We start from the raw sequence: 106,914 nt of genomic DNA on the forward strand, positions 1-106,914 counted from the left end.
CCAGCCTCGGGAGGAATGAGCTAAAATTGTCGCCGTCTGTAATTGTCAAGATTGATGTATAATGGGATGAGACTAATAATAGGATGAAGACAATGGCCACCATAGAGCCTTTATGCCTTCCTTTCCGCACTGTAGAACCCAAGTAAAGTTGCTGCCAAGTCTGCTGAGTGCCAAAGAGAGACTTTAATCTCCCGCTTTTATTGTCCAAACACAAAAGGTGATGCTGAAGATGAGGATAAACACTTGTATGCTCACGCACTTCCTTTCCTGTTATATAACTTAAGAATTACAATTTTAATATCCGCTTTTTTCTGCACATTTAAACACTAAAAAAAAGCGAAGAAATCAAAAGCCCACTTTGCACAACATGTCCATCCAAGTGTACCCGAACGCATCGATCACCGTGACCAAGAATTAGCCCGCACCCCCGAGGAGCGGTGACTTTTCTAATTAGTGAGTTCACAGCAAATCCGTTCAGATCAGCTGCCTCGAGGACGGGCGATTAACACCGAGACCGCCACAAATCCCCCCCAAAAATAAGAGAGAGATGGGAAGGCCAGTCCTCATGTGAACCCAGAGGTGGGTCAAATTTTGGGAGGGAAAATGTCTTCTTACTCAGAGTGGCTTAGCATGAGGATGAGACATGATAATTTCGCACAGGGGCATCCAAAATGCAGCCTGGGGGCCATTTGTGGCCTGTGGCTGATTTTTTTTTATTATATTGGACCGCAGTAGATTCATCACAGTCATCATTTTATGAGAATAACATGAATATTAATGAAGGTAATTTTAGTAGTGGCTGCACGGTGGATAAGTGGTTAGCACGCAGGCCTCACAGCTAGGAGACCCAAGTTCAATTTCACCCTGTGCCATCTTTTGCAGGAGTTTGCATGTTTTCTCTAACTCCAAATTGTCCATAGGTATGAATGTGAGTGTGAATGGTTGTTTGTCTATATGTGCCCTGTGATTGGCTGGCGACCAGTCCAGGGTGTACCCCGCCTTTTGCCCGAAGACAGCTGGGATAGGCTCCAGCACCCCGGCGACCCTCGTGAGGATAAGTGGTAGAAAATGAATGAATTAATGAATGAATGAATGTTCTGTTGTAAGTTGTGCAGCACAGTGAATGGTGGTTTGTGTGCGGGCCACACAGCTAGAAGACCCATGTTCGATTTCCCCCTGAGGGCATCTCTGTGTGCAGTTTGCATGTTCTCCCCGTGCGCTACTTCAATTACTCCGGTTTCCTCCCACATTCCTAAAACATGAATCTTAGGTTAATTAATTAACATAGTTAGTTAATTAACCTTAGTTAACTAATTAATTTGCGACACCAAATTGTCCATAGGTATGAATGTGAATGTGAATGGTTGTTTGTCTATATGTGCATTGTGATTGGCTGCCAACCAGTCCAGGGTGTACCCCGCCTCTCGCCTGAAGACAGCTGGGATAGGCTCCAGCATACCCGAAGATGATGGATGGATGTTCTAGTCGTAGCCACAGATGCTTGCTGGTGAGGATAAGCGGTAGAAAATGAATGAATGAATGAATGAACGTCTTTATTTGTATATTTCATCTGTATTTCAATGAATGAACGTCTTTATTTGTATATTTCATCTGTATTTCATGTACTATCATATCTTCCATAGCATTTTGACACATGATTTTTACATTGCAAAATTAAAGTCCATGTATGATGCATTACTTAATCCTCCGGAGAACACACTGAGGAGATAATATTATCCCGTGAGTTTATTCAACAGCTTGCACATCTGCACAGTCAATTATGCAAGCCTCTAGCCAGTCACATAGGGAGTGTGTGTGTGTGTGTGGGGGGGGGGGGGTCAAAATTGGTCAGGGAAGTCCACATGGCTACATCAGAGTAACCAAGATGCCGCTGAGACGTCCTTGGGGAGTCTTTGATTTATCTTCACCTATACGCAACATATGCCCCCCCCCCCCCCCCCATCCTTCACAGCTTGCCAGCTAATAAACCCTCAAGAATCACACATGCACATATCCAGCACACACCCCTCCAGGGAGAAGAAGGATCCAACATCAAGATCCACTTACCCAAGAAGCACCTTAAGGACAAATGTAATCTTGGATAACCCCCCCCCCCCCCCCCCCCACTCCTTCACAACTACAGTACATCAGCGCTGTTTTCTCCACCATACACATATACACTCTTTGCATCCTTCATCCCATCACCTCCCATCTGTCCCCCCATCCGTGGCCCACGCTGTAAATATCCATATTCCCACTCTCTCTCCCTTGTCGGAGTGCTTTGATAGCGTTGCTATTAAACGCCGCCGCAACCTCCTCGGCATGCTTAAATAGGCAGGGATCCATGTAACGCTGCTGGAGGAGTAGTGCTTAATATTTTGCGCACGCAGCTGACTTAAGCCCCTTAAGTGCTTTGGCAACACTTATTCCAACTGCAGCATCGACGGAGCCCATTAAAAGTTGGATTTGAATGAGAAGCGGACGGAAGAAAGAACGACAAAAGAGGGGGACACAATTTGCTATTAAACACCCTTTGCTATAAAACAAACACACCCAGCAGGGAGCGGAGAGGGGGGGAGGGGTGGTAGCCCACATTGACAGCTCACACAAATACTCGTCGTATCGTGCCGTGACTTTTAATGCAATCCTCCCTCTTGTCGGTAATTACGAGCTTTGCGAGGTGCGTTTAGATGCTTTATTAAAAGCGTCTGATAAGTATGTTTGACTTTATTGGACTTGATTACGGGCGGGTGAATGCCCCTTGTAAGCCAAGAACAAATCAAGAGGTGACACGGTAACAGCAGAACTGTGTCGCCGTTGCCGTTTTACAGGACAATGAAAGGCATTGAGCGCCACAGCGTGGCTTGAGTCCGCCGTCGGGCGGCTCGGTTTCATATACGGCCAATCGCTGTGGTGATTGCACATACGGTGACAACAAAGGAAATGAATTATGGATGATGTGATGCAAAATACCAACAGAGGATCGATATACGGGATGCACCACTGTAATTGAAACAGGAGTTCAGAACATTCATGGAGGGATTCATCTACGTAGTATGTCATTAACAAGAATGTCAACACCCCAGACTTTCACTGTCTGGGGTGTTTTCCACCCGATAATGTCTGGTCTGGCTGCACGGGGCCCGAGTGGTTAGCACACAGGCCACACAGCTAGGAGACCTGAGTTCAATTCCACCCTCTCTGTGGCATCTCTGTGTGGAGTTTGCATGTTCTCCCTATAGGTTTTGTCCGAAAAATTCCAAAAAATTGGTTAATTGGGCGAGTGGTTAGCGCACAGGCCTCACAGCTAGGAGACCCGAGTTCAATTCCACCCTTGGCCATCTCTGTGTGGAGTTTGCATGTTCTCCCCGTGCATGCATGGGTTTTCTCCGGGTACTCCGGTTTCCTCCCACGTTCCAAAAACATGCTAGGTTAATTGGTAACTCCAAATTGTCCATAGGTATGAATGTGAGTGTGAATGGTTGTTTGTCTATATGTGCCCTGTGATTGGCTGGCGACCAGTCCAGGGTATACCCTGCCTCTCGCAGCTGGCAGCAACCACCCGTGACCCTCGTGAGGATAAGCCGTAGAAAATTAATAAATGAATAATGTCTGTTCTCTGCTGCTACTTCCTGTCTTACTTGTTACTTCTGTCCCCTGTGTGGGGGGGCATGACAGGAAATTGTCAATTGTCCAAATTGCAGTATTCTACACTGGTCACTAGGTGTCAGTAATGTTACATTGATGAGACAATAATCACAACAGGAAAACTGTCCAGAAGTACAAAACTATAGGATGTCTTATTTATGCCGTAGATGTCTTATAATGTCTGCTATACAGGCTCATACAAGTGTAAACGTGACTATAGGGTTGTTATTTAATGTTTAGAAGGCTCTAATAATGTTAAAAACACGGATTTAGATGGTCATGAACATGTTTTCTATGCTCTAAGGAGAAAAACATTCATTTCATTCATTCATTTTCGAACGCTTTTCCTCACAAGGGTCGCGGGGAGTGCTGGAGCCTATCCCAGCTGTCTTCAGGCGAGAGGTGGGGTACACCCTGGACTGGTCGCCAGCCAATCACAGGGCACATGTAGACAAACAACCATTCAAACTCATATTCTAGCTGTGAGTGCTAACCACTCGACCGCCGTGCAGCTGAGAAAATATTTGATTCATAAATAAGGAATGACTCATTGAGTCTGTACCCAATTAACGGTTAGCGAGGGATTACTGTAAGTGAAGGGAATACTGTTTGATGTAGTTTTTGGTATGATGTCCTCCTACGGGAGCACAGCTCCAGCCAGATGTCTGCCACATATACATAAACCCCTGCTGCCATCAAACTAAGCATTTTAACATAAAGAGGCAGTGTGACGCCTCTGCGGGCGCCTGCATGGATACATTAACGAGGAGGAGAGACAGTGAAAAGGGCCAAACACTACCCCAATTTGCCACCCCGCTTTGGTCAACAGTGGACAGTCGAGCACACATTCAGACACACGCTGCCACTGTTTGCGGACCTGAAAGACAAGCATTGTCACATCACTACACACACACACACACATACACATACACCAACCATTTAACCTTCACAAAATAGTATGCAAAATATGCAGATGCTGATCCCACACTGGAGTCAAGCATCAGGGGGAGGGTACTCGGCGTTATATAAACAAGTAGCAAGACAAGATAATGGACAGATGGATGTGATTAGTCCCAAGACCACGTCGGAATTTTTTCTTTGTGTTTATAGATTAACAGGAAAAGAAGTCAATCTACGGCCGACACGTTTTCTGGAGATATCCAGGATCCACTCAAGGATCGGATAGTATTTTTGTTGAAGTCAGAACTGAAAGGGGGGGGGGGTGAAGATCAGTGGTGAGCCACCTGGGTGTTTACCATTTTGAGGGCTGCTGGCTGGCTAAGCTATAGTGTTTGCAGTGGCATGTAGAGCAGTGGAGTCGTGTTTGGTATGCTAACTTTATCCCTTAAAATACATGGATTTCTCGGAATTGTAGGCTTAAAAAAAAGCATATATTTAAGTGAGTGTGTAGAGCCTAGGCTGGGTCTAAGTCATGTCGAGTAGTTTGTGATTATCCCATCCAAAAAGACTAAAATTGTCCGTTTTCTTTGACCTGCTCCTTTGACTCAGCTCTCAATCGAATTTTATTTAACCTCCGCTCTCCGCAGATGACTTGTGGAGAGATAGAGTCCCCCGTGTCTCCCGTGAGACCCGACCGTTCGGGTTCCCGCTGATATGTCGAGCAAGTGGCTAAAAGACTTGTTGCCCTAGATTTCATGAGTCCTCCGGGGGGGGGTGGGTGTTGCGATGCATTTTGCTGTGGTTCAAAAGTTTGCACGCAACAACGGAGATAAATTTGCCTTCCTCAGCCTCTTATGACTGGAAAAGTGATGTTTCCGGTGCGTAGAACCAGCTTAGCGTATTGTGGTTTACTGTTAATTGTGTTGATGGCGTACAATGCTGTGTTGCAGGTCTCCTCTTGTGGTCGAAAATAGGTGGCCCGGCACTATTGTTGTTTTGCGACTAAGCGTTTGCATTGTTCGAAAGTTCTAAGTAGCACAAACTCAAGCTCATTTGCATGCGCATTGTCGTTATTCTACCTCCTGGCAAGCGACTTTCCCAACAACAACAATTCGTATCTGCTTGAGACAAACCCCAGCAAAAGCGAACAAATTAGTGTGTAGACTTGTTTGTCAGGCTTGGGTGTTACAGAGGGATCCATTGATTGGAAAGTTCACATCAATATACAATGAGGCCTGTTCCGAGCTCTGTCTTCAGTCGCCATGACCGCTGCTGCCGCCGCCCTCGTCCTGCATCCATCTGGCTGATCCTGCATAGCCTGATTCTGGTGTTGCTCCTTCTGCGATTCACCCGTAAGTTGCAACAAATGTATCCCTATTAAAGGAGACAAAGCGTATCGATTCCACAAGAGAGTCATTATGTAGCAAACAGGTCAGCGGAAACAGAGACATAATGTGTATACGTGTATGCATTCAATTTATATTATAGCTCAGCTTATCCTGTGTATGATGGAGAATGTGGATGGTTATGTTTGTAATTTGTGTTTTTGTTTATGTGACTTTTATACTGAAACGCAGTCGGTAAAAATGATTCATTATTATCATTATTATTATTATTAAATGATTCTTCACAGCTGGGAAACCAGGGTTCAATTCCACCCTCGGCCATCTCTGTGTGGAGTTTGCATGTTCTCCCCGTGCATGCGTGGGTTTACTCCGGTTTCCTCCCACATTCCAAAAACATGCTAGGTTAATTAGCAACTCCAGTGACTCTAGGTATGAATGTGAGTGTGAATGGTTGTTTGTCTATTGGGAATTTACATTAAGATGTTCTGTCAAGTTGTTCTGCACAGTGGAGGGCTGGTTTGACGGGGGCCACACAGCTAGGAGACCCATGTTCGATTCCCCTGAGGGTATCTATGTGTGGAGTTTGCATGTTCTCCCCGTTCGTACTTCGATTACTGCGGTTTCCTCCCACATTCCAAAAACACAAGTTAATTAATTAACATTAGTTAATTCACCTTATTTAACTAATTAATTGGCGACACCAAATTGTCCATAGGTATGAATGTGAGTGTGAATGGTTGTTTGTCTATATGTGCCCTGTGATTGGCTGGCGAACCAGTCCAGGGTGTACCCCGCCTCTCCCCCGAAGACAGCTGGGATAGGCTCCAGCCCCCCCGCACCCTGACCCCCGTTACCCTCGTGACGAAAAGCGGTCAAAAATAATGTGGGACCGACTATGTTTCTCAATGAAAACTGCAATGCAATGAAATGTCCGCCATCTTTGTGTAGTGTGTCAAGAACATACCGCTTGTGATGGATAGTCGGCTTTATTTTTATTTTTTTAAGATGTGTAGCAAAGCCTGCTTTATTAACAAAGCCACTCGTGAAACGGTGGGCTCACGATTTGCCCTCATAAATGGTTTATGGGCACGCATATTGGCTACTTTTAAGTGTATACATCATGTGTTTTACTATAAAAGAGGAATGGGGGTTCAATTCCAGTGCGTTTGGCAGTGTTAAATCTCTCATGTGGTGTAATCGCCTCCCTAAATTTCCTTTAAGCTGCTGTCGGGATGTGTGTGGTGGCCATTGTTGCTGGCTTGTCGGGAGTGTGACAGAGCCAGGCTTTTAACTGGATGCGGAGGAGTGGGTGATGGTAGGGATGCTTTATGAAGGGTGAACGGGGAGGTAATGGGATGGGTGCACGATGGTGAAGGAAAGGCAGGATGGGAAAAGAGAGGATGCGGTGATTGAAATAAAATGCTGGAATGCTGGGACCGGAGAGATGCTAAAAAAAAAAAAGACGACGCAAAGGTCAACATGGGAATGTATTTGGAGTGGAAAAAGATAAGATGGAGACTCAGTAGGGGAGGAAAACTATTGGCTCAAATTAAAGAAAATGTTTTTAATGAGAGGTCACGAATGAACAGAAACAATTTGATGCTGATTCGCCTGATTAGCTTTACCGTCCTGGTGGAGTTTAAATGATAGAGAGTCTTCTGGTCGGAGATTAAGACTAAGGGGGGGAAAAAAACAAGCCGAGAGAAAGCTGAGCTACTGCCAATTAAAATAGGCCAAAGCAGACCAGAAGATGAAAGCGAGGCTAAAAGCAAGATATCCACTCCACTCATTTGTTCTGTCCTCTTGTCCCGCTCTCTGCTCTCCTCGGTCCTTGCTTTTTGCTCTCCCGGCTCGCTGTGGAAGCGGTGCCCATTATGCTGCAGACTTGAGCTGCAGAACAAATCACATTTAGCCTTATAGCGACAGGGAGAGTGTGGAGATGGCGCTCGGAATTATTCCCACTTGGTCCACCCTTCCAAAAAAAAAAAAAAGAGTGAGATTTGCAAACGGGGGGGAAGTAAAGTGCAGCATCTGTGGGAAGGGAGGAGGCTTTTGTCAGAAATATAACATGGAAAGGTGCAATCCCAGGATAAGGTAGATAGGAATGATACTCCTTAGAAGAGTGGTGATATGGAAGATGTAACATGAGAGCAGGAACGGAGAAGGTAGGACATGTAGGATGGGATTAAGGTGTGGGCAGCAGGGATGAAGATACAATATCTTCCAAAAAAAAAGTACAGCCGTCATGTTTCAGTGAGCATTGTTATGGTAGTGTATCTCCTCGAGGGACAATACTATACACATGAAACATGAATATACTTCACAATAGTCACTATACAGCTTGTGGATTTACTATCCACTCAAAATCAGTCAACACAACCACGACTAAAAAGCTGGTTCTTTGCAGTTAAGCATGGTGGTGGTAGCATTGTGACATAGGGCTGCACGAGTGCCACCGTTACTGGGAGAGCGGTGGTTCATTGAGGGGCATCATGAATGTGATATTGTCCCTTGCCAGCCTGTTTGTTGGCAACACAATAATACACTTAATTATCAAGTTTAAGTGTCAGAGGTCCCACAATAGTGTACATTTGTCCCTTGACCACTTTAAAGTTGACATTTTTTCAGTTTTTCTAATAAATCATGCCGTTTTGTGGTCGAATACAGCCTATTATTATATGTTTATTTTATATAAAAATATTTATATATATATATATATATATATATATAATAAATAATAATAATAATACATTTTATTTGTATAGCGCTTTTCAAGATACTCAAAGACACTTTACAAAAGAATGAAGTTGAATAAAACAAGTAAACAGAATAAAAGACACACCAAAATAAAACATTCATTGGTTAATACATGAGTAAAAACATGAGTACAGTTAAAACATGAGTAAAAGCGGGGCGGGGCACAGCAGTCAGGTGTAAAAAGTTAAACATTAAAAACAGATTTAAAGAGGTGGGTTTTATATAAGAAATGTATTTTAAAAATATATAAAAATAACATTTTATTTATGGTATTATTATATAAAAAAATACTACAGAAATCATATTTATTTTCTACCTACATGAATTTTCAAGCAAAAACAATGGGTAAATTAACTAAAGTACTTCTTATAAATGTGTTTCTTCATAGCAGTCCAGACAGAAATATGTCCGCTTACAATGGACCTCCCTCCTGTTGGCTTAGTTCACTGTAGTCTTACATGAGTACTATTTTGAACCACAATACAACAAACAAAGTTAACGAGCTAACTAGTCTACTAGTTTTGTTTACTCTGCTTGAGATGACGTCCCCAGGCCGAGTTTCTGCCAAGTTCAGACATGTTTTTTTTACTAATTTAACATTCAATTTCAAACAAATGAACAACATAGAGCATAATTATAAACGATATACGGTCAAACATATTTAAGAAAAATAATGTTCATGACGCTTTAAATCTTTAATATTTAATATATAAGTTTGTTTTGTTTTGTTTTTTTCATCGGCATGGCGGTCGAGTGGTTAGCGCACAGACATGAAAATAAATGAATTTTCTTTTTAATTTTAATTTTAATTCAACCTTATTTTATGTGTTATTATTGTACAATCACTGTTCTTTTTTTGTATTTTAGTTGTTTCATTGTTTCTTTAAGATATGCAGAAAGCCAATAAAAAAACACCCCCTTTCATAGTGGCTTAAAAGTACATTTTGCATAATGAGGCACCTAACTATGTTTCTCAATGAAAACTGCAATGCAATGCAATGTCCACCATCTTTGTGGAAGGATAGTAAACAAGTAATTTTGACAAACTCCTCACTCTTGAAGCAGAGGCAACCAACTTTGTATTCCCACTTCCTATGTGGCCAAGCGTCCCAGTACTTTTGCTTCTCTGCTGTCCTGAGTGTTTAAATGGCGGACGAGTGAGTGAGTGAGTCCCGTGGCAGGGAGGTGAAATGAGGCGAGGACATCAATAGCATGCAAGTAATGAGAAAAAGCAAGATTTGTTAAGGATTATGTTTTATTTATAGAAGATATTTCTTTCTCCTTTGCTCTGCATTTGATTGGCAGAGTGTTGCCAAGAGATAGAAAAGAGAGATGGAGTGATAATTTTAGACCGTAGATGTGGGCGGGGGAGGTGGAGAGAGGGGACGGGGGGGGGTATTAGAAGCTCAAAGTCAGCTGGATGATCCTCGCTACACCTAAACTGTCATTAACCTGGAGCAAGTGTTCATTTTTGCAGAAAATACATTTTCATGCACGGTGCGGAGGCTGGCGCGCATCACTGACTCAAGGGATGATGGGAAAATTGGACATCCAGATGGGAGAAGATGGAGTAGTTGCCAGTAGGTGACTGCCCCCCCCCCCTCCCCCTTATCCCGGAAAAGGGGGAGAAAGTAGAAAAAAAATGAGGCGATGTTATTGTTTAAATTAAAAGCAGTAATAACGCAAAAGGTTGTGAATTGTCGCCCCCTCCTACATCGATTCTCTTGTAAATCCTCATCCCGCCCATGGAGGAAAACACGAGCTCCTGGCGGGCTTCCAACGGAAAGATAATGAGACATAATGAATAGGGAGGCGGCGGCGGCGATGGCCCTCTCACTCTTTCAAGGATGCACACGGGGGCTCGTTTGGGGGCACACTGACACAGCACATCTCTTTACGTTGACACACTCAAGGATGGAGCCGGGGCGGTCACTCGGCAAGCTAACCCACTAGGAGCTAGGAGAATTTGCCGTGATTGAGCGGTTCAAGTGGCTGCTTCCCAAATCCAGCCCAACACCTCCCTCGTACCTCAATCATCCCACCCTGTCCTCCATACCGGACCCCAACAATACGAATGGAGTTTAATGTTGTTGCCACAGTAGCCATGTTTACATGAGGAGTTTTTCCGAATGGAATCTTTCCTTAAAGCAGCAGCCGTCGCTCGTTTGATGACTATAGGGGTGTTATTTCATACCTACAGGGCTCTAATAATGGTAAAAAGCAGCAGCCGTTGCTCGTTTGGTGACTATAGGGGTGTTATTTCATACCTACAGGGCTCTAATAATGGTAAAAATGCTCCAACTATGCTATGCTCCAACTATTGAATCCTAATTTGCAGAAATTCACTTATCACTGTCAGGTTTGGAGCCAATTAACTGCAATAAAAATGAACGACTATATCTCCAAATTATATGACAAAATGCTTTATGCTTTATCTTTCCTTAAAGCAGCAGCAGTCGCTCATATGGTGACTATAGGGGTGTTATTTCATACCTACAGGGCTCTAATAATGGTAAAAATGCTCCAAGTATGCTATGCTTTAACTATTGGATCCTACTTCGCAGAAATTCACTTATCACTGTCGGGTTTGGAGCCAATTAACTGCAATAAAAAATGGACTACTATATCTCCAAATTATATGACAAAATGCTTTATTGTTGTTTTTTTTGGATTAAAAGATTAAACTTTTTTTTTTAATTTGCAGAAATTCACTTATCACTGTCGGCTTTGGAGCCAATTAACTGCAATAAAAAATGGGCAGAAATTCACTTATCACTGTTGGATTTGGAGCCAATTAACTGCAATAAAAAATGGGCAGAAATTCACTTATCACTGTGGGGTTTGGAGCCAATTAACTGCAATAAAAAATGGGCAGAAATTCACTTATCACTGTCGGGTTTGGAGCCAATTAACTGCAATAAAAATGGATGACTATATCTCCAAATTATATGACAAAATGCTTTATTGTTGTTTTTTTTGGATTAAATGATTAAACTTTTTTTTTAATTTGCAGAAATTCACTTATCACTGTCAGGTTTGGAGCCAATTAACTGCCATAAAAAATGGGCAGAAATTCACTTATCACTGTCGGGTTTGGAGCCAATTAACTGCAATAAAAAATGAACGACTATATCTCCAAATTATATGACAAAATGCTTTATTGTTGTTTTTTTTGGATTAAAAGATTCAACTTTTTTTTTTAATTTGCAGAAATTCACTTATCACTGCCGGTTTGGAGCCAATTAACTGCAATAAAAAAATGCACGACTGTATCTCCAAATTATATGACAAAATGCTTTCTTGTTGTTTTTTTTGATTAAATGATTAAACCATTAAAATACCTTCATCCCCCTCAAAAATTGCAGATACATGCTTTTCAGTGTGTAGCAACAATATATCATATTTTTGTATTGAATTGTATGATAATAAAAATGGTTAAGTACAGATTATTTGCTGAATTGATGCACCGTATTTGATATTTTTAGCTATCAGGGTTCTGATAATAGAGCAGAACTTGTAATGTTTTTATTTTTTTTTAACATTTGTATTAATTTTGCAATGAGTATTGTAAGCAGGAATACAGAATTCAATATGGCGGTGATTCAAACTTAGCATTGTTCAGCCTTGGAGCAGCTCTAGTCTAGCAAAGCTATTGTTGCGTACATGTTGACAAATGATAGCCTCGGCTATGTATTGCTGTAGTAAATAAAGCCTTCTTGTTTTATTCAAGGCAACAAGGCAAGTCAAGCAAATGAGAAAAGGCTTAATGAAATACTGCCCCCGCTTGGCTGGATCGAGAATTATTGCTTTTTTTTTACCCCGAACACACTGATGGCGCCCGCCCGGGCCTGATATTGATAGTGTTCCACGTTCCATTGTTTTTCCTGCTTGCGAAGTGTTTTATAGGGTTGTACATTTCATTGGAGGTCAGATTAATAGCAGGCGTCACAGAGGTTCCTTCCCTCCATCCTTTCTTCATCGTCTTCCTCTGAGTGAGCGAACGATCATTGAGCTTGTGACATTTGATTTTCAATGGCCGCCTGTAAAGTGCTGTGCCAGCTGCTTTTCGCAGACGCCAAAGTGCGTCATCGCACTTATATTTCATAGCGCCCTCCTCCCGGCGACCGCCGCCAGCTGCGTTATTGTACCATCAACTCTCACTTCCTAGCTCGCTGTTAGCGCCTGTCGTCCGATCTTCCACCTGTGCTAGCTCGGCTGGGTTGTGTCACTTCCAACTTTTTGTTTGGTACTGATGCTAATTTTCTTCAAAAGGGTGTTTTTATATTTTTTTAATATAAGTGGATTATAGGATGGCACTGTTTTTCAGTCATTGTATTATTTTATATTCAATACAGAAGAGACATTCACTTTTATGACTGTACTCAAACTTATGGTGCTGCTCAATGTCATTTGAGCACAGTGAATTTTGCCTAGCAACAAGCAACCATGAACAAATTACTAGTGTGTCCGCAGCTACATAGTTACATATAAAATTTTTACCTGAAAATTATGTTTTTACACTACAGTCAAATATTGTAAGTATGTGTATTTAAATGATTTCATATTTGTTGTGTAATATAGAGTCATTTCAGAATGGTTAGCAACAATTCGGGCTAGCAACAATTGTAAAAAAAAATTAGCATCTTTGTTGATCTACTTTGCTGCGTCTGCTGGATTGTAAAATGTATTTTTTAACACTGTTGGCTGACACGGGTTCGATTCCCTGCTCGGGCATCTCTGTGTGGAGTTTACATGTTCTCCCCATGCATGTGTGGGTTTTCTGTCAGTCTCTTGAGAGCTGTGGAAGAATTTTGGCCCACTCATTTTAGCCAAATTTTTCTTTAGGTTTCTGAAAAAAATACAAAAAACAAAAATAATAATCCCACCTTTTTAAAAGTATTTCTAGTTTTATATTTTGTAGGGAAATAGAAAAAAAACATAGTTTTAAAAATTGTATGTTGACACAGGGACGAGTGGTTAGCATGTAGGCCACACAGCTACGAGACCTGGTTCGATTCCCTACTCGGGCATCTCTGTGTGGAGTTTGCATGTTCTCCCCGTGCATGCGTGGGTTTTCTCCGGGTACTCAATTTTTTTCCCACATTCCAAAAACATGCTAGGCTAATTGGCGACTCCAAATTGTCCATAGGTATGAATGTGAGTGTGAATGGTTGTTTGTCTATATGTGCCCTGTGATTGGCTGGCGACCAGTTCAGGGTGTACTCGGCCTCTCGTCCAAAGACAGCTGGGATGTTCTGTTGTAAGTTGTGCAGCACAGTGAATGGTGGTTTGTGTGCGGGCCACACAGCTAGGAGACCCATGTTCGATTCCCCCCTGAGGGCATCTCTGTATGCAGTTTGTATGTTCTCCCCATGCATACCTCAATTACTCTGGTTTCCTCCCACATTTCAAAAACATGAATCTTAGGTTAATTAATTAACATTAGTTAATTAACCTTAGTTAATTAATTAATTGGCTACACCAAATTGTCCATAGGTATGAATGTGAGTGTGAATGGTTGTTTGTCTATATGTGCCCTGTGATTGGCTGGCGACCAGTTCAGGGTGTACTCGGCCTCTCGTCCAAAGACAGCTGGGATAGGCTCCAGCATGCCCTCGACCCTCGTGAGGATAAGCGGTACAGAAACTGAATGGATGGATGGATGCTGACACAGCATATATAGACAGATAACAGGAAGTAAAAGTATATAATAGGAAGTGCTTTTGCTATTAAACTCCGGATCCCTTCGTCCAACTTTATCTGCAGCTTGATTTTCATCTTTTTAATGATTTTTTAAAAAATGAAACTAAGCAAAATGTTCTTCATAACAGGCAAAACAAGAAAGACACAGCAGATATTGAACTCCAAGAAAGATAAAGACATGTGGGGAACAAAGACCCCAAGCTTGACAATTGCCACTAATTGTAGTCATTACTGAGCCTATTCTCTGCATCAATATTGTGATTCATATCGGGAGCCGTCACGACCTGCCATCGCCGTCGCAATTATTTTCTTAATGGCTGTTATTACTCATCGCCCCAGCAACCAAAGTTGGGGCAGCCATTGTTTTTAAATGGCATCCTTCTTCAGCCAGACAGCGTCTCTTGATCAGTCGACTTGTCATGACCGAGATGGACGGACTTGAAGTGGGACAGTATTGAAAGAGAAACAAGAATGTGGTCTAATTGAATTAGTTGGTATGGTATACTAGATGGTACATGGTAATTCACCCTTATGGACCGCCATTTTTCAACACACTGTCTATGTGCCATCCCCAATGACGTTATGTCCGATTCCCCATGCTGCACATAATTCAAGTGAGGGACGGTTTGCCCAAAAAGGTGAGGCATTCGGCCATAGACTGAGTATATATCAAAAGTCGAACTGCAGTAGAGTAGAGTATTTCTAGTTGTAGTTGAGGCGCCTTCAAAGGGTGAGTATTTTTACTTTATTCAAGTTTAGTCGTGTGGTTAGCATGCAGACCAGGGTTCAATTCCACCTTCCACCGGCCATCTCTGAGTGGAGTTTGCATGTTCTCCCCGTGCATGCGTGGGTTTTCTCCGGGTACTCCGGTTTCCTCCCACATTCCAAAAACATGCTAGGTTAATTGGCGACTCCAAATTGTCCATAGGTATGAATGTGAGTGTGAATGGTTGTTTGTCTCACCCGAAGACAGTTGGGATAGGTTCCAGCACCCCCGCCACCCTTGTGAGGATAAGGGGATGGAAATGGATGGATGGAACCGATAGATTCTACATGGTATGGTCTGGAACATGACAAGTGGTTAGCGCTTAGGCCTCACAGCTAGGAGACCCGAGTTCGATTCCCCTCTCGGCCATCGCTATGTGGAGTTTGCATGTTCAATGGTTGTTTGTCTATATGTGCCCTGTGATTGTCTGGCGGCCATTCCAGGGTGTACCCCGCCTCTCGCCCAAAGACAGCTGGGATAGGCTCCAGCACCCCCGCGAACCTTGTGAGGAAAAGCGGTAGAAAATGAAAGCATTAATGAATTATACATATGGTAGTGATGCAATAATTTCTGTTTTTTTTTAAATATGCATTTTGGAATGAAAAAAAAACACACAATATGGAGACATAATATAGACTGTACATATATATATATCCATAAATTCCCAATACACACAGATACAAATATATTGGCTGTTCTGTATAGTGTCACCCTTATGGAACCTTTTCATTGCCATGCACAAGTAATTACTGTTTGTGTCATTTGAAGTCAAACTGCAGTGCTCGGCGTCCGTTATGGGGGCTGGCGTACAACATAGTGGGCACTCTGATCAAACCTTAATTAATTGGTGTCCTCGTTGCTCGACTGGTGACATCAAAGAGACACCCTGCTGTGTCTCATTCTAACTATATTTGGATTTTTGGGTCAGACAGGTTTATTTGGAAGATGACAGATCTGGGTGTGGGGTGTGGGGTGTGGGGGTGTGGGGTGTGTGCACGCTTGTCTTTCTATCTTTGTGGGGCTTAACCCATCAGTAGCTTTTACTATTGGGACGTTTATCTTTGTGTGGATATTTTGGCTTAAGGCCGCAGGCTACAATCAAGTCGGTAGTACTGTCGTCCCTTGCCACACTGTGGTTGGAATCAAACATTTTCAAAAATATGCTAATTTAAAAATAAGAATATTAAATGAAATATAAATTTGAAAAATCATGCTGTTTTCTGGTTAAATCTTCTTCTTTTTCTTTGAGCTTTTCCCTTCAGAGGTCGCCAAAGCAAATGAACCGCCTCTGTCTCTCTGACACCAACTACCCTCATGTCCTCCATCACTACGTCCATAAACCTCCTCTTTGGTCTTCTTCTCTAAACGCAGCATCCTTCTATCAATCTTCATTCTACCATCTCAGTCTGGCCTCTCTGACTTTATCTCCAAAGTCTCTAACATGTACTGATGTACTCGTTCCTGATCTTATCCATCCTGGTCACTCCCAATAAGAACCTCAGCATCCTCATTTCTGCTACCTCCAGTTCTGCTTCCTGTATTTTCCTCAGTGACACTGTCTCTAGACCAAACAACATGGCGGGCCTCAGTTTTGTGTACCTTTCCTTTCATTTTGGCATTTTAGTTTTGTGATTAATTATGACCTCGTTCCTGATCCTATCCATCCTGGTCACTGTCAATAAGAACCTCAGCATCCTAATTTCTGCTACCTCCAGTTCTGCTTCCTGTATTTTCCTCAGTGACACTGTCTCTAGACCAAACAACATGGCGGGCCTCAGTTTTGTGTACCTTTCCTTTCATTTTGGCATTTTAGTTTTGTGATTAACTATGACTTCGTTCCTGATCCTATCCATCCTGGTCACTCCCAATAAGAACCTCAGCATCCTCATCTCTGCTACTTCTAGTTCTGCTTTCTGTATTTTCCTCAGTGGCACTGTCTCTAGACCAAACAGCATGGCGGGCCTCAGTTTTGTGTACTTTTCCTTTCATTTTGGCATTTTAGTTTTGTAGTTAATTATGAAAATCTAGGCATCTTATTTTTTGCTTATATTAAGCATTTTCAAGCATAAAAATGGCTACATTAACTAAAATTCAATTATAAGGCATTCAGAAGAGGCATTCAAAGTTGCTGTGAATATGTAGTATTATATATATGTCTATGTTGGATGAGACACACAAGCACCAGAGTTGATCATCAAAAATGCAGGCTTCTATTGTAGGTTTGCCGTCTATATTAAGCATTTTCAAGCATAAAAATGGCTACATTAACTAAAATTTAATTATAAGGCATTCAGAAGAGGCATTCAAAATTGCTGTGAATATGTAGTATTCTATACATGTCTATGTTGGATGAGAGATGATTGTCAGAAATGCAGGCTTCTATTACTTTTTTTCTAGTACTTTTTGGATTTAATCTTGCATGACATGACACCGAAACAAGAGTACATGAATTCTTTACGTGTCTTTAACATATCCATGCATGACATCCTCCTAGCTGAGTACAGAGAATGCTGTGTTCCAAACATAAAGACTACCTATTTAGTGTAAAAGGTCGCATTAAGAATAATTTTCACTTACACAGGTCTTCTCTTTGCTTATGCTACATTCACTTCAATTATGATAACAGAGAGTAATTAAATCGGCTGCCTAGCAACAGCTCAGGTTGTCCTTTTGTTTAAGTAATTAATTGTGTGTGCGCTTTTAGATGCATTTGTGTTTTGTATATGTGAAAAGATGAACGGCAGTAATTCTAATGCTTATTAGAATTGCTGCTTTGTCTTTCATACTGTATGAAGAATAGCAGAATAGAAATGTTTCTTAACTTTTTCTCTTCACTCTCTCACAGCTTATTGTCAGGCGGTCCAGGCAGAAAACGTCACAGTCTTGGAAGGTGGTACGGCCCAGATCTCCTGCCGCCTGCAGAACTATGACGGATCGATTGTGGTCATCCAGAATCCTCGCCGGCAGACTCTTTTCTTCAATGGGACGCGGGGTACGTATTGGCTATGCCACACTCATCGACTCGGACATGAAAACACACATATGCAAATGCTCTTTTTTGAATAAAAAAACGGTATCATCCTGTCGTTTTACGTCATCCTGAACCAGGAAGTAGCCTTTTCAGGAAGAAAAAAGGTAAACAACCACAAATAGCATCGCTGTATTTATTTTCTCTTTGTGTCACGATCAAATTGTCCCCCCCAACCCCTGTCCCGTCATCCTCCATAAACAGAGAAGTGACCTGCTAGCAGATAAACGACCACAAACAACCCTTTCCCCTGTCCTAGAATGCTTTACGTCATCCTCTAGAACCAGGAAGTAGCCTTGTTCATAGTGGTTAATTGGCTCCAGATCCGGCTACCATAATTGAATTTAGAATAGGACTCAATGTTAATAAATGCAGTATTTTTTGTAGTTTTATGACATTCTAAATATGTTTTTAATGTTTTTTCCACTTTTCTGACCTATAAATGTAGTCAGAATGTAATATCCTGTTGTTTTACGTCATCCTGAACCAGGAAGTAGCCTTGTCAGGAAGAAAAAGGTAAATAACCACAAATAGCATTGCTGTATTTATTTTCTCTTTTCGATATTTGTGTCTTGATCAAATTGTACCCCCCTCAAACCCTGTCCCGTCCATGAACGAAGACGTGGCCTGCTAACAGATAAACAACCACAAACAACCCTTTCCCCTGCCCTATAATTTAAACTTTACGTCGTCCTCTTGAACCAGGAAGTAGCCTTGTTCATAGCGGTTAATTAGCTCCAGATCCGGCTACCATAAATTAATTTAGAATAGGATTCAATGTTAAGAAATGCAATATTTTGTAGTTATAGCATAGAAAACATTTTTATGACATTCGCCATTTTTATGACATTATGACATTCATGTTTTTATGCTTTTTCCACTTTTTTGACCTATAAATGTAGTCAGAATGTTGTATTAAACAATGTCAAAGTTTCAGATGATGAGGTTTTCGCATTTGGAAGAAAGACATACGATGAAAGAAAGACATAGGGATGGCCCTGAACGCTCAGTTGCTGATAGTTTTTTCCAACAGCGGCTCTTAATGACATCACAGTGTGTCGAGAGTGAACACAAGCTGTAGACATCGTCCCCCAATTAGTTTGCTAACTTACAAACGGATAAGCAACAACTTATCAAACTAATCAACAACTCTTTTTCCCATTTGAGTCACTCTAGAACCCTAAAATAAAAAGTGGTGCAGCCCTGCTGGTAGCCTGCTAATGCTAGGAGTCCACTGGGCCGGCGCCAGTTGGTGCCAGTTTGCGCCAAAGATTATGTGATTGTTGTGGCAAATTAATCAAATTAATCGCTCTGCATGTTGCCGCGTTGCGGTTAATTCGGCGCCACAGCGAGCCACTATGCACGAACTGGCACGAACTGGCGCCGGCCCAGTGGAATCCTAGCATCATTGGCGCAACTTGGCTCGCGCCATTACATTCCAGTGGATTCCAATAAGCGGATTTTTTGCGACATTTGGTTCCACTTAGTGCACACTTTGCGCTGATTGCTTGATGCAAGTGGCGCAACTAAAATTTTTAACATTTTTAAATTTTCTTGCCGCCAAACTCAAATTTTGCCGCCGTTACGGGCCACCACGAGCCAGTTTGAGCCACTGCATGCCACTAGGCATCTTATCGGTGACACCAGGCGCCACAGCAAATTGCAATGGCGTGAACTGGCGCGGGCGCAGTAGACTCCTAGCATAACAAACAAACGGATAAACAATCAACCACAAATAACATTGCTGTATTTATTCCTCTTTGCTACTCTATTTGAAAAAAATGTCCTCACTGTGGCATTCATGCATTTCCTCATTAAAAACATAACCAAAGAGTGAATTGATTTGGTTAAATTTACCTCCCAAGCTATACCAGATGGCTGCTGTGTGCACAAAGCACCGTTACCCCTCCATCATGATGATGATGACAAGCTTAGGACACAGCAGCAGCTCTTCATTAGAGCGTAGCCTTTGCTGTTGTAACAAAGTGACATGAGACCAGTATTGGATTCAGTGGAGAGTATTGGGCGAGGTAAACATCACCTTTCCACCTTAATCACCTCTTCTCAGCACCACAATTGTTAAACTCCCCGGAGTAGTATGCCCAGTAGTCTGGAGAAAATGACTGACACCACAAGAGGCAAATACAACACCGGGGAAAATCTGACAAAGTGTCGCAATAATGATGATATTAAATGTCATTATGAATATTGCAATCATTACATTGACTACAATGTAATAACAATTTTTGTGTTTATGTGTTGGCTTGAGGCTAAGTGTCGGAGAACAGTGTTTTTATTTGCACTAACTTACCAGTTTGTGGCAATTGTTTTGAAATTAGATGTGATTTATTATGGGAATGATGCATAACCAGTAAACTGCATGAATAATTCCATAATCAAACACATTCCTGGGGCTTTCTCGTTTGGGTGTATCCATCTTTTTTTCCAATGAATTGCACGGTAGTCGGCGACACATAACACAGCTGAATTATTGCATCTTAAATACAAAGCCTACAGAGAACATACTAACTCCTTATTTCTAAAATCACAAATACTTAATTTTCAAACAGCTAAAATAATGCATAATTCTAAAAACAACCAATTAGCTAAAAATGTCATCCTATACTTCTCTACAAGAGAGGAGAAATATGATCTCAGGGAAGAACTACATTTGAAACACTTATATGCTAGGACTACGTTAAAAAGCCATAGCATTTCAGTATGTGGAATCAAACTATGGAATGGATTGAGTAAGACCCTCAAACAATGCACAACGATGAGCCAATTCAAGAAACAATACAAGCAGTTGATGTTTGCTAAATACAAGGATGAAGAGTCTTGAACCAGTCATGATGTGCTATACATATCACTATATTGACAGTTACTATGGTACCCATTATGTCATTGGATGCTCATATCACCTCGTACTTCGGTACGTGACAAAAATGTAAAAAAACTATATTATGTTGTATTATGCTATATTATGGAAAGCAGGAAGTGAACAAATGTAACAGTTACTGATTGCAAAAGTACCAGATGGAGGGGTAGGATTTAATAAGCTTTGCTTCTTCCTACTCCTTTTGGACATGTGGAACTGTGAACTGATTATGTGATGCATTCAATTGTAATCTGATGTATGTTCAAATGAAATAAAACCATTACCATTACCAAAGTTGCACAAAAAAATGACAAATGAGCAAATAAACCGAATGCAATTGGAATATTTGGGTCCATGTATATGTGGCTAATGTTTAAACCCAGTATGGCTTTCACTAAGAACTCTTGTGATTTTTGGACAATATTGTTAGTCGGTATCAAGATCACCGATCATGGGCCACAGAAGACCACAGTGACAAACATGGCATCTACATTCGATACCGTATTTACGATGTCTACTAGCCCACACCAAGACCGGAGAGCAACTGATTCGGGAGTTAGTGTTTGATGACGATGCCACCTTGTAACCTTCCAACCTGCAACATCTTGCTTTGCAGAGTCCTTATCCTGCATGACGCTGCGTTACATTATTTTACAATATATAAACGTGACGTTATATTGACTACTATGATTGACATTTCACCCGATGCCTTTAACAACCATTTAAAGCTACCTACTTATCGGGTAATCTGTCTCTTTCCCATTTAGTCAGCTTCAATGAGACTTTGGAACGGTTACATATCCATCCTCTCTCTCTCGCTGTCTCTCTCCTTGAAGTGTTTGTCGGGTGTTCCAATAAGTAGTTTGATGTTCTCATCAGTAATGCGGCGGTTAAGTGAATTAACGCTGAAGACTCTTTTACACAACAACATGAATGCCAGACGTTAAACCCCTCCTGATGAAGAGCGCTTAAATGGACATTCCTGCACTCCACCCTGTGTAATCTCAAATGATTACACTTGCTGCATTTGAGGTTTCGACTATTCAGAAGAGGGGGGTGATTGGGATGTTTCGGTAGGAACGGAGGTGAGTTGAGGGAATGGATAACGTGTTAGTGGTAGAAAAAGTTCCCAAGGTTAGAGTTTAAACACAAGCGCATATGAGCCTCTTAGGGGAAAGTCGCTGACATCTGTCTCTTTTTTTGCGTAGTTGAATCCATCACTTGCCATTGGGCTCTTCCATTCGTCCATCTGTCGCATCACCCATAGGGACTCTAAGTGTGTTTTACTGGCCAAATAATAGTAGTAAATTACACTTTGTCTTTTACAAGCAAGCCACCGAACAGTAGTCGTAGTTTTTTTTTTACGAGAAAGGAGGGCAAATAACTGTCATAGAGTGGTGGAAGTCATCAAATGGACTGGGCTCAGTATGCAAATGAGGCTTATAGTATGAAGACTAAACTTACAGTACAACGAATGGTACGGGACTGGTGGCCAGCCAATCACAGGGCACATATAGACAAACAACCATTCACACTCACATTCATACCTATGGACAATTTGGAGTCGCTAATTAACCTAGCATGTTTTTGGAATGTGGGAGGAAACCCGGAGTACCCGGAGAAAACCCACGCATGCACGGGGGAAACATGGAAACATTCCAAAAACATGCTAGGTTAATTGGTGACTCCAAATTGTCCATAGGTATGAATGTGAGTGTGAATGGTTGTTTGTCTATATGTGCCCTGTGATTGGGTGGTGACCAGTCCAGCACCTCCCGCAACCCATAAGTGGTAGAAAATGAATGAATGAATTTGCACCTGGTTATAAATATGATTGGTTTTTGTAACTCTTCATGAATGCAGATCATTTTGGTGAAACAATCATATAGAAACTGTGTTGACTTTATCATTCGGATATCAACCTTGACAGTTTGGGACATCTCGATAGGACAGTCAGATATATATCAGAACGTCTGACAATTAAAATGTAAAAAAAACTGCATACCTGAACTGTGCAGTAAAAACCAATTTCTTCTAGCTTTCCGTCCCTATCTGTATTATTTCCTGCCTTGGTCTGCCACATTACATACTTTTATTAGTTTATCACACACAAAAAACCAATATCTACACTGCGGGTGTTGTGACGAATGAGTCTGCAAGAGATGACCTGGCGGTGGTGGTGCATCAGGAGATGTTTTTCTCACGGGTGGCGAAAGGCGAAATAAAGCAAAGAGAGACGGGCAGGGAAATGCGACGATCCATACACATCGAACCAGTGCTACATTGTTAGTAGACTTTTTTTGTTAGCAGCCTTTCACCGAGGTTTCAACTCTTTCTTAGCTAACAAAAGGAAAAAATTGTTGCATATTTACCACATCTAATCCTCTTTTGTCACTCTTTTGAGCCGTATTGGCTGTTGGCTGCAGTTGTGCTGCGTTCGATGACAATATAACCTGCCTCTAACTTTGAAGAAAAGGTGTTTACTTTCCCAGAAAACTTGCCAAATCCAAAAAGTCATTTACGGGAAAAACAATCCAAAATGCTAATTGTGCTAATGGAAGAGAATGAATGGGAATGTTTCCTGCAAATGTATGTGTTATCAACGCACGACCAGAGGTACTTTTACAAACTCCTCGTTCCGCCGGAGTGACATCTCAAATTAGAGACGGGAAAATCGACGGCAGGGTATAGAAATGTTTGCTAATATTGACAAAACTGTAAGTAATATGCTATTACCGCACTGACCCATTGTTTGTCCGGAAGACTGACATGTATGATTGGCAAAATATTGTGAGTTTTCCTCTTGGCGTACAACATACAACAGTTTGTTATTGCATGCTAACCAAGGAGAAAAAATTGTTGCAAAAATTGTGGATGTTAACCAAAAAAAAACGCACTAAGCAAGGCGTTAAACGAAATACCACTGTACTAATTGAAACATTTTTAATCATGTGACCTTACCCTGCAGTACAACATACAACAGTTTGTTATTGCATGCTAACCAAGGAGGAAAAATAGTTGCAAAAATTATGGATGTTAACCAAAAAAAACCGCACTAAGCAAGGCGGATGTTAAACGAAATACCACTGTACTAATTTAAACATTTTTAATCATGTGACCTTACCCTGCAGTACAACATACAACAGTTTGTTATTGCATGCTAACCAAGGAGGAAAAATTGTTGCAAAAATTGTGGATGTTAACCAAAAAAAACACGCACTAAGCAAGGCGTTGAACGAAATACCACTGTACTAATTTAAACATTTTTAATCATGTGACCTTACCCTGCAGTACAACATACAACAGTTTGTTATTGCATGCTAACCAAGGAGGAAAAATTGTTGCAAAAATTGTGGATGTTAACCAAAAAAAAAACGCACTAAGCAAGGCGGATGTTAAACGAAATACCACTGTACTAATTTAAACATTTTTAATCATGTGACCTTACCCTGCAGTACAACATACAACAGTTTGTTATTGCATGCTAACCAAGGAGGAAAAATAGTTGCAAAAATTGTGGATGTTAACCAAAAAAAACGCACTAAACAAGGCGTTAAACGAAATACCACTGTACTAATTTAAACATTTTTAATCATGTGACCTTACCCTGCAGTACATCATACAACAGTTTGTTATTGCATGCTAACCAAGGACGAAACATTTTTGCAAAAATTATGGATGTTAACCAAAACAAAACGCACTAAACAAGGCGTTAAACCAAATACCACTGTACTAATTTAAACATTTTTAATCATGTGACCTTACCCTGCAGTACAACATACAACAGTTTGTTATTGCATGCTAACCAAGGAGGAAAAATTGTTGCAAAAATTGTGGATGTTAACCAAAAAAAAAAACGCACTAAGCAAGGCGTTAAACAAAATACCACTGTACTAATTTAAACATTTTTAATCATGTGACCTTACCCTGCAGTACAACATACAACAGTTTGTTATTGCATGCTAACCAAGGAGGAAAAATTGTTGCAAAAATTGTGGATGTTAACCAAAAAAAAACGCACTAAGCAAGGCGGATGTTAAACGAAATACCACTGTACTAATTCAAACATTTTTAATCATGTGACCCTTACCCTGCAGCCCTCAAAGACGACCGCTTCCAGATGGTTCTTTTCACGCAGCGACTGGTGCGCATCACGTTGACCAACGTGAGCGTATCCGATGAGGGCGGTTACTTCTGCCAGCTCTACACCGATGACACGCACCACCAGGTGGCAACCTTGGCCGTCTTGGTGCCACCCGAGACACCCACCGTGGAGGTGAAGCAGGACGCCATGGAGGGAGGAGAGGTGGAGCTCAGCTGCGTGTCGCCGCGGAGTAAGCCAGCAGCGACGCTTCGATGGATGAGAAACGGACGTGAGATTCCTGGTAGGCGTTAAACTTTGTACCATAGCAAGATTCCTATTGATTTTTCATCTGTTTTACTAAGACTCACAATTGTGAGCGCCATCTTTGAATTTTAAATGTTTGTTACTGATTTTTAATGATGTAGCTGATGAGAAATTTGTCATTAACTAGCTTCATTCTTTATCTTGGGCAAGATTCCTGTTGATTTTGAATAATATATTTTCATTGTCAAGCCAAAGTTAAAGGGCAAACTCTAACATTTTGACCACACTACTCATTACTAACATCATTACTAACATCTTTCATTGACAATGAAGAGCAACTGCTTGGTTTTACAGCAAGGTTCCTAACGATACAAGCATAAGTCAAAGGTCAAACGACGGCATTCTTCTTGCACCACGCCACAGATCCCCAAATTCAACCTTTACAATAAAATATTCCCCTGCAGTACAGTACAGGAGCTCTATTGATTTTGAGATTTTTCTATTGATTTTCAATGTTGGCTCAAGAACCCAATTGATTGCGATCCGTGTATCGTAATTAGTGACATCAAAAGTCAAATTTGTCAATCGATTTCTGGTTACCGAACTATAACGTCTACCTGTTTTCAAACTTGAAAAGACTGTTAGATTCATTTTTTTTGCAAATGTGAAATTTGTCCATTTCTGTTTGATCAAAGGCTGCACGGTGTTCGAGTGGTTAGCACGCAGTTTCAATTCCACAAGTTCAATTCCACCCTCGGCCAGTTTGCATGTCCTCCCCGTGCATGCGTGGGTTTTCTCCGGGTACTCTGGTTTCCTCCCACATTCCAAAAACATGCTAGGTTAATTGGCGACTCCAAATTGTCCATAGGTATGAATGTGAGTGTGAATGGTTGTTTGTCTATATGTGCCCTGTGATTGGCTGGCGACCAGTCCAGGGTGTACCCCGCCTCTCGCTTGAAGACAGCTGGGATAGGCTCCAGCATACCCATGCGACCCTCGTGAGGATAAGCGGTAGAAAATGAATGAATGTTTGATCAAGAAATCTGATGATTTTTATCGATATGTCATATTTATTATGAGTTGATCTAACTAAAATATAGGAATTTTAATCTGAATTAAGTCAGTGATGAGTAGGTTTTTATTCAGTGTTACATCAAGAACCCTATTTATTTTGATCAGTGTATAATATCAAAGGAATTACAGAATTGGTCAATGAATTCCTTGTTACTTAATTATTCATTCATTCATTTTCTACCGCTTTTCCTCTCGAGGGTCGCGGGGGGTGCTGGAGCCTATCCCAGCTGTCTTCGGACGAGAGGCAGGGTACACCCTGGACTGGTGGCCAGCCAATCACAGGGCACATATAGACAAACAACCATTCACACTCACATTCATACCTATGGACAATTTGGAGTCGCCAATTAACCTAGCATGTTTTTGGAATGTGGGAGGAAACCGTAGAAAACCCAAGCATGCACGGGGAGAACATGCAAACTCCACACAGAGATGGCCGAGGGTGGAATTGAACCCTGGTCTCCTAGCTGTGAGGTCTGCGTGCTAACCACGTGTCCGCCGTGCAGCCGTTACTTAATTATTCATCATTAATTTAAGCCAGTTTTGAACAATGGCAGTTAATGTTAGATCAAGAACCCTATTGATTTTAATCACTATATTGTCGGTGGTGGATATAAAAAGGCAATTCATTTAATAAAACCAAGCTTTTTTTCAAGTGTTCAATATTTACTTTCAGATAATTCCACTATTTTGAAGCAAGGTTCCTTTTGATTTTTAATGAGTTTATTTGAGTTTATTATTTATAAATTTAACGGTCAAATTGATACAAAGTAGGAAGCCTGTCTTTGAATTTTCTCTGGACACTTTCAAATTAAAAAAAAAAAAAATCAAAGTTGTCCTAAAATGGACTCACAAGGTTTTGTCCTTTCTTTCTTTATGCATCTTTTATTTTACTCTCCTTCCTTGACGTCTCCCTCTCTGTGTGTTGATTTGTCATCTCCCTAACAAGCAGCTCTACCATTTATAATTGCCATGGAATAGAAATGCACATCCTGTCCTCGTTTTTCTCCGTCTCATCTGACCATAAACCTCGCCACTGCAGCCACCTGCTGCTGCCTTGAAAAAAAAACTCACCCGTCACTCACTTCCACTTCTGGAGCCTTGTTCCTGCTTCTTCCTCAAAATTTTCCAAGTCTCAGCAGGGGGGGCGTTCAGGCTGCTAACTGGTCTCTCGGTGTCCTTTGGCTGTCTTCTGTACTTCCCATCATCTCATCTTCTCTTTTCTCCCCCAGGTGTGGTATCCCAGCAGGATAACGGGAAGACCTTCAGCGTCACCAGCACCATCCAGCTCCCTGTTGAAAGAAAAGACAACGGGGCGGCGTTGAGCTGCGAGGCACTCCACCCGACGCTGGGAAACCAGAAGAGGATCCGACACTATCGTCTGGATGTGTTCTGTGAGTCTCTCCGTAAACTTAGGACGCACTCACGCTACTCAATTTGTACCATATTTGGTGTAGTCAAAATAGTTCCTGTCGATGGTTGTTCATGATAACCGCCACCTTACACCACCATGTTCTTGCTCATGCGCATCAACAAGTGAAATGTGTTGTACAACTATGGCAATTACTCATGAATGGCCAACTTCATGAGATGTTCTTGAAATAATCCACAAAGTCCTAGCTGTTATTCTCGCTGGTTATATATGATAACTGTAAACTTTCACAATAGAAATCAACAGAAGGACTCAAAATAAGCCAAGTAAAATCCCACCCACTGTGATTTTCTTCATGCATGAATGCAAAGATAATTAAAAAATGTGTCTTCCCACCAGTAATTTATAATAACCACCATCTTGCACAATGCAAACTCGAAATAATCTCCAAAGTCCAAATCCAAAGGCTCTTACTCAAGCATCAGCACAGTAGATGTGTCTCAAAATTAACGTGAATGCCTTCCCACCAGTTATTATTGATAGCCAAACTAAACAGGATGACTCGAAATATTCCACAAAGTCCGCGACTGTGCTTTTGTTTGTGCATAAGCACAAAGGTAGATGTGTCATATAATTAAGGCATGTGTCTTCCCAATGGTTATTTATGATAAGCACCACCGTCTTTAATAGAAACTAAGAAAATGATTAAAAGTGAAATTCCACCAGCTGTGCTTTTTTGCTCAGGCATCAGCAGGAAGTTGATGTGTCTCACAATTAATGTCTTCCCACCAGTTATTAATGATCACTGCCTCCAGAACAATGAATGACTTGAAATATTCCAAAGCCCAATGCTTTTTTAGCATTGACTCAAAATACAAGCATAAGCATTTGCATAAGCACAAGCATAGATGTGTCATATAATTAGGTGTCTGCCTGCTAGTTATTCATGATGACCACCACCTTCTGTAATACAAACAAAGAAAATGATTCAAAGTGAAATTCCACCAGCTGTGCTTTTTTGCTCAGGCATCAGCAGGAAGTTGATGTGTCTCACAATTAATTTCTTCCCACCAGTTATTAATGATCACTGCCTCCTGAATAACAGAATGACTTGAAATATTCCAAAACCCAATGCTTTTTCAGCATTGACTTGAAATACAAGCATAGGCATTTCCATAAGCACAAGCATGCATGTGTCATATAATTAAAGACAAAGTCCACCGCTTAAGCAGAAAGTAGATGTGTCTCATAATTAATATAAGTGTCTTCCCAACAGTTATTAATGATAGCTGCCTCGAAATATTTTACTTAGTCAAAGCCCATTATGGCTTTGTGAATGCATGAGCACAAATTAAATATGTTGTTATTTAATGCAAATACCTTCTCTTAAGTTATTCATGATAACTGCCACATTGCATGGTAGGCATAAACAAAAGAACTGTAAATAAGCCACAAATCAGGGAAGTTGCAGTAATAGAAGTGATAGCGAAAGTAAGTGCAGGCCAGCAAGGAGATAGGGTGTCCCAAAACTGCTTTAGCAAGGGTTTTGCTTAAACATACCCTGGCTTATACACAAACACTCTCTGTCCATCCTCAATCCGGTCATTTGCATAATGTTTTTCTGCCTGAATGATTTAAAAACATAGATTATTCAATTTGTATTGCTTCGCTTTCTACAGCATTATAGTGTTTTAGCACCGGCAGTAATTTGTGTCAAAGCCAGAGACTCGTTTTTCATTTTAACATCAGAGCTCATTTGTACACCATGCAGCATTTTAGTGTAGTGATATTCAGCACCACCCTGCGTGTGAGACGATGTTATTAAAAGGAAATATGTACAAATCTTGTCATGCAGCCTAGTCAAGGTTGCCTGGTCCTGCGGTTCTGCAGAAAGCTGCATAAAATGCCTTGATTCTTTTTTTTCTTTTTTTTTTACCTCAATTGATAATTGACCAAAACGAATCACTGACACGCATTATATACCAAGGTGAATGCTGTATATATTTATATTTCAAAGTAGTTTCATGCTCTTTCTAAATGTCAGACTGTAAAACATAACATCTCTCTACAGAAAGGAAGAAATGCATCCATTAAAATCCATGAGATGCTACACAAGGCCTTTTAATGCATTTGGGCTATTTGATCTGTGCTATTTGACATTTATTTTGGATGGCAATTGAAATGCCATTTATTTCATTGTGACTTTTAATATGTTTATCTTTAAAAGAAAAGTTCAAGAGAAACCTTTTTTTTTTACCTGAAAGAAAGTAAAGTACGGTAAAAGGGAATTGATATGTCGTATACTCATTAGGGTCGCGGAGGTATGCTGGAGCCTATCCCGGTGTATGTGTGGGTTTTATCCAGGTACTCAAGTTTCGTCCCATTTTCCAAAAACATGCTAGGTTAATTAGCGACTCCAAATTATCCATAGGCATGAATGTGAGTGTGAATGGTTGTTTGTCTATATGTGCCCTGTGATTGGCTGGCGACCAGTCCAGGATGTACCCTGCCTCTCGCCCAAAGACAGCTGGGATAGGTTCCAGCACCCCCTGCGACCCTCGTGAGGAAAAAGCGGTAGAAAATGAATGAATGAACCAGTCAAATGAATGCCTCCCATTGCCTTTAAATGCAAAGGGACCACTGGACTGCACATCAGAGGGACAACGTCATGCACGTCATACACCACGTGCATACATCACCTTGTGGGATACGAGTAATCTGTTCCTGATAGTTACATTAAACACAGCAGCAGGCTAATCCAGACATCACAATACAACCATGGCAATGGGCAATGAATGTAGCTGTCTTGTGTTTTTTTCTGCCAGAGTTTTCACATCTAAAATGTTGATGTTTTTTTAGGGGGCGTTCAATTTTACTTGACTTCAGTTTTAAAAACCAGAAACAAACTTTTTTGATTAAGTTGATTAAGATGTATTTTAAACGCTTTTATAAATACAGTGTGGTCAGTGCAGACATGTATGTAGATGATATGTCTAATATTATGGCTTTATGAGTTTTGTTTTTGTTTTGCTTTTCTTGTCGTTTTCTTAATAATATGCTGTGAAATGCACTTGGCACACCTTTTGATTACATTTTCTTTGTTGTACTTCTATCGTGGTCACATAAAAAATGTATAGACTGTGGATTTTTAATGTGTGGCGCCGTGAGTCTCCCCTCAGAGAACACAGTCCTCCCCGGACTCGAAAATAATTTTCTGCTCACCACAGACTCTCACTCACTGTAGGAACTAAATTATTGTCTTCTTTTGCTCGTCTTTTGTCTTCTTTTTTTTTTCTCTACAGCTGTTGCACCTACCCTGAAGTCAAACATTAAAAAAAATACCTCACCCTTTGCAAACCTCGGGTATAGATTATTTTCTATGTTTTTTAAAAATATAGTTAGGAGTTAGGACTTGTGGAAAAAGACACCACAAGAAGCTGTTTCCTTTCTGTTCCATGTCACTTATTTTGTTTCTTTTATTCTCATTTCTAATCCATTTTCTTCTTTTTCTTCTGAAACAGTTGCACCAACCGTGAGGATTGTCCCTCCCACTGGCATTTTGCGAGAAGGCGACTCGCTGAGCCTGACCTGCTCCGTCTCTGCCAATCCTCTGTAAGTCTCAGTGTTTGTATACTCGGGTCTCCTTACTGTGAGGCGTGCATGCTAACCACTCGGCCACGGTGCAGCCATATATGTATAATGAGCTTTCAAATGTAGGACAGAAAAGGTCCTTTCTAATTTTGGTGAAACACCCTTAGCTTTAATTAGAGCAGTTATGATAATGCTGAGTAGTGATGTTTGCATTGATTGCTAACAAACGAGTTGTCCTGGCTGGTCCACTGCTCAGATGTAGCTGGTTGTAATGAATTATAAATATAAAGGAGTTTCTAAATTGTGTTTTCATTCAAAAGTGTTTTTTTTTTTGTAAATGGTATTCAATTATTATCATATGGGCTGCACGGTGTTTGAGTGGTTAGCGCACAAGACTCACAGCTTGGAGATCCGAGTTCGATTCCACCCTCGGCCATCTCTGTGTCATCTCCAAAAACATGCTAGGTTAATTGGTGACTGCAAATTGTCCATAGGTATGAATGTGAGTGTGAATGGTTGTTTGTCTATATGTGCCCTGTGATTGGCTGGCGACCAGTCCAGGATGTACCCCGCCTCTCGCCTGAAGACGGCTGGGATAGGCTCCAGCATACCCACAACCCTCGTGACGATAGAAAATGAATGAATATTATCATATGTGTCCACTTATTTTTTATCTTTAATTTTATTAATTTTATTATTTTAACATAACTTCCAAGTAGCATAGTGGACATCAATTGAAGGAATATATTCATTTCAAATAAAAACCACAATTATTATAAGATTGGTGGGGCTGAACTTTAAACTCTGTCATTATCCTCACATATAATTTCCACATTGTATCGCCGAAAGATTAATTAACAGCTGAATAATGTTAAATCTCTTTTAGTTTTTTTGTAGAGTAATATCCCACTAATTGCATTCCTTGTGTGAACCTTACGTCCGAGAAAATACAGTATAATAGACATAATTAAATCATTACATGCAGCTACAAATGTGCAATATATCTCAATTATCACACGTTAATGTATTAAAATATTTATTCATTATGTGCTTTGGAATTGTGATATATTGTTAGAAACTCAGAAAGAGTCATGAATAAAAATGATCTGATCTTGATTTTATTACCTTGAAGAAAGACCTCAAGGAGCCGCACATGGATAATAACAGTCTACATTAGGATATATTATGGAAATGCATATATATTGAGAAACAATAGAGTGATATTTGAAACAAAGCTGATTTCCTGACACCTAAATCCCCCCAAAAAAACTCCCCTGCATGATTCCGCTGTCTCTGGATTGGAGGACCACTTTGGTGTCCTTGCAAAGATCCATGAATGTGTTTGATAACTTTGTTCAAATCCACAATGAGGACTGGCTGAGAGGCATATTGACTAAAGATTGACTAAATGTGGTCAGGGACACTCACTGAAAGTGTGTCTGATGGTCCAGCTGACCTCCTTCGGACATCTGTCACACACACACACCCTTGCCGTTGATCACTGTTATGCGCTAATGATCAATTAGTCGGAGAAGAAGAAGAAGAGGAGGACCATGATGTCATTTTGCTTCACTGACTTTTTTGTGAAAAAAATTGAGAAACTCCAACCCACATATATAAAGTAATCCCTCGTTTTTTGTTTTTTTTTTTGTGGCTAATTGGTTCCAGACCCAACCATGGTGGAACTCAATCATGGGATTCCTTATTTATAAATTGAATACTCTCATAGTTAGAGAATAGAAAACATCATGGCCCCCTAAATAGGTTTTTAGCAACATTATTAGAACCCTCTCAACATGAAATAGCACCCCTATAGTCACCCTTAGACTCCTATTACCCAATATAGTAGACATAATAAGGGAAAATAATCAATTTAAGACTCAAAATAGCACCCCTATAGTCACCATTAGACTCCTATTACCCAATATAGTAGACATAATAAGGCAAAATAATCCATTTAAGACTCAAATAAGACTCGTGCTGGGTGGTGTTTCGGTAAAAGTGAGTTTTAGCTCGGCGTGGGTTACAGCTACAACGGTAGTTTTTTGTCAGGGAAAATTGTTCCTGTGATAATTCAAACCTGTAATAAAACGGGCGATTAAGTAGATAGATGGATAGATACATATATACATACATAGATGGAGTATCTATCCATGTAATAAAAGCAGTATATAATGGTTGTTGAAGGAGCAGTGGCATGATGATGGCTTGGTTTGCTTGAGATGAGGAAAAATATCAGAAGTGATCATACATTTTGATGAATTGGTAGAGTGAGGACAGGGACAGGGAATTCCACGAATTCTGCGCCTGGTAATGTCATAATATGCAAATTAGATGAGTAGAATTTGGATGATTTTTCTAATTTGAAGTATGATTTTTATCACTAACCTTTTCAGAGAGCAATGTAAAAACTACAGAAATTTTAGTGCCTAAAGGATTAAGAATTGGTTTGAAACTGAGTGGGGAAGAAAGACGAAGTAAGAAGCAAAAAATATACCACTTCCGCACAGAATGGGAGGAGACCTTTTTTTTCCACTCTGCATTCATGGCTTCGGGTTGAGGTAATGTCATGCAAGGCAATGCCTCATGAATATAACATTACTTATGACCAGGGACCAGACTACTTAATACTCTTGAACTACTGCACAAAAAGGTTTGTGTGTTCAGGGGGACCTATATTGCTTTTTCCATTTTTCTGACCTATAAATGTAGTTTAAATGTTGTATTCTCATGTTAAATGATGCCAAAGTTTCAGATAATGAGGCTTGTGCGTTTGTACATGAGGCCTGAAAGAAGTTTCGGATGACTCAAAACGCTCAGTTTTCAAAAGGCGTGGTAAAACTGCCCCTTTGTGATGTCACACAGAGGCGGATTTCCTTATATGGGCATGTCTAGAAGTAGATAAGATCTCTGCCTTCCCACAAGCTCTGCTTTCTTTGCCCTATCCTAAATGCTGCTCCTCTGTTTACTTGCTCGTGAAGCCACATTACTAATGACGCCACCATCAGGCACGAGCAGTTGGAGTTCCGAACAATTTATCAGTGTCCTAATTGTGTTTATTTTGTGTAAGTCATGGAGCAAAAGCATTTGCATACAGGGAACGGGGTTGTTTAAAGCTGTTTCCCACCACAATTCGGCCGTATTCGGTTACTGATGCTAAAATGCTAAAGATGCTAAAGATGCTAAAGAGGTAACTTCTTTTCTTGAGACTGTCTCTACTACCGGATCAGATTCGGGATCCAACACATATGGCTGTATGTTAAACACTCGCAGCGGAGTGGGCGTGGCCGTGGTTGGAATACATTAAAACGAAATCCAACCACTAGGCAACTAATTGTCCATAAGATTATAAAACGTTTGAGGATATTTGTATTATATGTATGCTAGCATGTATTCCAAAGCTTTATGAATACAACCCAAAGCGTCCGCCAAGGATGAACTCCTTCCAGGATATTAGCCTCCCCGTACGCATGCATGCGTGTTTGTCAGTTTGTGCCCAAAGTTTAATTAAACTTTGGTAAGGATTGAAACTTCGATGAGTCGGGGACTGGGAATCTGTGCACACAAACGCAAGCCATGACACACAGCCAGACACAGCTTTGTTCGGCAGGGTGTCGCTGTAATCCTCACGCCTCCTGTGTGTGTTTGTCAGTGTCCTCCTGTGTGAGTCAATGTGTGAATGTTGTCTCTGTCCATGTCTGCCAGTGTGTGTTTACCTGTTTGTGTGTGTGTCAGTGTCTGTGGATATTCCAGGCAAGAATCTGACAGGCTTTGTCGGGGGGGGGGGGGGGGGGGGGGGGGGGGGGGGGGGGGGGGGGTAGGTGTATTTTGTGTTCTCCCCATTCAGTTCTTGTTGTTATACAGAAGTGACAATTCTGACGAACAACAACAGTTTGTCTTAGGGTCTCTTCCACTCTTACATGATGGCACCACTGGTGGGATTGTTGGATGTTAGACACCGTGCACTTGTCTGATTTCCTTCCTTCCTCTTGAGGATACCCCAGGCTCTCAATTGGGGTCAGGTCTGGAATCATATTGGTGTGTTGCGGCCCAGTTACCCCAGTGGACTTTGCATTAGTGTCAGGTTCAAACTCCTGTGACACTTGTATTCCTTCATGCATTTTCTACCGCTTTTCAGCTGTCTACGGGCGTGAGGCGGGGTACACCCTGGACTGGTCGCCAGCCAATCACAGGGCACATATAGACAAACAACCATTCACACTCACATTCATACCTATGGACAATTTGGAGTCACCAATTAACCTAGCATGTGTTTGGAATGTGGGAGGAAACCGGAGTACCCGGAGAAAACCCACGCATGCACGGGGAGAACATGCAAACTCCACACAGAGATGGCCGAGGGTGGAATTGAACCCTGGTCTCCTAGCTGTGAGGTCTGCGTGCTAACCTCTAGACCGCCGTGTGTGTGTGTGTGTGTATATGTGAGAGTAATTAATTTTATTGTTTTATGAGTTCTTATCTTGGCACATTCTTGCAAGATTAACATGAACATCTGCAGGGTTGCTGTTGGAGCATCCAGGCACCTCCACGACCTGGGGGTCGCTGGGGGTCTCTGATCAGGGTCACGGGAACATTCCTTCTTCAGCACATTCAAACACTTTCTATTGTCTAAGCAAATAGATATAAGGGTGATAACTAACGCTATAATAATTGCATCTACATTTTATTCTAACAATTAGTCCCCAATTAACCGCATCTCCCCAATGTCGGCAGCACTCATGCATACTCCTCATGGGCCATACTTTATCCACCTGTAACGGATGCCACGTCATGCAAAAGTATGATGGTAAACCTCACTCCCTGACACCTTAAGAGATGCACTGGATTTTGAGTCGACTGAGATCGTACCTCATTGGTTCGAGCCCAGGGCATGTTCTCCTTGGTCAATTTGGGGTTTAACCACCCTGACTCCTCCTCCCCTCAGGCCCAGGAACATCCAGTGGTCCAAAATCAACGACACCTTACCCGAGCGGGCTGAGATCTCCGGACCCACCTTCCAGATTTCCCGCCTGAGCCAATCGCACAACGGCACATACCTGTGTCAGGCGCAGAACGACTACGGACGAGCTGCCGATCACTACACCCTGCTGGTCTATGGTGAGTTGCCGCCCCCCCCTTCCTGCCATCTTGTTGTTTACATGCAGCTTGGGTGAGAAGCTTGTTGCATTTTTTTCAATCTCTGTGCTGTAATTGCTACCTGGTCCCGGCTAATTTTCCATTGAATTCTATTCTTTATTTTTCTTGTTGATGAAATTGTATTGATCCCGTCTTCCCACTGTTGCATTGTGGCGATTCCTTGAACAGGACTACAATCTTATTAAATCCCGACGCTCATCTTGTCTGTCTTTCAGTTGTATCGGCTTTTCTTGATTTGTTCCACAGTGGGATCTTTCTGCTTAACAATACATACCCCCCAAAAACCGACTACTATGCACAGCTATGGGCATCATTAATGTTTAATTTGTAACTTCTGTATAACCTACATATCACATATCATCCATTGCCGTATTAATCACCTTTGCGTTCCTTCTTTGTTACATGTCTTTGAATGCTGACTAGTTATACCGGCAACTCATGCAATGAGAGCCATTGAGGGGATTTAATTCTTAAACACTAAAGCATGAAGTTACCTACAGCCACAGCTGTTAATGACATTTTTTTTCATCTGCAGTGGTTTGCTTTTGATGACCGCACCCCCAACAACTGGGTGGTTATTTGAATAGAGCCATTATTTGTAGCACTTGTAGTAGTTTTACTGTATTTTGGTTGTACAGTGGAACCTTGGTTTACATCAGAAAGTCAGACTCTAACCGAAACAAACTTTAACTGAATTAATTTTTCCCATGAGACAACAGGTAAATGATGACTGAAAGGGACAAATGGCCATTTGACGTTACCTTTACTTATACTGAAGACGTCATTCTTGACGTGACAGTTCTGAAAGAACCACCATTTACATGCTTTTCCATTAGTTATTTTGTCAATTCAATAACGTTAGAAACCCAAAACAGACCCAAAGAAAGTTGCAAGTGCCAGTTTTTGACGATGAAGGCGTTCTCACTGCCACATTGTATCTTTGGGAACAGTCATTCATTCATTTTCTACTGTTTATCCTCACGAAAGGGGTGCTGGAGCCTATCCCAGCTGTCTTTGGGCAAGAGGCAGGGTACACCCTGGACTGGTTGCCAGCCAATCACAGGGCACATATAGACAAACAACCATTCACACTCACATTCATACCTATGGACAATTTGGAGTCGCCAATTAACCTAGCATGTTTTTGGAATGTGGGAGGAAACCGGAGTACCCGGAGAAAACCCATGCATGCACGGGGAGAACATGCAAACTCCACACAGAGATGTCCGAGGGTGGGATTGAACTCGGGTCTCCCAACTGTGAGGTCTGCGCGCTAACCACTCGAACACCGTGCAGCCCGGGATTTTCTTTCTCCTTTTCAAAATGTCAGGGTTGCCTGCTGTTTCATTTCTATATGGAGTGAAGAAGTCTCACTCTGTACCACCACATAACTATAAAAAGTAATGAGTATAAGTAATAATATATATCTAAGTCCTTATCGGGACATAACGTCCCATTCCGATCAGAACACAGTTTGAATCACGCAGCATATAAACAACACAACAAGGTTACAACTCTGAATTTTACATGATGACAACAATAAAACATCTGTTGAATTTAAAATGCAAGCAATCCAACTCACAGGAGAATGGTGGGGGGGAGGGGGGTGCTAGCGTTTTTATTTTCCGCCGCAGCTCAGGTTTCACAAGTTTCCAAAGATTCACCGGTGACTGTGAATTCTTCATGAGGGTTGACCTGAATAGACAGCATGCAGCGCCTCAAAGGGGATGATGATGATGTTGATGCGTGCAACATTGCCTGCCAACCTGCGTTAGCGCTGACTTGAGAAGTGAGAGGAGGCGGTGGTCTTCGTCTGAGATTGAGGCGCTTTTTTGCCATCAAAGTCGATGTGTTTTTTTTTTTTTTTTTGTGGGAGGGAAGCAAAAAAAGCGGAAACAAGTGGCTAAGCTGTTTTGGGCTTCTTGAGGAAGAATGTTGTTATTTTATATTTAATGCAGAGTCATTATTCAACAAAATTTGTTCCGGGACGCAAGCTCGGATTTCCTGTAAACATTTTCCCTGTTAGTAAACATTGGAAATTTAATTATTCAGTTCCAGGGTCAAAATATAGCAACTTAAATGGGACCTATTTTGCTTTTTCTGCTTTTCTAACCTACTGTATTAATGTAGTTAGAATGTTGTATTCTCGTGTTAAATGATGCTAAAGTTTCACATAATGAGGTTTGCTAATTGGTTGGAATGGTTCAGAAGTGTGAATGCTTGGTTGCGGGGATTTTTTTTTCTGGCTCACTGTGACATCAGTGATCCTTATATGGGTGTGCCCAGGTACAAGCTGTAGGCTTTGCATGGGTGAATCTGAACTATCCACCAAATTGTTGCTGAAGTCCGATGGCTTGCTAACCTTACTTGGTCATGTTGAAGAGTCATTAACGTAAGCTGTAAGTAACAATTTACAATATTTATATTTATATATAATATTCATTCATTCATTCATTTTCTACAGCTTCTTCCTCACGAGGGTCGCGGGGGTGCTGGAGCCTATCCCAGCTGTTTTGGGGCGAGAGGCGGGGTACACCCTGGACTGGTCACCAGCCAATCACAGGGCACATATAGACAAACAACCATTCACACTCACATTCATACCTATGGACAATTTGGAGTCGCTAATTAACCTAGCATGTTTTTGGAATGTGGGAGGAAACCGGAGTACCCGGGGAAAACCCACTCATATACGGGGAGAACATGCAAACTCCACACAGAGATGTCCTGAGGGTGGAATTGAACCCTGGTCTCCTAGCTGTGAGGTCTGCACGCTATCCACTCGACCGCCGTGCTGCCCTACATAATATTTATAACATAATCATTTATATAACTGTCTTTATTTTGTTTAAATAAGCGGTTGTCTGTGGGGTTCGGCAGTCGTCTGGAAGTCCTAGTGAGCGAATGGGAGTGTGACCAATCACAGCAAAGTAGGCGGGCCCTGGTAGGGAATAAATTGAAACAGACCGTTTTGGAAATCCAAAGAAATAGCTGGAATAGGTGCAGATTCTGGAAGATCTGGAAAGCTTTCTTTGCAGGTTATTGTGTGTAGCTGCTCTATAGAAGTCCAGAACTCAAAAAAAAAGGACCTTTATTAGCTCTAAAACAAGGGTTAAGACTTCCGGGGCGTTCCACTTTTATAATCACTACTTTCGTTGGAGTATTTTCCTGCATTTCTACCTGACTTCCTGCTAGTATGACATTTTGTTTGACAGCTATGGTTGGTCTCTATGAATTGTGCCTGGCAACATGACGGATCAGACAGGAAGTGTTGTACTTCATCCTGATATCCAGCATAGATAAGTGCATTTTTTGCTGTCATATGAAAAAAAAAAGCTACTCTCCCCTTTTTCGGTGGCTCTACCCCCTGCTGGCTGCCTGTGTCACTGCACCCTACCACAGCACCTGACAGAGATATACCAATTGAAATGTATGGAAGGGCTGTGAAGCATCTTAGCGAGTGGGCGCCCCCACACCTACCCATCATGCTCTTCCACTTACACTCTCGCATGTACACACAGAATCAGCACACTCGCCATCAAACGCCACACATAATGGAGGCCTTCCACAGGCGTCAAGGGTGGCAACAGTGACAAGATGAAAGGTGCCACCTCAACCCACTCCCTCCCTGTTGCTCTGGTTCTTGTGGAGAAGGTTTGACATGTTGAGCTTTGATGTGCACTGCCGCTTTTTTTTTCCCTGGCTTCCTCTTTCACTATTTTTCTATATACTTTATTTCATCATTCTCTGGGCAGATTCCTAAACACAGCAGAGCACTCCTGTAATATAGTGGATCTTTGACTAGCATTGATGCAGTAGGTCCCGAAAAGCAGGAGTGCGCCTCTATTATATAGAGCAAGGGTGGGCAAATATTTTGACTTGTGGGTTGCATTGAGTTCACAAAATTGTGCAGGGGGGCCAGAACATGTATTTAACACACACACACACACACACACACTATTTTATGCTTATGATTTTCCTTGAATTACGTTTTAAGTGTTATACTATCAGCTGTATGTTCTCATGTCCCTTTTTTCAGGAGCACTTTAAACATCAGACCACATCAAAGTCATTTCATTTTCTACCGCTTATCCTCACGAGGGTCGCGAAGGGTGCTGGAGCCTATCCCAGCATCACATCAAACTATGTCATTTAATTTAATTAAATTTTTTTTATACTAAATTAGACATCTGACTTGCAAGTCATGTTGGCAATTTGTATGTTAAAAGTTGAAATACTTAGAAAGCAACTGGCGGGCCGGATTCAAATGCTTGGTGGGCCGCATGTGGCCCCCGGGCCATAGTTTGCCCACCCCTGATTTCTGACTGGCATTTTTGCAGGAGGGTCTTAAAAACAACAGACTGATGAGTATTTTGCAGTCGCTCCTTAAAATCAGCAGTCATAGAGTCCTGTCATACAGAGTCCTGTCATACAGAGTCCTGTCATACAGAGTCCTGTCATACAGAGTCCTGTCATATAGAGTCCTGTCATATAGAGTCCTGTCATATAGAGTCCTGTCATATAGAGTCCTGTCATATAGAGTCCTATTACAGAGTCCTGTCATACAGAGTCCTGTCACACAGAGTCCTGTCACAGAGTCCTGTCACACAGACTCCTGTCACACAGAGTCCTGTCACACAGAGTCCTGTCACATAGAGTCCTGTCACATAGAGTCCTGTCACATAGAGTCCTGTCATATAGAGTCCTGTCATATAGAGTCCTGTCACACAGAGTCTTATCACACAGACTCCTGTCACACAGACTCCTGTCACACAGACTCCTGTCATACAGACTCCTGTTATATAGTGTCCTGTCATATAGTGTCCTGTCATACAGTGTCCTGTCATACAGAGTCCTGTCATACAGAGTCCTGTCACACAGAGTCCTGTCATACAGAGTCCTGTCATACAGAGTCCTATTACAGAGTCCTGTCATACAGAGTCCTATTACAGAGTCCTGTCACACAGAGTCCTGTCATACAGAGTCCTGTCACACGGAGTCTTATCACAGAGTCCTGTCACACAGAGTCCTGTCACACAGAGTCCTGTCACACAGAGTCCTGTCACACAGAGTCCTGTCACACAGACTCCTGTCATACAGACTCCTGTCATACAGACTCCTGTCATATAGTGTCCTGTCATATAGTGTCCTGTCATACAGAGTCCTGTCATACAGAGTCCTGTCACACAGAGTCCTGTCATACAGAGTCCTGTCACACAGAGTCCTGTCACACAGAGTCCTGTCACACAGAGTCCTGTCACACAGAGTCCTGTCAAACAGAGTCCTGTCAAACAGAGTCCTGTCACACAGAGTCCTATCACACAGAGTCTTGTCATACAGTGTCCAGTCTTATATTGTCCTGTCATACAGAGTCCTGTCATACAGAGTCCTGTCATACAGAGTCCTGTCATACAGAGTCCTGTCATATAGAAGAGCACCCACCATGAGCCCTCACTGACAACAAAGTTGCATTCCTGCCCAGTAGAGGATCCTTGACTCGTGTTTTTACAGTACATCCTTAAAAACACCAGAGCAAACCTGTCATATGGAGAATCTTTGACTAGTAATTTTTTGCAGGTACTTAAAAAAAAGCGCTCCTTTCGCAGAGAAGGTTTGCCATGTTGAGCTTTGATGTGCATCGTCGCCTTTCCCCGACTTCCTTCCTCGGGATTTTTACAGATACTCCATTTCATCATTCTCAAGTTCATGCTGTAGAGCCGTGCAGGTCATTAATTTCATGTATATTCCTTTTCCGATAAAAGCTTTGCACGCAAGCTAAAGAACTTGATTCCCTCCGACAAATTCCGGCACCAGATAGTCAAATACGTGACACAAGCTGCTGCAGCTCCTGGCCTCTGAAGCACAGCTTTTCCTGCCTTCAACTTTTAAAAGATGAGGAGAAAAAAAAACCCTCCTGTTGTACACGGTGCCTCACATCAGTGGTGCTTGGCTGTGCTTTGGAGATGATGTTCTCTCCCCCAGTGGGCAAGATTGTTTCCTACCTTATCTCAAAGAGCTCAGAGTGGTTGATTCAGCCGTCATTATCAATCTGTGCAAAGACGGAAAGTCACTCTCAATTTTACTGCATGTCACAACTCGGAATATTTGCAACATGGTACCAAGTGCAAAAAAAAACGTACCACTAAAAATAAACCCGTACAGATAATTGGATGTGAAATCAGTGATGTGTTGCCGCCTCTGGTGATTAAATTCATCAGTCAGCTTTAAAGATAAAAGCTAATCTATGTTTTAAAAAGGTTAAGGCGTATAAACATCCAAAATATTGTTATTAATTGCTAACATGAATTGACTATACAATAAAATAAATATAAAATGAATCTAAATAAATAAACATAAGTCTAAAAATAATATTATTTATGTTATAATCTACTATAAATATTAAATTGATTGGAATTGCAGTGCAAAAACAAAATTATTTATTCTATTTTTTTATTTATAACAAATTATTATTTAAATATTAATTTTCTGCCACTGTGGTTTAAGTTTAAAATGTACATAGGTGAATCAAGTTAAACATTATTGATGTCAGAGAACAGAGCTTTGAGGGACTCCGCATCTAATTTGGGTCAGATATCACCACAGATAGAGTAGCAATTTTATAAAATTGTAATCAGAATTACTGTCCATAACCTATTAAGTACTGTGTATTGACAAGAAATATATATGTATTTATTTTCTTATTGTGGCAATTGGAATATACAAATAATATAATAGTCATTTTTCCCTTAAAATGAATTTAAACTAATGTAGTTTCTGATTGAGGGACCTTGAGGGACTCTGCATGTAATTTATAATGCATTAATTATAATTATATATTTTATTACTATGGTGTTTTTCAAGGTATTTATTTGGGGCAGATATTACCATGAAACATAGAGTTGTATTCTGTATATTTTTAGTTTATTTGTAGTTATTCTGACCGTATTCTGATATTATAATGAATACTCAACAAAGAATAATGCCTCTATTTCAGGCATGGTACTTCAGTCCAAAAACAGTTGAAACCACGACTATACAAGTTTTTCCTGGGCTCAAAAACCAGTTTAAACCTAACCACTCTATTATTCCATGTCAACATTATTAACGTTGAATGTACGGAAGGTGTCGGAGAATAGAGCCCTGTGGGACTTCACATGGAGGATCTTCTTCAGGCAGAAATAGTGCAACAATAAATCATATTCTTAACAATTAATTAATATTTTTCCATCCCCAATGCTCTTCCTTCAGTGTCTCCACTATGAGCTTGAAGCCATTTTTCTCCCAACTGCTCCTCTTTGCCTGATTTCTTGTTTATGCTCCAATAAATGATGAGCTGTGGCTCCTGGATGCGTGTAAATCTCACACTTTAATTTATGGAAGTTAGACTCCGTGGGCTATAGCTATCTTATTTCACACTTTTATGACTTTCTGAACACCGACAAGTCCGCTCGGCCCATCTCGCCCAGTAAGAAGAGGACTTGAGGGATTTGGGCAAAGAGCCGTAACTTTCACATGGCATCAAATAGGAGAACCCTTCATTCTGTGCACCTTGTTAACACTTTCCACTTTTTCCCTTTTTTTTTTTTTTTACACCCTGAGGCCTGCAGGCTTCTTTTTTTATGGCAGTCTTTACAAGTGCGGAATAAAACCGCTCATCTCGAACCTATTTCAATTCCCGCATCAACGCCCTCTGCCAAGGACAAGAAACACAGAAGAAGCCAGACATCATAAAGTGGGTCCCCCCCCCTTCAAAGTCCACCTGAAAGGAGCTTTAGGACGTGAGGGACAGAGCGCCCAAGAATGAGATTTTCCAACCATTTCTCTCTGATCATTCCGAGCGGGAGGTTAATGTCGTCATGGATAAAAACAACCACCAACTGAGCGACAGCTGATATGCTGTAAATCTCACATGTAAGCCAACTAAATCTTCATGAAGTCATGAAGGTACCTGTCTTTATTTTATATATAATGACAACGCAGGGATGTGGGGGCGTGCCTGGAGGCGGGCCGTTGGCGGAAAACATTAAAACAGACCGTTTTCGCGGGAACCAGAAAATGCAAAGAAATACAGCTGAATAGGTGCAGATTCTGGAAGAACTAGAACGCTTTCTGTGCTAGTTATCATATTTAGCTGTTCTCGGAGTCCAAAACTCAATACAAAGGGCCGAAAAATTAGCATAATACCAGAGGTCCCCTTTAAGAATGCATGAATTGACTTTTTCCCTCCCGGAAATCATAGCAAAGTGGGCAAGGAAGAGGAATTTTTCCGACACCAAAATTGAAGTGGAGAAGAATAACTCGACTGCAAATGAAAGGCAATCACCATCAATCAATAAATGGGAAAAAATAAATAAATAAAAATCAGGTGCAGGCTTTGCTTTTGGAATTGGCTCGTCTGCTCTGGGGTTGGGGTGGTGGGTGGGTGGTAGACATGGGGGCATGGTTGGGGGGGTGCCGTGTTTGATGGTCGGTAATACTTACAATAAGGTACACAAAATAATGAGTACTTAATGAGGCATGAGGCTGCACGGCAGTGAGTGGTTCGTGCACATGCCTCACATCTAGGAATCCAGGGTTCAATTCCACCCTGGTCATCTCTGGAGTTTGCATGCATGGGTTTTCTCCAGGTAGTCTGGTTTCCTCCCACATTCCAAAAACATGCTAGGTTAATTGGCGACTTGTCCATAGATATGTATGTGAGTGTGAATGGTTGTTTGTCTATATGTGCCCTGTGATTGGCCGGCGACCAGTCCGGGGTGTACCCCGCCTCTCGCCCGAAGACAGCTGGGATAGGCTCCAGCACCCCCGAAGCATGAACCCTAACCGCTACTCATTAGTTCCTAATGAACTACTCTAATTTTATGTGACTTATAAATGGGTGCTGTTTACATGCAAAAACATGTGCAAAATTTGGGGATTGGTACTTCTTTCTGTACGTGGTGGGTACGGTGAGTACCGACGTAGTACTTTTGGTGCAAGAGGAACTTTTGCTATGTGCAGGCTACGTCAAGGCGACAGTTACATATAACTCTTGTGCCATCTGCACACACACAATAACAGCACACAGAGAGCGCAGACCTCCGCGAAATGCAGAGTGCCCACCCCCTCAATATAGTGAATCACACCTTTCCAAGTGTTCTACCCATTTTTTGTGCACAAATGCCGATAATGGTCCCATCACACCGTACATGAACAGCGTGTATAAGTACAATAATGTGGCAATCGCACAGAGATATTACATTGTAAGGATGTAGAGGACATGACAAAATAGGACCTACTGAAAATACAGTAGCCAAAGATCTTCTACAAGACAGGAGTGCTTTGTTGTTCTTAAGAATCCGCTTTAAAAAATCTGTTTTGGCCCATGGATCCCCAGTTGAATATCCCTGTCCTATGTACAAGGTAGTTGTGATGTTCTGCCTAGCAACCCATGCTGTTCAATTGTATTTTTGTTTATGCATTTCCATTTGTGATTTATAAGTTTCCCTGCTAATTAGCATATTTAAGTGGTTGCTTCCGCGTCATTTTGTTCTATAAAAAAAACCTCCAGTGGTAAAAAAAAAAAAAAAATGTGACAGAAAGATTTCTCCACATTTCCAAAGAGCAATAAAGCCGTGAAAGAGAGATATTCTCAGCTCTCGCTTTTCATTTAATGACATGTCAACCTTTCTTCTTTAACCCATGGCCGCTTTTTCTCCATCCCTCCCGCCCCCTCCTCCTGTTCTCACCTCTTTTTCACCTTGCGTCCATTTCCTTTTTCCTCTCTTGACTCCTCCCACGGCCCTCTCAACTGTTTATCACCTCGCCAACAGTCTGCCCTCCTTGTTCTTGGTTCACCTGCAGTTCAATCCCTTTAGCACCGCTAACAGCTCTCTAGGAACGAGACAGGGCGGGAGGGGGGGGCAGGTGGGTCGAGGAATAAAAAAGAGGGAGCAAAGTGAAGGACGACTGAGGTCAAATATGGGTTAAAATTCAGCATCACACATGTCAGTTAAGTTGACTCCCCCAAAGGGAAGCCATAAGCGGGAGGGAGATAGGCAAAATGGAGCAGGGAGCACTTGGGGGTGGGGGGGATGCTGAGTCAGCAAGAATGGAAGGAAAAGGAGATGTTTCATTGCAGGTGCAGTGAGGCTGCGGGTGTTCTCTCTCATCTCCCTTCATGCTCATTTTTGATATCAAACTATACTCTGAAAGAGAGGGAGCGAGAGAGAGAGAGAGAGAGAGAGAGAGAGGGAGCGAAAGAGTGAAAATGTTGCCGTCAGGGCACAAACTGCAGGCAAAAGTGTTCTGCGATTTATGATGGCTGCTTTCGGCACTGTCACCTCATGAAGGGAAGATGGGGATTAAATCTTACAAAGGAGAACAAAAGGTGAGAGGTGCAAAAAAAAAAAGACGTGTCGCATTGGACGACCACTTGAACTTGCCATGCTATTCAATTACTAGCAGGTACTATTTATTTGCCGCCGCTGCTGCATTATACACCACACTGTCCACTTTGCATTGTATTTTATATGTAGAATTATTATAATTGTGTATAACATTAGACCCGAGGCGTACAGTAATATGTACTCAATAACATAATTGACTGCTACTATTATAAATAGTGGACTGCACGGCAGTCGAGTGGGTAGCGCACAGGCCACACAGCCCGAATTCAATTCCACCCTCTAAACAGCCCTCTCGCCCAAAGACAGCTGGGATAGGCTCCAGCACCCCTTTTATGTTGTCAAGTTCTCATGTTTGGGCAGTTTGGCAGTATTGTACTTACAGCTCTTAATGTGTTATTTTGAAATATCTTTCTTGAAAAGTCCATCCATCCATCCATCCATATGCTGGAGCCTATCCCAGCTGTTTTGGGGCGGGAGGCAGCGTACACCCTAGATTGGTCACCAGCCAATCACAGGGCACATATAGACAAACAACCATTCACACTCACATTCATACCTATGGACAATTTGGAGTCGCTAATTAACCTAGCATGTTTTTGGAATGTGGGAGGAAACCGGAGTACCCGGAGAAAACCCACGCATGCACGGGGAGAACATGCAAACTCCACACAGAGATGACCAAGGGTGGAATCGAACTCGGGTCTCCTAGCTGTGATGCCTGCGTGCTAACCACCCGGAGAAAATGCTTAAACTATAAGTAACTGTAAGTAAAATAAATGAAATACAACTGAACTCTGACCAGCTGCACGGTGAAAGAGTGGTTAGCGCACAGGCCACATAGCTAGGAGACCAGAGTTTGATTCCACCCTCGGCCATCTCTGTTTCCTCCCACATTCCAAAAACATGCTAGGTTAATTGGCGACTCCAAATTGTCCATAGGTATGAATGTGAGTGTGAATGGTTGTTTGTCTATATGTGCCCTGTGATTGGCTAGAGACCAGTCCAGGGTGTACCCCGCCTATCACCCAAAGTCATCTGGGATAGGCTCCAGCATGACCCCGCAACCCAAAGCAGCATTGAAAAATTTAGCTCATGACCAAAATATTAGAAACGGCTCTCTGTCTGATGCAATAGTAAGCATATTCTTAAATTATTCATTCATTCATTCATTTTCTACCGCTTATCCTCACAAGGGTCGCATGGGGGTGCTGGAGCCTATCCCAGCTGTCTTCAGGCGAGAGGCGGGGTACACCCTGGACTGGTCGCCAGCCAATCACAGGGCTATTCTTAAATTAACTTTACCAAAACAAACACAACACAGGAATTTTTGATGGAGCTTCTGTATATGACCTCATTAGCGTTTATTCACTTTGCCAAACTGAACACAAAGGCAAAATTTTTGATGGAGCTCCTGTATTTGACCTCATTAGACTGTACCTAATGAAGCGTCCAGTGAGTAGAAAGCTTGGATACGCTTATGAAGCAGACACACATAACGCTAGCGGATCCATCTGCGGTTAGGACAAGACCTCCATTCGTTGTTTCATTTTCTGTGTAAGTGTTGTTAAGCACCAGAATTGGACTCTTTATGTTTATGTGTTAAAAAAAAACTGCATGTGCGTGTGCTCGCCACTGCTTGGAGAATGTGCTGATTGTCTGACGAAAGCCCGAAGGGCTCCTTTATGTAATTGAACAGAGCTGCTGCACTCAGATGAATCAGCCAGCCAATAAAACGCATTAGAATTGAATTGCAGGGGAAGAGCAAGCGAGGGAACGAAGGGAGGAAAAGATACGAGCCATTATATGGATGTACTGTATGCAATGTGCATTCATCTGCATGCGTATATGTATGGCTGTGTGTATATACAGCATAAAGACATTTCATTTTCTTTTTTATATGCATGTTCTAATTGGAGGAATAAAATCAGTTTTTTTCTTAAGAATACTCCCTCATTTTGTGTGGTAATGACATTTTTTTTTAACCACCAAAATATCCCATATGCTCCAAATTGAACTCATTTCCATTTCTCATCAACACCCTCGCTGACCTCTCATGCGCTATGGATGGAGGCGTTGTCATCCAGGGATCCACCATGCACCATTACTTGTTTATTTTAATTTGACACATCCCCATAGAGACTGCAGAGCTACAGAGGAGGCTATTTGGAAAGTAGAGGAGGCAATGCATAGAAAAGTATAGAAGATGCACGAGGGATACGACATGAGCAGGGATTAGTCTGGGTGTCTTTGGTCATTGTAATGAGCCAGCGGGATAATTGGATTGGATATTTCATGAAAGTTTTGGGAACATTGGTGGCAGGAGGCAAATATAATGGCGTCTGTGGAAAGTAACATAGTAACATATTTTGCATTGAGTGACGTCGGTACAGCCGCGGTGTGGTTGGCATTGCCGATCAATTATGTATTACTCAGAACATGCAAACTCCACATGGAGAATTGAACCCAGATCTTCACAATCTCCTGACTGTGTAGTCAACATGCTAACCACTCGACTACCGTCTGGCGTTCATTCATTCAATTTTACCGCTTATCCTCACAAGGGTCGCGAGGGTGCTGGAGCCTATCCCAGCTGTCTTCGGGCGAGAGGCGGGGTACACCCTGGACTGGTCGCCAGCCAATCACAGGGCACATATAGACAAACAACCATTCACACTCACATTCATACCTATGGACAATTTGGAGTCACCAATTAACCTAGCATGTTTTTGGAATGTGGGAGGAAACCGGAGTACCCGGAGAAAACCCACGCATGCACGGGGAGAACATGCAAACTCCACACGGAGATAGCCGAGGGTGGAATCAAACTCGGGTCTCCTAGCTGTGTGGTCTGTGCGCTAACCACTCGATCACCGTGCAGCTGGCCCGAGTTCAGTTATTTATTTTACTTATACTTTCTTATGGTTTAAACATTTTCTCCGGGTATTCCAGTTTCCTCCCACATTCCAAAAACATGCTAGGTTAATTGGCGACTCCAAATTGTCCATAGGTATGAATGTGAGTGTGAATGGTTGTTTGTCTATATGTGCCCTGTGATTGGCTGGTGACCAATCTAGGGTGTACGCTGCCCAAAACAGCTGGGATAAGCTCCAGCATACCCCCCAATGGATGAATGGATGGATGGACTTTTCAAGAAAGATATTTCAAAATAACACGATAATAAGAGCTGTCAGTACAATTCTGTCAAACTATCCAAACATGAGAACTTACAGGTTCCACTGCTTTATTATAATCATCATATTTATTATCATCAAAATCTGAAACTTCCACAGCAAGCGTTTGAGCACTTTGCTCAAAGCGGTGGATACAAGTGAGGGAAATGATTAATTTTCTCACTTTTGATGATCATCAACTCTGGAGACACATATTTCTGTGTCACTTTTTCATAATAGGGGATCTTTCCATTTCTGTCAAATGAATCCGGACATCTAATATGAGACATGTTCAACTTCATAGAAGCTTTAAACCGCAAATGGATCTCTGCTACAATTTTGGCCACCGGCTGCACAGCGGACGAGTGGTTAGCACGCAGGCATCACAGCTAGGAGACCCGAGTTCGATTCCACCCTTGGTCATCTCTGTGTGGAGTTTGCATGTTCTCCCCGTGCATGCGTGGGTTTTCTCCGGGTACTCCGGTTTCCTCCCACATTCCAAAAACATGCTAGGTTAATTGGCGACTCCAAAGTGTCCATAGGTATGAATGTGAGTGTGAATGGTTGTTTGTCTATATGCGCCCTGTAATTGACCCCACCTCTCGCCCGAAGACAGCTGGGATAGGCTCCAGCACCCCCGCAACCCTCGTGAGGATAAGCGGTAGAAAATGAATGAATGAATTTTGGCCTCCTAGCATCATAATGAATGTGCTGTCCTCACAACACGTGTCTGTATGCTGCTAGACAGCCAGCGAACCAATGAAGAAAACTCAGCATACAAGGCTTGCTTTACTTGCTTTATGAAGCTTTCTTGTAAAAATAAGTGGTAACTGAAACATACAGAAAAAATAAAATTACAATACTGCTCATGTTGCAGGCTAAACACACATCAACTTACAGTTAGCTAACACACTTACACCTACTGCAAATGCAAGCTAGCAGTAGCATTTAAGCTAGCGAACTTGACAAAACTAGTACAACTTCTGAAAAAGCACATCCGTCTATGTAAGTGCTTTATACGCCAATATACTTACAAAGACGATAATTTCTCAAGAAACAAGCATTTAGAGCAACTTTCAGTGTGTTTATGAAGTTTGCCGTTTCGTTTCTGCCGTAAGGCAAGCCTGCTTTTCACCCAGAGGAAAACAACAAAGCTTGTCTATATGTGCGAGAGCACTCTCTAGTGGCCCAAAACGATACTTTCTAGAGACGATGTCTCACTCTGTAAAACTTTTTAACCTTAGCGTTTTTAACAATATTTATTACAAGTTTTAACTATTTATTACTTTCATTTTAACTAACTTATGAAACTTGTTAATTATTAATGTATTTGACCCAAAGAGGACGGTTTTGCTCTTTTATGGTGTCAAATGACAGTGGTTAGATGCTATGGAGTGGGGCCAAAGACAGTCATTTGGGTGGTATCGTCCTTGTCATGGGCACGCCTGGAAACAAGGTAGCTTTTTTTACTAGAAAACAATGAAAAGACAGCAGTTCTGTAGTCATCCCACTCTGATTATACAGTAAACCTCGGATATATCGGACTCGGATATATCGGAAATTCGCTCACAACGAACAGATAAAAAAGAACCGATTTTTCTGTAATGCATTTCCAATAAAAATTCATTGCATATATCGGATTTTTTATAACGGATTTCGCCTATTTTGGACAAAACCAGTGGGAACAATTGAATCCGATATATCCGAGGTTTACTGTAACATTTATATTTTTGTGCTCAAAAGAGTGCAGGTAGATTTCTCATTGATGGTATATGGAACCGGTATGCATGTCACCTGTTAAGCATGTACTAGAAACAGTACTTTTTATTATGTACCTTCTTTCACCAACAGCAAGTATAGCCAACTGTATAGTGAATCACTTTAGTTAGTACTGTGTAATACGGATTTTTGCCAATGAAAAGTCGCCAATAACAACTTCAGCTGATAAATTACCATACAGTGGACTGTGTAGGGCACCACTTCTTCTGACAAGGGCTTTATAAACAGTAACAAGACCCAATAGCAGGCCCGCCGAATCCTTGGAAGCACTCCTGCGAGAAGGAGATACTAAAAAGAAACGTCATTATTGCAAGTGCCACCGCATCCATCCCTGGAAATAACATGGGCCGCGTGCCTGATTGGCAGCCATACAGCGTTAATGAATAACAATATGATGTGGCACGCCGGCGGGCCAAGAGAACGACAGCTGCAGCGCATTCTCCTTAATTAAGTCGGCGAGAGGATGGGAGGGAACGCAAGGAGGAAAAAAAGTGAGGGAAGGACGGAGGGAGGAGAGACCCGCAAGCTGTAAAAATGGTGAGAAAGAAAAATGATTAGGTCATTGGTACTAAGAGGAATTAATCAGCGTCCAGTTAATTAGCGCTACAACCTTGATCATTAATCCTCAAGCCTTCAGACTCAAGCGTTGATCTCTCTCACACACACACACACACACACATATATATAGACTCAACGCCATGACTTGTATCTATTTCCATCTGAGTTTATAGAATAGTAGGCCTTTATCGCCACATAAAACTCTTTACATCCATATGACAAAATGGACATTTCTTTTAAAAGAATGAAATAGTAAAAAGTAAGAAGTGGTTGGAGGGAGCAATGGTGCTGACAAGAAGAAGAAGAGTTGCAAAAAGAGATTGATGAGCTCCGAGCCGGTGGGAGAAAGAGAGAAGAGACAGCAGAGTACTTACCAATAAATTAACTCCTGACTAGAAAGCCCTGTTGTGTGTGTGTGTGTGTGTGTGTGTGTGTGTGTCTTTGAAGATGTGACTATGCAGCATGCCAAAATATTGCGGATGTGCATGCATGTCTGAGAGAACAATACAGTAGGAGATATTAAGATCAAACACAATTTCAGAATGCCAGTCCGATTTGTTTTGGTTTTTGCTGTTTTTCCCATAGGAAATAATGGAAATAGAAGTACTTTTTCTGTTAAATGTGACCTATTACGCTCACTTTTGGCACTTTGTATTGAGTCGTGGACTCCTATAGAGCAGCTACACACAATAACCCGCGATAAAAGCTTTCGAGATCTTCCAGATTATGCATCTCTTTCTGCAGTGTTTCCATGGACTTCCTAAACGGTTTCTTTAATGTACTCCACCCCCGGTCTTCCTTTAGGTACGCCCACTTGGCTGTGATTGGTCACACTCCCAAGTGCTCCCGAGGACTTCTGGACACCTACTAGGTCCTTGTTTACTTACTGCAGTCAATCTGCAGTCTGGGTCACATTGACATCAGTAGAAAGTATGGTTTACGAGCATAATTTTTTTTTAGAATAATCATTACTTCATTCATCATTACTTCATTCATTATTACTTTTATTATTTTGTATAATCTTTTGTACAGAATCTACCAAACAAAATGTTTTTTTGCTGAAATGAATTCTCAGATGAATGCTGACATTCTTTTGCAATCAGTGCTGCTAAGAAAAACATAAAAGCTATAAAAGAAATTGTTGACTTCATGTACAGTATGCAGGATGTAAAAGGCATACAGATGGGATAGGCTCCAGCATATGCATAAGCAGCATAGAAAATCAATGGATGGAAATTTAAAGGCGTATTTTTTCCCCATAAATTGTGTTATATCAAAGACATTCAACATAATACTTGATATGTCCTATTTTTTCTACAGAACCACGATCAAAGTAGATGGGCCAGTTAGGTATTTTGTTACTTTTGGGTAACAAATATAAATGCTTAAGCATATAAACTCCATTAAGTGAAACTGATTTTTGTACAAAATATAACTCAACACGTAGACCAGAGTTCAATTCCACCCTCGGCCATCTCTGTATGGAGTTTACAGCGTGGTTTTCACCGGGTACTCTGGTTTCCTCCCACATTCCAAAAACATGCTAGGTTAATTAGCGACTCCAAATTGTCCATAGGTATGAATGTGAGTGTGAATGGTTGTTTGTCTATATGTGCCTTGTGATTGGCGGGTGACCAGTACAGGGTGTACCCTGCCTCTCGCCTGAAGACATCTGGGATAGGCTCCAGCACCCCCGTGACCCTTGTGGGGAAAAACGGTAGAAAATGAATGAACATAACTCAACATTTGTGATGATCTTGTGTTTTGCTGTAATGGCTTGAGTATACAGCAAAGTACTGACTCATGATTCATATGATATATACAGTATGTTGTGAAATACATACATAATATCGTATTTTTCTTGCCCACTTCCTCAATTGTCGTTTTTTGTCTTTATACTCTACTACTTTTTTCTCTGTGTTTTGTATTTGACGCTAACGTTTACCTCTCACACTACCTTGCATTGTCGTGCATCGATTCTCGTGTTGTGTGTTGAGACGCCAGCTATTGTTCGTCTCAGAAGCAATGAGACCATCCCAGCGTGATGTTGTTTCCATTGGGAATGCGTCTGTCACAGACAGTGCCTCCGTCTCTCCTGCCATCCATTGTGGTTCTGAGTGTGTGTCAGCAAAATAGAAGGTGTTGCAATGTTGTGGTCTAGTTACCTTGTAGATGTACCTTGTATCATTGTCTGCAACCCACTGTTTTGATGCCTGATATGTGTCTAGACTCAATTTCTTATGTTAAATACATAAATACAAATACAAATAAACGGTGTAGACATTGTAAGGGTGAAGGAAAATAAATTTCTAGGGATCACAATAGATGAAAATATGAGCTGGAAACCTCATATTACAAATATACAACATAAAGTGGCCAGAAATATTTCAATATTGAACAAAGCAAATTTTTTTCTCAATCAGAAATCACTCCACACTCTTTATTGCTCTCTGGTTCTACCATATCTTACTTATTGTGTGGAAATATGAAATAATAACTATAAAAGCAATCTTCACTCGCTAAATGTACTGCAAAAAAAGGTCAGTAAGGATAATTCATAATGCCGCCTACTAACTCCATATTTCTAAAATCACAAAAACTTAAACTTGCTGATATAGTTAATCTTCAAACAGCTAAAATAATGCATAAGGCTAAAAATAAAAAAAATAAAATAAAAACCGATATTAGGAAAGCAGGAAGTGAACAAATGTAACAGTTACTGATTGTAAAAGTACCAGATGGAGGGGTAGGATTTAATAAGCTTTGCATCTTCCTACTCCTTTTGGACATGTGGAACTGTGAACTGATTATGTGATGCACTCAATTGTAATCTGATGCATGTTCAAATTAAATAAAACCATTACCAAATATTTGAAAAAATAATAAATAGTGTATATAAATATAATAATAGTACATACAGTAAATAGCAAACTTGCCTGGGCCTCCTTGCTTTCGTCTTCACCACAGAGGACTCATGTAGAGTCCGCATCACTGCAGATGCCGCACCAATTCTCACGTCGATCTCGCGTTCCATCCCTCCCTCACTCATGAACAAGACCCTGAGGTACTTAAACAGGATCTCATCCCCGACCCAGAAATGGCATTCCACACTTTCCCGGTTGAGAACCGTGGACTCAGACTTGGAGGTGCTGATTCTCATCCCGGCTGCTGAACCGATCCAGTGAGAGTTGAAGGTCACAGCACGATTGAGCCAGCAGGACCACATTATCTGCAAAAAGCAGAGACCCGTTCTGACTGCCCGCCAAACCAGAACCCCTCAACTGGTCTGGACTGGTTGATGGTGGAATCGAACTCAAGTCTTCTAGCTGTGAGGCCTGCACGCTAACCACTCTTCCGCTGTGCAGCTAAATAATATAACAATTAAAAATGTATTAAATACACAATATTTAAAAAGTACTCACTGATACACTTAATTCTTAAAAAAAAACATAAGCTTCTCGGATGGAATTTTAGTGGATCTCAGTGTTTTGATGCATGTCTCCTCCATTGCGCTAACCATTTGGTCACCGTGCAACCTCACCCTCATTTAATTTATGAAAAAATAAATAAAATTAAATTATATAAAAATTAACAACATAAAAAACACAATTAGAAATATGTTAAAAAAATATTAAAAAAGTACTCAATGATACACTTAATTCTTTAAAAAAAAACATCAGCTTCTCTGACTCTACTTTGGTGGACCTCAGTGTTTTGATGCATGTCTCCTCCATTGCGCTAACCACTTGGTCCCCGTGCAACCTCACCCTCATTTAATTTATGAAAAAATGAATAAAATTAAATTATATCAAAATTAACAACATAAAAAACACAATTAAAAATATATAATAAAACTTAAGTATAATCTTATTTTATTTTATTTTATTTTATTTTATTTTATTTTATTTTATTTTATTTTATTTTATTTTATTTTATTTTATTTTATTTACTGTAGCCATTTGCATTGATTGCATTGATACAGCTCATAATATTAAATGCATAGCATAATATAACAAGAAAATGCTTCTTTTACTGCAATATATATGATCACATTTGCAATTCATTTGCATTTTAAACACTTTCCTTCTTTCTCAAATACCGAAAAAGCTATGTGGATCTGAGATTATTAGAATCCTAATTACGCTGCAGCTCAGTCGCTGATTTAATACACGACTATTACACTGTGTGTCATGTTTTATGTGGAGCCATAACTTGGCCATTAAAACCTCGCAGACGTCCGTGTTAAAATGTCAATGCATGTTGTAGATGGACTAATAGCATTTGTGTGTCTTTCTCCATTCCTTGTCTGTCTGTCTGTCTATATAGATAATGTGTCAGCCCCTCCCACTCCTACCACCCATCCAATCACCACCCATCCCTCCACCCCAACCCTCCTCCTCCACCTCCCATCGGACCCGAGAGGTAACACACCAGCACTTTTTTGTTGTTAATCCTGCTTCTGTTGACCTTCATCTTCATGCTTTCCTCTGCACGCTTTTTGTTGTGCTGCAACCTTTATTTTACACATGCAAGCATGCATGCACACAATCAACCTTTCTTATCTCTGCCCACATATTTCTGCTTAGTCAGCATTTTTGTAGCTTTTGCATGCATGTGCGTGATCCTGCCAGGATTAGCCAGTGCCTTGTGCATACTGTTAATGAATCCGCAAGAGTAAGGTCTCTAGTTGACTGACACCATTTTTTTTTGGCCAGAAAAAGAGGATCACTACACACGAGAAAATACAACAAAAGTGTGTGTTTATGCATACAGTGTCAGAAAGTAGACCGAGGTAGTATGCTGTGAGAAAGACACATCAGAGATCCAGGTGGATGTCTAATCGTATCATCTCAGAAGCGTGTGACGGCTCTAGAAAGAGCTCAGCGGGAGCGTGTTTGCTACATATACAAAGTCATCTATTTATTTCATTCACAAACACTTGCTTTTCACCTTCAGCTTTCTGAAGAGTAGACTTTTTTTTTTTTTTTTTTAGTTCTTTCGATGCCGACATCTTTTTGAAGGTACGGTAGATGTTGTTGACCTACTCTCGAGGTGCCGTAAATGTCAAAGAGAGTCAAAGGAAAAAGCTACAGTGTGAGCATTAAATGTTTAGTTGATGTTAGCGTTAGTCTCAAGATCGTTTTTAACTTATTGTCGGGTCAAAATACGACGTCATGGGGTCTCGTACTCACAAAATACGACGGAAAAGTTGTATCTGTATCCGATATTCATTCATTCATTCATTTTCTACCGCTTTTTCCTCACGAGGGTCGCGGGGATGCCAGCCAATCACAGGGCACATATAGACAAACAACCATTCACACTCACATTCATACCTATGGACAATTTGGAGTCGCCAATTAACCTAGCATGTTTTTGGAATGTGGGAGGAAACCGGAGTACCCGGAGAAAACCCACGCATGCACGGGGAGAACATGCAAACTCCACACAGAGATGGCTGAGGGTGGAATTGAACCCTGGTCTCTTAGCTGTGAGGTCTGCGCACTAACCACTCGACCACTGTGCAGCTCCCACATACCTGTATTATGCAAATTTTTTATAGAATTTTTAATTGGACTCCTATAGAGCAGCTACACACAATAACCCGCAAAGAAAGCTTTCTAGATCTTCCAGAATCTGCATGTATTCCAGTTGTATTTCCTTTTATTTCTTAAACAGCCCACCTCTGGGCATGCCAACTCCACTGTCATTGGTCCAATTCAGCTTGCACAGCTAACAGCTTGTACTCAGGTACGCCCATATAAGGATGTCATAGAAGGCTCACTATGACATCACAGTGAGCCAGTATGAGAAAAAAAACTCTAAAACCTAGTGTTCAGAGCCATCACATATGTTGTTTGGGTCTGGAACCAATTAACTGTGATAAACGAGGGGAAGAAAAACACTTCTGTCTTACATTTATTTACTTATTTACTTTGTTTTTGTCTTTAAATGGTTCATCAATCATTTGTGGAAAGTTTTAATAGTAGGAAGAATTAATAATAATAGACAGTATTAATAGTATTTTGGGGTATTTTCTTATAGTTTCGAACATCTTGTTCGAGATGTACTTCAGAGATTAATTTTTTTCCATATCTTCTGAGAGTCAGGAGGTTCCACATTGAACTTACAGTGACCAGTTGGAGACCGATAACAACAAATTTAACACACTAGCTCCCCATTCTTGAGACCTTGGAACACAAACCAGTCATATAACCCCCAAGGAGAATAAAATAGCTAATTGAAGCCAATTAATCCAGATTAGCAAAGGGCTGTACTCACTATTGCTGCTTTGATGTAGTTTGGACTGTGATGTAGTGCGTTCATTAGGATGCTGCTACTTGCTTTTTTTTTTTTTTTTTTCCCCTCCTGTCTTTTCCCCGGCCGGCCTCGATCACACTCTGCCTACGCCGACGTGTCTGTGTATTAATGATTCATGCTGTACCTCGTCAATGTTAAGGTGCAAGTGCTGCATCAATAACTTTGTGTCCTTGCTGCGTCCTTATTGGCTTCAACGCTTCTCATCAGCACTCACTTTGCCGCATCATTGTGACGAACCGTCCTCAGTTAGCTTGTAACGTCTGATCAATCAATCCTGTATGTCCATTCACTTCTGGTCGTTCCCATGTATGTGTAATGCAAATGTTTGTCTAATCACATACACACATCATGAATGTATGTGTCAGTTCATTCACATACACACATCATTGAAAACTGTCTTTCCAGTCACATAAACACAGAGTAACTGTCTGTCTGTCCATTCACGCACACTCATAATGTCAACATATTTGGCAAACATGTATGTCAATTCACACACATGTCCATTCCTCCAGTATGTCCATTCCCATACACACAAAAGGCAAGTATTCTGTATTATGTATTTTACATATGTGTAATGTAATAATGTTAACATATCTGTCCATGGGCTACACGGTAATCGAGTGGTTAGCGCACAGCCCACACAGCTAGGAGACCCGAGTTCGAGTTCGATTCCAATTCAAGAAACAATACAAGCAGTTGATGTTTGCTAAATACAAGGATGAAGAGTCTTGAACCAGTCATGATGTGCTATATATATCACTATATTGACACTTACTATGGTACACATAATGTAATTGAATGGTCATATCACCTTGTACTTCGGTACGAGGTGCATTATTAAAAAAAAAAAAAACCTTAAACTGTATTATGGAAAGCAGGAAGTGAAGAAATGTAACAGTTACGGATTGTAAAAGTACCAGATAGAGGGGTAGGATTTAATAAGCTTTGCTTCTTCCTACTCCTTTTGGACATGTGGAACTGTGAACTGATTATGTGATGCATTCAATTGTAATCTGATGCTTGTTCAAATGAAATAAAACCATTACCATTACCATACATTTCCCATTTAGGCACTTTTTGGTCACAAGTGCCCCTTTTGCACTTCATTCGTCTCATGTTTTCTTCTCCTCAGTATGTATATCTTGCAAAATGAGTCTCTTGCCCTTAGTGTCCTATTGGATAAAATGATTCTCATAGTACAGGTACTACCCAAAAAATTTGAATATCAAGTAAAACTTGTTTTATTTTGGTAATTTAACCTAAAAGGGGCAGCACAGCCGTCCGAGTGGTTAGCGCGCAGACCTCACAGCTAGGAGACCAGGGTTCAATTCCACCCTCGGCCATCTCTGTGTGGAGTTTGCATGTTCTCCCCGTGCATGCGTGGGTTTTCTCCGGGTACTCCGGTTTCCTCCCACATTCCAAAAACATGCTAGGTTAATTGGCGACTCCAAATTGTCCATAGGTATGAATGTGAGTGTGAATGGTTGTTTGTCTATATGTGCCCTGTGATTGGCTGGCCACCAGTCCAGGGTGTACCCCGCCTCTCGCCCGAAGACAGCTGGGATAGGCTCCAGCACCCCCCGTGACCCTTGTGAGGAAAAAGTGGTAGAAAATGAATGAATGAATGAACCTAAAAGATGAAACCAACCAATTGTATTGAGCCATGATATATAAAGTATGAAGATTTTCAACTTATTAAACCACAAATCCACAAACTCGGAAAATTTGAATACTGTGAAAAGCTTCAGTTTTATAGGTCCTAAAAATCCAATCTGGCAAGTAATCCAAAACATCTGCAAAACGTTTTACTTGATATTCAAATTTTTGGAGGGGTTAGTACCTGTATATCCTCATTCTCCTCCATTGTTGATGTTGGTGTAGACTGTCATTACTTTGAAATGGAAAAACGTATATTGAAAGTCTATAACCCAAATGTGCTCGTTTTCTCCTTTTCAAGTAGGTGAATAAGAAGCATTAGTTTGTATCACCAGCTGTCCGTGCTTCTGCTTGTTTTTATTCCCGCTCATATTGAAGAAAGTAAGCCTATAACGTTGCTAACAAGGTCGACGTCAATGATATAACAAAATGCCACCAAAATTCCACTTGCTCTTTTTCCTCACTCATCTGCAAGTCAAGTGGTTGATTTCATTTCCTTGCAGGTGGGGGGTGGGGTGGGGATGGTGGGGGGGGTTGGTGTTTAAAGTTTCCTTCATTCAAAATGCATTGTGCTCTTTGCAGGTGCTCGGCTGGAATGGCCGTTGCTATTGCTTTATTCACTGTCCTTATTTCTACACCTATTTCTCACCCATTCTGTCAGTGCAGGTGGTGGCGGGGGGGGGGGGGGGGGGGGGGGGGGGGGGTTGGTGATGAAAGGTGATAATGCAAGTCAGGTGGAAGATATCGACTTTTCTATCCCGTCTTCTTTCATTCACCCCATTTCTGGCACATTCTACCTACCCCCCCCCCCAACCCACACAGCTTATCCCCATCTCTCACTTTTAATACGTCTTTTTCTTTGTCTCTATTCATTGGCGCTCTAAGCCCTCACATATAGACTCAAACTCTTTTCCACTCTTTTTCCCGTAGATCCCGGCGCAGTGGTGGAGACTCACAGTGCAGTACCGTACGCAGTCATCGGGGGCGTGCTTGCACTGCTGGTGTTCACGGTCATCTGCGTCCTCATCGTCACCATTTGGTGCTCCGTCCGCCAGAAAGGTAAAAACGCAGGAGTTATTAGCTTACAGTGGATTCGGAAAATATTCCAAATTACTTTGAAGATGCAACACAGAATACATGAACATGCAGTAATAACTGTGGAAAACCCACTAAAGACACTAAATCTAAAACACTAAATCTACCTATAGACAAACAACCATTCACACTCACATTAATACCTATGGACAATTTGGAGTCACCAATTAACCTAGCAGGCTGCACGGCGGTCGAGTGGTTAGTGCGCAGACCTCACAGCTAGGAGACTGGGGTACACAATTCCACGCTCGGCCATCTCTGTGTGGAGTTTGCATGTTCTCCCCGTGCATGCGTGGGTTTTCTCCGGGTACTCCGGTTTCCTCCCACATTCCAAAAACATGCTAGGTTAATTGGTGACTCTAAATTGTCCATAGGTATGAATGTGAGTGTGAATGGTTGTTTGTCTATATGTGCCCTGTGATTGGCTGGCGACCAGTCCAGGGTGTACCCCGCCTCTCGCCCGAAGACAGCTGGGATAGGCTCCAGCACCCCCTGCGACCCTCGTGAGGAAAAGCGGTAGAAAATGAATGAATGAATGAACATACTGATGTTTGCATTTTGTGACACTATAGTCGTGGGGAGTATGCTGGAGCCTATCCCAGCTGACTTTTGACTATGTGAAATCAAATTCTGGTGTGGAGTTGGTTCACTTCAGATCAAGTCTTGCTGCATGGACCAAAGACAAAAACCAGGGTTAACAAAACAGGGACTCATTGAGCGCTTTAAGTCTTGCTGCCTTGTCTCTAGAACCAGTTCAAAAAAACAACCAGTTGCCTCTTGCCCGAAGACAGCTGGGATAGGCTCCAGCACACCCGCGACCCTCGTGAGGAAAAGCGGTAGAAAATGAATGAATGAATGAACATACTGACGTTTGCATTTTGTGACACTATAGTCGTGGGGAGTATGCTGGAGCCTATCCCAGCTGACTTTTGACTATGTGAAATCAAATTCTGGTGTGGGGTTGGTTCACTTCAGATCAAGTCTTACTGCATGGACCAAGGACAAAAACCAGGGTTAACAAAACAGCGCTTTAAGTCTTGCTGCCGGGTCTCTAGAACCAGTTAAAAAAAAACAACCAGTTGCCTCTTGCCCTGAAGACAGCTGGGATAGGCTCCAGCGACCCTCTTGAGGATAAGCGGTAGAAAATGAATGAATGAATTAACCTAGCATGTTTTTGGAATGTGGGAAGAAACCGGTAGAACATGCAAACTCCACACAGACATGGCCGAGGGTGGGATTGAACTCGGGTCTCCTTGCTGTGAGACCAGCGCGCTAACCACTCGTCCACCGTGCAACCCCAATGCTAAACATTTCTCAATTAATTCACTTACAATTACTGTCAATTCACAAACACACAATACTGTATTTGTCTGTTTTCATATACATAACAGAAGTCTAGAACTAGTGGCGCTAGCAGCTAGCGACATGTTAACATTAGTGCGACATGAAATCATGATGTTTGGGGGGGGGGGGGGGGGCACTTACAGTATGTCCACAATCGGAGAGACAAAAGGTCTTTTAAAATGATGAGATTCTATCCCGTGATGGATGACCTCAAGACAGGGTAGTGGATGAGAGGGAGGTGTTTTATGACTATATGCTAGTGTATTAAAGCTCATCCATTAAAATAAAACCTCCCTATCTTTTTAAAGTGCCCCACCCACACACTCACCCACTCTGATGTTGGCAGCCTTCAACTGCAACCGTCAAGCTGCCAAGAGAGAAATGATCGAAGGCGGCCATGAGGCAGACAAGCTGCCAGTTAGCGTTCAGTGTAGCTACACTGCCAATCAGCATAGAGGCTCGACTATTACGGCCAGTCAATTTGGTGACGACAGCTCGGAGACCAGGGTTCAATTCCACGCTCGGTCATCTCTGTGTGGAGTTTGCATGTTCTCCCTGTGCATGCGTGGGTTTTTTCTCCAGATACTCCGGTTTCCTCCCACATTCCAAAAACATGCTAGGTTAATTGGTGACTCCAAATTGTCCATAGGTATGAATGTGAGTGTGAATGGTTGTTTGTCTATATGTGCCCTGTGATTGGCTGGCGATCAGTCCCGGGTGTACCCCGCCTCTCGCAACCAAGACAACTGGGATAGGCTCCAGCATCCCCCACGACCCTCGTGAGGAAAAGCGGTAGAAAATGAATGAATGAATTTGGTGACGACAGCTCGGTACCAGGGTTCGATTCCACCCTCGGCCATCTTTGTGTGGAGTTTGCATGTTCTCCCCCGTGCATGCGTGGGTTTTTTCTCCGGGTACTCCGGTTTCCTCCCACATTCCAAAAACATGCTAGGTTAATTAGCGACTCCAAATTGTCCATAGGTATGAATGTGAGTGTGAATGGTTGTTTGTCTATATGTGCCCTGTGATTGGCTGGAAAAGCGGTAGAAAATGAATGAATGAATGAATGAATGAATTTGGTGACGAGGGCGACGGCGGCTGCGGTGGGTGGGGTGGGTCGTTAAGGCGAATGTCAGTACATAAGACGATGGTGTGTGTGAGGTATAGTATTTCACACACACACACACACACACACACACACACACACACTGGAGGGTTATTATAAATGTGTTTTTGTGTGATGCAATCACATAACCTTCCCTCCACCCTCTTTTCCACTTTCTCCCACTCCCCCCCTCCCTTTTTTCCCAAACCTCCATGACCCCCCCCCCCTTCTACTTTTAACTTCCACACGGTATATAGGCTCGTACCGCACCCGAGAGCCCATTCTTGCTTGGTACTGACCTAAAACAAAAGCTAACTAATGCATTATTTAAACCTGTCAGGTAATGAGTAAGAATTGCCGTGATTGGTTGTCATGATAATAATAATAATAATAATAATTCTGCATGGCACTGCTGCTGCTGTGATCACGATTGCTTCGCCGCCTAATCCCGCCTCCCCCAATTTCCCTTCTGGGTCTCTCTCCTCCTCATTTAGGCTCCTATCTTACCCACGAGGCCAGCGGCTTGGATGAACACGGCGAAGTGCAGGAAGCTTTCCTGAACGGGAACGACGCCAGCCAGGGCAAGAAGGAGTACCTACTGTAGCCCTTTGACCCCTATGTCCTTCCTTCCTCCTTTTTCCCTCCAATCCCACCTTACATACACACATTTCTACACAACATGTGATACTTATATAGAATCTTTAGAGCCGATCGCCATTAATAACTGTGCCATAAATGTAAAAAAAAAAAAAAATTGGGTATAATTTCAAAAAGTGCTATTTTCAATCCACAGCCAGGGAGCTGTCCAGCAGCTATCGATGCTAGAAAACGTTCTCCAATTGCCAAAAGCAGTCCATCCAAACGGAGCTCATCCATAATTCCGAGTCTCTGGGAAGTATTCATACTTTTATGAATAAGCTAACCGGCTTGTTTGACCGTAGCTTAAGTGATTCCTATTTCCATTTCTGGTTTTATTTCTGACACATGTGTGGGGGAAAGGTGCTTCTCTTTTCCCTCTTCGTCATATCTCAACTGTTTAGCCCTTCCCTTTTTTTGTTGGCTCACTGTAATGAAGGGATTAGCGTTGAGCCTCGCCTTTGCCGACAAAGAAGAAAGAAATATGACTTGCAGAGACATTAAAGAAATGCGTAATTATTTTAGAATGTCATTAAAGGGGATAAAATGGTTTACGTCTTCATGGGAAGGGCAAAAAAGGGGGGGACCATTTTTGAATGCTACACACACACACACACATATTCATTCATATGTAAACATATTGACAAAGCGAATATACATATCTCTGAATTCCTTATTTGTATAAAAAAAAAGAACGAGAGCAGTAAATTAAACTTTTCAGAGAGAAGAAACTGTTTACTATTGCATTATGAAAACTACTATACTAACACAGAATATTAGCCTATAGAGCAAACTACTGTCCAGTGATCTTTAAAGAAAAAAACATTGTAAAATAAAAAAAAATGTCTTTATCAGAAACCTACAAAGGAGTATTAGGTCCACAATGAAACAGAAAAAAACAAAAAAAAGGAGAATAAGCGTGCTTTGTTATGAGAAAAAAGTTGTAATATTTTTTTTAATTATTACTTTTATTTAAATAGTTTCCACAGGAAATAATGTAAAGATAATTAATCAGTTCCAGCATCAAACTGTCCCCATTATAATGTATTTTCTTAACTGTACATTAAACCACAAGTATAAAGTGATAACTACTATGTAATACAAAATAAAGCAAAACTACTCACTCGGTCAATACACATAATGAAGTAATGCTGCCACCAAGTGGTGTATTGTAAGTATTGCTATTATTATTGAAGTCTTTTCTTCCATTTATTATCGTCACCATTGCATAACCTTCTGTGGTGGCATCAAAGTTAATATTAATATATATTTCATGATGTAATAGATGTTCAAATCGGTGTGTTTAGGTTCCTGTGGAAATATTGAAATTCAGTTAAAAATGTAACTTTCTTCCCTTAAGATTTTCCATTTGGAAAAATGTAGTTTTTTTTTAATATTACGATTTTATTCTCATATCTTTGCAAGCTTTTCTCTTTTTTTTTTTCTTTTCAATGTGGCCCTCCTTTGGTAGAAAAGGTCTTATTGAGTTTTTTTTATGAATTATTCTTGTTTGAACAAATATGATTGTTGTTACTGTTATTATTATTATTATTATTATTATTATTGACGTTGTTATTATGACAATTGTAAATGTTAATGAAATGTACACTTCTCATGCTTTGTTTTTAATTCTACTGTAGAGAAGTTGATGTCTTATTATTTTTTTCCACCCCCCCACCCCGATTTTCCTCTGCCCCCCCCCCCCCCCCCCCCCCCCCCCCCCTCCCCGCCCAACCAATTCCTTGACTCTCTCTTTCCTCCCTCGTCTTTCACTGTTTATTTTAGTGTCCATGTGTCATTGTTGGTATATAGCTAACTATTTCTTTTTAGGGGAAAGATACAAAAGCACGACAAAATAAACAAAAAAAAGAATCCCAAAAAAAAAGAAAATCTTGATTTGTTTTTATTTGAACCAGATTTGGCCGCCGAAGACCAGGTCGCCTACGCACTCGCCCTTGACCGCCACCCAACACACATTGCACCGGACCCTTATGCTTGCCCCCCCGTAGGTAGATTCTCCTTCACATTAAGAGGAGTCAGTTGAGGTGGCTCGGGCATCTAGTCCGGATGCTTCCCGGACGCCTCCCTGGTGAGGTGTTCCGGGCATGCCCAGCCGGGAAAAGGCCCCGGGGGCAGACCTAGGACACGCTGGAGGGACTATGTCTCACAGCTGGCACTGGGAACGCCTTGGTGTCCTCCCGGTAGAGCTGGAGGAGGTGGCCGGGGACCGGGAAGTCTGGGCTTCCCTACTAAGACTGCTGCCCCCGCGACCCGGACCCGGATAAGCGGAGGAAAATGGATGGATGGATGTTTTGGCGTATTTTGTATTTTACAGGTGCTGTTTTATTCCAATCTGAAAAAAGAGAGCAGGAGATGGAGCTTGTATAGTGGATCTATAAGGTGGGGAGATAAAGTCATAGAAGTCGAGTAAACAAAACAGACGGAAGCCTGGCACAGCTAATGAATCATAAGGCCGGATCGCGTAAAAAAAAAAAAAAAAAATGTCTGCGCCATTAAGGTGCTCGCAATCAATACCCGATTCTGTCAAGAAGCACTCAACATGTCCATCTGTGCTCTGGACTAAATTTGAAAGCGGCCGCGGGTCACCGGGGTGACAGATCAATAGCGGGGCCTTCGGTGGTAGGCTGTCATAAAGAAAGATTGTCAAGCGGCAATCAAAGTAATGGACTGACACGCAGCATGCGTTTGACACGGGCAACAGCACAGAGGAACACACGTAGAAGACATGTCTGCCTTATTATGACGGAAAGGTGGCCGATTCTATCAGGCCTGACGTGATGGATGGCGAATAAAAACTGCAACTTGTTACTTTGTGATAAGAAAAGAAAACAAGCTGGAAATGTATTGATGCTGTAATGTGTATGCCAGGGCAGTAGGTGGCGACCAACCGAAACACGACCGAGTTTTTGCTTGCAGTGCCTCCTTAAAGGCTTATACTTGATTTGTAATAAATGCGGACTTTGAGGGAAAAGCTAGGTGGCAACTTTAACTTTAAGGTGATGTGAGTGTGAATGGTTGTTTGTCTATATGTGCCCTGTGATTGGCTGGCGACCAGTCCAGAGTGTACCCCGACTCTCGCCCGAAGATAGCTGGGATAGGCTCCAGCCCTCGTGACCCTTGTGAGGATAAACGGTAGAAAATGAACGTTATTATTGTTGTCTATTGTGGGATTATTTAAACCTGTATTAACAGCCTGTTGTATCGGCGTCATAATTACTGACACCTAGTGACCAAAGTAGAGTACTACATTTAGAATACACAATTTTAAAGAAGCTTCATAATTCCCTTTTCGTTCATGTAGTCATTTTTATGCTTGATAATGCCTAATTTACCACAAAAAACTAAGTAACATTTGCTTCAATTTGCATATTTTTGACAAATATAAACCAAACAGCATAATTTATTACTTAATATATGTTTGAAAAACAAAAGCGAAATTTGAACCATGATGTGGTGATACACAAATCTAGTGTGTATTTTACCCAGCTATCTAACTCATGTGTAAGTAGATAACGCTGTATAAGTATGTTTTACACGCGAAATACAAAAATATCGCCATATTTTGTCAAAATATTATATTTATGTGAATAATACTTTCATACTGTATGCGCTAGGTATAGCTAGCTAACTGAATGAGTGTGCACGACTCACGAAGACACCGGACAAAAATAACAGCTGTGGCTGTAGGCAACCTCCAAGATGGCAGTAGCTGCAGCTGAAGTATCATGAACTCTATCTATCTATCCATCCATCCATCCATCCATCCACCCACCCACCCATCCATCCATCCATCCATCCATCCACCCACCCATCCACCCATCCACCCATCATCCATCCATTCATCTATCATCTATCATCTATCCATTCATCTATCATCTATCCATCTATCATCTATCATCTATCCATCTATCCATCTATCCATCTATCCATCTATCATCTATCATCTATCATCTATCATCTATCCATCTATCCATCTATCCATCTATCATCTATCATCTATCATCTATCATCTATCATCTATCATCTATCATCTATCATCTATCCATCTATCCATCTATCCATCTATCCATCTATCCATCTATCCATCTATCCATCTATCCATCTATCCTCTATCATCTATCATCTATCATCTATCATCTATCCATCTATCATCTATCCATCTATCCATCTATCCATCTATCCATCTATCCATCTATCCATCTATCATCTATCATCTAATCATCTAATCATCTAATCATCTTATCATCTTATCATCTATATCTATCCATCTATCCATCTATCATCTATCCATCTATCCATCTATCCATCTATCCATCTATCCATCCATCCATCCATCCATCCATCCATCCATCCATCCATCCATCCATCCATCCATCCATCCATCCATGTTGTAATGCCAGTGGTATTAATAATGGCTGAGCAGTTTGTTCTTTACTTCTGTTCCTGCTGTTTTATGCAATTATTGATAAATGACATGTGCCTCAGAGAAATTGTTGTGCTGCATTTTCACATGCACTCCAGATCATGATGAAGGTCGAGGTCATAAAAACAAAGTAAGCGGTTGCCCCCTAGTACTGCTTCACATTACTACTCGTTCGCATGCATCCTGATAAACGGGCCATTAGGACTAAATGCCAGTTAAGATGACAGACGTCATTTTTTTTTTTTTTGATCGAATCCAAGCGGGACTCGCAATCATCGACAAGTCAAATCGATTGACACAAGCACAAATGAAATGCGTACAAGGCTGACAAGAAGCAAACGTATATTCCCGCTTGAGTTTATGGCATTGGCTATAATGTGGACAATAATGACAACATCGAGTCAATGAATGCCTCATTCGCTCCTTTGAGCAATCGTTTCATACATTTGGAACAGGTTGGCTGCTTACGACTTACATCGAGTAAATATTTTTATGCTTATATAGCCAATCCTGTCAGTCCAACCATGACGTCTTTACATTATCCTCGCCATACAGCAGCTCAGTTGTACCTATCCTTATAGTCAAAACAGGATGTAAGAAACGTGTGTGTTGACTGATTTGGCAGCGTGACCCAAGTGCGGTGTGTTTAAAGAGGCATCGACTGAGGTGGCTGAGTGTGTTGAGGCATAATCAGGAAGCTGAGAGCTTTCAGGCGGACAGAACAATTGAACGGGCTTGAGGAGCCAGGAAAATCTATATTTTTACCCCCTTTTACTGAGCTGGTTTCTCTCTAAATAGTCTACTTCAGTAGTTTTCAAGTGATGCAATACGAGGGAGAAAATACACTCGCTGGACACATTAAAGCATGGGTATCCAAAGTGCAGCCTGAGGGCCATTTGTAGCCCCCTAGTCTATTGTACAGATACAATTAACCATGTCTGGGTTTGTTAAAGCCCTCAAAAAGGCGATTTATATGCCAAGATGATAATAATTGGATTGATTTTTTTGCGTGTTTAATGAATTTAAATCAAAGCGGCCCTTCAGTTCCTCTGTATGCTGCCCTCAGTGGAAAAATGAAGATGAGAATAATATTGCTTTTTATGTTTTCTCCATGATAGATGAACAATCCAATTAACATGAGCAGGACCCCCTCTGTTTATTATGACAAGAGACCACCGCATTGTGGTTACAAGTGTAATCCAAACAACCATGAAGATTGTGTCAAAACCAGGTTAATTATGTCGCGGGTGGCGGAGCGCGGGTGGCGGAGCGCGGGCGGCGGAGCGCGGGCGGCGGAGCACAGGCGAAGCGCGTGTGGCGGAGTGCGGGCGGCGGAGCGCGGGCGGCGGAGCGCAGGCGAAGCGCAGGCGAAGCGCAGGCGAAGCGCAGGCGAAGCGCAGGCGAAGCGCAGGCGAAGCGCAGGCGAAGCGCAGGCGAAGCGCGTGTGGCGGAGCGCGGGCGGCGGAGCGCGGGCGGCGGAGCGCGGGCGGCGGAGCGCGGGCAAAGTGCACGTGAAGCGCAGGCGAAGCGCAGGCGAAGCGCAGGCGAAGCGCAGGCGAAGCGCAGGCGAAGCGCATGCTGCGTAATGGTAAACGTCACCAACATCACAGGCAGATGTGTCGCGTACATTACAGTGGAAAAAACAGCAAGACAGCAACCACTAGTTAATGTAAGCGTCTGAACCAGCATGTACATTTTTGTCTGAGATCATCTGAGATGTCAACCAATTAGAGCCCATAAAATGAATTCCTATGCTGCATGTTTGTTAGATTAATCAACTTTCTGGTTCTCCTATGTATAGATGAAGCGGACTCTACTAATAACATTGATTTTTCGCGTGTTTAATGAATTTAAATCAAAGCGGCCCTTCAGTTCCTCTGTATGCTGCCCTCAGTGGGAAAAATGAAGATGAGAATAATATTGCTTTTTATGTTTTCTCCATGATAGATGAACAATCCAATTAACATGAGCAGGACCCCCTCTGTTTATTATTACAAGAGACCACCGCATTGTGGTTACAAGTGTAATCAAAACAACCATGAAGATTGTGTCAAAACCAGGTTAATTATGTCCCTCCCCCCAAATGCAGCGTCCTCTCTGGACCGTAATATTACGAGTGAGTGTTTAATTAAACACTGTCACTCATATCTATATTACAGCTGGCAGGAACTTAAAAGGGGTGCTTTAGAAAAAGAACCACAGGATGAGCGGTTGGAGGAAACGTGACATCTGTGATCAGGATTGCCGTCATCATCAGGAGGATTCATTTTCTCGCTGACATTTGGCAGGGGACCTGATAATTAAGTGGCCTTTTCGTTAGTGAGCTACTCCCAGCATCTGTGCACGAGGTTAATGATTAGGTAAACAGCCACAAGAACTTGTTTATTCTTTTGTAAAACCGCAAACCATCTAAGTCAAATGAGCTGTTGGCAAATAGGGGATTGTTCTAAGAAGATGACAGAGGTTTAAGTGTAATTTTACCCACAAACACTAACACTGTGGCACTGTCAATATGCTCTGTTTTTTTCCTTAACAGGCCATGAATGATGATAAAATACATGTTTGATTCTGGAGTGGTTCCACCATGACACAAATGTCAGAAATAGTAAATAAATAAATATTGCATTGTGAGTTAAATGGCACAAAAAAGCAATTAATTCCTACAACCAAACATACTTACTTAGCTGGTCACTTTCTGGTTCTGACATTAAAACAAAAAGTATAGGACTCATTCATTTTGGGGCATTGAGATTTGGCCATTTGGCAGAGAAATAGTTCTATTGGGACTCAAAGGACTCAAATTTCATGGCGCAGCGCAATTTGGCACAGCGCACGTAATGGTAATTTCTACCAATGCACCACTGTGCGCAACCAATTTGATTATTTGGTGGACTGGACTGCGCCAAGATGGGCGCAGCCAGGCGAGGAGTCCATATTTTCAGCTTTGTGACAAATTTGTGACAAAACAGTGCGCCAAAGGTGCGGAGAAAGTTCGGCAGCTCCAACCTGGTCTATTTGGGGCACAGGCGAAGCGCAGGTTAAGCGCAAAAAAACAAGCATAGGCAATTAATTCCTAAAACCAAACGTAATTAGTTAGCGGGTCACTTTCTGGTTCTGACATTAAAACAAAAAGTATAGGACTCATTCATTTTGGGGCCTTAGTAATGGTTGAAAGCATTTGTGTTTGTTAGCTAACAGCTAGTATGTTCTGGTTCCAACATCAGGAATATACAAACAGGACTTTACCATTTACATTTCTATTGTGACTCAAATTTCGTGGCGCAGCACAATATCGCGCAGCACACGCAATGGTAATTTCTTCCAGTGCACCACTGTGCGCAACCAATTTGGTTGTTTGGTAGACTGGACTGCGCCAAGATGGGCATGGCGGCGCACCAGGGGGGGAGTCTATATTTTCAGCTTTGGAGCAGTGACAATTTTGTGACAAAACAGTGCGTCAAATGTGTGGAGAAAGTTCACCAGCTCCGACCTGGTCTATTGGGGGCGCAGGTGAAGCGCGGGCGAGGCGCGGGCGAGGCGCGGGCGAGGCGCGGGCGAGGCGCAGGCGAGGCGCGGGCTGCGTAATGTAAACATCACCAACATCACAGGCAGATGTGTCGCGTACATTTCAGTGGAATAAACAGCAAGACAGCAACCACTAGTTAATGTAAGCGTCTGAACCAGCATGTACATTTTTGTATTAATTGTCATCAGAGATATCAACCAATTAGAGCCCATAAAATTAATTCCTATGTTGCATGTTTGTTAGATTAATCAACTTTCTTGTCCTCCTATGTATAGTTGAAGTGAACCCTACTAATGACATTGTGGTGCAGGAAGAACAGCTCCATTGTAAGCCAAAAGTAAACATATACATATTTTGATTACCAATGTTGAGAATATGGCCTCAGAGAAGGATAAGCGATATATATGCCTTAGAGAAATTGTTAAATTTCAAACCTCAGGACACACTTTAACTTTGAGAGAATGTTTGGCCGTGGACCAGGAAGCAGTCTTTGCCGCTTCACATAAGGCCTTATGGACCAATTTACCCCCGGGTGGCGCAATCTCTGACGGCAGGGCAGAAAGAGCGAAGGTTGCCTGCTCTTTGGTCTCTTGTTTGCCAGGTGGAGTGAACAGAACCTGGGGCACGAGGCCGTACAGCTGGAAGAAGAACACAGCCATTGCGTGAGCCCACGTGGGGAGCGTGGGGTTGGGGGTGAACAGCAACACGGCATGGACGATTTGCAAAGGCAGGCAGAACAGAACTAAGAAGGAGACTGATAAAGTTAGTGAACAGGACCTCCAGGGATTATACTTGGACGGGTCTGACCGATTCAACTGCTTGGGGTTCTTGTAGTGAAGATCTATGTGAAGAACCAGCAGGCAAAGCAAGGGGAGCATGAACACCGCCATGCCATGGACATACACTAAGAACTGGGGGCTGAGGATGGTGTCAGGGGCGCAAATTCCCCAATGGCTGCTATGAATCTCCTCATAGGTAAAATTATGCAAATCGTTCGTGTAAAACTTTGACAGAAAACCTCCGTACGGGAGATGCTTCCCAATAACCATGCGGTCTTGGGGGTATTTCGGGAATTGGGTAAGATGGGGCGATGGTGTTGTCCAGTTGCCATCCCGCTCCAGGCCAGCTTGGTCTTGAGCTGTTCTTCCCCACCTGTCGAGGACGTCAGAGCTGATGAACTGGCCAAAAGAGGTTAGAACGGAAACCATCCAGCACACCAGGACCACACAGAGAGCTCGCTGACGTGTCACCAGAACGGAGTATCTGGTATTAAAAAAACATAACACATAATATGGATTAATAATCTGACTGGGCTTGGGCCAGTTTTTTGCGGTTTCTTCCTTGGTCCATGCTACACCCCTCCACAAAGTCTCTAATATAAATTGGGTAATTGAGCGTTACTTTGACTTTTGGTCTGAATCTGGCACTTTTATTAAGAATTGTTGTGAATTTTGTACTATATATAATAATGTATCCATTTTTTAAATTAAAATGCAAGGGGACTGGTTTATACTGGAGGAGTTAATTACGTAGATCACTGTAAGCACTTTATTTGATAAGGTCCGTAAGGCAGGCCAACTCAATGCTATTTTCCAATCAGTTCCGCGGTGCATAGTGGACCAGATTTGGCCCAAGGGCCTGAGTTTGCATTAAGGTAAGAATTCTAACTGGTTTCTACTTGGCAAGTTTCCATTATGAAAAGTTATCAAGTGTAACGAATAAAATAATTTGGGATTGTATCACTGTTAGGCTGCACGGCGGACGAGTGGTTGGCTCGCAGGCCTCACAGCTAAAAGACCGGGGTTCAATTCCACCCTCGGCTATCTCTGTGTGGAGTTTGCACGTTCTCCCCGTGCATGCGTGGGTTTTCTCCGTGTACTCCGGTTTCCTCCCACATTCCAAAAACATGCTAGGTTAATTGGCGACTCCAAATTTTCCATAGGTATGAATGTGAGTGTGAATGGTTGTTTGTCTATATGTGCCCTGTGATTGGCTGGCGACCAGTCCAGGGTGTACCCCCGCCTCTTGCCCGAAGTCAGCTGGGATAGGCTCCAGCACCCCCCTCGACCCTCGTAAGGAAAAGCGGTAGAAAATGAATGAATGAATGAATGAATGAATAGACATACTGATGTTTGCATTTTGTGAAACTAGAGTCGTGGGGGTATGCTGGAGCCTATCCAAGCTGACTTTTGACTATGTGAAAGCAAATTCTGGTGTGGGGTTGGTTCACTTCAGATCTAGTCTTGCTGCATGGATCAAAGACAAAAACCTGGGTTAACAAAACAGTTAAAAAAAACAGCTGAAGACAGCTGGGATAGGCTCCAGCCACCCTTTTGACTCAGCCGTTGGTGTGAAATTCATGTGTTGAGCATTGTAAAAAAAAAACAACAATAATAGTCTTCCATAGAAATAACAGTGACAGGTGCTGCTGTCAATCAAACATTTTTAGAGTCTAGTTATATTTACTCTGATTTTCTCTCAATTCGCAGTTCAACAACCACATTGTGTGAAATAGTCCCAGCAGAAATGAGCAGTCTGTTTCGATATAACGCGAACCCATATGGCACATCTTGGCGTCTTTATAGCCTTTTTCTCTTAGTTTTATATTGATTTTCTTCATTTACTACAGGGACTAAAGTGTTTGCTGACTCTGGCCTCCCACATATTCACCCTCCTCCCCCCCCGCACTTATATATGTCTATGATGGTGATAATGAGCCGTGTTTATCGTCTAATTAACAGCATGTGTTTGTGAGAGAATTGATGATGAGGTGCCATAATGGCCACTTGTTTGTTTTATGTTTACTCACCTGCTGGGCCAGTGATGCTGCAGGTAACAGTCCAACGTGAGCAGCACCAGCAGGCACATAGTGAACTGCCTCACCAGTAGGGGGCAGCACACCAGGGTGATGCAGGTGTAGAGACACTGCGGTGTCCTCAAGTTGAGGAACACGATCACGGGGATTTCCAGAGCGCCCCCTATGGCGCCGACCCACCCCAGGCACAAGCGAAGGCAACAGGATACACTTCCGTGCTGAGGTCTCGCACTTGAATTGGCTCCGTTTACATCAGCCACTGTTGCATCACCTCCAACTGCCATGCATAATCTGACGCTCACCACTATGATGGCTACGGCGACAATGCACTGGCACAGGGAATAAAGCCATAAAAATTCCATGCCTGGAAAAGATAGGAAAATAACATTTAATGAGGATGTGGATATGACAATTTTATTCATTCATTCATTTTCTACCGCTTTTCCTCACGAGGGTCGCGGGGGTGCTGGAGCCTATCCCAGCTGTCTTATGGGTGAGAGGCGGGGTACACCCTGGACTGGTCGCCAGCCAATCACAGGGCACATATAGACAAACAACCATTCACACTCACATTCATACCTATGGACAATTTGGAGTCGCCAATTAACCTAGCATGATTTTGGAATGTGGGAGGAAACCGGAATACCCGGAGAAAACATGCAAACTCCACACAGAGATGGCCGAGGGTGGAATCAAACTAAGGTCTCCCAGCTGTGAGGCCTGCATGCTAACCACTCGTCCGCCATGCAGCCACAATGCAATCATTCATTCATTCATTTTCTACCGTTTATCCTCAGGCGGGTCGCGGGGGTGCTGGAGCCTATCCCAGCTGTCTTCAGGCGAGAGGCGGGGTACACCCTGGACTGGTCGCCAGCCAATCACAGGGCACATATAGACAAACAACCATTCACACTCACTTTCATACCTATGGACAATTTGGAGTCGCCAATTAACCTAGCATGTTTTTGGAATGTGGGAGGAAACCCACGGATGCACAGGGAGAACATGCAAACTCCACACAGAGATAGCCGAGGGTGGAATTGAACTCTGGTCTTCTTGCTGTGAGGTCTGCGCTCTAACCACTTGTCCACCGTGCAGCCCGATATGCCAATTTTTTATTTTTTATGTAAAATTATCCCTGTCGATGACAAGGGAAAAATCATTTTATTTCTTTTGTTTCTTATGGGGGGGATGCATTCTAAATCCAAGCCAGTATTGCAGGACAGGATGTTCACCTTTAGAACTTCCACTGCAATACATTTCAAAATCCACCAGTCAGGGGTTGATGACAAGTGAAGAATTTTAAAAGCAGAGTGGGAGAAATTGGGTGCAGATGTGATGCAAGTTTTGGTTCGGGGGGGCAGGGAGTAAGGGAGATATTTTTGATGGCTATTGCAGGGCTGTAAAAAGCAGCAATCGAACAAAAAGGTCAGTTTGGGCCAGACTTGACGGAAGTACACAACACACTGAGAATGTGAGCGCCATGCAAAAACAACACAACACAATATTTGTGATCATTTTTTTGTGTCGTTTCTCCACACACAGTCTAGTCGCATTAATGCAGAATTACACCAACATTGGCATTCATAACAGTCGTTCTCCAAAACACATTTAATAATGATTGGCAGCTAATTCCTGCACATGTTCAAACAGCAGCCTCACACAAAGCGCCGTGTTCCAATACTGGAATTGCCGGCGCTAATGCCACCTGTCCATTTCCACGTAATTAGTTTGACCTTTAGTTTGAGTAGTCGGAGTTGTCAGTCTTCCGTAATCATCATGACTGGATGAAATTTACCTTCAGAGCTTCAACAACTTAACACAAAAGCCTCGGAAAAACTGGGGTAGCTTTGTAACAGCGGTATGTTTTGTTGCTATGCCTAATTAAGGCCGAATTAAGATGTTAAGTAAAGGGATCTTGTTGTATATATATATTTTTATTGGTCCCTTAAAGGGGAAATGCACTTTTTTGGAATTCTATCTGTTTTTTTCAGACTGTCTTTGCTTTATAAATATATATACATATATAATTTTGCAGGCGGCACGGTGTACGAGTGGTTAGCGCGCAGACCTCACAGCTAGGAGACCAGGGTTCAATTCCACCCTCAGCCATCTCTGTGTGGAGTTTGCATGTACTCCGGTTTCCTCCCACATTCCAAAAACATGCTAGGTTAATTAGTGACGCCAAAATTCACAAGTCCATAGGTATGAATGTGAGTGTGAATGGTTGTTTGTCTATATGTGCCCTGTGATTGGCTGGCGACCAGTCCAGGGTGTACCCCACCTCTCGCCCGAAGACAGCTGGGATAGACTCCAGCACCCACCGCGACCCTTGTGAAAATGAATGAATATAATTTTGCATCAGACCCGGCCTCGCCATTAGGCAATAGAGTGAAACCTCGGTTAACATCTGCCTTGCTTAGCGTGTTTTTTGGTTAACAACTAAAATTTACACCACAATTTGGCTTCCGTTTGCATGTATTCTCCGGTTAGTGCACAATATGGTGCCGTTTTGTGTTATGAATACACTGCGTGAGTCCAATTGTATTCTTAATTTTATCAAAAACTACCTTTTCTGTTAGCATCCTATTATGTAGCGAAGCACAATGGAAACCGCAACCAGAAGTCGCCTACGTCTATCATGTAATGGTGATGGTAATGGTTTTATTTCATTTGAACATGCATCAGATTACAATTGAATGCATCACATAATCAGTTCACAGTTCCACATGTCCAAAAGGAGTAGGAAGAAGCAAAGCTTATTAAATCCTACCCCTCCATCTGGTACTTTTACAATCAGTAACTATTACATTTGTTCACTTCCTGCTTTCCTAATATAGTTTGAGTTTTTTATTAGTATTTTTATTTTTTTTTATCACGCACCGAAGTACGAGGTGATATGACCATCCAATGACATAATGTGTACCATAGTAAGTGTCAATATAGTGATATGTATAGCACATCATGACTGGTTCAAGACTCTTCATCCTTGTATTTAGCAAACATCAACTGCTTGTATTGTTTCTTGAATTGGCTCATCGTTGTGCATTGTTTGAGGGTCTTACTCAATCCATTCCATAGTTTGATTCCACATACTGAAATGCTATGGCTTTTTAACGTAGTCCTAGCATATAAGTGTTTCATGTCATTCAAAAAATGTTAACACAAAACCTGTTTTTATTATCATTTTACAATTGTAGTCTTACACGCATAAAACAATTTTTCATGCAGATAAATGAGCAAGTTACTTTTACCTTCATTGAAGATGTGACTGTTCCCAAAGACACAATGTGACAGCGAGACCTCCTACCTTTTTTGTCACAAGTTATTTCTCACTATCTGAAATCCTAGTACTTTCAATGACTCATAGCAGAACAGGAAAGTGGCATCCATATGATGTCTTGCTGCAATATAGTGTCTTTGAGTAAAATCACGTCAAAAAATCACATCTTCAATGAAGGTAAAAGTAACCTGTATTAAGTAGTAGGAGGATTCCCGATGGCCAAAAAAAAAGTAATGATGAGAATAAAGAGATGCAGTTACCTGTTGCGTCGACAAAGGCGATTAAGTTCAGTCTATGATGTGTGCCTTTTTATGGCTGCATTTATACACCTCCTCTCTCTGCCTCGCACCTCTTACTCAGGCGAAACCTGATTTATAAACCTGTCTCCTTTTTTTATCGCTCTACCCTGTCTTTGCAAACATATCAATTGTGTAAATGTTGTATCATGGCTGCCCTTTCTTTGCGAAGTGTACAAAGGGTAACGCCACGTCTCCCAGGTAGGCGGAATATGTAAAGAAGACATGCATTTTACATGCAGCCATTGATTGTTATCTGCAAGGTAGTTGGAAGAAAAAAATGGTTGAAAATCATGAATTTCATTCCTATATTATTAATATGTTATTGCTTATACCCTGCCTCTCGCCCAAAGTCAGCTGGGATAGGCCCCAGCATACTCTAGGGAGGACAAGTGGCATAGAAAATGAATGAAAGTTATTGCTTACTCTATGTCCTATATTTATTTATGCATTACTGCTGTACTCATTTATTTATATGATTTAATATATTTATTCAAGTAATGTATTTTCTATGTATTTATTACTTGTGCTTATTTTTTTATCAATTTTTTGTACTTATTTATATATTGATTTATTTATTTTAACATTTTTAAATTTCTGTTATCCTGCAATTTCATCACGGCATAAGCCATCTGGTGGCATTAAATATCCTTTGCTTCTTCCTGCTCCTTTTCAGACATGCTGAATCGTGTAATTTCAAACATGTGATATTTTTGTCAGTGTTCAAAACACATAAAACCATTACCACATAACCAAATAACCGAACCAAAGGGAATCACATAGGCTACCCTGAGGCTCATCATCCAGATTATTCCATATGATCTTACACAGTTCATTTAATAACCCATAGCATGCAACAACACAAAAGAGAGAAATTGAAAAAAAAATACAACCAAGAGATGAAGCCTGCAGACATAACAATTACTTGAAAGGGAAGTTTTGTGCAAAGCACCCTTTTTTTTTTAAATATGCAAATATTTTTAATGAACTGGAAGGCTGACAGATATGGCTTGGAATATTCACCCAAGCATTTAACCGTTTACAAATCGTTTTCCCATAGCATGCCAAAAGGATCAAGCCCCAGGCAGAGGCTTGTGATAAAAGAAAGGCCAATACAGGGGCTTCATTTCTCATACATAATGAGAATGAGAATGCTTTATTGATCCCTAGTGGGTGTTCGGTATACTTGAAAAATATAAAATGTAAATCGAATATTGGCTTTGGCACACACAATGAAAAAAATACAGGATTTGGCATTAATTTAAAAAAAATCCCATAGGCTAAATATGACCTTCAGGGTTAAGGATGGGTCAATACTTCTTCTTATTTTAATTTATTTTTACTTGATCTAATTATGAGTGGTTAGTGCACAGCTACAGCTACAGCTCACAGCTAGGAGACCGAAGTTCAATTCCACCCTCGGTCATCTCTGTGTGGAATTTGCATGTTCTCCCTGTGCGTGCGTGGGTTTTCTCCGGGTACTCCGGTTTCCTCTCACATTTCAAAAACATACTAGGTTAATTGGCGAATTGTCCAATTTGTCCATAGGTGTGAATGTGAGTGTGAATGGTTGTTTGTCTATATGTGCCCTGTGATTGGCTGGCGACCAGTCCAGGGTGTACCCTGCTGGTGTACAGCTGAGATAGGATCCAGCACCCCATGACCCTTGTGAGGATAAGTGGTAAAAAATTAATGAATGAATGATCTAATTATTTGTAATATTTTTTAAATCCATATTTTTTATTAAAATATATTATTTGTTATATTTATTTAACTTGATAATATGTGTGTAATATTTAAAAATACGTATTAGTTTTTAAAACGAATTAAAAGATCATTAAAATAAACCTCATCCTTTCTGATGCATGTGTGATTGAAACCACGCCACTGTGTTCTCGCGTTACTTCTAACGAGATCTGCCCGTTTTAACCCGAGTAGGAAACCCCGTTCCATCCTCTTCCCTTCGCTGTCCACAAGCAAGGTAAAAGCGCTTCTTGATTCACGGATTTAAATATGTGTTTTTTTAGTGGAATACAGAGCGCGTCAGCCTCATAACACCGACATGTTAAGCGAAATAAGCGTTTTCCTTTAAAAGGCTGCTCCGCGGTGGATAACTCAAAGATATGAATTAATTTAAGCAGTTTTTAGCCTGTGCACAGCGCAGCCTTAAGTAATGGCGGCTCCCATGCCGCCTCGTTGTGTCTTGTTCGCTGCTAACTAGTGTCTCCGTTTAGTAAAAAACGTTGCCGGGTGTTGGTGTGAATATTTACGATTTCTGACGGCCGGTACGAATATTTGTGGCAAGAAGTGTGTCCTTCCCCGACAAAACAGTCGTGTAGCTAACATGCCTGGCTAGCTAATATTAGCGGTTAGCCTAATATGTGCTATATGTAAGGCTAATGCCGTTTCTATTGTAATTACATTATATACGCACATACAGATTTGGGCATTAACGTCTCTCTCTGGCTCTATACGCGTACATAGTACGAGTACATACTGTAATATTTATATTTATAGCAGTTGTCAATTATAAATATGGAACGCTAGCTGTGGCTAACATGCTGTCAATCCCCATGCCTATACATGCTATTGCATGATTGTTTGAGAATCTCTGTATTGTATAGTATGGGTGGTATTTGACTGAAATGTTCTGTTTCAAGATGCCTGGTGTCACAGTGAAAGACGTCAACCAGCAAGAGTTCGTCACTGCGCTGGCAGCCTTCCTGAAAAAGTGAGTTCACAAGTCTCACTCACTTTGTTTTTCTTTCGGCTTTTCCCTGATTATGGAGTCCCCCCCTCATTTTCTGTTTGAATCCTATGTAAAACCTACTTTCATCAATGTCCAACGTGCTGCAGGGTAAAGTAATGTCCTGTTAAATTTATTTTTGGGGTCATTTTTCAGGTCAGGAAAGCTGAAGGTGCCAGATTGGGTGGACCTTGTCAAGCTGGGCAAGCACAAGGAACTTGCACCCGGTGATGAGAACTGGTTCTACATCAGAGCCGGTACGTTTCAATATGTTTAAGTACAAGTGTATGTATCACGTGTATTTAGCATGCTGTTGGATTTTGATGCATGCATACAGCATCGCCAATGTTGTGGGAAACATTTACTAAATTCCATTGTAGTTTTTGCGGTTTTAGAGTGAAAAACCGATTAAGTCAAACACGAGTTACATTTCTACGATCTGTTAAGTTGGGACTTGTACCTATATCTACTGGCAAGTCACTAAAACTTGGAATGAATGTGTACAATACTGCATTAAGAGTATTAATAGATTAAGAAATTACAGTATTTCATAGAGGCACATGCTTTTGCATATTGAGAAATATAATCTTTATCCTTGATGGTCGTGGTGGTCGAGTGGCTTGGACTGGGCATGCAGTCGGTATTTCTTCCTGAGATTTCCTGTGATGATGTGGCATTCCTTATTTTTTACGCACTGCTTGGGAGACTAGAAAGGTGACAGATTGGTAGAGAGTGGGGGCAACATTGTTGAAAGGCCATCACAAACATGTAAAGGTTCTCATGCTCTGCTTTACGAACCAAACCGCTTGCATAGAACAGGGCTGTACATTTGGATTTTTCACTGTGAGCACAGGTGCTCCTAAACGAGAAATATGAATTTTCTTTAATATTAATTCTTAGGTCATACATAGTTGGAAAAAACAATATTTAGTCAGCCACCAACTGCATGTTCTCCCATTTAAAAGATGAGGGCTCATTTTTTATCATAGGACAAAATAAGAATAATCCAGAAAATCATTGTTTTTTAATATAATTTGTAAATTAAGGTGGAACATAAGTATTTGATCATTAAGAAAATTTCATCCAAATACTTGGTTGTATGCCTTTTTGTTAGCAATGACAGAGGTTAACTGTTTTCTATAAGACTGCTCAAAGTTTTCCACACACAGTTTCTGATATATTGAACCAGTGATGTGTTGGGCTTCAACTCCCTCCTAAAGATTTTGTATGGGGTTGAGATCCAGAGACTGGCTACGCCACAACCTTGAAATGCTTCTTAGGAAGCCACTCCTTCCTTGCCTGGGCGGTGTGTTTGGGGTCATTATCATGCTGACCCAGCCACGTTTCATCGTCAATGACCTTGCTGTTAGAGTGAGGTTTTGAGTTTGGTTTCAACAAAAGTTAGAATTTGGTTTCTTCTGATTATATGACATTCTCCCAGTCTTCTTCTGGATCAGATGTCTATGCTCATACAGATGGGGGACATGTCTTCCGCCAGGGACTCAAATTCTGCAGTGCCATTAGTGATGGTACCCTTTGTTAATTTATTCCCAGCAATCTGCAGGTCATTCAGACCCCCCCTGTGTGGTTCTGGGATTTTTGCTCACTGTTCTAGTGATCATTTTGACCCCACAGGTGAGATCTGGCGTGGAGCCCCAGATCAAGGGAGATTATCAGTGGTCTTGTATATCTTCCATTTTTTAATAATTGCTCCCGCAATCGATTTATTTCTTGCTTACCTAGTATTGCAGATTCAGTCTTCCCAGCCTGGTGCAGGGCAACAATTTTGTTTCTGGTGTCCTTTTGACAGCTGTTTGCTCTTGGCCATAGAGGAGTCTGAGGCTGTGTACATGTCTTTTATACTGATGAGTTCAAAAGGGTGCCGTTGATACAAGGAACAAGTGGAGGACAGTGGAGCCTAAAAGTTGTTCCAGGTCGTTGAGCCAGAAATCTTGTTTGTAAATATTGTCCATCATAATTTGCTAATTCTTTAAAAAATTGATTTTCTAGATTTATTTTCTCAATCAAGTTATACCTATGATGAACATTTGAAACATCTTTAAAGTGGCAGAATGTGCGCAATTGGTGGCTACGTAATACTTTTTGCTCCCAGTGTATAAACGGTGCCATTGTAAGGCCTACTCCTACCTTCACATTTGCCCCTTAGCTTTTTGAAGTCGAGTCACTTTGTATGCTAGTAAACATTGCTTGCACTGTCGGTAGTCTGTTAGTATATTTTCACCATGTTGTATTTTACGGCTTTAATGTAAGGAGCGTTTTACAGTGCCCGGTGATGACGTGGGAAAAGATCTTAAGAGGCCTCTCAAGTACTCTGAAACTATTCAATTCTTGTTTTCATGGTGCAGCAATTATGTCAAATACATTTCTGCTCTTCCCGTGCTAAATACTTTCTGTTAATTTAGCCTCCACAGTTCGTCACCTGTACCTTCGTGGAGGAGCTGGCGTGGGCTCCATGACCAAGATCTATGGAGGTCGCAAGAGGAACGGCGTGTGTCCGGCCCACTACAGCGTCGGATCCAAGAATGTGGCCCGCAAAGTCCTGCAGGCCCTCGAGCTTCTCAAGATGATTGAGAAGGATCCTAATGGGTCAGTGTCAAGTCTTCATTCGTACTTCTTGGTTTACTCATTTTAGGCACCGATTTTGCCAACTGCAGATTATAATAAGTGACATCCTTGAAAGACAAGTTGTTTGAAAGTCTGAATATTACATTATACATCTTAATTTTTTTCCACTTTTCTCTCCTTTAGTGGCCGTAGACTAACCTCCCAGGGAACCAGAGACCTGGATAGAATTGCCGGCCAGGTGAGCAACTATTTTTCTCTCTTTTTGTGATTGTTCTCCAGGAACGGGCACCTCAGATTTATCCTCCATACCATAGCTGTACTTTTTAGGAGAGAAGTTTCTCCTTGCTTTGTTTGTGTCACCTTGTTTTTCCCCATTCTCAAAATCTAAACAATGAAATAAAAACCCATTAAGATTTGTACTTTGAGTATTATGTTTAGTGGATATGAGCAGTGAAGGTTGTTACAAGGTTATTTCCTAGAAACAGCGGATACACTGCCTCTCCCTACCTCCTTTACTGTACATTAAATCTATTAGATTGGAATCAGTCTTAGTGGGATTTGAGTATCAGGTGACAAGCTTGTTTGTTTAAATGAAATGACTGATTATGTATCGTATTTAACTGTTTAATGTCTGGAGCTCAGGGCATGTTCAAGGTTTATTAGAGCACTTGTCCTTGGGCAAATGTTAGCTGTCAGCCAAGTGAGATGTTGCATATCTAACTTGCATTCCCCCCAAACACCTCACTTGGGTCTTGTCAGAAAGCTGGAGGGGGGGGGATGCAGCAGCGGCGCCATAATAATCCAAGGGTAAAAGGGGTAAACGTTAGGAGGGAATTTCATGCTTGGCGACACGGCCGTATGGCATGTTCTCCTTGTTTACCCATGCTAATGAGGAGTAAGCAGATGAGCAGACTAAGTCCCAAGCACCACCACCCATCCTCGGCGCAAAAATTGGCAGGAAGCATGTTGCAAGCCCCCTTATGAATCGCCCCACCCGTCATGTGTATTGTACTTTTGATGCCTTTTCACTGTTCTGTCAGTACACTAGGCGATGCTTTTTGGCAGTGCTCAGAAAAACATGTTTTCCAAACTCAGCAGTCTCCCAAGGCTCCATGAAATTGTTTTCATTTCCTCTTGAAAATGCACCATTGTGGTTGGTCATCAAGTAAATAGAATATAAAGGAGCAGGGAGGCTTCATTTGATTAGTTGAATAAAGCCATTAAGGCACTTCCCCCCGGCAAGCTAGTGAATTTTAATTTGCAGTCAAGAGTTTTATTTTCAATGCAGAAGCACAACCACCCCATCTTGATGGGAGTTAGTGTATCTTGTGAACATTCTTGACGCTTGTTTTTCTTTCCAACAGGTTGCAGCTGCAAACAAGAAAACTGTTTAATAAATCTTTTGGAGAAATGAAGTTCTGTTTTTAGTTTGTCGTTTGTCACCCATCTGGGAAACCAAAAAAAAACAGTGCTAAACTGTCACAAATATAATTGCTTTGGATTTGTTCTGTATCTTTGGTCATTTGCAATTAAGCAAAGTCTTTGTCACTGATTATAAATGCTGTGTTTTAAACCTCCATCACACTCTGCACGAAGAAATCAAATAGACGGAATGAAAATTTAAGAATTCTTAACACATTTTGGAGATTTGTAAGCTTGGCTCTTTTCCTTGATGACATGTGTCCGCGTTTGATGGAGCTTAACTTTTTTCCCAGCATGATATGATGGTTCAGTGGGCTTCTTGGGGTTCACCTCTGTACTGACCATGCTGGTGGTTGCTGGTAGAGTTCACTTGACTGTTTGGCGTATGAAGTGATGTACATGATACAATGCTTCATAAAGATGTTTCGGTGGCAGCTGGCTGCGTTTTCTCCCAAATGGATCAGAATGTTTGCAATACTGTAGAAATATTCTGAATGCAGTTAGAATGTCATGACATTTTTCCACTTCAAAACCACCTCTAAATGTTTAGCACGTTCAAAACATTCGATCCAGCATTTCGGTACATCTGGTATTTGGAATGTCAATTTTTAAATGACCAAATTTAATTAACATTTTTAAAAAATACCAAAATTACATTCCCAGTGAGTCATTCCTCAAGTTGTGACTAAGGTAATTGACAATTGCTGGTCATATCTGACTAAAACACGGTCATGCCAACAGATTCTCGTGTAAAATGGATACTAAATTATTTTTTTTGCTACCATCTTCCATTTAAACGTTAAAAGTGAAACTATGTACATAAGACCTCTCATGTGTTGGCGAACACTTCTTTGTCAAGATTATCCATCTGCTTCACTTGTGTGGCCAATAAAGCTGCTGATTAGACAGCATAGTTATTGCATAGGTATGCCTTGACCTGGCTACAACTAAAGGCCACTCCAAAACTGCTGGTGTTGCAATTGCTGTGGGTTTTTGCGGTAAGTATGCATATTGCAGTTCCCTGTGAATTCTATGTTTTTTTTTATATTTCTCTACCATATGATAAGCTGTTGTGCCCAGAGACGTTTGACAGAATTTTGCAGTGCCTCAAATCAACAACATGGAACCGCACCTTCCATCTTCACCTTCCAAGATCATCTGAGACCAGCCACCTGGACAGCTGCTGCCACAATCTGTTTGGAGGTGGGTGGCAAAGAAGTACTAGCATTTGTATTTTGTGTTTAAAAAAAAAAAACACAGTAAAGCAGGCTGTCAAATGCAGAAATGGCCAGCTTGAAGCTGGCTTTCCGACTGATTTTCAAGGTTTTATTGTCCTGTGATTTGGGAATTTACCATCTTTCTCAAAAGCACAATATCTAAGCAAGCACTCTAGTTTCTAACCTCATCCCCAGCACATATTTCCAGTCCATATTCTGTATTCATTCAGTTCATTCATCTATGAGTGCCTATTTGACCTTTTTAAAGTTCAGAAGTGGGATTACTAAATTAAAACTTAACACAAAAGACTCACTAAACTTAATGCCCTGTGCTTTCAAAGTCCTGCAGAGGGCGCCAAAGTACCGACTATAGTTGCTACTACAACCTAGTCCTTGGGATCTGTTCATTTTATTGCAATTAATTCAGAATCCTTTTAATCCTGACAGATGGATTATGTTTTACGATACATTTTGGCAATTCAATATCACATTTATTGCGGCCGTTGGCTGCTTCTGTATCAAATTCAAGGTCTTTCCACAGATCAGTTCAAGTGCAGTGCTAATTGACTGTGAAAGACCCAAATAGTTGTGCTCCCGTATTCATTTTTACTATTTTTAACTACAAAAGCTTCGTTTATTGGTGCCATTTTCATCCCTCGGTGCAGACAAATGAGAAATGTTGCAGTTATCTGCTTTTGGCAGTGGTTCGACATCCAGAGACTTTAGTTCAGGGGTGTCAAACTCAATTTACCTGGGGCCCACTGGAGCTAGGGTCTGGGTGAGAATGGGCCGCATCAGGTTTTCAAAAAAAAAAAACAAAAAATGCATTTATTAAAAACAGAAAAATGAATAAATTTTGCTTTGGTTCCGATTTTCTACAAGAAAAGCTCTGATAAAATATTCCACTGTTCTCAAATATCTTAATTTTTATTTTTCTATAATTTTTCTAAAATAATTAATTAATCACTAATAAATAAATATAATAATAATAAAACTGCAAATAATAAAAACTTAAGAAACCACATATAGTTGGTGGGTAGACAAATATTATTATTATATATATATTTTTTTCTGATTACAATTAACAAAGCATTATTAGAGCCCTGTAGACATGATTATCCTTATACATGATACCATACAGCATCCATGTCAAACTTGCACGGGCCGCACTAACATTAAACTTTCATATCAAGGCGGGGGCGTCAAACTAGTGTCCTGCGGGCCGCGTGTTTGAGACCCCTGCTTTAGTTTATTGCATTTATTTGCATTAGTTTATCCTGAATTAACCACATTAAACAACCATACGTCCATCCACTCCCTCTAATTTTGTGGACACCATCTGTTTCTTTACACCTGAACCGGTATTCCGGTATTCTCTCCCTGTCCAAAAAACCAGCCTTTCCTCTGTAATTTGGAAGTGAAGAAGGTCCTTGAGTGGTAGGAGAGAAATGTGTGGAATCCACAGGCACTCAAGGTGCTTACTGTTTTGTGGCCATAGTCAACTTGTCTGTGCAGGCTTGACAAAAACAAGTTCCACTCTCCAAACTGTAAAAAAGCGCATCCAAGTGTTTTTTTTTGGTTCTGCCATTTTATTCCCATCTCGTACAAACCCTGCTGCCTTATACCACCTCCTCCAGGCTGCAAACAGCAGATAGCTAAGAAACGTCTCTCCAGCTTGCACAAGTCTCTCTCCAAAATAGAACTGCTATCAGGGGAGCTCCTAAACTCACAATACACACTTCGTCAACCCACGGATTCGTGCTTTGTAGTGTATTTTCCACTTGGGACTATATGTACCTTTCCAAACTCTTTCCCAGCTTTCTTTCTTCTATGCCGCTTATCCTCACGAGGGTCGCGTGTATGCTGGAGCCTATCCTAGCTGTCTTTGTGCGAGAGGCCTAACGAATGTGGGTGGAAACTGGAGTACCCGGAGAATCGAACCCAGGTCTTTCTGACTGTGTGGCTTACATGCTAACCACTCGGTTTGAGATCATATTTCACTTTGTTCATTTTACGTCTACATAATCCACTTTCGGTCGGCACGGTGGTCTAGTGGTTAGCTCCTAGGAGACCAGGGTTCAATTCCACCCTCGCCCATCACTGTGTGGAGTGTGCATGTTCTCCCCGTGCATGCGTGGGTTTTCTCTGGGTACTCCGGTTTCCTCCCACATTCCAAAAACATGCTAGGTTAATTGGTATAAATGTGAGTGTGAATGGTTGTTTGTCTATATGTGCCCTGTGATTGGCTGGCGACCAGTCCAGGGTGTCCTCACGCCCGAAGACAGCTGGGATAGGCTCCAGCACCCCTGCGACCCTTGTGAGGAAAAGCGGTAGAAAATGAATGAATGAATAATCCACTGTTGTGGTTAGTGCGCAGACCTCACAGCTAGGAGACCAGGGTTCAATTCCACCCTCGGCCATCTCTGTGTGGAGTTTGCATGTTCTCCCCCGTGCATGCGTGGGTTTTCTCCGGGTACTCCGGTTTCCTCCCACATTCCAAAAACATGCTAGGTTAATTGGTGACTCCAAATTATCCATAGGTATGAATGTGAGTGTGAATGGTTGTTTGTCTATATGTGCCCTGTGATTGGCTGGTGACCAGTCCAGGGTGTACCCCGCCTCTCGCCCGAAGACAGCTGGGATAGGAAAAAGCGCTAGTGAATGAATGAATGAATGAATAATCCACTGTCATTACATTAAGTAATGGCGTCCGATCATGTATTGACAAGTGTTCACTTCACTGCAGGTTTTTCAGGCATTGCATATGTATATATGTAAATGTATACATTGTATATATATATAATTATATATTATTATAGAAATAACCTTGAAGACATTTTTATATACAGTAGGTTCAAACATTCCCTTGTATTTCTGTATGTGTGTTGATGCCTGTCTTGTTTAATCCTTCATCCTGTGCTCGGCCTGAAAGCAGGTGGTGTCGACATGCAACATGCCGCCCCGCCTGCTTGGCACCACGGTGCACTGCCCCACAGCAGGTGTGTATCTGTGTGTATATGTGTGTGTGTTGGAAAAATACTAACCATGTGTCGGTGACTTTGGGGTCGTGTGTGTCTCCCTTGATTTTTGAATCCCCTCCACCTGTCAAGAGGAGGAAGGGTGACGGGGCAGCGAACAGATGCTGTCCTCAAAGATAACCAGACTTGACTGTACACTATGTGTGTGTATGTGTTTATTGCTATTGTTTTTATGCTGTGTGTGTGTGTGTGTGTATACCCTCTGATCACAGCTTCCCACTTTGATGCTGTGGCCTCCATGGCTTTCTTCAGAGAGACCGCCGGTGACAGTGGAGGTTGTCGAGAAACGACTGCTGCGCCGTCTCTTGTGCGGGAAAGAATAAAATTGTCAGTGACACCGTTTCAAGGCCTGGCTACAACAAAAGGTGAATCATTGAAATTGTGGTGGTAGTTTGCATTGGTGTACAACTGCACTGTTTCATACTGAGAGCTGCTTCTAATATAAGTAATAAATGTTGCTTTGTGATGGAAAGGTGCTTTTTTACAGCTGTGCTGTAATAAGACCAGCTTACTTGTAGGCATACAGGGACTGCAGATAAGCCCAGACGTCTGTATTAGGTATTGTTGTCAGGAATAAACAATCTGGTTCTTTAAGATTCCCTTATCCTCTATTCGAAACCCAATTCGAGTCCTCAGGGGAAGGATTTCTACCGCTGTTCCTCACAAGGGTCGCGGGGGGTGCTGGAGGGCACATATAGACAAACAACCATTCACACTCACATTCATACCTATGGACAATTTGGATTTGCCAATTAACCTAGCATGTTTTTGGAATGTGGGAGGAAACCGGAGTACCCGGAGAAAACCCACGCATGCACGAGGAGAACATGCAAATTCCACAGAGATGGCCGAGGGTGGACTCATTATTGTCTAAATAGCTGGCAATACAAACATAGCAAGATAATTGTGTCTATCCTCTTGTCAAGCATGGTATGGGGCTGCACGACTGCTGTTGGCACTCAGGAGCTGTGGTTCATATCCTAGTTTAATTTATTTAGTACAGTTTTCATGGATTTCACTTATTGTGGGCTGTTTTGGGATCCTAACAAAGGAACACTGTATTATAAAGAGAAAAATGTGAGCTGTGTACTCGCGAAAGTACTTTATCATAATGGGGTATTTTCTACCCGCCTTTTGAGTCTTCCTCCGACCCTATTACGTTTTTTTTTTTTAAGGAAATTTTTCACCCATTACTTCCATAGCTCCCTTTTATCTCCTCGGTGAGTCTGAGCACCTCATCAAACCTAAAAGCCCTTCTTGGCTGTCTGCTTTGCTGCAAAGCTTCCGTGTCATCAATAAAACATCATAGCCTACTTCAGGTATTTCATCCTGACTGTTGTTTGCATGTTGATTTTTTTTTTTTTTTTTTTTTTGCTATCAAAGAATCCCAAACTATCTTCTACACGACAGCATGACTTGATGAGAAGAATTGGAAGAGCGTAGCTGTGATCAGGGAAATGTCATCAAATAAATGTTGCATGCGGGGGGACAAGAAACTATTTTGTTGAGCAGAAGCAATGTTTGAAAGAATTATTGTAGCGGAATTGACATTGACTTGTCATTTTCATGACTAGACAGGTTCTTTAACTTCATCTGGATTTGCATGTTTTTGTTTGTGCTGATTTGTTTCCGTTTAAAGATATTTGACTACATTTGACAGATGGACAGCATGTCATTTGCCTTCGTGAAAATTAGCCTATGAACAACAAAAATAGATGAATCAATTCAGTAGAAATTTTATTTGTATTCACTGACTGAAGATCAAACCAGCAACCATCAAGTTGGGAGGTGACCACTGTAGAAATCCTCCCCCTGAGGACTCTAAGTGGGTTTCGAATTGAGGTTAAAAGAATCTTAAAGAACCAAATCATAAAAATGAGAACCAGATTGTTTATTCCTGGCAACAATACCTAATACAGACGTACAGGCTTATCTGCAGTCCCTGTATGCCTACAAGTAAGCAGGTCTTAAAAAAAAAGCACCCTTCCTTTCCCTGCATGGCCTTTTATACACTCAATATTAGTAAGAGGCTGGAGTCCTGAACCAATCAGCGCCGGAGGTAGAGTCTGGATGAGGGTGTGCCAAATCTAGTCGGAGTGACACCTCAGGCTCCCAGCATGCTTTGCAGTACTTTTATAAAAAAATTTAAAAATTTGAAATTACAGTAAATTTGGAAATGTTTTGATTACTACTGATGGCTAGCCAATATGCCCTGACGGATTGGTTTGAATATATATATTCACAAAAGGACAAAAATAAGGTGGAATAGTTGATGAATAAATACTATAAATTTGAATACAGCACAACAAAAACATCCCTTTTCTTTTCAGGTTTGGCGGCGTGTCAAGCTGTTATGGCGTGGAAGTCCCAGTTCTCAGCATCCAACTGCTTGCCTGTGAGTGTGATTATCTCATGACCTCCTAACATGCTTCTTAATTAAGTTTAACGGGGAATGGGGGCAGGGGTGCTCTAGATTCTGTGCCCCCCCCCCCCCCCCCCCCCCCCCCCTCCAATGCAGTGCATTCGTTTTGGCTGCAGGGATGTGCGGTTACCTGACCCAGTTGTGGTGTGTTGGCTGTGTAAATAACTGCAGCTCACTGGTGTGTCATTTGGCAGCATCCATCCCTGTGGGCTTGTTTAGCGATATCATAACTAGCGGCTATTATTCATTCAAAAAAAAAAAGGTGGCCTTGGCCTCAAGAAGCCCTTGGTCTTTCAATGGGCTTTTTGTACCTTAGCACTAGATGATAGTCTCCTCTCGTCCAACCCTTTCAATGGGATACTGTTTGTCTCATGCTCCTGTCTCAGGGTGTTTGTGCGGGAGAGCGAAAAACCTCTGACATTTCCTGTCAGCGCGTATCTGCAAACACAATGAGACAGAGGTGAGGCTGTGTTTGCTGGGAATCTAATTAAGTGCAGAGCTGCTTTCAAAACTTCCCACCCCCCCCTTTTTTTTTCAAAACAGGGACAACACATCTCATGTGATGAGTAAACAGGTTGCCGTCTTGTTGCAAAAGTACACTTCTGAGATGCTCGGGTTACTGTTCGTTTTGTCAGTGTTGATACCACATGTCAGACTCGGGGTAAAAGTTGAGTTTTTTGAGTTTATACTGTCAAAATAAGAGCCCTATTGATTTTGCTTATATGTGGCTATTTATAGGTTAAAGTGGTTAAAGTGCATTTTGGTTTTCCAACACAGGCAACCAAACAAACCTTCAAAAGATCATGGATTTTTATTCTTTCATTTTCTACCGCTTATCCTCACGAGGGTCGCAGGGGTGCTGGAGCCTATCCCAGCTGTCTTCGACCCTGGACTGGTCGCCAGCTAAACACAGGGCACATATAGACAAACAACCATTCACACTCACATTCATACCTATGGACAATTTGGAGTCGCCAATTAACCTAGCATGTTTTTGGAATGTGGGAGGAAACCGGAGTACCCGGAGAAAACCCACGCATACACCATGCAAACTCCACACAGAGATGGCCGAGGGTGGATCAGGGATTTTTACTTTGTCAAAACAAGAATCCAAACAATTTCAATCCATTTTTGACCGACTTTCATGGGTTGTTTCTCCATGAAAGTAAGAACCATATTGCTTTCAAATGGAATTCCTTCTTTGTTTTTGTCTTCTTGTGATTACTCGGGTAGCATGGGATACCCCAGCTGACTTTTGGTGGGGTACACCCTGGACTGGTTGCCAGCCAGTCCTAGGGCTCATATAGACAAACAACCATTCACACTCACATAGAACTCCACAGAGAGACGCTCGACCAGTCAGTTTTTTTTTATTTACCCTGTTGATTTTGAAAATGCAACTCCCGATTCTGCTGAAATTCCAAGTGAAGTCTGTTTTTTCCCTGCATGAGTAAATGGATCATAAAAGCTTTAAAGGATTTTTTTACTTTGTCAAAGCAAGAACTCCATTTATGGTGAATGATATCCAAATCTTGATAGACGGTAGTAGCTGTTGTCAATAAGTCGAGCAAAAAAAGTCAGCATATGATACGTACTACTACTACTATAAGTACTACGAGCGTAGTATCTGAGCGTATTATCAATTGAGATGAGACCACCATTAGACCACTCAGACTTTCTCACCGTTTGACATCTGACTTGCAAGTCTTGTTGCCAGTTTGTATGTTAAAAATTGAAATACTTTACTTGAAATAGCAACTGGCGGGCCGGATTCAAACGCTTTGTGGGCCAAATGTGGCCCCCGGGCCGTTGTTTGCCCACCCCTCCCCTAATGACTACGAGCGGTACAAAAAATGAATGGACGGCTGGATGGATAAACCTTGTAAAGTCTGTGTAACCCTGCACCCAGAGGTCGGGTCCATCAGATAACGTTCCACTCTGGCCTCAGGACCCAGCAGACAGACGCAGGAAGCAAAATATCACCCAGTCACGCTTCTGTGCTTTCTCAATAGAGAAATTGGTCCCCCAGTCTCCCTCGTCTCCTTTTTTTCTCTTCTCATTATTTCTTATTTTTCATTTTTCCTTGTACAGCTTTCTGCGGAGCTCCGCCTCCCTCGCTGTGCCATGGTCGCAGCTGTCTGCCTCAGCTCAGGTCAACCGTCTGCCACCGCCAGCCTCATGAATAGAAATGTTTCATACCGGCAAAACGAAGTGAAGTTCATTTCAATATTTTGATTGGAATGCGTTCATAGCTGTCATATATGTCTTCCCGGATGCCTCAATAGCAAACGTCTTCTTAAAGCATCACCAGCGTGTTGAATACAACAGTACAACGCAAGCAGTGTGTTTTAACCTTGCTCTTATCACTCAAAGCAACCTTGCATTTTATCACAAGCGCGTGCTTGTCTTTGACACAAAATGTCAAATTATTACAGTTATTGTTTGTCTTTGGCAGTCAACCAACTTTTTGCATATTTACCAATAGACTTTATCCAAAACCAGAAAGCACTTAAGTTTTCATACAGCAAATGAAATACATCACGAGTCTCTCTAACCACAAACACTGGCAGACATTGGTCTCTAGGTGGCAGTAACGTTACATTGATGAGACAACAGCCACCAGGAAGTACGCTGTCAATGCTCAAGTGTCTTATTTATGTTTATTAAAGCTTATTTTATATTATTGTTTAATATATTGGGTAATACATGTGTAAAGGTGACTATAGGGTTGTTACCTCGTGTTGAGGGCTCTAATAATGATAAAATTGTATTTAGATGGATTTCTATGCTCCATTCCAATGGATAGATGGATAGATGGATTGATGGATTGATGGATAGATGGATAGATGGATAGACACAATAACACAGCTGTGAAATTGGCAACGAAAAGTTGTTGCCTGGCTCCCCTGTAATGATAAATAATAGTAATGTGGATTATATTATATTAATTATATATACATATGTATATATATGTGTGTATGTGTGTATATATGTGTGTATATTTATGTGTATGTGTGTATATATATATATATATATATATATATATATATATATATATAATGTATACATGTATACATGTATACATGTATATACATGTATATACATGTGTGTGTGTATATGTGTGTGTATATGTGTGCATGTATATATAATATATTAATATAATATTATATATTAATATATATTACTATTAATAATATATTAATATTGATTCCTATTTCACAGAAATTCACTTATCATAGCCGGGAGTGGAACTAATTAACATCGATCTCTAAATTGCCCATAGGTATGAATGTGCGTGTAAATGGTTGTTTATTCTCTAACGTACGTATGTGCCCTGTGATTGGCTGGGGACCGGTCCAGGGTATACCCCGCCTCTCGCCAGAAGACGGTTGGGAGAGGCTCCACCCGACCTTGTGAGGACGGTGGAAATTGATGGATGGATAATATAATACTTACTTTTAATTCATGCTATTTTCAGTTTTACTATAATTGAACCCAAAAGACTGAGCAAAAAAAGTCAGCATACGATTTTAAGTACTACAAAATCTGAGCATATTATCAAAGGGGATCAGACCACCATTAGACCACTCGCCTACTTTCTCACCGTTTGACTCTCACTTTCCTCACTTTTGTTGCCGCTTCCTGCCTTTTCCCCTCCTGGCCCCCCCATCAAGCATCCCGCCACGTTCTTGCAAGCCCACCCACACCCCCTCACTCCCTTTCTCTCCACTCAGCTGGTGGTCCAGCCAGGAGGTCATGCACACGATTCATGCGCGTAATCTTTTCGTTCTCCTTCTTTTTTTTGGATTTCCATTTCAATCATGTGTTCACAGTTGGAACCGAAGCCGCGCGGGCATGCAGATGAGTAGTGCTGTGCGTTCCGAAAAGAGCCGGGGCAGGAGGAGATGCGGGAGACGCCAGGAGGTTGGAGAGTGACAGATTATGGCGTGATGCACAGCAACTGTTGCTAAAGGGGAGGGAATAGTTTGTCTATGCTTCGTTTTTTTCTTTCTTTTTGGCCTCACGCAAGTGTGCACAGAGGAAGACTGAAAATATGTGTTTTAAATGCAAAATAGGCCGACACCAGAAAATACAGGATGGGGAAGCATCAAGAAGAAAAATGATTCAAAAGAATGGGAATCTGGCTGCACGGTGAAAAGTGGTTAGCGCGCAGGCCTCACAGCTAGGAAACCCGGGTTCGATTCCACCCTCAGCCATCTCAATGTGGAGCATATTCTCCGGGTACTCTGGTTTCCTCCCACATTCCAAAAACATGCTAGGTTAATTAGCGACTCCAAATTGTCCATAGGTATGAATGTGAGTGTGAATGGTTGTTTGTCTATATGTGCCCTGTGATTGGCTGGCGACCAGTCCAGGGTGTACCCCGCCTCTCGCCCGAACATTTTGTTTTTGATCAAATGTATTTAGAGTTATCAGGTTGTCATATTCAGGAATCCCTCAACACATTGTGCTTTTTATATTTATTTTAAGACTTGACTCTATTCGTAGTGAGGATAAACGGCATAGAAAATGAATGGATGGACTCTAGTTTTTGAAAAAATATTAATAAATCAAGCTGTTTTGTCGTTAAATATGGCATATTAGTAAAAAAAGCCGAAATAGGTTCAATAATAACATAATAATAATCATAATAACACAGGGGCTGCACAGTGGTCGAGTGGTTAGCGCGCAGACCTCACAGCTAGGAGACCAGGGTTCAATTCCACCCTCGGCCATCTCTGTGTGGAGTTTGCATGTTCTCCCCGTGCATGCGTTGGTTTTCTCCGGGTACTCCGGTTTCCTCCCACATTCCAAAAACATGCTAGGTTAATTAGCGACTTCAAATTGTCCATAGGTATGAATGTGAGTGTGAATGGTTGTTTGTCTATATGTGCCCTGTGATTGGCTGGCGACCAGTTCAGGGTGTATCCCGCCTCTCGCCCGAAGACAGCTGGGATAGGCTCCAGCAGGAAAAGCGGTAGAAAATTAATGAATGAATGAATCACTAATACGCTTCTGTATAACTGATACTCATTGAGCTGAAGTCTTATTAAGTTTTGTGTGATGTTATGCACAATGACAGGCAAGTTAGGATTTGTTTTTACTTCCACGAAAAATTGCTGGAAGATTCCTATTCCTTCCTTATGGCCCATTAAATCTGCATAAAAGCAGCCTCATTGCTGGAGGTAAACGTTCTTTATCAGTTCTTTGTTTGCAGGTGAAGCAGTCACAATGTGAATTATTGGTGACGGTGAAAAAAACAAAAAAAAAAGCCCAACAAAAGCATCCTCAGGAGCTGCTGGTGATAGCAGCATGAAAGATTTAATAAGCAGATTAAATGGCCAACACATTTTCTCCCACCTCATTGCCTCAATGTGACTGAATTACTTCTGCTGCCACGCTCGCCCATTCAAATCAATATCTGTTATTATAATCAATTGGCGGCAGATGGGTTTATTCTTTTTTTGCCATAAATGGGATTTGGTTGCAGCTTGAGTGGCCGGGTGTGTAGCGTTTGAGAGGGAGTGCATTAGGGGGGCCTCCTCTTCCATAACAATAACATCAATTAGTGCACGTGGTTGTATCTGTGCCATGTATAATGGATGCAGAGAACTGAGCACACGACTTCCCAAAGCTCTTTCAGTGTTCCCTCGACCCAAAACAATCCTACGTGTTCACAACATGCACAGCATGACTCAGCCTTGACCGCTTCACGAAACTGCTAAGAAGTCACGAGCTCACTGATGAACTCACACTTTGTCACCGCTCAAGACATGAAAAGACATAACAAAATGTTGGACCACAGCCAGAGATGAACAGAGGTCCGGTCTATGATCCGTCTAAGTCAGTGGGCACGCAGGCAGGCAGTGAAACCAACCCCCCCCATTCAATCCTCTTGGAGTTACTTTCAACATTGTAGTAATAGTCAAATAGTTACCCATACTTCTCATATTTAAACCTTGAAAGGAACACAAACACACACACAAAGCGTGTGTTTGTGATACCTCAGATACCTCAGATTAGCAAGCACGGTGGACGAGTGGTTAGTGCGCAGCTTGGAGACCAGGGTTCAATTCCACCCTCTGAGTTTGCATGTTCTCCCCGTGCATGCGTGGGTTTTCTCCGGGTACTCCGGTTTCCTCCCACATTCCAAAAACATGCTAGGTTAATTGGCGACTCCAAATTGTCCATAGGTATGAATGTGAGTGTGAATGGTTGTTTGTCTATACGTATGTGCCCTGTGATTGGCTGGCGACCAGTCCAGGGTGTACCCCGCCTCTCGCCGGAAGACAGCTGGGATAGGCTCCAGCACCCCCTGCAACCTTCATGATAAGCGGCAAAAAATGAATGAATGAGTAAATAATGAATGTTGCTTTTTCTTTGGCTTTTGAAGACTTTTGTGTTGTCGTAGCCAACATTGTTGCTGTTTTGTTTTTAACTTCAGTTGCTTTTGAAACAGACATAATCCCGCCTTTGTTATTTCACTGATGCTAATTCCAAAAATTGTGAGAAAAAAATATTTATCAAAAATGTATATAACGTTACATGATTATAGATGCCTTGTAATCTCCACAGTTGCGTAAACACCCCTACTGTATAGTACAGTAATCCCTTGTTTATCACAGTTTGTCACAATCCAGACCTGATTGTGATAAGTGATTTTCCGCAAAGTAGGATTCCTTATTTATAAATGGAATATACAGTACATATTTTTAGATTATTTTTATAATATTTTTTTTAATATGTATGTATTTTTAAAAAATATTCATAGTTTTGTAAAAAATATATTTTGTCTATAAATAGTATTTATATACATAAATATTTTAAGATGTGTGTTACGGCGGCAGCGGTTAACCGTGTTATTTTTCATTCATTCATTTTCTACCGCTAGCCTATCCCAGCTGTCTTCGGGCGAGAGGCGGGGTACACCCTGGACTGGTCGCCAGCCAATCACAGGGCACATATAGACAAACAACCATTCACACTCACATTCATACCTATGGACAATTTGGAGTCGCCAATTAACCTAGCATGTTTTTGGAATGTGGGAGGAAACCGGAGTACCCGGAGAAAACCCACGCATGCACGGGGAGAACATGCAAACTCCACACAGAGATGGCCGAGAGTGGGATTGAACTCGGGTTTCCTAGCTTTGAGGTCTGCGCGCTAACCACTCGTCCGCAATGCAGCCCCTGTGTTATTATGATTATTATTATGTTATTATTGAACCTATTTAGGCTTTCTTTTTTGTTTTTACAAATATGCCATATTTAACCACAAAACAGCTTGATTTATTAATAATTTTTCAAAAACTAGAGTCCATCCATTCATTTTCTATGCCGTTTATCCTCACTACGAATAGAGTCAAGTCTTAAAATTCAAAGGGATTCCTGTATATGACAAATTGATAACTCTAAAAATACATTTTTATCAAAAACAAAATGTTACCCTTCGTTCAATTGTGTAACAACCTCATGATGGATGTGTTAAGCCTCGCCTACTTGGGTCTGGTTTTTTTCGGTCTATACTATCTTTCTTCCCCACCTGTGTGTGTGTGTGTGTGTCCACTGTACACCAACTCAGGGACCCATCTGTGTGTGGCTGATGAAGCTTGAACCATTACATCTCTACTAATGTGGGCCTCCCACCATCGCCACCACATCAGGGTCGGCGTCCCCCCCTGAGACGCTGCACTCCCACCAGTCTGCATCCCAGTATGCTAATGGGCCCTTTTCACGTGTTGTCAAAGCACAGGTGGAAATGTTAACACTAATGACAGCTCCACACTACCCAACAATAGCCGGGTTGCCTGGCTTAGCTGAAACTGAACCTTCTTTGATTCTATTTCCTGTTGTGACACATCACCACAGTCTGGAGCGCAGGTCCGCCCTCATTCTGTCACACGCCGTCATTATCCTCCTTCAACAAACTGGACTCTCACCTCCCGATCTTACAAAAAACCTTCTTTCTCTTGGTCTTTTGATACAAAATGAAGAGGGGGTAATTATGGCATTAGAGCTACATATAGAGTATGGAGGGGGGGGGCGAAAAAGCGTGACACCCGCTCATGCAGGTGCGTTCAAGTGCCACTATCAATACGCTCCTCTGAGACTTGCCGCATTTAAGACAATGAAGTCCAAATATGATGGGAATAATAATAGAAAGTAAAAGAAACATAGTAGGGCTGCATGGCGGTCGAGTGGTTAGCACGCAGACCTCACAGCTAGGAGACCAGGGTTCAATTCCACCCTCGGCCATCTCTGTGCGGAGTTTGCATGTTCTCCCCGTGCATGCGTGGGTTTTTTCCGGGTACTCTGGTTTCTTCCCACATTCCAAAAACATGCTAGGTTAATTAGCGACTCCAAATTGTCCATAGGTATGAATGTGAGTGCGAATGGTTGTTTGTCTATATGTGCCCTGTGTTTGGCTGGCGACCAGTCAGGAGTACCCCAAGGCTCTGTTTTAGGTCCATTGTTGTTTTTCTTGTGACGTATTTTATTACGATTAACTGAATATGCACCCAGATTCCAAAAACATGTGCTAGGTTAATTTTGGCGACTCCAAATTGTCCATAGGTATGAATGTGAGTGTGAATGGTTGTTTGTCGTGAGGATAAGCAGTAGAAAATGAATGAATGAATGAAGAAACAAAGTAAAACAGTAAAAACAAGGGAAAAAAACAACAAATATCAAAGATTGTACTAATATTTCATATTATGCTTTTTTTGTAGAACCCTTGTAGTGACCCTTGCACACTTTCATTTTTCAGTATGTGACCCTCGGTGAAAAAGTTTGGACACCCCTGTCTTATCCTGATAGATAAAACTCTGGCTAAGCAGCCAGTTATGCATTATAGCGATAGTAATACGTTTGGACACCCCCGTCTCTAGTAGCTAGTTAGAGCTAGTAGCTCTAACCTAGCATCCAGAACGCCACTGCCCTCTTTAGCCCACAGTTAAATTTACAGACACCTAGCGACTTGTGTAGAATGCTACATATTATGTCTTTAAATGTGTCTTCTGAATGCCTTATATTTTGGAGTAGTGACACATGTGCGTAGTGACCCTTTCATTTTTCAGTATGTGACACTCGTTGGAAAAAGTTTGGACACCCCTGTCTTATCCTGATAGATAAAACTCTGTGGATAAGCAGCCAGTTATGCATTATAGCGATAGTATTAATAGTTTGTTATTAATAGCTTCTGAAATCCTAAAGAAAACACAGCCAAGTGTTGACAAGTGATGATACGGCGATCATATTTCTCTTGTATGGCCTTGAGTGGACTCACACACACACACACACACACACACACACACATACAAATACATCTGACTGCAATTGCTTACAGTGCAGAAAGTTGATTAATATTCTACTAAACTGTTTATGTATTCTCATTCAAACCCAAGGCAATGTGTGATGTTTGAGTGCAGTACAGAGACAACGCCAACCTTGAGTGCACATCCATGATGATGAAGTCCACATACACACATATACACACACATCCACAGCCCAACGGGCACGCAACCGGAGATAGCGAGTGGGTTTGTTTGTGAGAACCAAGCGAGCACAGGCGTTTAAGACTTTGAAGGCAAAGAGCTGATTCCTAATTAATTTTTCCTCAGAAAGCTGCATTTACATGCATTACACGAGATTTGCAGAGTGTAACGGAAAGCCAAGTCAAAATGAGCAACAGTGGGAAGGAAAAAAAAAACTATTATTGGTATCTTTGCAAATCCTCATTAAATTGTTTATTCGTGCAGTCTGACCTCATGACCCAAGACACGTTTCCATTTGTAAGCTTATGTTACCAGATTATACCCTGAATTTTGTCTTGCATTACAGTACGGGAGGGGAATCTTGTTCCCATGTAATGATTCAAGAACTGTAAGTTGCTCCTAGCAAGACTAACACAGAACAAGCACCCATCAGTCTGACCTTTAACCTCAGCTACCTCCGACTTCAGGAAACAATTTAATGGCAGTGGATGGACACCATGTCAGGATAATTATGCTATGTTTTATTCTAAACACATAATTGGCGACTAAAAAATGTCCATAGGTATGAATGTGAGTGTGAATGGTTGTCTGTCTATATGTGCCCTGTGATTGGCTGGCAACCAGTCCAGTGTGTACCCCACCTATAGTAGCTAATTAGAGCTAGTAGCAACTCTAAACAGTAACTCAGAACTACACAATACACGTGTCAATACAGTAAAATTACAGACAGGTAGCGACTCGTGTAGAATGCTACATATGTCTTTAAATGCGTCTTCTGAATGCCTTATATTTAAATTTTTGTTCATTTAGCCATTTTATGCTTGAATATGCTTAATTTAGTCCAGGAATACATCAGATCTGCTTAAATATGCTTTTTTTGAGTAATAATAGGGCGTATTCAACCAGGAATTGATCATTAACAAATCTGTTTAAAAACAAAAAACTTATATACCGCATTTTCTGGACTATAAGTTGCTCCGGAGTTCAAGTCGCACAAGGCAAAAAATGCATAATTAGGTTGAAAAAAAACATACATAAGTCACACATTTTGCGGGTAATTTATTTTACAAACTACTTGACCAAAACAGACATTACGTCCTCTTGGAAGTTCTGGAAGTTCTAACAATAAAATAATAGAAAACAGACTGAATAGGTGTAAGCTACGCTAACACAATGGTTATTCAGCTACACAAAAAATAAACAAACAGAAAAGGTGTCCAGTGTTTCTGTAACATAAACAGTTTTTTTCATTTATAAGTCGCTCTGGAGTATAAGTCGCAGGAACAGCCAACCTATGAAAAAAAGTGTGACTTATAGTCCGGAAAATACGGTAGTCAAGCCGTGAAAATTCAAACCGGAAATTGTCAAGGGACAACTGTACTGGCATAAAAATGCTTGAAATGTAGATGTACTCAATTTTGTTTGAGACTGTAATTCCAAAATATTTTTTTTTGGACTTTGAGAAGTCAAAATCCGTTGACGTATCGTAAAAAGCTGTGGTTCCAACAACATTGTCAGCAAAAAAAAAACAAAAAAACCCCATAATGATTTGATCCAATACACGGTTGACGGTTTTGTGGTTGACGATGTAGACATGGTAGGTTTTTGGCTTCATACTTTGTCCTTTTTTTCCCCACTGAATTTTTCTGAAATTTTAAGAAATTAATTTGAGGTTAACTACTTAGCTCGCTAGCATGGCTAACTCATTTTTGTCCCTGCAATGATCCCATAGCCTGTGCAAAGTGGTGTAAACAAAGAATAATAAGAGTGTAAAGTTATTATAGGGGTGTTATTTCATGTCTATAGGGCTCTAAAAGCTATACGAAAATGTATTTAGAAAGTCATATTCATTCATTCATTCATTTTTTCCCGTATTATCCTCACAAGGGTTGCGGAGGGTGCTGGAGCCTATCCCAGCTGTCTTCGGGCGAGAGGCGGGGTACACCCTGGACTGGTCGCCAGCCAATCACAGGGCACATATAGACAAACAACCATTCACACTCACATTCATACCTATGGACAATTTGGAGTCACCAATTAACCTAGCATGTTTTTGGAATATGGGAGGAAACCGGAGTACCCGGAGAAAACCCACGAATGCACGGGAGAACATGCAAACTCCACACAGAGATGGCCGAGGGTGGAATTGAACCCTGAACGCCCCATATTCAGTCATACTTTGTGGAAATCATTTATCACAGTCTGGAACCAATTAAACGTGATAAACGAGGGACAACTTGATGTCATTTTTATGCCGATATTATTGTATGTCTCTACTTTTGACATTATCATCCATTGTTTTAGAAGGTAGACCCAAAGAATTGGTTATGCAGCTATTGATGTCATCATTGAGCAATGAAAAAAGAAAGAAAAACAGCAGACAGTCACACTAGATGAATCATGATGACTCCATTATTTTACCGACATTGTTGCTCTATTGATCATGGCGGCCTGTTGGCAGTCAGTGTAAGCAATATGCCCGTGATAGCGCTGCATTCCCAGAGAGTTGACTCATAATCCAATGCTGGACTGTAGTGGAGAAGAGAGGCTGCAGAGGAGTTAATAAAGATGTAGAGGGAGCACACACATTGAAATGATGACCAAAAGAATAGACAATGATGCTGGGAAGAGAACACCGCAGCGTCTCTTTCTTTCATCCCTCCCTTCTGATGCTGAGATCAGACGACGCTATTTCCTAGCAGATTACCTTCACCTTCTATCTTTTGGTCTTTTTTTGCCTTGTGTAGCTCGACTAGTTTATTCCCCAGGGCTATATGTTGCTCATCCCCATTACTTTTGGAATGAAAGTTCCCCCCCAACCTCCTCCACTTTTAATCTGCGCTCTTCATTATTCTTTCATCACACGTGTCGCTTCCCTTTGTAGTGCCGCCTCGTCTTGTTTCGCTGAAACCTCATCCCTCCGGGCTGACACGTTAAATATTCTCTGTACGGTTTGTGACACACTGTAGAAAGGAGGGAGGGGGAAGGGTATGTCACGTAAAACAAGAGAATTTAACGTGATGTCGGTTCGTTGGTGTTTAGCATGATCTGCCACATTGGTTGATACGTGTTTATTAACCGCCACAGAGCATCATGGCTGAAATTAAAAATGCTGACAAGTCTTCCCCTTGGCAAAGGTTTCTTTGCATCCTGCAAGCTTTAGTTGATGTTACTCAACATTTGTCCCAAAATGACACCCATAAGACGCATAGCCGTTATTGTCTAAATTCTGTCTTGCTGTGGAATATGGGGTGGCGTGATGATCGAGGGCTGCATGAGTGTTGTCGGCACTGGGGAGCAGTGGTTTATTGTACTGTGACATGTTTTACTTACTGTGTGAGTCCAATTCATGGACCTTCCTGTGTAAATTGTGCTACTCCTTATCTGTATCAATGTTGCAGGAAAAGTCAAAGAAAAAGCAAAACAATAACTAAATTTGAAGAACTAAATTAGAAGAACTAAATTTGAAACAGGCTGCACAGTGGTCGAGTGGTTAGCGCGCAGACCTCACAGCTAGGAGACCAGGGTTCAATTCCACCCTCGGCCATCTCTGTGTGGAGTTTGCATGTTCTCTCCGTGCATGTGTGGGTTTTCTCCGGGTACTCCGGTTTCCTCTCACATTCCAAAAACATGCTAGGTTAATTGGCGACTCCAAATTGTCCATAGGTATGAATGTGAGTGTGAATGGATGTTTGTCTATATGTGCCCTGTGATTGGCTGGCGACCAGTCCAGGGTGTACCCCGCCTGGGATAGGCTCCAGCACCCTCTGCGACCCTCGTGAGGAAAAGCTGTAGAAAATGAAGGCATGAATGAATTTGAAACACTTATATGCTAGGACTACATTAAAAAGCCATAGCATTTCAGTATGTGGAATCAAACTATGGAATGGATTGAGTAAGACCCTCAAACAATGCACAACGATGAGCCAATTCAAGAAACAATACAAGCAGTTGATGTTTGCTAAATACAAGGATGAAGAGTCTTGAACCAGTCATGATGTGCTATACATATCACTATATTGACACTTACTATGGTACCCATTATGTCATTGGATGGTCATATCACCTTGTACTTCGGTACGTAAAAAAACCCATAAAAAACTTAAACTATATTAGGAAAGCAGGAAGTGAACAAATGTAACAGTTACTGATTGTAAAAGTACCAGATGGAGGGGTAGGATTTAATAAGCTTTGCTTCTTCCTACTCCTTTCGGACATGTGGAACTGTGAACTGATTATGTGATGCATTCAATTGTAATCTGATGCATGTTCAAATGAAATATTACCATTACCATAACATTTGACACTCTGAACTGAACTCTCATGAGGTACATTGAGGGTGAACTCTGAACTTTGGTTGACCAATGAAGTAATCTGTAATAACTCAAAAACAGCACAAACAAATGGAACTATTCAACTTCACTCAGGAAGTAGTCTGTGTACATATACCAATAGGTTTCCCATTATGCAGTAAAAAAAAAAAGGGGGTTGTTTGCGGTCGTCACGGGCTGAAGAAGTAGTCACAAGGGAAGTAGGTCTCCTGGCAGATGGAAGGTTACAGTTGTTATTTAAAAATCAGTGGAGGGGGGACCAGATTGTGTAAGCACCAATTACTGGGGTATCCCATATGTTCAACTAGGAATTCTGATAAGGTGCACATGGTTGATGCACAAACCTGCCAAATAGTGTTACAACAATTTCATGCCAGTCAGTTTACATGTGTTTTGCGGACTTTTTCTGTCTTTTGAAACAATATGTCTTCATGGAGAAAAAATTTGACCTGACAGGCTCGGGTTGGTTCATTTTCAAAAGGACGCAGTTGGGGATTGATTAGTACACGGCTGCACTTGAATGTAACCCTGCCTGTCATGGTATTCCAAAGATCATCCATCCATCTCGGTGTACTATACTCGGGGCATTAGGGATCAAATTTCTGACCTCAGCTGGAGGCGATCCCAGGTGAGAACGGATATTTATGATCAGCCGAGATTCCCAGCAAAAGG

General features: G+C 41.6%; 3 protein-coding genes across 7 annotated transcripts; 2 read left to right on the forward strand and 1 right to left on the reverse strand.

The window, feature by feature from the left end:
- Positions 1-4,649: 4,649 nt before the first annotated feature.
- cadm4 (cell adhesion molecule 4) lies at positions 4,650-67,945 on the forward strand. Of its 4 annotated transcripts, XM_058054101.1 has the most exons (10): positions 4,651-5,900; positions 17,966-18,112; positions 25,124-25,411; positions 27,681-27,842; positions 31,342-31,432; positions 36,357-36,529; positions 56,790-56,885; positions 61,371-61,499; positions 64,242-64,324; positions 64,479-67,944. In XM_058054101.1, exons 1-9 carry the CDS (start codon positions 5,777-5,779, stop codon positions 64,280-64,282), a joined length of 1,251 nt encoding a protein of 416 aa, XP_057910084.1. In that variant the 5' UTR covers positions 4,651-5,776; the 3' UTR covers positions 64,283-64,324; positions 64,479-67,944. The 4 variants fall into 4 exon arrangements, with proteins under 4 accessions (XP_057910086.1, XP_057910084.1, XP_057910085.1 ...); XM_058054103.1 differs by lacking the exon at positions 56,790-56,885 and having other exon boundaries at positions 4,650-5,900; positions 64,479-67,945; XM_058054100.1 differs by lacking the exon at positions 64,242-64,324 and having other exon boundaries at positions 4,655-5,900; positions 64,479-67,938.
- Positions 67,946-73,018: 5,073 nt separating this feature from the next.
- LOC131105716 (adenosine receptor A1-like) lies at positions 73,019-75,767 on the reverse strand. The gene is made up of 2 exons (XM_058054124.1): positions 75,400-75,767; positions 73,019-73,853 (listed from the first exon to the last, which is right to left on the reverse strand). The coding sequence occupies exons 1-2, from the start codon at positions 75,765-75,767 to the stop codon at positions 73,019-73,021; spliced, it is 1,203 nt and encodes a 400-aa protein (XP_057910107.1).
- A 5,113-nt stretch (positions 75,768-80,880) lies between these two features.
- rps19 (ribosomal protein S19) lies at positions 80,881-85,731 on the forward strand. Of its 2 annotated transcripts, none has more exons than XM_058053239.1 (6): positions 80,881-80,965; positions 81,645-81,715; positions 81,887-81,987; positions 84,154-84,337; positions 84,500-84,554; positions 85,681-85,731. In XM_058053239.1, the coding sequence occupies exons 2-6, from the start codon at positions 81,645-81,647 to the stop codon at positions 85,708-85,710; spliced, it is 441 nt and encodes a 146-aa protein (XP_057909222.1). In that variant the 5' UTR covers positions 80,881-80,965; the 3' UTR covers positions 85,711-85,731. The 2 variants fall into 2 exon arrangements, with proteins under 2 accessions (XP_057909222.1, XP_057909223.1); XM_058053240.1 differs by lacking the exon at positions 80,881-80,965 and adding an exon at positions 80,968-80,997.
- Positions 85,732-106,914: the final 21,183 nt, after the last annotated feature.

This window comes from Doryrhamphus excisus, chromosome 17 (assembly GCF_030265055.1).
Source record: "Doryrhamphus excisus isolate RoL2022-K1 chromosome 17, RoL_Dexc_1.0, whole genome shotgun sequence".
Lineage (NCBI taxonomy): Eukaryota > Metazoa > Chordata > Actinopteri > Syngnathiformes > Syngnathidae > Doryrhamphus > Doryrhamphus excisus.

Bases quoted from the DNA above. Each gene is read 5' to 3' on its own strand.
- cadm4 (XM_058054100.1), top strand. From the start codon at position 5,777: ATGAGGCCTGTTCCGAGCTCTGTCTTCAGTCGCCATGACCGCTGCTGC. The intron at 18,113-25,123 runs GTACGTATTGGC...CTTACCCTGCAG, and splicing joins TTTCTTCAATGGGACGCGGG to CCCTCAAAGACGACCGCTTC. The intron at 36,530-56,789 runs GTGAGTTGCCGC...CTGTCTATATAG, and splicing joins CTACACCCTGCTGGTCTATG to ATAATGTGTCAGCCCCTCCC.
- LOC131105716 (XM_058054124.1), bottom strand. From the start codon at position 75,767: ATGGAATTTTTATGGCTTTATTCCCTGTGCCAGTGCATTGTCGCCGTA. The intron at 73,854-75,399 runs GTGAGTAAACAT...TTTTAATACCAG, and splicing joins CAGCATCACTGGCCCAGCAG to ATACTCCGTTCTGGTGACAC.
- rps19 (XM_058053239.1), top strand. From the start codon at position 81,645: ATGCCTGGTGTCACAGTGAAAGACGTCAACCAGCAAGAGTTCGTCACT. The intron at 81,716-81,886 runs GTGAGTTCACAA...GTCATTTTTCAG, and splicing joins CTGGCAGCCTTCCTGAAAAA to GTCAGGAAAGCTGAAGGTGC. The intron at 81,988-84,153 runs GTACGTTTCAAT...CTGTTAATTTAG, and splicing joins CTGGTTCTACATCAGAGCCG to CCTCCACAGTTCGTCACCTG.